Here is a 127,838-nt window from a genome sequence, read left to right on the forward strand (position 1 = left end):
AGAAGCTGACACAAGTGAAACACAAGTTCAGGGACAGCCTGGGCTACCTATTGAATCCCCATCTTAAAAGGAAACCCACTAAGACTAGCTGTGTGAATATTCACAGGATAAACATATTCATATTAACATCATTCCAACCAGTAAATAAAAGAAAAAATATGATGGTTTGGGTCTTTTAATGTTGTCTACTTACAGTAAAAACAATTCTATGTGTGCATACATGCTTATAACGTATATATGTATATATTTGTATACATTTGTATATGTTTATGAGTGAATAAAATACACATGTGCATATATAATCTTATATACATGTGTACATGTTTACCTATGAGTACACATGTATATGTGGTTATATATGCATGTATAATATGTATATATGTATATGGTATGTGCATAAGTATATATGTGTGCATATACATGTTTACATGTGTATACAAACAGCACTATCTACTTGCCTGATTGCCAGGGGTGACATTTCTTGGACTCACTTACTGGGTGCTGGAGGACATACACAAATGTCTCTGATCTATCATTGCTATGAGCCTGACCTCTCATGATGATTGCCCACTGGCTGCAGGAGGGGCCAGTGTAACAAATAAGGGGACCCAAAAGAGAAGACTCTCCCTCTTGTTGGCTTCTCTAGTGCCATCTGCTACTAATTTTGGGTGATTAATGAGCCTAGCCTATCTCAGGTTTGAAAAGAGACTTGTATAGTGTGTATGTCATGTGACTGTCATACATGCATTTATAAGAACACTCTAGACATGATTCATACCCATATGGATGGATTTTAGTTTCTCCCAGGGGCTCTTCATACTTTGATGAATATGGAGCCATTTCCACTTCATTACTTATGTAAGGTGGCACTTACCTTGTTCATGTTAATTGGATCCACATTTTTGAATTTATCTTAGCATCACATTAGTATGACATCTAGTGTGTATTAATAGTTGCATTTCTCCTTAGTTTATATTGGAAATTGATATATTACTTTTTAAGATTTAGTTGTTAATTTAAAAATGTGTCTCTCAGTGCCTGTATACAGTTTATATGTACCATGTGTGTGCAGTGCCCTCAGAAGCCAGAAGAGGGCATAGGATTTCTCATATTTGGAGTTACAAGGGGTTGTGAGTTGACTGATATGGATAGCAGGCACTGAACCAGATTGCTCTGCAACAGCTGTATATGTTTTTAACAGCTGTGTCCTGTTATATTACTTTACTGCAAAACCTTACAATCTAGAAATTTAAGAAGATTCTTCTTTGAGCCTCTGACGTGTTTTGTGCACACCTAGACAACCTCACCTAATAATGACATCTCAATTTTCATTCACTTATTTCACATTTCTCTGTATTGGGATCTTTTTGATGGGGATCTGTGACCTGATCTGTGACCTTGCACAGGTATAGAGAGATGGTGTTTAAATATTTGTTGAATGCCAGGTCTAGGATCATGCAGCTAGGAATGCCTCCACATAACCTTCTGGAGAAAACACTCCACTCCAGAATCTTAGCTGGAACCGTGAACCTATTCCAGGTCTTAAAATATTTTGTATACCATGCATGGATTTGGGGGATTTTTCTCTAGGCCATTCAGTGCTTTGAGAGATGACATAAAAAGAATTGGTAAAATCATATAAATGACTCTCATATACTATTGGGCTGAGAATGAATGAAGCCATCTGAGATGCACTCCAGCTTCCCTCTTGCCTTTGAGTTTATTCTTTGAGACAGAATTTAGTCTGAGAGGGGAGTCTCTCAGCCCTTATGTACTTTAAAATATGTATTATTTTAAAATATGGTCTTTAAAGAGACAATTGAATACACGTGAGACCTCTGAGGTGTGTCATAGTCCAATCTGACTGAGTCCTCATAAGAAAATGTGATTAGGGAAGGGCTTGGGAGCTGCTTACCAGGTGAAGCCAAGTGCTTGCTTCTTAAGCACGAGGCTCTGAGTTCAGATTCCCAGTACCCACCCAAAGGCTGGGATTGACGGCACATCTTTGTAACTCCAGAGCTGGAGAGGCAGAGACAGGAGATGGTGGGGCTCACTGGGCAGACAGTATAACTTGTAAGAAAACTTCGGCCTCAGTGAAGAGTCATAGAGAAAGACGCCCAGTGTCAGTCTCTGGCCTTCACAGTCACAGGCTCAGGAGATTGCCTTAGAACCAAATGTAAACAGTTCTGTACATCACAGAGAGATGTCTTTCAGGTGTCACCCTTGAACTTGGGTTTTGGCTTCCAGGATTATCAGAAATTTTTATCATGCAAGCCACCAAGTCTGTGTTATTTTACTATGAAAATCCAAGGGAACTAATCAAATATAGTCCACAGTGACTGCCTTTTCACAAGTTGACATGAAAACAGACAGGTGCAAACACCTACATCAAGTCTCTAACATTGTAAACCCCTGGGTGCTGTGGAAATGCTGTGCACCCTGAGGACTCCTCACAGGTGCCTGCAGAAGACAGTCTTGAAGAATATGGAGGAGTTCAGCAGACTGATAAAGGCACCAAGACAGGAAGTACAAGTCAGCCTTGGAGGCATAGAAGAGTAAGAGAAACACCCATTTAGGGACCATGGAAGACTGTAAAGATGAGATGCATGGATCTGGGAAGAGAGAGCCACAGGCTGAGACTGGGAAAGCAGGCAACTGCCTGGTGGTGGAGGACCTGGGCTTCTTTGCTCATAGCTGTGACACTTACCTGTAGATAGCATAGATTATACAGGCCATAGAAGGTCACTGTCACTTGCATGGAGAGACCAGCTTTCCAGTGGGTCATCCCACACTTTCTAGCATAACACCTGGCCTTTCAATCATGTCCCCTGAAGCCTCACTTCTCTGGGTTCCTGTCACTTTTCTAAACCTTCTCTGTGATCTAAGTGTGAGGAAGAGCAGTGAGTACATGAGGCCAGACAGGCCATGAGGGGGTTGCAATGTAGGGCAGATGACCACTATGAATACTGCACTGCTTCTGATTGACAACAGAACTACACATGGGGATTTAGCTGAGAGCTCCATCTTCAGTTTGAAAATTATTAGCCCTAGAGTAGGCAGATGGAAAAGTGGCTGGGGACAATTAAGAGTAGAATCAGTAGATTGCAGCATCCTCTGGGCAAGGATGAGGGACACTCCTGGTACCTGAGGAGAACTGTGTGGATTTCCCTGGGGGAACGGGCTGATGGGAGGGCAGTGAGGAGAATCGAATTCGGGAAGAGGGCTCTGAAGCAGAGACCATGAAGGGTGTTCCTTGCTAGCCGGCTTGTAGCCCAGCCTATGCTCAGCTAGTTTTCTTACATAGCCCAGCACTACCTACATAAGAAGAGTGCTGCCCACTGTGGGATGGGTCCCTCTATGTCAATTAACAATCAAGACAACCGCCCACAGACATATCCAAAGGCCAATCTGGTCTGGATAATCCTTCAGATGAGACTCCATTCTCAAATCACTCTCTTGTGTGTGTGAAGTTGACAGTTAAAGCTAACTAGGACAATTAACTTTAGTATCTTGTTATATGTCACCCACCTCTGTGTCTAACCTAATATTCTTGTGATTATCAAGTAAAATCCCATTTGGAATGTACAAACAAGCTTGAATACTACAAACCCTAAAGCCAAGAATGTTGTCAGATCATACCTGAAATTTATAGCAGAGACTTCCCCACCTCACTCTAACCTGCCTACCTGAGTTTTCCACCTTAATTTATAACAGGTTTTGTCTGTTATAAAAGCTTCATTAAATTGTCACCACATTGGAACATAATACAGAGGCAGCCTGAATCCATGCGCCTTGGTCCAAAGTCACTCATATTTCCTATGGCACTTTGTATGGAATTATCACCCTGATTGCAGAAAAGAGAATCCTTCACTAGTGAATATGGGCACGCAGGACTGTGGATTGATTTTGAGATGTTTCTGGAGCTCAAAGATGGGCTTCGAACCAAGGATCAGTCGACTGATATCTCACCCAGATCCTGATTGACCAGAGGTGGCATTCCATCAGCTGAGAAGATCTTTATAATGGTCACCAGCTATTGGAAAGTGAATAAAAAAAAAAAGATGGGTTATCTTTCTGCTGCTTCACAAAATACTCAAGGAAATTGACTTATAAAGGAGATTTATTTGGGCTCATGGCTTCAAAGGTTTTAGTCCATGAAAGTCTGGCCTTGCTACCTTGGTTTTTGTGTTAGCATGGTACATTAATGGCAGAACATATACAGAAGGATGCAGCTTGCTTTGTGGTGTCTGACAAACACAGAGGAGCAAGAAGGGGTTGAGGTCTTACTATCCCTCTCAAGAGCACAGCTTCAAGAACCCAACATCCTTTCCTGAACCTCCACTTTCTAAAGTCTCTCCACCTTCCAGTAGCACCAAGGCTGGTGGCTGATCCTTGTCATAGGAGCCTCCAGGGAAAGTTCAAATGGTAATAAATAGAGCCCTGTCTCTGGGATCCCCCCTCCCATGTCTTCATGTCTGGGATCATGGTTGTTGGAGTTTTTCTTGCATCTATTTAGTTTGTTATGTTTATGGGGGTGAGAGGCTCAGTGCTCAAATGCACATGACTTGGCATACTTGTGGAGGCCAGAGGACGAGCTGTGGAAGCCAATTTTCTCCTCCTACCACATGGCTCCTGGGGTCAAAATCAAGACCTTAGCCTTGGCAGTCAGAGCCTTTACCCTTTGAGGCCCTCTCAGCCTGGTTTGAGTTTTTCTTCGCCCTCATAGTCATGTCTACTGCCTCAAACCAAGAGTTCTGCAAACGCAATGGTGGGATTTTTTTTCTTTCTTTTTTCTTTTTTATCCTAGATTTTGCAGAGTAGTACTTTTAAGAGAAAGTCAATTCTAATTAGAGTCATTCTCACCTAAGATTAGATCTGGGGTGAGAGGAGGTCACAGAAGCCATTCAGTCTGGGGTTGTATTTAGATAGGAAGGGGGGTGAGAAGGGAGGGAGGCAGGAACGAGGAAGAGGGGAAACATATTAAGATGTCTTAGGAGATCAACTGAACTATCTCAGGCTAAAGTTGACATTTTGGTGACTTTTTTCTTTTAAAATTATTTTAATAGTTCCTCTAAAGAGGTTTGCTGATTAGATTTTAATTTTGTTCTTGAGAATACTTGGGTGTCCTGATTGCGCTGAAATCGTACACTGTGGTGCGGGGAGGCTCGGCACACTTTGAACAGTTCTTCACTCCCCATAAGCCTCTAGGGTGAAGATCCCTGATTTTATTATCAACTAGAAACTTTAATGCCCAGTAATCCACACAAAGACAAAACAGGAGCTTCCAGAGATGTCCACGAAGACCCCACCCCAGAGTCCTCAGAAGATCACACTGTACACCTTGCTGACAGTGGCCTGCTGTGCTTCACCTGTGTAAAATGAGAAATGACATTCAACAATCTATGCTTGCCACATAAGGTCAGACACATAGAAAGTAGAGGTCTTCCTACAATATTCCACCAGCAAATAAATTTGAATGTATATCTCCGAGTATATTTTCCAGTGTTCTTATCATGCAGATGCCACCCTGGGTGGGAGGACAGTAATGTTGAACTAGAGGGCGGATGTTATTGATTATGTTAATGTGCGTGTGTATATGTGCTCGGGCATGTGTGTGCCAAAGCATGTGAATCAAGGAAGGCTACAGGAAACTCATGGGAGTCAGTTTCCACCATGCTGGTCTCTGGGACTGAACTCAGGTCATCAGGCTTGGCGCTAGGTGCCTTTACCTCCTGAGCCACCTCGATATCTTGAAGCCCACATTTCCTGTTGAAACACCAAGGGAACTGGAATTTGGAGAAGGTGAGAGAGGCCAAGACCCTCCCAGTATTGGGGAAAAGAGCGAGCTCTGCTGGACTCAGCCGTAAGACAATTGCTGAGCTCCCAGTACTGGGCATATGGAGGCCTATCCTCCTTACTCTGACTGTTGCATGGCTTTCTGGCTGCTAAACATTAGATTCTTGAAGATCAACTTGTGAAAGTGTCTAAACTGTTTTTCAAACTGCAGGGCGATGACCCATATATATGTGTGAATAGTATAGGGTGAATAGTGCCATATGAGGTAAGTGTAGGTATCGTTTGAAATGTTATTTTGGATGTGTGAGCATTGGTATATTGGTTGCTTTCATGTTGCTGTGACAAAAATACTCAAGAGGACAACTTGAAAGGAGGAAGAGTGAAGACTGCAGTCCATTGTTGCTGGCCCCGTGCACCGAGGAAAAACATCATAGAAAAAAAAATCATAGCAACAGAGGCACACAGCAGAAGCCGTTCTCTGCTTCTTAGCCGACAAGAAGCAGACAGAGATACCTGCAATGTCCCACCCCTGGCTATACACTTCTTCCAGCAAGCCTTGCCTTCTAAAGTTTCTAGAACTTTCCAGAATAGCAGTTCCAGCTAGTGATCAAGTGTTTGGGACATGAGTCTGTGAGAAAGAGACTTTTTATATTTCTGATGGTTTATGTCAACTGTCAAGTTGGCAGGACTTAGAATAGACCTGGAAATAAATCTCTAGGCATGCCTGTGAGGGTTTGTCTAGGTCAGGCTAGTTGAAGTTGGCACTGTGCCATGGGCGGGGTAGGGTTCCAGACTGCATAAAGAAGAAGAGAGTCAGCTGAGCACCAGCATTCATCTCTCTCTGCTTCCTGACTTTGGGTGCAGTGTGACTGTGACCAGTTGCCTCATTTTCCCACCTTCCACTCCATGATGAGCTGTGCTCACAGACAAGTCTTTTTGTCTACATAGGTTTGTGCTTTGGTATGTATACAAAAGAGTAGGATTCTGGCTTGTATGACAGATGTATGTTTTAATGAAAGTACCAAGCTTTTTTTCTAATTGTAGCTATCTCATATTTTTGTCAATACTATATGAATGTTCTAATTTTTTCAATGCCCTTTCAAACACTGGGTATTTGGTTTACTGGCCATTTTGGTAGCTGTTTGGTAATCCCTTGCTGAAGCATCATTTCATACTTCTATAGTGTCTGTTGTTTCATGTATTTACTGACTGTGATAGTTAGCTTTCGTTATTAAAAATTGATACAACCTAGACTCACCAATAAAGGACTGTCTACCTTGGGTTGGCTTGTGAACATATCTGTGTGAGATCAACCTAAATTGATGTGGGAAGATGCAGCCACTGTGGGTGGCACCATTCACTAGCCATGGAGTTTATAATTGTGTATGAGTAGAGACATCAAGCTGAGCACAAGCAAACAACTCTACAAGCATGCATTTATTCGCTCTCCTTTCTTGGCTGTGGATGTGACAGACCTAGCTGTTTTAAGTTCCTGCTGCCTTGACTTACGAGCAGTGATGAACTGTAACCAAGACTTTTGAGCTAAAATAAATTCTTTCTTATGTTGCTTTTGTCAGGGCATTTCAATCACAGCAGAGGAAATGAGGCTAGGACACTAACCATTATGCCATTGATAAATAGTTATTCAAGTCTTATCTCATTGACTTGTAAGGATTTTCTTTATGTTTTGGATGTAAGCCGTTGCCAGATAAATGCTAAAATGTTTTGTCAGTCTTTGGCCTGTATTTGCATTTCTTAATAGCATCTGTTAAGTAGAAAGAGTCGTCTCATTTTGATAAAGTATATATATATTTTTTTTTTCTTTTTTTACTTTTTTCCCTTTTGTAACTCATGCTTTGATGTTATATTTTTAAATCTTGGTCTGATCCAAGGTCACAAAACATTTTCTCTTTGTAAGTTTTATGTTTAGCTCTTACATTTAGTTAATTTTGAGTAGACACATCTTTTAGGAAAAAAATTTTCCTTCTATTTTTAATTAAGTGTTTCTCTCTCTCTCTCTCTCTCTCTCTCTCTCTCTCTCTCTCTCTCTCTCTCTCTGTGTGTGTGTGTGTGTGTGTGTGTGTGTGTGTGTGTGTGTGTGTGTGTACATGTGGGCATCAGGTGCCATGGGAAGTCAGAAGAGGGTTCAGGTCCTCTAGAGATGGAGCTATAGGTGACTGTGAGCTGCCCAACATGTGTGCTAGGAACCTAACTCTAGTCTTCTGCAAGGGCAGCAAGTGTCCTTAATCATTGTCCATCTCCCCAGCCCCTGGGTTGTTACAGCTTTTGAACTTTTCTGCTGACCAATGAGGAGAGTGAAATGAAGACACATGGCTCAGGTCCTCAAACTAGTGAAAAGACTGAACGAAGCGGCTGCTGGAGTTGACTGAGCAAAGCTGGTGGAGCTTATTCTAGTCTGCTTTTCTCATCTCCAAGGCTATGCAAGAATCACCGTTCCCCTCATTTGTTAAAAACAAAACAAAACCCTCAAGCCTGAGTCAGGTGTATCCTACTGGACGAATCCCCTGGGTCGGCCCCTTGACCCCACAGAAGTGCAGTTGTCCCTCATGTCCTCTGCTGGGATCTAAACCCTCCCACCACATCCACACTTCTTCTCACTAAGTAGTTCTGGCTCCTCTCCCTCCCAGGGGCTGCCTCTGCTTCTCTCCATTCTTGCCCTGTGTTTTGACACTAGCATTCTGGACATGGCACGTGTCACTTGGTATTTGTACATTGCAGCTTTGAAAACAAGGGCAGACCAGGAATACGGAGCTGGATGGATTTCCCAGAGGATGCTAGAGGGTAAACAGTTGCTGACTTCTGCTCCAATCTGTCTCGTTAGACAGCTGAAATTATTAGGCCTTAGGCTCCCTGGAATCACTTGGGACAGAGGAGAAGCCAGGGTAGAGTATGGCTTGTGAAGGAAGATGGGCAGAGGCCCAGAGATGCATCCTTGTCTTTCATTTATGGACACCCAGGGCTGATGGATTGCTCTCTAATGGTACTTTGGACACAGCTGTCTTATCTGTTTTTACTTAGTCCTAAAAGGATTACATTAGCACATTACCCATTATCTACATCTTGGCAAAACAAAAATTGAATTTGATTCAAATATAATGTTTTGGCAACAGAGAGTTGGGAGCAACCTACACATTCATTTTTTTTTTATGGAAATAGACAAGAGATATCTGGCAGAAGCGTAGTACAGAGTGCTCTGTGGCAGATGGGTCTTTGGACCAGGTGTGTCTCCGTGTGACAGTGTGGTCACTTCTTTTTTTTTAATTTTTTAAAATTATGTATTTTCCTCATTTACATTTCCAATGCTATCCCAAAAGTCCCCCATACCCTACCCCACTCCCACTTCTTGGCCCTGGCATTCCCCTGTACTGAGGCATATAAAGTTTGCAAGACCAATGGGCCTCTCTTTCCACTGATGGCCGATGAGGCCATCTTCTGATACGTATGCAGCTAGAGACACAAGCTCCGGGGCATACTGGTTAGTTCATATTGTTGTTCCACCTATAGGGTTGCAGATCCCTTTGGCTCCTTGAGTACTTTCTCTAGCTCCACCATTGGGGGCCCTGTGATTCATCCAATAGATGACTGTGAGCCTCCACTTCTGTGTTTGCTAGGCCCTGGAATAGTCTCACAAGAGACAGCTATATCAGGGTCCTTTCAGCAAAATCTTGCTTATGTATGCAATGGTGTCAGCATTTGGAGGCTGATTATGGGGTGGATCCCCGGATGTGGCAGTCTCTAGATGGTCCATCCTTTTGTCTCAGCTCCAAACTTTGTCTCTGTAACTCCTTCCATGGGTGTTTTGTTCCCAATTCTAAGAAGGGGCAAAGTGTCCACACTTTGGTCTTCGTTCTTCTTGAGTTTCATGCGTTTAGCAAATTGTATCTTATATCTTGGGTATTCTAAGTTTCTGGGCTAATATCCACTTATCAGTGAATAAATATCATGTGAGTTCTTTTGTGATTGGGTTACCTCACTCAGGCTGATGCCCTCCAGGTCCATCCATTTGCCTAGAAATTTCATAAATTCATTCATTTTAATAGCTGAGTAGTACTCCATTGTGTAAATATACCACATTTTCTGTATCCATTCCTCTGTTGAGGGGCATCTGGGTTCTTTCCAGCTTCTGGCTATTATAAATAAGGCTGCTATGAACATAGTGGAACACGTGTCTTTCTTACCAGATGGAACATCTTCTGGATATATATGCCCAGGAGAGGTATTGCTAGATCCCCCGGTAGTACTATGTCCAATTTTCTGAGGAACCAGAGTGGTTGTACAAGCTTGCAATCCCACCAACAATGGAGGAGTGTTCCTCTTTATCCACATCCTCGCCAGCATCTGCTGTCACCTGAAATTTTGATCTTAGCCATTCTGACTGGTGTGAGATGGAATCTCAGGGTTGTTTTGATTTGCATTTCTCTGATGATTAAGGATGTTGAACATTTTTTTCAGGTGCTTCTCAGCCATTCGGTATTCCTCAGGTGAGAATTCTTTGTTTAGCTCTGAGCCCCATTTTTAATGGGGTTATTTGATTTCCTGGAGTCCACCTTCTTGAGTTCTTTATATATATTGGATATTAGTCCTCTATCTGATTTAGGATCGGTAAAGATCCTTTCCCAATCTGTTGGTGGCCTTTTTGTCTTATTGACAGTGTCTTTTGCCTTACAGAAGCTTTACAGTTTAATGAGGTCCCATTTGTCAATGCTTGATCTTACAGCACAGCCATTGCTCTTCTATTCAGGAATTTTTCCATTGTGCCCATCTCTTCAAGGCTTTTCCCCACTTTCTCCTCTGTAAGTTTCAGTGTTTCTGGTTTTATGTGGAGTTCCTTAATCCACTTAGATTTGACCTTAGTACAAGGAGATAGGAATGGATCAATTCACCTTCTTCTACATGATAACTACCAGTTGTGCCAGCACCATTTGTTGAAAATGCTGTCTTTTTTCCACTGGATGGCTTTAGCTCCCTTGTCAAAGATCAAGTGACCATAGGTGTGTGGGTCATTATTGGGTCTTCAATTCTATTCTGTTGGTCTACTTGTCTGTTGCTATACCAGTATCATGCAGTTTTTATCACAATTGCTCTGTAGTACAGCTTTAGGTCAGGCATGGTGATTCCACAAGAGGTTCTTTTATCCTTGAGAAAAGTTTTTGCTATCCTAGGTTTTTTGTTATTCCAGATGAATTTGCAGATTGCCCTTTCTAATTTGTTGAAGAATTGAGTTGGAATTTTGATGGGGATTGCATTGAATCTGTAGATTGCTTTTGGCAAGATAGCCATTTTTACAATGTTGATCCTGCCAATCCATGAGCATGGGAGATCTTTCCATCTTCTGAGATCTTCTATAATTTCTTTCTTCAGAGACTTGAAGTTTTTATTATACCGATCTTTCACTTCCTTAGTTAGAGTCACGCCAAGATATTTTATATTATTTGTGACTATTGAGAAGGGTGTTGTTTCCCTAATTTCTTTCTCAGCCTGTTTATTCTTTGTGTAGAGAAAGGCCATTGATTTGTTTGAGTTAATTTTATATCCAGCTACTTCACCAAAGCTGTTTATCAGGCTTAGGAGTTCTCTGGTGGAATTTTTAGGGTCACTTATATATACTATCATATCATCTGCAAAAAGTGATATTTTGACTTCTTCCTTTCCAATTTGTATCCCCTTGATCTCTTTTTGATGTCAAATTACTCTGGCTAGGACTTCAAGTACAATGTTGAATAGGTAGAGAGAAAGTGGGCAGCCTTGTCTAGTCCCTGATTTTAGTGGGATTGCTTCCAGCTTCTCACCATTTACTTTGATGTTGGCTACTGGTTTGCTGTAGATTGCTTCTTATCATGTTTAGGTATGGGCTTTGAATTCCTGATCTTTCCAAGACTTCTATCATGAATGGTTGTTGGATTTTGTCAAATGCTTTCTCTGCGTCTAATGAGATGATCATGTGGTTTTTGTCTTTGAGTTTGTTTACATAATGGATTACGTTGATGGATTTCCGTATATTAAACCATCCCTGCATCCCTTAAATAAAACCTACTTGGTCAGAATGGATGATTGTTTTAATGTGTTCTTGGATATGGTTAGCAAGAATTTTATTGAGTATTTTTGCATCGATATTTATTGCCCGCGCTTTTGTTCCCCTGGTAAGAACACGCTCAGGGCAACCGGAATCTTCTGCAGCACAAACTTTATTGCTTACCCCATCAGGAGCCAGTGGAGAAGAGAGCCAGAGAGAGAGCCAGAGAGAGAGATATGGCGGAGCCCCCTCCCTTTTATGGAGGACTGTCCTCCGCCTCGGACGTGTCACTCCCTGATTGGCTGCAGCCCATCAGCCGGAGTTGTCGTCACGGGAAAGGCAGAGCACATGGCGTGGAAAGCTACCCCGGCACATGCGCAGCTTGCTTGTTTACTACTTAGAACACGGGTGTCAGTGCCATCAGCGCCATCTTGTAATGGCAAATGTGAAGGCGGCTCCTTACATCTCCCCCTTTTCTTTTATATAAGAGCAATAGGCCACCCATAATAATGAGAGTGGAGATAGAGGTCAAATCCCCAGTGTGTAAAATAGGGGCTTTACACAAAACCTCCTCCCAGGCTCATCACCCAAAGGGGTCTTGGTCCGCTCCCTTGTCGTTTTTCCTGGGGGAAGGACACTTGGACACTCAACCTTCTTGAAAGATGACATGTCTCCCTAGAATAGGCTCATATATGCCACAGAGCCCTTCTACTGCAGTGCTTAGCCATGCAACTCTCTCGGGCTGCTGAAGCACACTCACTCTATCCCGTGCAATGAGACTAGCCTCGTGGGGTGCAAGAGCTGAGTGGCCAGCGACCTATTGCTTAAGCATAGATAACCATATATCAGGGGAAGCACCATGTTCTAGTGCTGCAAGCGCCTGGGAAATAATCACCATGTCTCTCCTAGTTTGGGCCTTAAGCTTACAGACCAATCAAAGAAGCAACACTAATCCACAGCAAAGAACAGCTCCAAATAATTCCACCCCCACCCATTCTTTAAAGAAGGAAAATGTTGAAAAGATAGTCCTTAGGTCAGGGACAGGTCCAAGTGCGTGGGGCAAGTCTCAATTTTCAAAGGGTCTGTTCAAATTTAGCCGTCCAATTCTGTATCTCCCAACGCTGCTCTCCCTTTGTTGTTGTCACACTGGACATCACCAAGACGAGGGACATCAGTATTCCCTTGGTCAGTCTGGATTTTTCGGGTGAGTCTTTCTGGTATCCAAAATGGGTTGTCTTCATTCTGTGGAAAAACACAAACAGCTCCCCTGGATCTTATCAAAATAGGATCCGGGCCTTTCCATTTGTTATTTAAAACATCTTTCCATTTAACCATCTCTTTGGGCCTATCTGGCTCTGAACAATGTCGTTCAGCCGCGGTATGGCCATGAGAATCAAGATTTAAAAAATTGAGTGTAAAGAGTGCTATAGACACAGACACTCTTGGTTCTCGGGGTAGAGCCTCCTCGACTCCCCCTTTCTTTAGATAGGAGTCCAGTCAGGTGGGTCACGTCCATCTGACGGCAGAACTGTTGGAATTTTTGAGATGTATAAGCTGGTCCATTATCAGTCTTAAGGAGTTTGGGTTTTCCCCAAGCACTCCATGCCTCAAGGCAATGTTGAATCACATGTGAGGCCTTTTCTCCGGTTAAAGGAGAGGCAAACATGATGCCAGAGCATGTGTCAATGGACACATGGAGATATTGAAGTTTTCCAAAGGAAGAAACATGTGTAACATCCATTTGCCAGACCTGTAGAGGTCGAATACCACGTGGGTTAATTCCCACCTGAGGAACTGGCAAGAACTCACAGCAGCTTTGACATTGAGTAACAATGTCACGGGCTTCTTTTCTCGTCAAGGAGAAACGGCGGCATAATGTTTCAGCCATCACATGAAAATTGTTATGAAAATTTCTTGCAGCCTCTATCGGGGATGTTAGGGCAGCAGCCACCACTTTAGTGGCTTTATCTGCCAAATCATTCCCCAGAGCCATGGGGCCAGGTAGGCCTGAATGGGCTCTAACATGAGTAATATAAACAGGAAATCTTCTAGATAACAAAACTAATTGTATCTGCTGAAAAATATTAGCAACTTTACTGGAAGGCTTAATCACTCCAGCCATTTCTAAAAAATTAAGGGGTTCTAAAAAGGTTTTTAAAACTTCTAAAACCACTAAACATTTTACCACTTGAGGTGAATTTTCATTATATTGTTTGGATACTACTTCACCATTAGCCACATAGGCACCTATGCCAGTTTTTGATCCATCAGTATATACCACAACCCCATTTTTAAGTGGGTTTCTTACTGTTATTTGTGGAAACACAACAGATTGATTTTGGGCGAACTGTAAAATTGGATGTTTTGGATAATGGTTATCTATTTGTCCTGAAAAGGAGGTAACTAAAACTGCCCAATCATTGGATGTGGCTGCCAAGGTTTGAACCTGTCAAAAGTCCAATCTCTCTGCTCTGGAGTCAAAGCAGCAGCGTTTGCTCGGGCCTGCGTTTGTGCAGCCTCTTGCCATAGAGCTCTCCATTCCATATATTTGCCCATATTGGGGAGAGCGGCTTTTGCAATCATTTGCCAGTCGGCAGGAGTTAGTGCCCCGGGGTGCCCATCAGCCAGAGTTGTCGTCACGGGAAAGGCAGAGCACATGGCGTGGAAAGCTACCCCGGCACATGCGCAGCTTGCTTGTTTACTACTTAGAACACGGGTGTCAGTGCCATCAGCGCCATCTTGTAATGGCAAATGTGAAGGCGGCTCCTTACAGATATTCATAAGGGAAATTGTTCTGAAGTTCTCTATCTTTGTTGGATCTTTCTGTTGTTTAGGTATCAGAGTAATTGTGGCTTCATAGAATGAATTGGGTAGAATACTTTCTGCCTCTACTTTGTGGAATAATTTGTGCAGAACTGGAATTAGATTTTCTTTGAAGGTCTGATAGAACTCTGCACTAAACCCATCTGGGCGTGGGCATTTTTGGTTGGGAGACTATTAATGACTGCTTCTATTTCTTTAGGGGATATGGGACTGTTTAGATTGTTAACTTGATCCTGATTTAACTTTGGTACCTGGTATCTCTCTAGAAATTTGTCCATTTCATCCAGGTTTTCCAGTTTTGTTGAGTATAGCCTTTTGTAGAAGGATCTGATGGTGTTTTGGATTTCTTCAGGATCTGTTGTTATGTCTCCCTTTTCCTTTCTGATTTTTTAAATTAGGATGCTGTCCCTGGGCCCTCTAGTGAGTCTGGCTAAGGGTTTATCTATCTTGTTGATTTTCTCAAAGAACCAGCTCCTTGATTGGTTGATTCTTTGAATAGTTCTTCTTGTTTCCACTTGGTTGATTTCGTCCCTGAGTTTGATTATTTCCTGCCGTCTACTCTTCTTGGGTGAATTTGCTTCCTTTTGTTTTAGAGCTTTTAGGTGTCTTGTCAAGCTGCTAGTGTGTACTCTCTCTAGTTTCTTTTTGGAGGCACTCAGAGCTATGAGTTTCCCTCTTAGAAATGCTTTCATTGTGTCCCATAAGTTTGGGTATGTTGTGGCTTCATTTTCATTAAACTCTAAAAGTCTTTAATTTCTTTCTTTATTCTGTCCTTGACCAAGGAAGGTATCATTGAAAAGAGTGTTGTTCAGTTTCCACATGAATGTTGGCTTCCTATTATTTATGTTGTTATTGAAGATCAGCCTTAGTCCATGATGATCTGATAGGATGCATGGGAAATTTCAATATTTTTGTATCTGTTGAGGCCTGTTTTGTGACCAATTATATGGTCAGTTTTGGAGAAGATACCATGTGGTGCTGAGAAGAAGGTATATCCTTTTGTTTTAGGATAAAATGTTCTGTAGATATCTGTTAAATCCATTTGTTTCATAACTTCTATTAGTTTCACTGTGTCCCTGTTTAGTTTCTGTTTCCATGATCTGTCCATCGATGAAAGTGGTGTATTGAAGTCTCCCACTATTATTGTGTGAGGTGCAATGTGTGCTTTGAGCTTTACTAAAGTTTCTTTAATGAATGTGGCTGCCCTTGAATTTGGAACATAGATATTCAGATTTGAGAGTTCCTCTTGGAGGGTTTTACCTTTGATGAGTATGAAGTGTCCCTCCTTGTCTTTTTTGATAACTTTGGGTTGGAAGTCGATCTTATTAGATATTAGAATGGCTACTCCAGCTTGTTTCTTCAGACCATTTGCTTGGAAAATTGCTTTCCAGTCTTTCACTCTGAGGTAGTGTCTTTCTTTTTCCCTGAAATGGTTTCCTGTAAGCAGCAAAATGTTGGGTCCTGTTTGTGTAGCCAGTCTGTTAGTCTATGTCTTTTTATTGGGGAATTGAGTACATTGATATTAAGAGATATTAAGGAAAAGTAATTGTTGCTTCCTATTATTTTTGTTGTTAGAGTTGGCATTCTGTTCTTGTGGCTGTCTTCTTTTGGGTTTGTTGAAGGATTACTTTCTTTCTTTTTCTAGGGTGTGGTTTCTGTCCTTGTATTGGTTTTTTTCTGTTATTGTCCTTGAAGGGCTGGATTCATGGAAAGATAATGTGTGAATTTGGTTTTGTCGAGGAATACTTTCTTTCTCCATCTATGGTAATTGAAAGTTTAGCTGGGTATAGTAGCCTGGGCTGGCATTTGTGTTCTCTTAGTGTCTGCATAACATCTGTCCAGGATCTTCTGGCTTTCATAGTCTCTGGTGTAATTCTGATAGGCTTGCCTTTATATGTTACTTGACCTTTTCCCTTACTGCTTTTAATATTCTATCTTTATTTAGTGCATTTATTGTTCTGATTATTATGTGTAGGAAGGAATTTACTTTTCTGGTCCAGTCTATTTGGAGTTCTGTAGGCTGCTTGTATGTTCATGGGCATGTCTTTCTTTAGGTTTGGGAAGTTTTCTTCTATTATTTTGTTGAAGATGTTTGCTGACCCTTTAAGTTGAAAATCTTCTTTCTCATCTACTCCTATTATCCATAGGTTTGGTCTTCTCATTGTGTCCTGGATTTCCTGGATGTTTTGAGTTAGGATCTTTTTGCATTTTGCATTTTCTTTGATTGTTGTGCTGATGTTCTCTATGGAATATTCTGCACCTGAGATTTTCTCTTCTATCTCTTGTATTCTGTTGCTGATGCTTGCATCTATGGTTCCAGATTTCTTTCCTAGGGTTTCTATCTCCAGCGTTGCCTCACTTTGGGTGTTCTTTATTGTTTCTACTTCCCTTTTTAGGTCTAGTATGGTTTTGTTCATTTCTATCACCTGTTTGGATGTGTTTTTCTTTTTTCTTTAAGGACTTCTTTGTGTTTGTGTTTTCGTGTTTTTCTTTAAGGACTTGTAACTCTTTAGCAGTGTTCTCCTGTATTTCTTTAAGTGAGTTATTAAAGTCCTTCTTGATGTCCTCTACCATCATCATGAGATATGCTTTTAAATTCGGGTCTAGCTTTTCGGGTGTGTTGGGGTGCCCAGGACTGGGTGAGGTGGGAAAGCTACGTTTTGATGATGTTGAGTGGTCTTGGTTTCTGTTAGTAAGATTCTTACGTTTGCCTTTTGCCATCTGGTAATCTCTAGAGTTGTTATAGTTGTCTCTTGTTAGAGCTTGTTCCTCTGGTGATTATGTTATCCTCTATTAGCCGACCTGGGAGACTAGCTCTCTCCTGAGTTTCAGTGGTCAGAGCACTCTCTGCAGGCAAGCTCTCCTCATGCAGAGAAGGTGCCCAGATATCTGGCGTTCGAACTTGCCTCCTGGCAGAAGTTGTGTTCCACTCACCAGAGTTCCTAAGATTGCTTGGAGACACCTTGGGGGTGTTCAATTAGTCCGAGCCCAAGGTGACCCAGTGCTGGCCCCAACCGGAAGGGACTTGTGACCCTCTTCAGGTCGGGTTTCTGCTTCCCCAATTAATGCCGTCTCAGGTCTTGTGCGATTGGATTGGAATAGAAGTTGTGTTCCACTCACCAGAGGTCCTAAGATCCCATGGAGAGTCCTCTGGGGACCTTGGGGTGTCCGCCGACTCCGTGCCCAAGGTGAACAGGTGCTGGCACCACTGGAATGGTGGTGTGGTCACTTCTAACATGGTTTGTGCACAAAACTTGGGTGAGAGCTACAGTGTGACACACATAACATAAATAAAACCCACAACATATTTTGCAAAACAGCATGCATACTGGTGTTGAGACCCAGCATCAGCCCTATAACTAGGAGTATCTTATGTAGGATGAAAACATGATATGGGAAGGGAATCAGTATTAGTTCCTTGTGGCTCTACAACAACTGCTACAACCCAGGCAGCTCAAAACAACAGATTTGTCTTTTCATCATTCTAGAGGCCCAGGGTTTGGGTTAATTAACACTGAGCTGAAATCAGGGTGTCCGCTGAACTGTGTGCCCCCTTCCTGGGGGAGGTGGCCAGGGGAAGTCTGTTCTCACTCCATTCAGCTTTAGTTAGCCACCTACATTCCTCGGTTTGAGACTGTGTCACTCTAGCTTCTAGGCTGGCGTTGCTGTTGCCAATAAATGCTACTCAAATCCACCAGGAGGTGGCTGCATGTTCTTCACTACCCACCCCAATGTTCTGGGTTCCCAAACGAAAGACACACACAGAGGCAGCCTCTATACCTTAATATGTCTTAAACAGCTCTATGGCTGGGCCACTTCCAAACCTCCATGTGGCTAACACACTCACCTCTGATATTCCTGAGTTATTACTTACTAAAATCTATATTCCATCTTTGTTGCCCTAGCCCTAGTGGTGGGGGTGGGGGATGGGGGATGGGGACGGGGCTGGTCTTTCCCAGTTCTTACACATCGGCTGTCTCTCTGTCTTGAGCCTCTCAGGCATGGTAACTACTCCTTTCCCAGCATGAAGGCTAGCCCTTCCTCTTCCCTCAGTCCCTTATCCGGGAATCCTAAAAGTCCTGCTTCTGTCTCTCTGCCCAGCCATTGGTCAACAGCAACTTTGTTTATCAATCAAAACCAATTGGGGGAGGGACCCTCAGCATCTTACCTGAGAAGTCTACTGCAATTTGGGGACCTAATTAACGTAATACATTCATTAGATGTTACCACAACAGGCTGGTACCTTCAAATCTGCTCCATTCTGTCTTCATCTTTTCTGTGTATGGCACCTGATAAAATTCAAGTGGATACACTTAGAATACACTCAGATAACCACGGTTCACCTCTCCTTCTCAGGATCCCTACCGAGGGGCTGAGAGATGGCTCAGTGGTAAGAGTACTTGCTGTTCTTGCAAAGGGCCTGGAGCCGATTCTCAGCACATAACACTTCTCTGCAATTTCTCAGCAAACTATGTTGTTCCAACCTTCAAAGCATCAAGAATTGACCAGCTGTCATCTCCTGCCTGACCCACAGCCACCCTCCTTGCAGGAACCATTGCTGCTCTGTTTCTGCCTTAAACCATTGTTTTCCTCACTCCTTGTCTACTCCGCAGCTGTAGTTTATTTTGACACCTCAGATCATACCACTTTTTTTTTTCTTGGTTTTTCGAGACAGGGTTTCTCTGTATAGCTCTGGCTGTCCTGGAACTCACTTTGTAGACCAGGCTGGCCTCGAACTCAGAAATCCGCCTGCCTCTGCCTCCCGAGTGCTGGGATTAAAGGCGTGCGCCACCACGCCCGGCTTGATCATACCACTTTTATCCTCCCCCTTCTCTCTTAAAAAAAAAAATCTTGGGACTGCAGAGATGGCTCAGTGCTTATGAGCGTGTGCTGCTCTTCTGGGGGACTTGAGTTAGGTTCTCATCATCTGTCTCCGGCAGCTCTCAATTGCCTAACACCCCCCCCCCCCAGCTCCAGGGATTCCAATGCCCTCTTCTGGCCTCTGCAGGTGCTGCGTGAGCTCTCTCTCTCTCTCTCTCTCTCTCTCTCTCACACACACACACACACACACGCACACGCACACCCACACACGCACACACGCGCACACGCACACACACACACACACACACACACACACACACACAGAGAGAGAGAGAGAGAGAGAGAGATTTAAACTCTTAAAGATGGCTTTATTTTTTCTTTACTGCATTTATTTACCAGCTGGTACATTAATCTCTCACTTGCCTGTTGTCTGTCTCTGGTAACTTAGCATAAGTTCTGCAGGAGCATGTTTGATTCATTCCCAGAAGCACAGAACTTAGGTGACACTCTAAATCACTGTGGAATGCATAAATCAAGGAGAGCATGGTGAGCAGATGGCCTTTGCACAGACCTACATTGGAAGTGCGGCATTTCTTCACTCACTGTTTCTTTATACCAAGAAAACACAAGGAAGTTTGAAAGCCCCAGATCTGAATAGCAGAATAGATGCTGTTACCTTCAGGCTACATAAATCCTGTTGGCCACTCAGTAGATATGGCTTAGTGTTGGCCTCTGCTCAGAGCAGTGAGGCTATGTCTTGGAATGAGGTCCAGTCAGATACGTTTCAAGTATATTATCTTGAATAAATTACTTAAGATCTCTGAAATCCTGAATCTGGAGTTCCTGGCTGGTTAGGAGCTGCCTGTCATGGGTGCTGGGAACTGAATGAACTTAGGTCCTTCTCTGCCAGAGCAGCAATTGCTCTTAACCACTAAGCCATCTCCCCAGTGCTCTTGAGAACTCTTCCTGCAGATCATCTGACCCTCTTTTTCCATGGCAGTATCTTATTTCTCTGAAGCCACCGTAGTAGATTTTGTGGTGACATTTTCCTTTTGCAATACTGTCTTTCAAAGTTGCTTCCACATGGATGTGTGTGCAAGTAGAACTTTAGTACAGCAGCTGCCCCTGTGACACCTAAAATGTCACAGGGATATTTCTACAGGGGATTCATAGAACGGAGGTCTGAGATAATTCTTTGGTTTCTACAGATAACGAAATAGCCACAAACAAACAACAACATGTTTCCAAGAGGCACTGATGCTCATCAGTCTATATAATTCTGTATAATTCTCACATCACCAGAATAAGAAAGGTCCCCAAATAATCTCTATTTTATAAGCTCAGAGACTGCAGCAGAGAGCAGCTAAGGAGCAGAGCAAAGATTCTGACTTCGCATTTTTAATATCTCACTGTTTTATGCCTGGAGATCCAAATTGGATCTTGGAATTTGAAGTGGAACAAACCTTCTAGTTATTAAAATTTCTTCTTTCTGTTGTCTATGTGGAAAGCCAAAGGTTTGGGAGTTTCTACAGCCGACTCTTAAAGTTAAAAGAAAAGAGGAGCTGAACGGATCCCGAACATTCCTTCATATTCATATCACACCCGAAAGGCTTTCTCCTCAGAGAAACCACTGAAGAATCAAGTCATTAAAATGTGTCAGAAGCTGCCGCGTGGAGCTCACTGATGCTCATTTGATTAAGGAAATATCATCCCTCCCCACAGCGATGCTTTTGTCAGAGTCAGGTAAAGATAACTGAACTGGCAGGCCAGGGGCCAGAGAATTCATCATCAAGATAAATATGAAAAGGGAACTCACAGGCTCTTCTGGACTTTCAGGGCTGGCCAGGCAATTGCTCTTGCTCGGTGACTCAGGCAGACTCTGGCTTCCTTTTGGAAAATTAACCTGAGGCTTAGTGGGCTGCCCAGTGAGCTGTCTCATGGACACTGTGCATTATCCCACTCGTGTCTTGCAGACTAATCTTACAGTTGGTTTTAAAGTTATAGTCAAAGCCATTGAGTGGGCAGCTCTGCCCTTTCTGACGGTTTGTCTTTAGTGGTAACCTGATGGATGGCCTTCGGAATTACCATGGAAACAAACCTGTGAGCATCCAGGGAAACTCTGGGGAGTTTCTAGATGGAGTTAATGGAGGTGGTAAGGTGACCCTAAACTGAGGAGCATCGTTCTGCAGACGGAGGAGGCCCCATACTGAATAAAAAGAAGAAAGTGACCGGAACTCCAGCTTCCATCTCTCTCTGCTTCCTCACTGTGGATGCAGTGTGAGCAGCCACCTCAGGCTCCTGTTGCCTTGACTTTCCTGCCAGGATGGGCCATATCCTCACTGTATGAGCCAAATAACCCTACCTGTTCTTCCTTCCTTCCTTCCTTCCTTCCTCCCTCCCTCCTTCCTTAAATTGTTTCTCTCAGTACTTTTATTACACCAACACAAAAAGTAACCAACCTGGCCTTCCATCTCAACATTACCGATACATAATCACTAGATACATAGAAGACCTTCTCAGGCCTCTCTCCTCCATCACTGTTGAAACAACATCATTTTTCACTATCAGAATCCCCCTTTCCAGTAATAACTCTTCAGGCTTATTTAGTCCATGATGCAATCCTTCCACCATGCCCTCTGCTGCCATATACTTTTCATGTTAAGTCTAAGCTAAAGGACAGCTCCAGGGTCGGCCTTGACTTACTTACAGGGCCACTGGAGTTACGGGAATGCAGAAGCTGGGACTGAATCATGTGTGTTTATGGAGGGTGCTGGAGAAAGTGCAGGAACCCTGACAGACCCTATTCCATGCTGTTTCCACAGTGTGGGCACCTTGCCTCTCCAGTCTCAGAAATAATCTTGCTGTAACACAGGGCTCATCCTAAGGTATTAACTGCTCAGAGCGGCCTCTTTAAGACAGATCCCAGGGTGCCCTGTGATCAAGTCAATGATTGAAAATGAAATGGAATGAATGGGCAGAGAGCAACACAAATAGTCAACTTGCATGCCTGGTTAGAGCTCTAAGGAAGGCGTTGAGCCAGGGGTGAACTATCTGCCCTGCAAATCCACCTCCACTTCTGGGCACTGTAGACAGGGTCTCAAAGGTCTTAGTTCTCTAGTGGAGCGTCCCTGGGTAGCCAGCAGGTTTTTCTCTGGAGTCTCTTCTCCCCAATACTTACCCTTTCTTGTTTGATGTCTCCCAAGTAAGCTACTATTGAGAACTATTAACACTCTAGGTAATGTTTGTGGCTCTCTCCCTACCTTCTGGATCAGCTGATGAACAGACCTGCCCACTTCTCTTTCATTCTTTCTCCAGCTGTGGCTCCACCCATGGCTCAGATAGGTTAAGGAAGGCTTTGAAGGAAAATGGCACCAAAGACATCATTTCAGCGTGGCAGGACAGAAAGTCTTACCTTACCAAGACTCTACCTTCTTTATGTGACTCTGTCACATAAAGGGGACAATCGAGATAACTCTCAGGGTTGCACATCAACTCCAATATCGTTGACTCTATGTTTTACAACCCTCCTTACTCCCTTTTGAAATTTGAGCTCCTTGTTACTATATTTTTATTTTCTTTTTCTGTGTGTGGGACTATGTATGTGTTCATGTCCACTGGGCCATCTCTGTAGTCCCAGAAAGTGTCTATTTGCTAGGGTTTTTATTGTTATTGCTGTCATTGTTTAAGCTTATTTAGAGTTCATTGTATAGAAAGACTGGCTTCCCATTCACAGTGTGATGGTTTGCATATGCTTTGCCCAGGGAGTGGCTCTATTAAAAGGTGTGGAACTGTTGGAGTAGGTGTGTCACTGCAGGTATGGGCTTTAAGACCCTCATCCTAACTCCCCGGAAGCCAATATTCTTCTAGCAGCCTTCAGATGAAGATATAGAACTCTCAGCTCCTCCTGTACCATGCCTGCCTAGATGCTGCCATGTTCCTGTCTTGTGATACTGGACGGAACCTCTGGACCTATAAACTAGCCCCAATTAAATGTTATCCTTTATAAGATTTGCCTTGGTCATGGTCTCTGTTCACAGCAATAAAACCCTCACTAAGACACACAGCAATCCTCCTGTTTCTGCCTCCTGAGTGTTGGCACCACACCCAGACACTTCCAGGATCTAATTTGGGAACTCAGCCTCATAGGAAGGATGTGTCTCAGCTCACATAGCGTTTAATCTGGAATAGAGAGATGGCTCAGTGGTAAAGAGTGATTGCTGCTCTTCCAGAGCACCCACACTCGTTGACTCACAACTCCATGTAACTCTAGCTCCAGGGCATCCGATGCCTTCTTCTGGTTTCCATGGGAATCTGCACACATGGCATTCACTCAGACATATAGGTAATAATAAATCTTAAAACAAACAATCACAAGGAACTCCCATCCCAAAGTCACTATACGATTCCAGTAGGAGACAGGAATATAGGAGCTGCTTCCCAAGAGTTAAGTGTACCATCCAAAGCCACACAGTGTCCCTAAACTACCAGTATTCTGTTTCATTCTCTCTTTGACCTGAACATTCTTGTTGGGAAGGCCATGGACACTCATCCATCACAGAGTTAGCTTGGCTTCTCATCCCTCTTTCTATTCGGTGTGCACGCTATCCCTGGCAGAGAGCCAGCAGCTCCCTTTATAAATTCTTTTATCTGCCACTGCTTTTATCTTATCAGACTGGCAGTATGTCCTTGTCTTTCTTCTCCTAAAGATAATTCCCGCTTTGCTATGTGTCATAAGTGTCATCTTAGGCACAGCTCAAAATAACAAATAGATCTGTCTCCAGTGTGGAAAGCAAGTTGGCTGCACAGTCTTAGTGAGAAACCGGGTGTGGTCTCTCTGCTGGTATTTGGGGCATGTGTGTGTGTGTGTGTGTGTGTGTGTGTGTGTGTGTGTGTGTGTGTGGTTCTTGAGCACAGGGAACTGAGTAAGAATAAGCTGAAAGTGGAAGCTGCAATCCGGACAGGTTGGGAGGAGTTTCTTGGGGGTACAGGTGCTCCCACTTAGAGCTGACGGTAGAATTATTCCAGGTCAGAGTTGGGTGACAGTCACCTGTTTGTAAACCACACAGTCAGAAAGTGAAAGGGCTCTTAAAAAATGCTTCTGTCTCATTCTTTTTCTTTTAAGATTTAGTTAGTTAGTTAGTTGGTTAGTTAGTTAGTTAGTTAGTTTTATGTGTATGAGTACACTGTAGCTGTACAGGTGGTTGTGAGCCATCATGTGGCTGCTGGGAATTGAACTCAGGACATCTGCTCACTCTGGCCTCGCTCACTCCAGCCAAATGATTTATTTATTGTTATATGTAAGTACACTGTAGATGTCTTCAGACATACCAGAAGAGGGCATCAGATCTCATTACGGGTGGTTATGAACCACCATGTGGTTGCTAGGACCTTCGGAAGAGCAGTCAGCGCTCTTAACAGCTGAGCCACCTCTCCACCCCCTTCTGTCTCATTCTTATTTCATTATTTTTGAATGTGTGTATACAGTGTGTGTGTGTGTGTGTGTGTGTGCATACACACAATTATGCATGTGAACACGGGCATGAAGATAAAGTAATACATGAATGGAGATTAGAAAACAACCTTAGGTGTCGGTCCTTGCCTCATGAGCCATCTCTCTGAAACAAAGAGAATACTGAATGTTGCTTTAAGCCATTGCAAGGCAGGTGCTAGGCAGTGAAGGATTACTGCTCGAATATGTCATACTAGCAAGCCTGAGTGCTTGCCCTGCCTTGATTTTCCTCCAAGAACCCCAATACATGGTCCAAGTAAACCCCTCTCCCTCCTTGGGATTTTCTCATACAGCCCTGAATGCATGCTGTGCCTTCTCTCTAGGACTCTTGAAGGTTATGTGTTTCAGTTTTTCCTGGGTCTCGCTTCTGAATCCTCTGATGGCTATACCTGACAAGCCATGTCAGAATGGCGATCTTCAAGAAATAAGCAAGAAATGCTGGTGAGGATGCGGGGCTTAGGGGAGCCTCCTACACTGCTGGCAAGAATTTAAGTTAAAGTTGTCACAATGGCAATCAATATAGAGTTTCCTCCATAAGAAACAAAACACTGAGAATAAAATTACCAGACGACCCAGCTATCCTGATCCTGCTGTGTGGGCCTGAAATAATCCAAGGCTGCACATCCCAGAAACAGTCACACACCTACACCTAATTGTGACATTGTTCACAACAACCAAGATACGCAGTTGACCTTGGGGTCTCTTAGGTGAGTGGATAAAGAGTCTGAGGTCTATAGGCATGATGGAGTCTTATTCAGCTATAAAGAAAAATGAAATTGTGTGAAATGGATGTAGCTGAAGATGGTGTTATGTGAAATAAGCCAGACTCACACAGCTAAATTTCACACAAGTAAAAGAAAGCTCATTTGGAAAGTTAAAAGGCGTTAGTCGGAGAGTAGGAGTGGGAGAAGATAAGAAAGGGAAGGTGGAGGTGGGGGAGATGGTTTTTTTTTTTTTTTTTTTTGATGCTGTAGTAAATAACATGACCAAAAGCACTGTGGGAAAGAAAGGGTTTATTTCATCTTGTACTTTCCAGTATACTATCTAGGGAAGATAAGGCAAAATCTTGAAGCAGAAACTGTGGAGGAGTGCTGCTTAGTGGCTCACTCTCAGTTACCTTTGTTATAGAGCACAAGTCCACTTACTAAGGGATGGTTCTACCCGCAGTGGCTGTGCTTTTTTACATCAGTTAAAAATCAAGCAACTGCCCCACAGACATGGTCACAGGCCATTCTGATGGAAGCAGCTCTTCAGTTGAGAATCTTTCCCCAAGGGTGTCACCTTGACAACCAAGATTAGACACCAAAGAAGTGATATGATCCACATTCGAGACACTGTCATAATGAAATCTATTGTTTCGCACAATCAATATATACCAATTCATAGAAAAACCAATGGTCCAGACATAGCTCCATAAGCTTGGTGGTTTGCAAGAGAAATCGCAATTGCATGTTGGGAGCCATACAAGGAGAGTCCTGGAGTCTGGGATTGAGAATGTAAAGGTTCTTCTATGCTCTGCAACTGCAGAGGAGTGCCCCAGGGACAGTGAGAGGCACCAGGAGACATCGGGTGGTGTGCATGGTGTGAGCACACTTTGCTATTATTAGCCTGTTATACAGTGAAATAATGAGCACTGCCTTTCCTCTTAGTAAACTTTGCTATGATGTATGGTGACTGCACACACTTGCATAGCAGCATCCAGTTCCCAGGCCTTAGGTCCTCCAGGCTGAGGTCTGTGAGGTGTGCTTCCTGTCTCCTGTTGTGTGCATCTTGGACAGGTTTCACTGAGGACAATGGGCAGGCTCTGTAACGACTTCACTGTAGACCAAGCTTCTCCACTTTGGCTCTGTTGATATTTTGGGACTGGCTAACTCATTGTTGTGATGTGTTGGTTAATGGTCTCCTTGGGCTATTGGGTGTTCCTAGCACCCAACTACATACTTCTTGTGGTGGCCACAAGGACCATCTGCATATGTTGTCACCCACCCTCCTTGGAGCCAAAATTGACCCTGGTGGTGAAGCACTTTCATATATGAGCAAAGGTAGTATACATTAGAATTTATATGTTCTGGGAATTGTGCTGCTTATGAAGTCAGAGCTCCTTCTTGTAAGGGCCCATGCTGGAGTACCCAGACATTCCCAAGTTAGTACAGCTTCTTTGACACCTTTGCCCTCAGGATTATGAGTTATATGCTTAGTTCAGTAGCCTCATCACCTGAACTTTGACCTCTCTGTGTTTCAAGCTATAGAGTACCCCTTTTAGAATGTCTCTTGGCCACCTCATGCTGGATGCCATCCATTGTGTAGGCAAATGTCCTACCTCGTTTATAGACTTATTTTTAATTATGGATGTGTGTGCTTATGCACATGGGAGTGTCCTTTACCACTGAGCCATCTCTCCACCCATATCATGTCTCTCCCTGGTTGTTTTCTAGAAATAGATTATGTCCTGGGTGCCTTCCTTTGCCATTTGTATCTTCCACAGCTTGGAAGTTGCCCTTTTTAGCTGGAAAGAGATGAGTCACCTCCCAGCCTGCAGGCTCCCTTGTTGTGTCCCTTCAGAATGGCCTTCAGTCATTGGGAGCAACCAGGGCCAAAATCTACCCCATGCCAAACATTCTTGGCCCAATAAATATGATCACTCTGTGAGTCCAAACTTACCATGGCAACTAAATCACTACAACCACTGTTAAACATCCAGAGTCTTGGTTGTATCCTAGGATGACATGGCCACTGAGAATCCATTTTTTCCATAGACACCCTTGGAGACCTGGCACTGTGAAGGTCAGAAGGACCTCATAGGCTAAGCTTCTCAAGCAGCGAGACCACCATGTCTTACAGATCCTCCCTCTCCACCTTCTACTCACTGATCTTCATTTTTTTTTTTTTTAATTTTTATCATTTGCCAAGTCTAAAGTGAAATAGTTCCTCAGAAATTTGATTGATGACACGGAAGTTCCTGGATGAGAGAGGTCAAGGCTGCTGTGGAGGGGGCCTGGGTCTCTAGGTCAAGATTCTTGCTTCCTCCTGGTGGATCACTCGTCCCCTTTGTTCCTCAATTGAGTAGCTGCAGTTAGACAAAAAGTGAGTCCCGGGTCTTCCAAAAAAAGTGGAATTCTGTCATTCCTTCAAGTGGTGGCTTAGCTGGGGCTCTCATATAAAAGTGGAGGAAGTTCTCATCGCAGAGGGTACATCCCCACACCCCAGTCCTACAACTCTAGCTTTCTGTGGTTCTCCTGTTCCTGAGGCTCCACAGGAGAATGAGGTCTTCAAGGCCTGGACTCCTTGCTATGGTGTCTGTGACCGGCAAGACAAGATGTCACAGCCTGACATCTAGGATGATCTGCCTGAGACTTTATTTTCCTTCCCAACTTTAAGTGTATTTGATGGACAGGTGCTCCCCATCCCAAGTTACAAACAAACTAACCAACCAACCAACCAAATCTAACTAACCAACCAACCAACCAACCAAACACTCAAGCAGGCCCGTAATGAACCAGCTCACTGTTGATTGATGTGGCCACTTTAATACACAAAACACAGTCTCAGTTCAATTTTGTCTGCCTCAAGAAATCTGTGGTAGATCTTTACCTCTTTTCTCACCAGGCATCCCCAAATGGTAAAGGTGGAGCTGGCCAGGATCCAGAGCTGGTATTGTGTTCCTCAGGACAGTGTATATTGAAAGCTCTTTGTTTTGTGAGGCATTTTCTTGGGCTCTACCAAGATTCTCCTAGCTGGGAACTTTCTCCTAGTTCCCATCTCTACTGGAAATGTTTGCCTCCTGGTGGCTGCTTGTAACACCTCTCCCTGCACTCCCTGTAGAGGCTGGAGCTGTTGGTCAACTTGTTCCTGGGTGTACTGTGTCCCCCAATATGTCCCACTCATTGCTCAGGGCCTGTGGTAGTTCTTGTTGGCTGGGGGAGGTATCTGTTTTCCTCTGCAATCAAGTGCAGCTATCTTGCCTCTTCTTTCTGAGGTGTGAGTTTGGCAATGGCCTCCACGTCTCAGCTGAAGGAACCAAACAAAGTTGTCTGTGGGGGAAGGGGTGCATGCAGGGGTCGGGGGATGGGGGGAGGTCGTTCATGGAGCTTGGAAGAAAGGAGGAGATAATGGCACAAGGCACAGACATTTGGCACATTTAAACACACCCCTCAGAAAAGCAAAGAACACAAGAAAGTGCCACACTGTTCTTAGCATGTTCTTGAAGGAAGCAGCAACCAGCTGTTCACCAGCCCCGAGCTACTTTTAAAAATGTCCTTGAATCACAGAAAGGCCAGAAGGGAAGAAAACAAGCTGTGACACTGCAAGCCAGTGAGTGACTGTGGCTCCCTTCAGCTGTCAGCCTCAGAAGATGGAGAGGACAAACCACTGAAATTGCTTCTATTCGCATTGGCTATTGTCTTCATCTTCAAAGTCACGGAACTTAAGGCTAAGCCTGAAGTTGGTCAAGAGCCCTCCATAGGGACAGGGAGCAGATGTTTGGGATGCCACAGCCAATTAATCCTTAAGCCTTCCCGTCACCTGGTGGGATGCAGCAGAGGGGAAAAGTGCTAGAAATTGCTTTTAAAAATGAGCAGGCCAGCGAAATACATCCCTCTGTGTCTCTTCATGCACTTTATGTGAGGGTGGCACTCCCCACCACCAAGCCATTGGGGCAGCTTTTAACCATGGCTCTGGGCAGGGGGAGTTTAATGGGTTTTGACTCAGGGGAGAAAGGGCTATGGGAGATGGTGAGTGGCCTCTGTGGAGAGCTGTCAGAAGCAAGAGTGGAAAGAAAAGAGAACAGGAGGCTCCAAAATCCACAGTGCGTGGTACGTATGAGCTGGTGTGGGCCAATACAGGAAAAATGACTAGCCCTCTCAGGCATGGCTGCCTTTTGACATTGCAACCCATTGGAATTTTCAAGGTTCAACCTCAAGAACCATGCAATCGAGTTCACACACACACACACACACACACACACACACACACACACACACTCACAGTGTTTTACATACATTTAGGGTTTTTGATCAGGCAGTATTCATAGCCATCCTTGTCTGCATATGGTCTGAACCTGCCTGGCTCATGTTACTTTAAATGAGAAACACACACACGGTGCCACCTGCTCACCTGAGGAAGAAGAAAGAACAGCCATTCAAACTTACTAGTGAACTGGGACTATAGCCCCATTGGTAAAGGGCTGTGTGTTACATGTAAAGCCCTAGATTCGACCTCCCAACCCTATGTGAGCTAAGTGTGGCGACACATGCTTGCAGCCAAAGCACTAGAGGAGGCAGAGTATCAGAAATTCAGGATTGTCCTTGGCTACATAGCAAGTTCAAGGCCAACGTGACCTACAGGAGAACCTGTCTTAAAACAATAGCGACATAAAAAAAAAAAAAGTCAGTCAGTCTAGCACTGGCTGCAATATCCCTGAGGTAGCAGCTGCCTGCCACTTTTTGTTTGTTGATTTATTTTGATCTGACATACCAGGGCAGATGGCTGGTGGGGGGGAGGGAGATAATAGTCAATAACTGATGACATGTGAAAATGCACCTGTGGACTTAATCAACCACGAGTGGCTGGTTGTTGCGCTGTGGAGAGATGGGCGTGTGGTACACAGATCAAAGGCACCACAACTGTACCTCTGCTCCTGGTTTTCCTCAGTCTCCTAAAGGCATTCTTGTCCTTCCTACTCCATCCATGGCCTCAGGCGTCCTGGGTACTGCAGATGATGAGAGGGCTTGCCTGTGGCTCTTCTGTCTCCCTCAAAAACCATTCGCATTTTAGCCCAGAGGCACAAAGATCTGAACTGGGCTGGAGGCTGCTGTTAACTCTTTCTCCTCTCCCTGACCAAACACTGCACAGAAGCAAGGAAAGGGAGGAGAAGGTCCGTTTGGCTCACAGTTCAAAGGGAACGGTTCATCCTGGTGGGGAAGGTGTGGGAGCGTGGGTCTGTCTATGTTCTTCACATAGATTAGGAGTCCGAGAGAGCTTAGGTCAGAAGTAGCCTTCTTTACAAAACCCTTCTTCAGGGAGAGAAGAGCTTTGTGCATAAGTCACATCGCTTTGATCTCTCCTAAGGTCACATGAACCAGAAGCAGGCTATCCTATATCCCTCGTGACCTGCCCTCAGTGAACCACCTCCTCCAGCCATGACTTTTGTTGCATCTTGCTAATAAGATTTAGTCTACCGTGTCCAGACAGCTTTTCCTGAGCTTGTTGTAAAATGGAGGACTCTCCCGTTGCTTAGTGGGGCTTCCTGTTCTCCGCCTAATCTGGGGAGCCCAACCCACACTCTACCTAGGGAACATCAGATAATTCCTGGGGAAAAAAAAATCACAGGTTCAACTTCCTGTATTGCCTCTCCAAGCAAATGAGATATCCCTAGCCAATGAAATGTTCCCCTAAGAAAATCTCCTTCCCACTCTCCACTCTTCATATAGTCCTGGTTCACCCTGAATAAAGTATATGTATACAACCCACCCTGAATAAAGGTATTCACACCAGCTAAGAGAGTTTCAGAGAGCTGTTTCACTAAAAAATCATCAGAGAAGGTCCACCTCCACCCCCAACACTCACTCCCAGCTGGACCAGGATCCTGCAGACTCCACTCACTCCAGATTCAGCTTCGACCTTCTGGCCTGGTTACAGTGACATCTGGAAACCCTGAAAGGGAAGAAACAGAGGACATAGAACCACAGCTGGATTCCAACACACATGCACTACAGCCTCCTATTGCAATGTGGCACTCCTTTCCCTCTCTAGGCACCAAGCCACTCTTTCCCTTCAGATGTGCTTTGTAGGGAATCCCAATAGCTATGCGCTGTTGGCCTGTAGGTCTGATTTGATGAGATACCTTACTTATTACATTCAGGGAGGTACCAGTACCCTGGGTGCCTGTGTGCACTGCCAACAAGAACACACTTGAGTGGCCTAAGCAGGATCAGACTGAAGCTCCAGGGACCACTTTCCTCTGCGCAGCAATAAGCTTTATTGATGAGCCTCAAAGTCCATAGTGAGAGCTGATATTAGAGGCACATGGACTCGCACGCTTTGTTTGTGTTGACAGGTTTATTGAGACATGGCTCACATACAGTAGAACACAATCCTTTCAGCCTCTGCTCCTCCTGGACTCATAATGACTAGGGCAAGGCTTTTACCCTCACAAAATCACCAAATACTAGACAACCAAGTGACAGGAGTTTAAGGCACATTATTCTTCGGTGGCTTCAAATGCTGGGGAACCTGTCAGAAATTACGTCTTAGAGGCCGAGGCATCAGATAGGAGTCTTGGACATGTCTCCCTTCAAACCCTCCAAATCTCGCCAGCTCCAAGCTGTCACCACAGCTGCCACTCCAGCAGCTCACACTGCTCCTCGTCCCCGTTTCTGGAAGAAAACATTCCAGATGCTGAATCTGGAAGGAGGTCGGATGCCCTGGTTCTTTGATTTCCAACCCTTTTGCCAGCAAAAGCCTTATGATGCATTTACTCCTTGGCCCCTGTTTTCATTGATTTGTCTGCCAAATGACCAGTGTTTACTAAGTAATAACAAATTAATTCACCAAAATTGTCTCCAACTACCAAACCCAGACTGAACTTCCAATTGGCAAATGACCATGTCTGTGTTAATTAATTCTAGTCCTAAGGTGGGAAACACAATGCTTCCAGCAGGCTGGATCTGCAATGGCTGAGGCTTCAGAAAGTGCTTCTAAAGGCAATAGAAACCCAGATGAGCATGCTCTAGGCTCTGTGAACCTCTAAGGCCATCAATTGGGAACCATTATTGTAAACTAAATTAACACATTATTCAAATGTATTCATTGGGTTATCCTGTGAGAGATGGGCAGAAAGCCAACAGCAATTGCATTTTTACCAAGTATGAGACACTGACCAAGCTAGACTCTCTTCCATGTGTGATCTTCCTGAGCAGACTCTGTAGGGGTGTCATGAGTCATCTGGATGTTACAGAAGAGGAAACTGAGGTCAGAGGAGGTCACCTGCTGGGAGTGGTGGTGCCCACTTTCATCCTAGCAATTGGGAGACAGAGGCAAGCAGATCTGTGACCTAGAGGCTAGCCTGGTCTACATATCAAGTTACAGGCCAGTCAGAACTACACAGTGAGCACAGTGACACCCTGTCTCAGAGACACATAGTCTTTCCCCTTGCCGGGGACGTCTGCACACCTCCAGGTTCTCATTTCACTACTAGATCATTGGACCCATTTAAAAGAACATTTATTTTTTATTTATTGTGTGTGGGTACATATGTCACAGCATGCATGTGGAGGTGTGTTCTATCTTTCCATCATGTGTGTCCTGGTGCCTTTACCTTCTGAGCCATCTTGCTGGCCTGGAACCCATCTTTCCTAATGGAAACATTTGGCTCTGTTTGTTTGCAGCTACTTAGTATCTCTTAGAGTATAGGAGATTTAAACCAAACTCCTTCCTTGGAGGTAAGACATCACCTTCAACATTGTTACCTAGACTTTAACCTCTCACTCACAAAGTCCATTTGATCAAAACTTATTAATTCAATGATGTCAGAGCCCTCTTCACCCCTTTAAACTTTGAGTCACCTCAGTTCAGCTCTGAACTATTGATTCTTTGGATTTCGTGGGTAAAGTTTAGATGTTTTCTTTCAGTGAATGGAGCTTAGTACAAGCCTTCAGTAAATTATTTTCTACAGCTATAGAATAAATGGCAGCATTTCCTGTATGATTATTTCTATTCACCTCTGTCACCTCAGCCTTAGGAACAAAGTTCAAACAACAGAAGACCAGAAATGGATGAAGATTAAAGAGACATCTAATTCAATGTCTGGCTTTGCAAATCAAAAAATTGAATGGTGAGAAAGTTTGGCCAAAGTCACAGAGGTATGCTAGTGGTTGTGACAGATTCTATTTTCTTTACTTATTGGTTTAAAGCCATGTGTCTGGGCCCTGCTTGAATTACATGCTGAAGAAAAGTACAAAGGGGAAGAGAGCATTTGAGACATGAAGGTCAGTGACAGAAAGTAAGTTGAGGCATTGTATGGAAATCTGTATTGGATAAAGACAAAGAAGGAGCAGAGATATGGCATGGATGTGGGGTCAAAGGCTGGAGACGTGTGGGGAGTCATGGAACTTGGGGATCTGTAGAGCTCTGGTCTTAACCTCACAAATTCCTCTTACAGCCTTACTCACAGTTCATAATTTAAAAAAACGATTGTAAGTTCACATTGAGGAAATGAAGCCGAACTAAGGAGCTCATAATAGCAGCAGTAGTTTCTTGAACAGCCTCATTCTGAGTAATATGCACATACCAAAAATTTAAATACAAGGTGTTGTTAGAGGTGACGTTTTAATATCTCTACTTCTTCGTCTTTATCCTGTCTTTGAAAAATCTTACAAACTGTAGGAGGAACGGTGGGGCCACGCAGCTGCAAAGCAACTCCTGCAGGAGGACCTAATGAAGGACTGCCTGAGACCAAGGATTGCTGATGCAGACAATGATAGCCAATCGGGAACTGCTGTTCAGAGGAGATGCTTTCTTGGGACCAATGGGGCCCGGGTGGAGGGTATTAAAGGAGCTTGCCTCAGCTTCAGCTGAGCTTGCAGCTGCGTTTCTCACCTGCTCCTGGAGTCTGTGTCATTGACTCCTCCATGCCACCTCACCTCCAACCCCCAAGGACAGGTAAGGTCAGGCAGCAAGTAGTCCAGGGCACAGGCAACACTTCTCTCGCATTGCATTTATATACATGCATATGCATACACGTGTGCCTGACACTGTGCCTGTGTGGAGGTCAGGGGACATGTTGCAGGGATCAGTCCTCTCTTTCCACAGTGTGGGCCTGGGGATTGAAGTCGGTTTTCAGGTTTGGTAGCAAGAACCTTTAACAGCTGAGCCATCTCACCTGCCCGCATATTTTATAACACTGGTAAGTATTTATATCATTGTGATGAGGTAACTGTTGTCTTCTTGGAATCTACTTAATGTGACTGATCATCCTTTATAGCTCAGACATTGGTCATTCCTTGTTTATAATTGCTGTCTGCTTTCTAGAGCTTTCTGGATGATCCACCATATTACTTACCTACCATATCACCCTTCCTATCTGGCCCACTTCCCCCTGGATACTCCCTAAGAGAACTCCATCTCCTCCTGCAGCACTCGGGGCTGGTAGCTCTTCAATCCTGTCATGAAGTTATTAACCTGGGCTCTTCTCTTAACAGTGTTCCTTATTCGCTTGCTCCTTTTTAACTTATGTCTGTGTGGCTGATGCACAACCTGCAGTCAGTGAGAAACAGAAGGCCAGTTTTCAGGGCCCAAACATAAATGCAAGTATATATATTCATTCTGCTTCAATCCTGGATTCACAATTTAACAAAATGGAAAAATCCAAGTTGGAAATTTTTCTTTAACATTTTCAAGGCATTACTCTACTCTCTCCCTGGTCCTTAGCTTAGTGTGGCTCTTAGAAGATTATTGTCATGGGTGTCCAAGAGCAGAGGGTTGGGTAAAGAAAACAGCAACTATGTAATATAATATAGATACAATGTTTTTCTTTCAGCTACAAAGAGGAACAAAATAATATATGTACAAGAAGATAGATGCAACTGGATATGATCATATTATATGAATTAAGCCAAGCATAGAAAGACAAATATGTTTTCTTTCACTCATGGGTCCTAGATTTTATACTGATTCATGAAATCATATTTGACGTGACGTGAAAGTACAAGTAACATTGCCTAGTCACTCTTGTAGGATACGGAGGACTGATGGGAGGGGGAGGCACATGTGAGGGAACGATGCTCAATACACAGCATACATGTGAAAATACCTAACACATTTTAAAAAGACTAGCATCAGTGTGTAAGACTGCCTCCAGCTAAGCCTGACGGCATGAGTTCAAACCCACCGAAGCCCACAAGGTGGAAGGAAAGAACTGACTCCCGAAAGCGCTCTCTCTCTCTCTCTCTCTCTCCCTCTCCCTCTCTCTCTCTCTCTCACACACACACACACACACACACACACACACCTTTCTTAGTCTCACTTTTGATCCCCCCTCACCTTGAATGCTTTTACTGATTTTCACCTCCTAAAGTCTGATTGTCCATCAGACTCTCCATAGCTAGGGTCAGGCACCCATATCCCAAACCTGCTTCTATTCCTTGCCAGTGTTGACACTGGTTGAGTTCCTAATCTTCTCTGTGCTCATATCTTTGTAAATTCATGAGGAACCTCCTGACATTTCTGTGGAGTGTTAAAATAAATACTCTAAATATAGAGTTTAGAAGTGTGTCTGACTTAAGGGGGCACCTGAGGACAAGCTCCTGCCGCACCAACACAGGCGCCTCAGCTCTCAGTCCCTCCGTGGACTTGGAGGATGGCACTCCATCTCTGACTATGTGTCTGCCCTGATTGGTCTGGTTCCCACTCTGTCAGAAGACTACTGTGTGCTGACCACATTCTCAGAGGCTGAAGGGGGAGCTTTCTTCCTTGCTAGGAACTGAGAGCTCTGACTTCTATCTCACTGTCAGGTGCACTGTGGCAGCTGCTCTGAGCCTTCATCCCACTCACATCCCATTCTCTCCAGTCTGCCTTGACCTCAGGCACCTGTGCGTCACCTCCAGGGATTCCCAGTTCCTACAGAGACATGAGACTGTGGGTGGAGCCATAACCCACACCCGACTGCTGACTCCTGGGCCAGAGACACCATGGGTATAGAGGTGTCCATTCGTACTTGCTTGAACGCTGTTGTGAGGAGATGTAGTTTCCTATGAGCCGGATGGAACAGCCAAGAAGCACAAGGGATAGTGGAGAGTATAATCCCACAGCATTACCTGGACAAATGGAAACAAAGGGTCAGGAGCTAAAGGTTTTCATTCCTTCCCACAATTGCTCTCCATAGATCCATGACCACTCCATGAGCATGCTCACCTGTCTCTCCCCTCCTTCTCTGCCCTACTCTCCCCTTGTCCTATTTACAGAGATTACATTCTTCAGGTAAGGGTTGGCCAGTAAGCGTTTGCCTTTGAGCTCACCGGCCCACTTCTGTGCTCTCCTGGGCCTCAGGACAAAACCTTATTTCTCTTTCTCCACAGAGAACCACTCTGGTCTCCACCTAGGGGCTGGAGCATCAAGGCTGTAGATTTTTACTCCTATACAGAGTTATGGCCAAATTCTCTTGTGCTCAGAAGGCCTGACCTATGAGCCATTCTATCCAGGGCGCCTTTTGCTTTATTGCCTGCCAACTGAGGAAGGTCTGAGCCACAGAGAGTCTGTCAGTAGCACAAAATAGCCTTGACTTCCTAAGACTCCTATTCTTAAAGAGACTTACAAGCAAGTCATGTAACATATATCTCCTCACACCTCACACCATACAATTTTGTACATCAGAACCTGATCATTCTGTGTCACCAGTAGGTCCCAGATGTCCTGAGTCCTTGCCTCCACTGCTGTAAACACAGGAACTGTTCTAACCCAAGACACTCTGCCGCCTTTGCTTATTGTCTGTTCCCTCTCCTGGCTTCCGTGCTGCCCTTCCTCCTGCTCCAGTCTCCTAGAGGCACACAAGGTAGCTCGGCCAGCCAGGTGCCTCACGCCAACATGGCCAGCATCTGCTGTACTCCTGGAGGGTTTGGAGGTGGCTCAAAACTGATCTTGGCTTTTGAGGGCACCACACACCCTCCTGTTCTCTCCGTCATAAGCAGGTGGCAGGTGTGCACTGCAGGATATGTGAGTAGCGTCACGCCTGACAACAGGGACTGGAGAAAGAATACTTGTGCTGAAGAAAAGCTTAATTATGATTGAGCCCGACTACATGAGAGAATACAGGAAATGGATATAATATATAATGAATGTAGCCTGCTCGGGAAAGCAATTCCAAAAATTATGTTAACATTCTCATCTTCCCCCAGGGGCTGCCCCTTTTCAAGTTATCTTATTTCTCTCTCTGAATTATGAGCCTGGATGGTTATTTTGCTTCTGATTCAAAGTCACAGACTATCTGTGCCTTCCTGCGGAGATGTGAGAGGTGAGCTATTTCTTCCGCTGGGCTGATAGATGCTTCCAGAAGCTTCAGCTGCTGCCCTTGCTCACAGGTCCAACCTCTTGTCACCTGGGTGAGGCTGATTCTTTCTAGTCTCCTTGTCACTGGGAAGCCTCACGTGGGGTGGAGGGGGCCCAGAAGTCAGTTTCAGCCTCTCAAGGTGTTGACAGGGTGAACCAGAGACTTCTCGGTGGTCCTGTCTGCTTGCTGGTGCGATGAGCCACGTGGTCCTCATTGCCTCTGTACTGGCCCATGCTTACATCACCACTGTGCTCCCTGCTGCTTGCTAAGCAGCAAGGACTCTCACTGGGGGTTGGGGAGGGCTGGGAGTGCTTCATTATGCAGAGTTTGTGAGGCTCACCCAGATGGAGTGGCCCTTGCATTTCTTCCGCTAGTGGAAAAGAAATGAAGATCTTGAAGAAAGGGTTTGAAATAGTCATTTTTTAAAATTTTCTCTGCACAGGTATGAAACAGGGTTGGGTATCCTGGGATAGATGGCTGCCTCCCAAAGCCTTCTTACCACCATCCTTCAAATTCTTTTCATTGCTCTTTATATTATATCATATTACATGTATTTATTTTTATTTTTATTTTTTTGCTTCAAGACAGGGTGTCCTGCCGCCCCAGCTGACCTCAAACTGTATGCTACCAGAGATGACCTTGGATTTCTGATCTTTATTCAGAACCTAGATGGACCACAGAGCTTTGTGCCGTGAGGCTAGCACTCTACCAACAGGAACACACCCTTAACCCTCACCACAGGAAGTGGATATAATGAATACAGACTTCTCAGGGAAGCAATTCTGAAAATTATGTTAACATTCTCATCTTCCCCCAGGGGCTGCCCTTTAAAAGCTTTGCTGGTAGAGAAAATGATCTGGACAGGGGCCTAGCCTGAAACTGGGCTTTGGAACTTTTTTATCCAACATAATTGAGAGATTTTTGAGGGTTTCACCCTTAAGCAGCCTACGGATAGAGTGATTTATTTATATATTTTTGCCAAAGATATTTGTGGTAAAAAGAAGCACTGAGAGACCAAAAGGAAAGATTCTCCCATGCTCTAATGTGTAGAACCCATGCAAAAACCTTTAAAATTGTTGTGCCTAAAGCTTGCTTGCATCATACTATTCCAGCAAATGCTCCAGCAAGGCAAGGAGCAAGACTCTGTGATTACAAATTGTCCCAACAACTGGAATGGGGACTCACTCAGTTGCCTGCCTGTGGCTTCTGCTTCCCTACCTGGGCTGCTCTGTCTGGCCTCGGTAGGAAAGGATGTGCCTAGTCTTGAGACTAATCACTTGAGGTGTCAGGGTGTCTTGGTCCCCTGGGAGGGACCTCCCCCTTCTCAGAGGTGAAGGGGGTTGGGGAAAGAGCTGGGGGGAGGGAGACTGAGAGGAGATATGGGGTTGCAATTGGGATGTAAAGTGAATAAATCAATTAATTAATGGGGGAAACCCCACAAATTTGGGTTCCCCACTGTTTGAAGCCATATCTGTCACAGACCACAGCACTCTGTCTCCACCTGGTGGCAGCATAGGCTCCTCCCACCGAGTGTGCCCTTTGTGTGTGTGTGTGTGTGTGTGTGTGTGTGTGTGTGTGTACAGGTAGAGTTTGTGACTTCGGATCAGGAGCAGAACGACCAAATGAATTCATATCATAACACACATGTTCATGAAGAGGAACTGAATCTTAGAAAATAAATTGTAAATATATAAATTTGTCTCATATCTATTGCCCTTACTTAGAATATATGATCTGTCCGGGGCAAAACTATTTTATATGATATTACATCCCATCTCATGGAAAACTTCAAACTTATGAAGTGAGTCTCAAAAGTAATTGAATATTTTGAAAAGATATGAATGTTATAAGCAGATGTTAGAAAGAACATAATTTGTAAAAATATCAATGTATAGAATGTATTGTATTATAATAATAATCAAATAAAACATGTAGGAGATGTTTTAATCAGATGTGTCCCATTATGCCCATTAGAATGTTGAGTTCCAGTTTCTAGGCATAATGATTAGTAACCTTGTGGGCTGTTTTTGGAAAATTTATTTTTATTTGTGTGTATTATATGTACTTATATGTTTACATGTATACATTCTTGCAGTTGCACAAGGAACCCAGAGGTGGGCATCAGCTTTCCTGGATCTGGAGTTATAGGTGGTTGTAAACCACCTGATGTAGGTGCTGGGAATTGAACTCAGGTCCTTTTTGAGAGCAGCAAGTGCTCTCAACCACTGAGTCAAAGGTCCAACTCCTCCCGTGTTTTTGAGGCACAGATTCCCTTTGTTGCCTAGCCTCGTCTCAAACTTACAATGATCTTCCTGTCTCTGCCTCCTGAGTATTGGTAATTCCATGCATGTATCACCAAGCTCTGCTTTCTCACATGTATTTTTTTCCTCATTATTTTCTTATTTCTTATGTATATGAAACAATTGACAGTCCCAGATTTGCTTTGAATGTCAGCATGCGTGGCATGTGTAGAAGACTCCAGCCTATTTGAGCAGTTTGATATCTTCCCAACCTACCTCTGGTGCATGTGTGTGTGTGTGTGTGTGTGTGTGTGTGTGTGTAATTTTACTTTTCCAAGTCTCAACTTCCTGGGCTGGGTCTGTAAAAATCATTGACATTGATTCTATGTCACTGGGTTGGGGTGAACATCAGATAAGATACTAAGAATGCATGTGAATATGCTGTGCATCTAAGGCATCACTGATGCCTGGCAAACAGAGTCTGGATTCCAAAGCTGCCTTTTCGGCCTCAGCGACTCAGTGCCCTCCTTTCATAAGGAACCCAAGTCAAATTCACGGGAACATTCTCTTCCTAAATACTTTAATTCTCTCTTAATCCTCTGGTTCTTAACTTTTCCAGCATGTCTCTCAGGCCCCTCTCCCATTTCCCACATCCCAGCCTTAAAGGATATTGCAGGGATGGGAGGATTCAGGAGGGACAAAGCAGGGTTGGAAGCTCACATGGTCATTGGGGGAGGGTGGGAGAGGCAGAGCTGAGCAAGAGGAGTATTCCAGAAGCTGAGTCATCCCAGATGAGTTCCAGGAAGATAAGAGTTAGGTAAGCAGAAGAGGGAGTCTGAGAAGATGTGGTCCTGTCGGAGATGGGTGAAAACTGAAGTGACATCCCAGGGACATGTCCATCCCTTTGCCTGCACCGGGCCAGGCCTCTCTGCATGGAAGATAACAACCGGGATTGTACATTTTGAACAGAACGGAGCACATACATTTCTGGAATTCACACACACACACACACGCGCACACACACACACACACACACACACACACACACACACACACACACACACTTCTAGAAGGAAGTTGAGGGCCTTCAGATTCGATGCTCCGATGCTCCGATTACTTCTGTTGACTTCCTTCTGTTTAAGAAGGGCAGAATCACCACTTCCTTTGCTCCTGCTGTGTTGTTTCCCCGCCCCCTCCTCAGGGAAGTTGCTCCCAAGAAGCCCTATGTTGCTGGGAGCCTCCATCACTGTGCTGAAACTGGACTGGCTTTTCTTTTCCCAGAAAATGAAGAGTCGCTTTCTTCTGCGCATACTCCGGCCGGCTGCTGCGGCTCCAGGTCACTGTCTGCCAAAAGCCCACGCTAGGATTGAACCTTACAGAACAAAATGGCAGCCTGCCCTCCGATCTGGAGTACAACTCCTCAGCGCACCTGCCTTCAGAACTTGTGTCACTGCAGGAACGTGGCAGGAGCCTCCATCCTACGTTCTCTTTGCCTAACCTAGCCTTCACACTGCTGGCTTTGGAGATTCGCCAGCTGCAAACATCTTCCCAGGGCATGCCCACATTCCCGTGGTGTACCTGTGCCAAGGGACAGGGGAGGCTTTGAAGCATCTGGCTCCAACTCCCAGAACCCTATAGGAATCTTGCCCAAAATACAGAGATTTCTGTCTGCGCAAGTATTTCAGGCACGGGCTCTTTTTTTCTAAGGCTAAGAAACCGTCTCTGCAGATACTGCAGGCTCATGCAGCACCTTGCGTGCAAACCTAGCTGAAGCGTTCCCTATGAGATCATTGCCAAGAAACATGTTGTCTCTATAGATAAAATTCTGGCATGAAGAGGAAATTTTAAATTACCTAATCTATCACCCTCTCCTCCAGGCTTGGTGCTAGACAGCTTGAGCTTGAATTCTTTGTTCAGATGCTCCCACCTTTAAGTCCACCACCCAAGTTACAGCTCCCCTTCCTTCTCTCACTCTCCCGTGTCTCCTTTTCCTCTCTCCCTCTCCTCTTCTCCTTCTTTTCCCCTTCTCCTTGTCTCTCTTCTTCCTCCATTTGCCCCTCCCTCTCTTTCTCTATCCACCCTCTTCTCCCTTCTTCCCTTCTCCCCATCTTCCTCCTTTTTCTCCTTTCTCTGTTGTTTTTTTTCTGTTGAGCTATTTGTTTACCCACCCATCCATCCACCCATCCATCCATCCATCCACCCATCCATCCATCCATCCATATCTTCACTTTTTGGGGGATGCACTAAGTTCCAGTGTATATTAGGCCTCAAGTTCTCGGTGGAAACAGTAACTACAACTGCTTAAAACAGGATCCTTGAAACTAAGGGGAAAAAATGATCTGTTCAGAGCCTGTTTCTTCACATTGTTGAATGTACAAATTGCTCAAACCAGGAGACCCACCAAGCAGACCAGAATCTGTTTTTCCTCTATTTAGCAAGGGAGCCAAGGGCCACACAGAGCCCTAGAGAGTAGGTATATCTGGCAGGACAGAGCTCCTGTGTCATAACCCTCTCTCTCTGTGGTAAGACACTAATGTGTGCCCAGACTCAGCCACATGCCCCCCACCCTGCTCTCAGGCCTCCTGGTCCGGGCCGTGAGCTCACTGCTGGTCCATACATTCTCTCTCCATCTAGAGTTATTATCTAGAGTTTCTAGGACTAGCAACCAAGAGCTCTGACTCATCTACCCAGCAAATTAATTAACTCAGTGATTCACTCACTCGGCCAACATTTCCTGAGCGGAACGCCCTGTGAGGTGGGCGTTATTTGTCTTTATTTTATGGATGCAGAAACGGAAGCTTGGGGAACGTAAGTTAGGGAAGTAAACAGCAGAATCGGGCATCTGGTATTTAAGATGGCATTCTCTGCTTTTCTGTGAGCTTGCTACAGGCAGCAGGGTGAGGGATTCATCTCAAATTCTAAAGGAATTCTAGATTTGGTAACTGGGCAGCCACATTCACATCCCAGCAGTCAACTCCCCAGCTGGAAGCAGGACTCTTGCCCTGGCACAACCTAGATGAGATTTCCAAAGATGCTTCAGTAACGGGAGTGTCTGGAGCCCAAGCGCAAGGGGGCAACTCTGGAAGGATTTATTTATGTTTAATGTGCATGGGTGTTCTGCTTGCATGCATGTCTTTGTACCACACTCATGCCTGGTGTCCTCGGAGGCCAGATTCGAGCATTGGGTCCCCTGGGCCTGGAGTTATAGAAGTCTCTGCACCACCATGTGGGTGCTGGGAACAGAACCTGGGTCCTCTGTAAGAGAGGAAAGTGCTCTTAACTGCTGTGTCAGCCCTCCAATCCCATGTTTAATGTTTTTAAATAGTGGAAGCCAAATGAATTTCAAAGGCTAAATTTTAAATTTTTATTTTTGAGACTATAATTTAATTAAAACATTTCTCCCTTCTCTTTTCCTTCCTCCCAACCCTCCCATGTTCCCCTCTCTGCTCTCCTTCCTTTCCTAGGCCTTTAAAAAAACCTTTTTGTTATTGTGTGTGTGTGTATATATATATACATATATATATGCATATGTATATATATGCATATGTGTGTGTGTATATATGTATATACATATATGCATGTGTATGTATATGTATATATATATATGCATGTGTGTGTGTGTATACATTCCTAAATATAACCCGTTCCATCCATATGTTACCTGTGTGTATGTTTTCAGGACTGACCACTTGGCACAGAATAACCACTAGCCATGCTCTTCCTAGGGAAGAGGACCTCTTCCTTCCCAGATTCCCTCATTTGCCTATAGTCTCTGTGTAGGGTTGAGGCCTTGTGGGATCAAAGGCTAAAATTTTAAGCAAGTGCAAAGCATGGCAGAGTTGTAGAGGCAGGACTACAAGAATTTAGCTCCTAAGCTGTGACTTTTGGGGTGTGGTTGTTGTGCTGTGGTGGATGTAGAAGAATTTTCATCTGAGGAGGCATGTGCTGTAATATTTAATGATGAAATGTCACAAATGTCTGTGATTTAATGAAGTATAATTATATATGCATGTGTTTCCTCCTGTCTTTCATCAGCTAAAGGAGTCAGGAAGATGAAGCAGACAGGATACAGATGTCAGTCACTGGTGGGTCCAGCTTGGGGGTTATTGTTAACCCCAGGGCTCTCTCTTTTCTATAGACCTAACTTTTTTCCAAATAAAAATTTGGGGATAAACATCTGGCTACAGAACATATAATATGTAAGACTTTGGATTTTGATCTTTGAAATTTCCATTCTGTAAATTGGAAGAGAGCAAACCCAGAGGGAACCAAAGGTGCTTGCTGAGGCTGCAGAGCCAACCAAGGGGCAGTTCTGCCCTCCCTGCTTCCTCTGCCTAGCTGCTGCTCTCATGAAAGCCAGCCTCTCTTTTTGGACATGCAAAATTATCTTTAATGTTTTTCTAGCGCTGCGCTGACTTTACCAAGTCACAAAGGGCTGGCCCTGGCAGCGCCATCTCTCTCTCTCAGCATCAACATCTCCCTCTGATGCTCATTAGACCTCTGTGCTTGGTTTTCTGGTTGCCCGAGTCCCCCACTCCAGGCCTTTGACTCTGTCCCTGCTTTCATAGCACTGTCCCCCCTATAGACGTATGGATCAGTCTGTATTCATGGTCCTTCATATTCATGGGCTGCTTTTCCAAAGGTTCCTTGGCATTACTGAACTAAAATGTAACCAAATGAAGTCATTATGGTGGCATGTTGGCTATCTTAATTGGGGTCATTACCTTTAAACGAACTGCTATCCTTGAGGAAGGGACAACCCCAGTCTCCAAAGGGGTAAGCTCCCCTGCAGATGCCCTAAAACCACAAACCTGTACCGTGCTGAACCTGCACAAGAGTGTTCTACAAAGTGGGTAAACAATAAGAAATGGATGTTTCCTAACCTGTGTTTCTTCCCGTGGAGGAGAGGAGATGCTCACTGAAAACCAAGCAGGGGGTGCTTGCCTCCCAGGCTAGAGGAATAGAAAAAGTCAAGGTTTTTAAAAGGAGTTTGAGTCAGGGCTGGGGAAATCACTCCCTTAGTAAACTGCTTACCATGAAAGCATGAGGATATGAGTTGGATACCCCAGAACCCACATTTTTAAAAAGCCTGGGTGTGGGGGCACATGCTTGTAATTCCAGTGCTGAGCAGGCAGAGACATGTGGACTCCTGAGCTCACTGGCCAGCCATCTTAGCTTGTTTGGCAAGATGGTGGGAGGCACTGGAGGAATGATACCAAAGGTTGTCCTCTGGCCTTCATTTGGTATCCATGCTCCTGCACATGCACATACATGCACACACATATTTATACACACACATACACATATGCACACATACACATATGTACAGGTACACATACAGGCATATATGCACACTACATACACATACACAGGTGCACATACACATACATACATGCACACATATGCACACACACATATGCATATACACACATATGCATACACAGTCATGCCTCCCACAAAGGTACAACTTTCTCTTGTCCCCCTACCTGTCCCTACCTACCCTTTTCTTTTCAATTTTCTTTTAATGTTTTTTACCTCTCCTAGTCTGACATGCTGACAGTTTCTTTTCCCCCACTGACTGGAACAAAATGGTTTTTATTCATCATATGTGTTGGGGTGCTTGGTGTAAAAATTCTAGGTCCTGTCTGCAAACCTGGCTGTTGCTTACAATAATTCTCTTCTCAATGGCTATTTAATGAACACAGCTATTAAATAAAAATGAAAGTTAGATATAAATGCGTGAGATCTTATCTTCCCTCCTCTGTAAAGAAAAAGTATGTCAGTGGAATGTATAATTCATAGTTTAGCCAGAAGATCACAGTAACCCAAATGACAGCAGGCATGGAATGAGCAGAGAATCTGTAGTCATGGAGGAAAGCTGAAAAGTTTACTACAGATTGACAATAACTCTCCAAGACTCTCTGTGTGTCCTGAGTCAAACCATCAGAAAAAACAGCTTGGGGCTTTTATGTTATTAGAATATTTATTTACTTATTTATTTAGGCACAAGTGTGCATGTGTGTGTGTACATGTGTGTATGTGTGCATGTGTGTGTGTGCACTCATCTTCGCGTGCACTTGAGTGTGCAGGCCAGAGGTCAACTATGAATATCACTCCTCAGGAGCTATCTATTTTGCTTATGGAAATAGGGTCTTTTATTGGTTTGTAATCCCCTCACTAGGCTAGGCTGGCTTAGGGATCTGCCAGTCTCTGCCTCCCCAGCACTAAGGTTAAAAGTGCATACTGGCCGGGCGTGGTGGCGCACACCTTTAATCCCAGCACTCGGGAGGCAGAGGCAGGCGGATTTCTGAGTTCGAGGCCAGCCTGGTCTACAAAGTGAGTTCCAGGACAGCCAGGGCTATATAGAGAAACCCTGTATCGAAAAAAACCAAAAAAACTTAGGGGTACCCAAGATATAAGATACAATTTGCTAAACGCATGAAACTCAAGAAGAATGAAGACCAAAGTGTGGACACTATGCCCCTTCTTAGAATTGGGAACAAAACACCCATGGAAGGAGTTACAGAGACAAAGTTCGTAGCTGTGATGAAAGGATGGACCATCTAGAGACTGCCGTATCCAGGGATCCATCCCATAATCAGCTTTGAAACTCGGACACCATTGCATACACTAGCAAGATTTTGCTGAAAGGACCCAAATATAGCTGTCTCTTGTGAGACTATGCAGGGGCCTAGCAAACACAGGAGTGGATGCTCACAGTCAGCTATTGGATGTATCACAGGGCTCCCAATGGAGAAGCTAGAGAAAGTACCCAAGGAGCTAAAGGGATCTGCAACCCTATAGTTGGAACAACATGATGAACTAACCAGTACCCCGGAGCTCTTGTCTCTAGCTGCATATGTATCGAAAGATGGCCTAGTCGGCCATCACTGGAAAGAGAGGCCCATTGGACTTGCAAACTTTATATGCCTCAATATAGGGGAATGCCAGGGCCAAAAGAATGGGAATGGGTGGGTAGGGAAGTGGGGGGCGCTATGGGGGACTTTTGGGATAGCATTGGAAATGTAATTGAGGAAAATATGTAATAAAAAATATTAAAAATTTTAAAAAAAGAAACAAAATCAGGACTGAGTCAATTTTCAGGCACTCTCAGCTGAACTCTTCACCCTTGCATAGTCCTAAAGATCTGTTTCTCAAATTACTTTTAGAACACAAGCCTCAGCTGTGTGTCGTGGTGTAATTTCTACACTCAGGAGGTTAAAGCAGGAGAATTAAGAGTTTGAGGCTAACATTGGATACCTAATAAAACCCTGTCTTTAAAAAAAAATCTTAAAGCAAACCATAAAATAAAATAAAATAAAATAAAATAAAATAAAATAAAAAACAAAAAACAAAAAAGTGCATACTGTCACGCCCTGGTTTGGCTGCGACAGAGTGGGTTCTAGGAATTAAACTCCGGTCCAAATGCTTAGAAGGCTTGGGAACTGTGAGCGGTTACTACATATTCTCGGGTAGCCTCGGGGAACCCCCTTTCCCTTCTTAGCCACAGTTTTGCTATCCATAGCTAAGCAAGAGAGGTCTGTGGGGGGAAAGCCTGAGAAAGCCCCTGCTTACTCTGAAGATAAGCATCTTCCTTTCCTTTTGCTCCCTCTGCTGGCCATTTGTAGAAATAACACTTTTGCCACCAATCTGCTCTACCTGTGGTCCCAGGGTTTATCATTTGGTGTTAGATAACCAACTGGGAGGATGATGTCTCGATCCTGGAGCAGGCTAGTTCCCCCACTCTCAGCATTCCTTAGTTGTCTGTAGTTATTTGTCAAGGGTTGAGGTATCTTGAGTTTTCCCCTTCTGTGTCAGCATGTCTGTTGATGTCACCATACCACTGTTAGTGTCGGTCTCATTTGCATTGCCCTGTTGATGATTGGCTTTTACAGTTTCCAAGGGCATCATGAAGGGAAGCATGGTGGCAGTGAGGCAGGCCTGGCACTGGAGCAATAACTGAGAGCTTACATCTGATCAAGTGGGAGTCAGGGAGCAGTGTGTCTTCTTTTGTATATGGTCCTCCTTCTAAGAATTTTAAAATAAATCTTGCAAATAAACATCGCCCTTGAGCTAAAAAAATCAAAAACTGTTTTTCATCTTTCATGATATAGATGGTATCAGACAAGAGTCTTTAAGGTCCTGGCTGTCCCTCTCCATAGATGCCAAAGATAGCCACTAATGAATGAGAAGATGCCTTCTGGTACTGATGCCTTTCTGGGTCTGTGCTCTCATCCTAAGCCTTAAGGAGGTCTCACATGGTGTATCTTTGTGCTGATAAAACCTAGCTGCCACCGGGAAGTGGTGGCACATGCCTTTAATCCCAGCACTTGGGAGGCAGAAGCAGGTGGATTTCTGAGTTCAAGACTAGCCTGGTCTACAGAGTGAGTTCCAGGACAGCCAAGGCTACACAGAGAAACCCTGTCTTGGAAACAAAAAAAAAAGAAAGCTAGTTGCCAAGTAATAGGGCAGGCCGTGCTGTTGGGAAGAAAAGACCTCAAGATATCTCAAGATAAGAGATTCATACAGAGAGGCCCAGAGGCATCAAATACGTAAGTGGGGAAGCCATTTTGGATGCTCAGGTCCAGCGGCCCCCAGAATTCCCCTGCCTCACCTGCCATCTCCAACAGTAAGAGAATCTAAGAGCAAGACAGACTGGAGAGCCACCAAATCAGCTCATGGGATTACAAGTGAGAACAATGTATGGGAGATTTAAAGGCTACTACATTTGGAGAATTTGATGTAGAGCAATAAAAAAACAAAACAACCCTCTCAAAAAACATCCCTAGAGATAAATGGGTATGTGTAATGCTGAAGATGTAATTCACTCAGTCTGGGATTTAGCTTACACATGGTGGTCAGCTCAGCTGCTATTCCCTGCTGTCTACCATAGGATGGTGATTAGGCTATTTCTCCAATCTCTTCTTAAATAGTACGGTGGACTTATGAGAGATTTTATAATTTTCCCTTATTGTCCTTAGTGACACACTGCCTCATATCTAACAGAATAATTTGTCATCTAATACTCATCCTTTGTGTCATCTTTAATTTGATATATTTTATGTCATGAATATTTTATCAAAGTCATTGATAAAATTGATGAGTAGGACTTAACACTTTTAGTATTTTTTTAAAACAAAAGTATTTTAAAATATTTGCATGTATTGTGGTTTGGGGGATGGGGTGGAGTTGTACACTTCCTGAAGGTGCTAGAAAAAGCCAGAAGAGGGCATCTGATCTTTTGGATCTGGAGATACAGGCAGCTGTAATGCACCTGACATGGGCACGGGAGACCAAAGACCACTCTTAATTGCTGAACCATCCTTCCAGCTCCATAGAGTTAATCTTTTAGTAAGGTGCTTTAAATATTTTTCTGAGTAGTTTTTGATACTTGAATGGAGCAACACTTAGTGAATGGTCATTACAGCTGAAAAAAGAAAAACCCATCCAAATTTGCCACCCATATAATAATTACTCTTTTATCATCTGCAGTTTTACAAATATGTCATACACATTTTATTCAAAGCATTGATTAAATATTTCGAATGGGACCTGGCAAATTCAGAGTCCTTTGGGGGGGTGGCACTCAGGCCAATGGAGTAGAGGTTTTGTTCTATCCTCTGAGTGACACTTAAGAAAGAAAGGTTCTAGCTACAAACTTGGCTGATCAGTAGCTCTTCATGCTGGTCTTCTATTCCCTTTGGTTCATGATGACATTGTGGAGAATTTAGAGTTGAGATATATTTGTTCTTTCTGTGTATTTTCAGAAAAGAACACTCTAACGAAATGATTTAAATTTAGTCTGACATGGCTGGCTGCTATGTTATCAACTTGTGCAGTTTCCTAATGAACACTAATTTGTTCCCTACATGATCATGAATAATTCATCCTGGGATCTGGAGAACTCAGGTTTGGTAATCCAACACACCTGGGTTGAAATCCTGGCTCTCATCATTGTGAACTAAGGCCAGCTAGTCAGCTTCTCTGGGCCTCAGTTTCCTCTTTTTCACAGTGAGAATGATCGAATGTCCCTCCTGGGTTTGATGTGATGTTCAAAACAAGATGTCACAGAAGCTAACAGCTTCTGGGACAGGCGGAAGCCACAGAGCTACTGAGGCAGACCCCATTTTGGGCTCAAGATATCTGCCAGAGGAGAGGTGTCGGCCCTGCCTGGGAGGGCTTTGCTGTAGCACCTGAGGGAGCCACCTTGGTTCCCAGATTCCCGCCGAGACTAGTCTGCGCAGGTGAGAATGTGGACCACAGAAGCTAACAGCTTCTGGAACAGGCCCTGTTTCCGGCCTTCATCTTCTGCTGAGAAGCAGGTCCGAACTCCAGATATCTGTGCACCTTCCCTGCAAGAGGAGAACTAGCCTGCAGAGAATGCTCTAACCACAGAAACTCAGGAGAGAGCTAGTCTCCCATGTCTGCTGATAGAGCCTAACAGAATCATGAGAGGAACAAGCTCTAAACAGAGACAACTATAACAACTAACTCCAGAGATTACCAGATGGCGAAAGGCAAACGTAAGAATCTTACTAACAGAAACCAAGACCACTCACCATCATCAGAACCCAGTACTCCCACCTCAGCCAGTCCTGGGCACCCCAACACACCCGAAAAGCTAGACCTGGATTTAAAAGCATATCTCATGATGATGGTAGAGGACATCAAGAAGGACTTTACTAACTCACTTAAAGAAATACAGGAGAACACTGCTAAAGAGTTACAAGTCCTTAAAGAAAAACACGAAAACACAAACACATAGAAGTCCTTAAAGAAAAAAGAAAAACACATCCAAACAGGTGATAGAAATGAACAAAACCATACTAGACCTAAAAAGGGAAGTAGACAAAATAAAGAAAACCCAAAGTGAGGCAACTCTGGAGATAGAAACCCTAGGAAAGAAATCTGGAACCATAGATGTGAGCATCAGCAACAGAATACAAGAGACGGGAGAATCTCAGATACAGAAGATTCCATAGAGAACATTGGCACAACAATCAAAGAAAATGCAAAATGCAAAAAGATCTTAACTCAAAACATCCAGGAAATCCAGACACAATGAGAAGACCAAACCTACGGAGATAGGAGTAGATGAGAATGAAGATTTTCAACTTAAAGGGCCAGCAAACATCTTCAACAAAATAATAGAAGAAAACTTCCCAAACCTAAAGAAAGACATGCCCATGAACATACAAGAAGCCTACATAACTCCAAATAGACTGGACCAGAAAAGAAATTCCTCCCAACACATAATAATCAGAACAACAAATGCACTAAATAAACATAGAATATTAAAAGCAGTAAAGGAAAAAGATCAAGTAACATATAAAGGCAAGCCAATCAGAATTACACCAGATTTTTCACCAGAGACAACGAAAGCCAGAAGATCCTGGACAGATGTTATACAGCCACTAAGAGAACACAAATGCCAGCCCAGGCTACTATACCCAGCCAAACGTTCAATTACCATAGATGGAGAAACCAAAGTACGCCATGACAAAACCAAATTCACACATTATCTTTCCATGAATCCAGCCCTTCAAGGATAATAACAGGAAAAAACCAATACAAGGACAGAAACCACACCCTAGAAAAAGAAAGAAAGTAATCCTTCAACAAACCCAAAAGAAGACAGCCACAAGAACAGAATGCCAACTCTAACAACAAAAATAATAGGAAGCAACAAATACTTTTCCTTAATATCTCTTAATATCAATGGACTCAATTCACCAATAAAAAGACATAGACTAACAGACTGGCTACACAAACAGGACCCAACATTTTGCTAATTACAGAAAACCATCTCAGGGAAAAAGACAGACACTACCTCAGAATGAAAGGCTGGAAAACAACTTTCCAAGCAAATGGTCTGAAGAAACAAGCTGGAGTAGCCATTCTAATATCGAATAAGATCGACTTCCAACCCAAAGTTATCAAAAAAGACAAGTAGGGGCACTTCATACTCTTCAAAGGTAAAATCTTCCAAGAGGAACTCTCAATTCTGAATATCTATGCTCCAAATGCAAGGGCAGCCACATTCATTAAAGTAACTTTAGTAAAGTTCAAAGCACACATTGCACCTCACACAATAATAGTGGGAGACTTCAACACACCACTTTCATCAATGGACAGATTGTGGAAATAGAAACTAAACAGGGACACAGTGAAACTAACAGAAGTTATGAAACAAATGGATTTAACAGATATCTACAGAACATTTTATCCTAAAACAAAAGGGTATACCTTCTTCTCAGCACCTCATGGTACCTTCTCCAAAATTGACCATATAATTGGTCACAAAACAGGCCTCAACAGATAAAAAATATTGAAATTGTGCCATGCATCCAATCAGATCACCATGAACTAAGGCTGATCTTCAATAACAACGTAAATAATAGAAAGCCAACATTCACGTGGAACCTGAACAAGACTCTTCTCAATGATACCTTGGTCAAGGATGGAATAAAGAAAGAAATTAAAGACTTTTTAGAGTTTAATGAAAATGAAGCCACAACATACCCAAACCTATGGGACACAATGAAAGCTTTTCTAAGAGGAAAACTCATAGCTCTGAGTGCCTCCAAAAAGAAACTAGAGAGAGCACACACTAGCAGCTTGACAACACACCTAAAAGCTCTAGAACAAAAGGAAGCAAATTCACCCAAGAGGAGTAGAAGGCAGGAAATAATCAAACTCAGGGGCGAAATCAACCAAGTGGAAACAAGAAGAACTATTCAAAGAATCAACCAAACGAGGAGCTGGTTCTTTGAGAAAATCAACAAGATAGATAAACCCTTAGCCAGACTCACTAGAGGGCACAGGGACAGCATCCTAATTAACAAAATCAGAAATGAAAAGGGAGACATAACAACAGATCCTGAAGAAATCCAAAACACCATCAGATCCTTCTACAAAAGGCTATACTCAACAAAACTGGAAAACCTGGATGAAATGGACAAATTTCTAGACAGATTCCAGGTACCAAAGTTAAATCAGGATCAGGTTAATGATCTAAACAGTCCTATATCCCCTAAAGAAATAGAAGCAGTCATTAATAGTCTCACAACCAAAAAAAGCCCAGGACCAGATGGGTTTAGTGCAGAGTTCTATCACACCTTCAAAGAAGATCTAATTCCAGTTCTTCACAAACTATTCCACAAAATAGAAGCAGAAGGTACTCTACCCAACTCATTCTATGAAGCCACAATTACTCTGATACCTAAACCACAAAAAGACCCAACAAAGATAGAAAACTTCAGACCAATATCCCTTATGAATATTGATGCAAAAATCCTCAATAAAGTTCTTGCTAACCGAATCCAAGAACACATCAAAACAATCATCCATCCTGACCAAGTAGGTTTCATCCCAGGGATGCAGGGATGGTTCAATATACGGAAATCCATCAACGTAATCCAGTATATAAACAAACTCAAAGACAAAAACCACATGGTCATCTCGTTAGATGCGGGAAAAGCATTTGACAAGATCCAACACCCATTCATGATAAAAGTCTTGGAAAGATCAGGAATTCAAGGCCCATACCTAAACATGATAAAAGCAATCTACAGCAAACCAGTAGCCAACATCAAAGTAAATGGTGAGAAGCTGGAAGCAATCCCACTAAAATCAGGGAGTAGACAAGGCTGCCCACTTTCTCCATACCTATTCAACATTGTACTTGAAGTCCTAGCCAGAGCAATTCCACAACAAAAGGAGATCAAAGAGATACAAATTGGAAAGGAAGAAGTCAAAATATCACTTTTTGCAGATGATATGATAGTATATATGAGTGACCCTAAAAATTCCACCACAGAACTCCTAAACCTGATAAACAGCTTCGGTGAAGTAGCTGGATATAAAATTAACCCAAACAAGTCAATGGCCTTTCTCTACACAAAGAATACAGGCTGAGAAAGAAATTAGGGAAACAACATCCTTCTCAATAATCACAAATAATATAAAATACCTTGGTGTGACTCTAACTAAGGAAGTGGAAGATCTGTATGATAAGAACTTCAAGTCTCTGAAGAAAGAAATTAAAGAAGATCTCAGAAGATGGAAAGATCTCCCATGCTCATGGATTGGCAGGATCAACATTGTAAAAATGGCTATCTTGCCAAAAGCAATCTACAGATTCAATGCAATCCCCATCAAAATTCCAACTCAATTCTTCAACAAATTAGAAAGGGCAATCTGCAAATTCATCTGGAATAACAAAAAACCTAGGATAACAAAAACTCTTCTCAAGGATAAAAGAACCTCTGGTGGAATCACCATGCCAGACCTAAAGTTGTACTACAGAACAATTGTGATAAAATCTGCATGGTACTGGTATAGCAACAGACAAGTAGACCAATGGAATAGAATTGAAGACCCAATAATGACCCACACACCTATGGTCACTTGATCTTTGACAAGGGAGCTAAAACCATCCAGTGGAAAAAAGAGAGCATTTTCAACAAATGGTGCTGACACAACTGGCAGTTATCATGTAGAAGAATGCAAATTGATTCATTCCTATCTCTTTGTACTTAGGTCAAATCTAAGTAGATCAAGGAACTCCATATAAAACCAGAGACACTGAAACTTATGGAAGAGCAAGTGGGGGAAAGCCTCAAAGATATGGGCACAGGGGAAAAATTCCTGAATAGAACAGCAATGGCTTGTGCTGTAAGATCGAGAATCGACAAATGGGACCTCATAAAATTGCAAAGCTTCTGTAAGGCAAAAGACACTGTCAATAAGACAAAAAGGCCACCAACAGATTGGGAAAGGATCTTTACCGATCCTAAATCAGATAGAGGACTAATATCCAATATATATAAAGAACTCAAGAAGGTGGACTCCAGAAAATCAAATAACCTCATTAAAAAATGGGGCTCAGAGCTAAACAAAGAATTCTCACCTGAGGAATACAGAATGGCTGAGAAGCACCTGAAAAAATGTTCAACATCCTTAATCATCAGGGAAATGCAAATCAAAACAACCCTGAGATTCCATCTCACACCAGTCAGAATGGCTAAGATCAAAAATTCAGGTGACAGCAGATGCTGGCGAGGATGTGGAGAAAGAGGAATACTCCTCCATTGCTGGTGGAATTGCAAGCTTGTACAACCACTCTGGAAATCAGTCTCACGGATCCTCAGAAAATTGGACATAGTACTACTGGAGGATCCTACAATACCTCTCCTGGGAATATATCCAGAAGATGTTCCAACCGGTATGAAGGACATATGTTCCACGATGTTCATAACAGCCTTATTTATAATAGCCAGAAGCTGGAAAGAACTCAGATGCCCCTCAACAGAGGAATGGATACAGAAAATGTGGTACATTTACACATTGAAGTACTACTCAGCTATTAAAAAGAATGAATTTATGAAATTCCTAGGCAAATGGATGGACCTGGAGGGCATCATCCTGAGTGAGGTAATCCAATCACAAAAGAACTCACATGATATGTATTCACTGATAAGTAGATATTAGCCCAGAAACTTAGAATACCCAAGGTACAAGATACAGTTTGCAAAACACATGAAACTCAAGAAGAACGAAGACCAAAGTGTGGACACTTTGCCCCTTTTTAGAATTGAGAACAAAACACCCATGGAAGGAGTTACTGAGACAAAGTTTGGAGCTGAGATGAAAGGATGGACCATCTAGAGACTGCCATATCCGGGGATCCATTCCATAAGCAGCCTTCAAATGCTGACACCATTGCATACACTAGCAAGATTTTGCTGAAAGGACTCTGATATAGCTGTCTCTTGTGAGGCTATTCCGGGGCCTAGCAAACACAGAAGTGGATGATCACAGTCAGCTATTGGATGGATCACAGAGGCCCCAATGGAGGAGCTAGAGAAAGTACCCAAGGATCTAAAGGGATCTGCAACCCTATAGGTGGAACAACAATATGAACTAACCAGTACCCCCGGAGCTCTTGTCTCTAGCTGCATATGTATCAGAAGATGGCCTAGTTGGCCATCAGTGGAAAGAGAGGCCCATTGGTCTTGCAAACTTTATATGCCTCAGTACAGGGGAACGCCAGGGCCAAGAAGTGGGAGTGGGTGGGTAGGGGAGTGGGGGGGGGAGGGTATGGTCGACTTTTGAGATAGCATTGGAAATCTAAATGAAGAAAATACCTAATTAAAAAAAAGAAAAAAAAAACAGGAAGATGTGTGGGAAATACTTAAGAAAAAGGGTGATTGGTAGTAACTTAGTACTCCCGGAGTTTGTCACTGTTATTGTAGCTACCATGTGTTGTGATGACAAATTGTCCTAGTTAGCATCAACTCTCAACTTGATACAGCTTCAGATCTCCTCCGAAGAGTCTCAGTTGAGTATTTGCCTTTATCAGGTTAGTCGACAGACTTGTCTGTGGACAGTCTCTTAATTGTCCTAATTGATATAGGAGACCCCACTCACTGTGGGTGGAACCATTCTGGACAGGTGGTCCTGGGCTGTATTAGGAAGCTAGGTGAGCAAGCCAGCAAACAACCTCCTCCAGGATTCCTGTTTCCAGTTCATGGCTTGTGTTCCTGTTCAGACTTCCCTCAGCGTTGGGCGTGACCTGGAAGTATAAGCCTTCCTTCCCCACATTGCTTTTGGTCAGAGTGTTTAATCACAGTAACAGAATGAAACCAGGACAGCTGTTAATCTGTCGTCTCTTAAGATTGGCTTTCTAATTTTCATGTCTCTAGAAGTTTGAACAGCATGTGGCTAGCCCCCAACTAAAGGCATCGTGTTGATGACCACAGAAAGAAGAAAGGTCTGCCCCCTGTCCACACTAACCATCTGCCCCAAACTCGGCCTCTTTGTTGTTTTTCCTCAAAATATTAATGAGGGGCCATGGAAGATGGCTCACTGGTTAAGATCACCAGCTACTCGGCTTCAACTCCCAGCACCCACATGACAGATAACAACTCTCTGTAAGTCCAGTTCCAGGAAATCCAACACCCCCTTCGGGTCCCCAAGGACATTGCATGAACCTTCTGGTCCTCTAATGGCACTGTACATGTGTGGTACATACATGTAGACAAAATACCAATATACATAAGATTTTTTTTAAAAAAATTTAAATCTCAAAAAATTATATATTAAGCAATGTCCCACCTCATGCCCATCTCTCCCCTTTGTGACCACTGAGTGTTTAGGTCACCTGGGACTCTATCTGGATCAGACAAACCCATTGCAGCTACTTTTCAAGTTTCCTGACTTCTGGGTCCCATAACCATATTTTGCATAAATCTTTTATCACCAGCTCTGGAATGTTGCACATATAGAGATCACTCTATTCTGCCAAGATGGAATAGAATATGAAGAAGACATGGGATTGTGGGTTAGGAACAGGATCTGGAGAGGTAGAACACCCTAGAGGTGGGGAGGGGTAAGGAAGATGGCCCAGTGGGTAAACTGCTTGGTACTCAAGTGTGGAGATAGGGGTTTAGATCTAAGCAAATTGTGCAAATGCCCACCAGGTATCTAGTCTGTCTGTAATCTCAGAGTTTGGGAGGCAAAAACAGGGGATCCCCAAAGCAAGCTTGATAGTTAGACTTGGCAGATTAATAAAGTGAGTTCTGGGTTCAAGTGAAAGACCCTGCTTTAAGCTAGGAAGAATCCACACTTTGTCCTCCACACTAATAAAACACATATATGTGTGTGCCTACACACATATATCCATATACATGTAAATACACATGTACATGTGTACATATCACACAAATATGCATGTAAAGAAGGGAGAGAGAGAGAGAGAAAGAGGAAGAAAGAAAGAAAGAAAGAAAGAAAGAAAGAAAGAAAGAAAGAAAGAAAGAAAGAAAGAAAGAAAGAGAGAGAAAGCAGGGAGGGAAAGAGGGAGGGAGGGAGGGAGGGAGGAAGGGAGGGAGGGAGGGAGGGAGGGAGGGAGGGAGGGAGGGAGGGAGGGAGGGAGGGAGGGAGGGAGGGAGAGGGAACAGGAATTTTAAAAGGGAAATAGATCCCAGTAACAAGGAAACTCTAAGCAACTTTGAGGAAATGATCGTTTCCACTAAAAGTACCCCATCCCAATCCTGCCCACATGGTAATCGTCCCTTTTACCCTCTACAATTTTATAAGTAGGCCACACACATTTTTATTCAAAACATTGGTAATACTGTTGAATAGAACCTGGCAAGTCCAGACTGGGAAACTTATGAGTGCACACAAGAAACTCAAGGTTCTGTGCTTGACAGAGCTGTGCCTTGTAAGGCAATTCATGACTGATGGTAAGCTCAGCTCTAGGGAATCCAATGCCCTTTTCAGGATTCTGTGGGTACTGCGCGAGCGCGCGCGCACACACACACACACACACACACACACACAGACAGACAGACAGAGACAGAGACAGAGAGAAAGAAATTTAGAAAAAAAAAACTTTTTTAAAAAAGTAAACCAAAGGTTTCTTATATTTTCCTTCTAAAATGTGTGGCATCAGACTCAGGATCTCAGTGGAATCTCTAAGTAGTCACAGGCGGCACCATGTGCTCTGTGTGTGTGTGTGTGTGTGTGTGTGTGTGTGTGTGTGTGTGTGTGTGTTCTTTATATGTAGATTTTAAAAGACATGAAAAAGTACACCCAGCTCCATCTCACTTCCTGGAGATCACCGCTGTGTGCACTTGGGAGGATTTCTGGACATGAGTCTCTCTTCCATCTTTCCTTCCTTCTTCTTTTCTTCCTTCTCACTCCCACTTTGGACCTCGAGGACTGCGGGTCAGCTCTATCTCCCATGCCCGGCAGGGTACCAGCATGTGCTCCTTCACCTTGCTTCCATTTTGTTACCCTCTTCACACCCAGCTTTCACTTCCTATCTGCTTTCCCACTCTCCCCGCTGGCAGCCACCCCTGGGTGCTGTATGTGTTTGCATCATTGAAGAACATGCTGTGCTTGCGTATTATTAACCTACATAAACAATACTTGCTATATATTTTATTCTCCCTCTCTCTCTTTCTCTCTCCTCTCTCTAGCCCTCCCTCACACAAGTGTACATGCACACACACACACACACACACACACACACACACACACACCTCACTTGGAGAGTCCCAGTGAGGGACTGTCTGAATCAGGTTGGCTTATGGGCATGTCTGTGGAGGATTGTCTTGATTGCCTTAGTTTATATGGGAAGAACCATCCTGAAATCAGCGTGAGTCTTGGACGACTGTATAAAAGTAGAGGAAGCTAGGTGAGCACACAGCACACGTGCATTTACTTTTCTCTGCTCTTGACTGTTGATGCAATGTTATGTTGTGACGAGATGCTTCACGCTCAAGTGGCTGTAAGTTTCTTGCCATAGACAATAATCTGAAATTGTGAGCCAAAATAAACCCATTCTCCTCTGTTCATTTTCATCGCAGCACTGAAAATAAATCTAGAAATGAATATATATCCGTATATATACACACATGGGCATATGCACACACACACATCCATTTATATTGTAATTAGTTCATCTGACTGGGTGTGGCTACTTGCTGCACCATGTTGGAGAATGTCTCACATTCTATCTATACTCTATAAGTGGCTTCTACCTCGCACTGCCAAGACCAACACTACATCTGTCCCCATGGACATACCCATATGGATCTGATTTTCAGAAGTATACAGTGAAGAATGAGATTTCTGACTCGCAGGGGAATACATCTTTAGTACCGCTAAGTGCTTCCAGATTGTTCTTCAGATGAATATAATTCTTTTCTATTTTATTAATAAAAGATTCTCAAACCATAAACTTTCCTCCTGGGACTGGAGAGATGGCTCAGCGGTTAAGGGCACTGATTGCTCTTCCAGAGGTCCTGAGTTCAATTCCCAGCAACCACATGGTGGCTCACAACCATCTGCAATGGGATCCCATGCCCTCCTCTGGTGTGTCTGAAGACAGCAACAGTGTACTCATACACTAAATGAATAAATAAATCTTTTATAAAATGAACTTCCCTCCTTATGGTGTAGTCTGTGTCTCTTAGGGTACTCACAGGAGAGTGGTGGCAGCGGTACCTACCTCTACCACACTCCCGGGTACAGTCAGCATGGGCTCCCAGTTCCCTGCCTCTGCTCTGGCAACCACTTACTCATCTGCTTTTTGTCTCTGTCAGTTGTCTACTCTGGACATTCCATGTAAGCACAGTCAATCTACATGTGACCTTGTTTGTCTGCCTTGTTTTCTCACTTAACTTAGTGTTTGGGCCAGCAAGATGGCTTGGTGGGCAAAGGTGCTTGCTGCCAAATTTAAGGACATGAGTTCAATCCCCAGGACTCACATAGTGGAAGGAGAAAACCGACTTCCACTGTCTGTCCTCTGACCTCCTTACATGTGCATACATGTGCACACGCATACCCATGTCTCCTAAGGTTATCCACATTGCATGTATACCCATGTGTCATTCATTTTACAGCTGAGTAATATTCCATTGTGTGGAGACATCAAGTTGTATGAATCTGTCAGCTGATGAGTGTTTGAATTGCTTTTGGGTTTTTGAATAATGTTATTTATCAACCATTATGCTATGATGCCAAAGATCTGTATATAACATGTGTAAACATAGGAATAGTTGGAGGATGCTATGCTATGCTGAACTGTGGAACTGTGGTCAGAGTCACCATTCAAACTGCTGTGCTTTGTTTTGTGGCCTGGCATGTAGTCTCGCCTAGAGTTATGTGTTCAAGGCCATGTGTATCCTGTTGTTGTTGGCTTTGGAGTTTGTTGCCATGGTCTGTTCATTGAGTTCTATATATCTTGAATTTCCTTGTTGATTTTCTGTGCAATTATTTTATTTACCATAAATGAAATACTTATTATTTAAAGGCAGGGTCCTTGGTAGCTCAGCCATGCCCCAGTGGATGGCCCCACATCCCTGCATATATGAGTAGAATAAATTGAACTCAGTACCTTATAAAGAACAAAAAGGGGGGTATGGGACTGGGAATGGGGAGGAGTGGAGGGTGACTATGATCCAAAAATGTGTGTTTGCATGTATTTGTGCATGTGTGTATATATGTGTATAAGTGTGTGTGTGTGCATGTGTGTGCGTGTGTGTAAATATGTGATACATGTTTGTGTGTATATCTGTGTATATGTGCATGTATGTGTGTTTGTGTGCATGTGTATTGGGTGTGTAATTCTCAAAGAAAAATATTATAAATGAAATATTTAAGTCTTCAACTACTACTACTGAATTTTTATCTGTCCTTCAATTGTCATGCTTTCCTTCATGTATTTTGAGGATACACATGTGTTCTTAGGTACACACACATGTGTCCTTCCTTATCCCCATGTTTTTTAAAGGCCTTTTTCATTTTTTAAAGACCTATTTTATCTGACACAAATGTGAACATGTCTGTTTTCTTTGACACTGCTTGCATGCCATCTGTCCTTTTACCCTGAGCCTATCTGTGGCTTTCAATCGACTGCATGTGACTTCTAGAAAGCATGCTGTTGGTTATATCTTTCTATCACTTTATAGATTGACCTCTTTTTTCTTGAGACGGGGTCTTGCTGGGGAGTCCAGAATTGTCTTGAACTTTGGATTCTCTTGTTCTGCCTCCCACTGCTGAGAATTTTATAGGTGTGAGACAACACACCCAGCAATTCCTAGTACTGGATGAGAGGGCAGCCTGATCATTTAGAAGATATTCTATGTAATCTATTTCAAGTATTAGGTTTGATAAGTTTTGACATGTGTGCACATCCATTAAAAACTCCAACCCAATCAAAACATTTCCATTTTCCCGAGCCCCATCATAAACAATGCACCCCCCATCTTAACTGCTGCCATTTCCATCACCGTGGGGCACTTTATGTCACCGGCGAATACTTTATTGTTCTTGAATGCTATAAAAGTTCAATTATGATGCACTTCTTATATCTGATTCATTTTGCTCAGCATGTTTTAATATTTTTTCATGCTGTGATATTAATAGCGTATTATTTTCTATTATTAAGTCTCCTCTTATCAACATACATCTCCCTCCTGGATTCCTGGAGTAGAATTTAGAGGTCACAGAGCAGGCCCATGTTTCAATTTATAAGACATTTTTTAAAGCTCACTTAGACCACTGGACACCTCTCCTAGCAGTGGCTTATAAGCCACCATTGCCCCAGATCTTGCCTTTTGGATGTGACCTATGAGTTTTGGAGGAAGTCATCTTACTTCTTGACACAGTCTTTCAGGATCAAATTACAGGATAGAGTACCAAGTTTAATGTGAACTCCTTTGATATGTATACTGAATATTCAAATACCTATTTTAATGAGATGTCAAGTCCATTGTCCATTGGAAAAATAAGTTTGTCTTATCTGTAGTTATTCTAAATGTGTGTGGGGTGTGTGTGTGTATGCACCTATGTTTTGCTTGCACATACATATGTCCTCTTCTAGTGTGCAATGCCTGGGAAGACTGGAAGAGTGTGTTGGACTCCCTGGAACTGGAGTTACAGATGATTGTGAGCTGCCATTTTGAAGGTAGGGAATCCAGTCCAAGTCTTTTGGTGCTGCTAACCCCTGAGTCATCTCTCCACTGACTTCCACTTCTTTCCGTAATATCTTTTACTGGTTAGATGCTTTACACTTTACGAAGTCCAGCAGTTCTGTTTTTATAGTATTACGTTAAGTGAGAGCTCTGCCCAAACCCATGCCGTACTGTATTTTGTTCTCGATGCTCTACAGACTGAACTTCTATATTTAGGCCCATGATCCATATTGCATCATATTTTGTGGGCTTTGTTTCTGTGTGCTCCTCTCTTTGTGGCTCATCAATGGCATTTGGTGATAGCACCTCACTTTCTCAGGAGGGTGCCATTAGCTCCCTCATTGAAAATCAATAGCTACACTAGTAGCATCTTGGGATACAGGCTCACTCTGCAACCCAGGATGACCTTGAACTCATGATCGTCCTGTTTCAGTCTCTGCAGTGCCTGACATCAGGCCTGACTGGTACTGGATCAATATACACAGCCTTCAGCCTTTAACGCCTTTTAAAAAATACCTACTGAATCTTTTGCTAGTATTAACTCTGTAAGCAATTTCTACAATTTAAACCAATTTTTAATGTCTAAATAATTAGGTAAGCAAGCACAGGGTTAATTTCTTATCAGTGCTGAGCTCTGTAATGAACGAAGCACAGCCCTGAGCAGGCTGTCAAACCTTACCCAGCCATGTAAGCCGGGTGGGTAATGTTAGCCACTCTTCAACATACACTCTTGAAGATTCTGTGGGGGGAGAGCTTCAAATTCTTACATGTCAGAAGAACAAGCTGAGTGTGCAAATGTGAAATAATAGAATTAGGAGGCACTAAGATGGGAACAAGCTCCAGGGAGCGTTTAAGGGTTCCATGGTATTTTTAATACCCTGTAGGACGTCATCCCATTTAGTGGATAAAGAAAGGTTAGAGGCTCATGTAGTGAAGCCACCAGAGATAGCCTTTCCCAAGCCTGACCTCTTAAGCGTCAGTCCTTACAGTCTCCAGATGTGAGCACTCAGAGACCCTCGAGGTCTTATCTGAAGATCACTCACTCAGCCCTTGGCTTCATACTGAGAACAGGTTACAGGGGGGATCTGGTGTGGTCCTCTGCTCTCCGGATCCACAGAACTGATTTGGGGCTGTGATGATATTGTTTGCAAATCAGAATCTTATTCTCAGAACATCACCAGCAGTCGGCCAATTGAGGGCTAGCAAAGGCCCTGCTTTCCTTTTCACCAAGCATTTGGACCGGAAGCGGGATGCTGCTTTTGTACTGGCTTTGTTTGCAAAGATCTGACGTCCTGGGAACAAACGTATAAGTGACTATCAAATAGCTGCTCTTGCAGCAAGCTGTGGTGACTTGGGAGTCCCTAGGTTTTCACCATAATAAGCTTACATAATAAGCTATCTCACAAAGGGATAGACTCAGGGCATGCTTCAGCCTTTAAGGTCTAGGCACTTTATGAAATATGGATTTCTTGATGTAACAATAATTGTTGAAGATATTATTGGGGCTGGAGAGGGATGTCAGCAGATAAGACCACAGCTTGGTTCTCAGCATCTACATCAGATGGCTCACAGTTGCCTTAAGTCCAGGTCCAGGAGTCTGTCACCCTCTTTTGACCTCCATGAGCAATGGCACAGATGTACAAATACACACACACATACCACCATACACACCACACCACACACATCACATACACCACCCACATACACACATACTGCACACACCACACCACAGGCACATCACACGTACCACATGCATACACACACACACCCCACCATACACACTACACACATCACATACACCACACACACACACACACACACACACACACACCACAAGTATGATGGTTGATACTGTCAACTTGGCAGGGCCTAGAATTACCTAGGAGACAAATCCTGAGACACAGCTGTGAGGTGGTTTTCCGATCAGGCTGAGGTAGGAAGACCCACCCTCAATGGGAGGGGCATCTTTCCAGGAGGATGATTGCTCGGATTGGCAAAAGCAAGGTGAGCATAAGCATTCACCATTTCCTGCTTCCTGACTGTGGGTGCAACGTGACCCATTGACTCACACTCAACAGCTATGGCTCCGTCACCATCGTGGACGGCAACCCTCAGACCGAGAACAAGAGCGCACCTTTTGTCAGGGGTTTCATCCTGGCAACCCAAAGAGACTGAGACAGATACATCCCAGGCTCCCTGAGGAAACGGTGTTGGGACTTCACTGCTGGCTTTGCCCTGATGAGATGCCGTGCCATGAGCAACTTAAATTATAATTTGTCTTAAGGATTAAATTAAAAAATGTTTTAGCTCTACTCATCCTGTCCGACTGTGGGGCAAGTTGGCCAGGCCACCAGACTGAAGAACTGGTAAGGCCGAGTGAGCTCAGACCCCAGGAATCTCAGAGACTTGAGATCTGCAGAAGTCAAGCCATTCCCTACCCATTTCTGTACCTGCTCCAGAACATGGTAACCATGACATCCCACTGAGAGGACCACGACGGTCAGTCAAGCAGGGAAAAACAGCTGTAGTCCTTCCCCATGCAAATAGAGCATCACTAACATCCAGACTGAGCCAATAGGAAACACCTATCCCTAAATCCCTGCCACTCCTCAGTGTGGAATAAGGTATACAAGTTATTTCACCAAGGACCATCTAAGAGCGGCTGTTTTACTGAGCTGTAAACTCTTCCTTTAGGGAAAAGTTCTGTCTCCCTGTGCATCATTGCTGCACTTTGGACCCGCCTGGCTGGCCATGCTCATGCTGCTGCTGCTGCTGCTGCAATATTGGGACCTCGGCTACCTACCCTGCATGGGCTCTCCAAAACTCCTCACTTCTCTTTTGAGAGCTGTAACACTTCCAGCACTCCTGGTTGGACCCTTGCCCTGTGGAACCTATTCATCTGGACGCCGCTTTGCCATCTTGGCAGACAACAAACGACATCCAACAACTAAATATTGGCTGAGGTATTCGCTGGGTAGAACTGAGCTCTGAGACCTCAATGGTTGGGGAAATCACAGAAAAATTCCATTTTTGGTGTTAAATGCTCCGAGGAACTTGGCTCTGTTCCTGATTTCTGGTGTAGACCATGCAGCTTCCTAGACATTCTCTTGGTGAAGAACCCTACAGAGCTCAACCTGCTCATTGTAGACCTGGGACAGGAGTGGACCTGAGTGTAGAACAACAGGGCTTTATCCATCAAGATATCCCTCTGGGGGTGGAGTTCCAATACTGTACACTTTCTCTTCATAATCTTGGTCATTAATCATCCGGTGATATCTAGTGAGCACCTGCCTGGGTCATATATTCCACAATCTACCCTCAAAACTAATTTTAAGTTACCTTATGCTCTGAGAGTTAAATCCCATCCCAAGAGTCCATTCTGGCTTGTTTGACATCTCTGTTCCTTACAGAACTTTCAATCCAGAGCACAGGGTCTCAGGGTCTCCTGATTGTCTCTCCCCACCTTCTCAAACTCCAGGGTCTCTCAGCTTGGGCATAACCGACATGAGTTTGATACTGCCTTGCTGTGACAGCATCTGACCATTAGCACTCTTCCCCATTTCTAGTTGTGACAACTATCAACATCTCCTGGGGTTTCCAGATGTTTGAGTGGGGGAGCAGAAATCAAAATTGCCATAGGTGAGAACCATGCTGTAATCCCACAGGAACCTACAACACTAAGAACACCAACAAGCCCATCCTGACAACTATATACAGCTTTCAAGGAAAACTTAAGTTGATCGGGTTCAATCCACTCTGTTTCCAGTCCTTAATGCATGCTGGAGACACCTGAGCTACTTGCAAAGGGCTAGCTGGGCATAAATATTTTCTAAAATTCCCATGGAATATTCAATTCCTACACAGTACTGACAAACTCTGAGCTAATTAGGTTTTGGTAGCCATCAAAGAGGAAAAATAAATACTTTAAACACAATTAATATCCCCCAAATTTATTTAAACTAGAAAATATCCAGGTAATTTCAGACTCAGAAAATGAATTTATATGCCCATAGGTTGCACAGCACAGGATATCACAGATGTTTCTCATTCGTTTCTTGTTCTGTTAGTCTTGCAAAGCACCTGGGAAAACTTGCTGTTATCTAGAAACGCCGGACTTTTAAACAGTTGCAGTGAAGGCATGCCCTGATACAGAACAGTTCTTTCTCTGGTTGGAAGTAACATCAGTTAAAGAAATGTCTCCAGGAGATGCTGAGGAGGGCTGGCAGGGAAGGAGACAGAGAGCCACTAAGGAAGAAAGGCCTCTGTTTCTCCACAAATGAACATTATCAAACGGCTACCTTGTCCCTTCATCCGTGCCTCAGTAAAACTGGGAATAAAAACAGTAAACATGGCGCATGGAAATCAAAGGTCCGGAGTGGTGTTTCTACAAAGCCCACACCGTCTGGAAGTTGCCGATGCCCTCAGCTCAAACACCCTCAGTCGGCTAGCAAGCTTCTGGAAGGCATAAGGCAACGCTCAAAGCCCCCTGCAGAAGAAAGGGCAACTTGCTCAGGTCACCTGAGTTTCTCATTTGAGAAGAATGCGGTGGTCATTTACCTCAGACAATTGCTGTTGGGATCAAACTGGATAAGGCACGTGGAAGCGTCTCGGGGGGTCCTAAAGCCCGAGCTTATCCTTTTGTCCCAGGGACTTTATCTACCTCCAACTTTAGTCCACCAGGTAGAGTCCACTAGCTTTTAGTTTGGGCTTCTGGGGATATGGATGAGAGTAGCCACCGACTATTAAAAATGTCTCTCCTAATGGCTCACTCTAGTGCTAAAAGACAGAGTGATGTATTTTTCCCGACCAAGGTTATAATCATATTTTAGGTTATTATATACTTAAAGACCTGGAAATTAATTGATGTCATCTAAAATGCAGAGGAGCGGGAGATTAATCTGACAAATGGTTTCCATTAAAAAGAAAGCCATTCAGTTTCCCAAATTTATCTCGTGTCCTGAGGTTTCTAAATGCCACCACCTTCTTCCAGCTGCTGTCTGCTGCTTTCTCCAGCCCTAGGATGGGAGAAGATGGATATTTACTAGTGATGGTGCTCAGCTTGGTAGAGGGTTAACCCTTTGTTCCCCACTTCATAGGTGTTAAGTGCATCCACTGTTTGGCCTTTCAGTTTTAGAATGTATTTATAGATTGTGAAAACAGAACCTTTGATCACCTTTGATCACACAATTTCATACAGGGTAAGAAGTCTCTGAGGCCATCCAGCCGAGCACATAGTCAAGTTTCCAAAATCTTAGCCATCACCTAGGAGTAAGGTCTTCCATCAGATACCCGTCATAAACAGTCAGTGCTATTCTGGGGAGGGGTGACTGGTAGAGTTTTTCATGGATGCCTTTGGGATTTTTTTTTGTCCCAGTCAGCTAGAGAGGGTTGGGTAGATGCCCCCACCCCAAGTCTGCACAGGCATACAGATGCCATCTTTTCTGAAGAAAGAACAGGATGAATGGTAACTCTAGACCTGGTCATGCCACTACATGATGACGCTGAGTTCGTGTTTTTCTAGATTGTTCTCAGCTGGTTCTGCCTTCACTTCTGGGTCAGGGTTCGAGTGATGCATTTGGATAAAAAGAACATAGATGAGACCTCCCAGGACAGCTCCAATCATAGGGCCCACGACAGGTATCCACCAGAAGTTATTTCCAAATCTGAAAGCAAACAAGAAACCAGTGAGACATTTGTTGGCCACCTTTGTATCACCATCCTGTTATTCACCAGGTCTTTCTTGTGTTCATACCTCTCTTTAATATATATATATATATAATGTATATGAGTTCAGTGTAGCTGTCTTCAGACACACTAGAAGAGGGCATTGGATCCCATTACAGATTGTTATAAGCCACTATGTGGTTGCTAGGAATTGAACTCAGAACCTCCGGAAGAGCAGTCAGTGCTCTTAACTGCTGAGCCCTCTCTCCAGCCCTCTCTTGAACTTGATAATTGTTATTCACCTTAGCATGGCCATTACCGTCCTGGACTTCCCAGTATACCTGGTAACAGGGACCCAGTCCAGTGTCCTAATGACACCAGGGAATGATTGTATCCTATTTACTTTCCCTTTAGAGAACATGGCACTTGGGCAAATGAGGTGGTTCGGTGGGTAAAGTTGCTTCCTGCCAAGCCTGATGGCCTGTGTCCCATCCCCAGGACTCGTGTTGTTGAAAGGAGAGGACCAACTTCTTGCAAGCTGTCTTTTGACTGCCACAGATGTGCACAGTGGTGTGTGTGTGTGTGTACCCACACACGTCCTATACACCCCCTCAAGGAAAATGTAATGTATTAAAAATATATATGCTTCCATGAATCCGTGGCCAAGGTTTGAGGGCCTCTAGAGAGGCTATTCAGTAACTGTCTTTCCTATACTGTGAAAAAAATGAAGCTTGGGGGTTATGAATGAAAAAAAAAAAGGGGGGGAACTCAGACTATGTGAACAAGTTCCCAGGACTCTGGAGTTAATGCCCACAACCAAATAGTGAAGGAAGGAAGTCTAAACCGGTATGTGAATTATCTCCTAATTACCTATTGAATATTGCTAGACCATCACATAGCTTTCATGGCACAGCCCACGGGTGCACTCTGCAAGGCTTCACTTCTCTTTTGAGAGCTGTAACACTTCCAGCACTCCTGGTTGGACCCTTGCCCTGTGGAACCTATTCATCTGGGCTCCACTTTGCCCTCTTGGCAGACAACAAACGACATCCAACAACTAAATATTGGCTGAGGTATTTGCTGGGTAGAACTGAGCTCTGAGACCTCAATGGTTGGGGAATCACAGAAAAATTCCATTTTTGACATTAAATGCTCCGAGGAACTTGGCTCTGCTCCTGACTTCTGATGTAGACCATCCATGCAGCTTCATAGACATTCTCTTGGTGAAGAACCCTACAGAGCTCAACCTGCTCACTGTAGACCTGGGACAGGAGTGGACCTGAGTGTAGAACAACAGGGCTTTATCCATCAAGATATCCCTCTGGGGGTGGAGTTCCAATACTGTACACTTTCTCTTCATAATCTTGGTCATTAATCATCCGGTGATATCTAGTGAGCACCTGCCTGGGTCATATATTCCACAATCTACCCTCAAAACTAATTTTAAGTTACCTTATGCTCTGAGAGTTAAATCCCATCCCAAGAGTCCATTCTGGCTTGTTTGACATCTCTGTTCCTTACAGAACTTTCAATCCAGAGCACAGGGCCTCAGGATCTCCTGATTGTCTCTCCTCACCTTCTCAAACTCCAGGGTCTCTCAACCTGGGCATAACTGACATGAGTTTGATACTGCCTTGCTGTGACAGCATCTCTGGCCATTAGCACTCTTCCCCATTTCTAGTAGTGACAACTATCAACATCTCCAGGTGATCCCCACCACCACCACTACCACCACCACCACTACCACCACCACCACTACCACCACCACCACTACCACCACCACCACTACCACCATGAGGGTCTGCACATGCTAGCAAAGATGTGGTTCCAGGGGACAGTGAGGTTTGTTAAAAAATTCTATTTAAGCGACTCCAAAAGAGCAACTTCTACCATCACTTAGGAAAAACAAAGCACATAAAATGTATTATTTAAGGACATATATGGCTAGGGAAAACTAGTTCTAAAACTCAGGAGAGTGATAGACATTCAGAATAGGACCAGAAAAGCAGGCTGGCAGGAGGTGCAGACAGGTGCCTTTGAAGACTTCACACAGCACAGCACAGTTCTGCCTAGATTCTGGCATCCTAGTGAGAACTCACAGGGAGAGGCCCAGAGAGCATCTCAGTGGGAAAGCCCTTGCTCAGCATGTACAAGGCATAGGGTCTGATCCCCAGAGCTATAAGAAACCAAAAACCTTTCTGGCTGACCTAACAGAGAGCATGCCGATTCTAGAAGGATCCGTGCCTGTTCTTTGCATGATTGTGCTTGGTAAGCACAGACTGTCCCTCGTGGCCATTTTGTTTAGAGTGGATTTTGTCTGCTTGAGATAGGGTCATAGCTGCAGTCCAGGGTGGCCTGGGACGTATTATGTAGCTCAGGTGTCCCTCAAACTTTGATGGATTGCAGCCTTCATAGCTGGTTGGTTTACAGCAGACTTTGATCAGAGGGGACAACAGAGGACATCACCAGAAAGCAAGAGCTCGGTCCTGGCCTCCAGAAGAGCTGGCCTCAAACCTGGGGGGGCAGACTAGGTGTCTGAGCTCCAGTGCCTTCGTTCACTTGGGGCATGCAGGGAGGGACACGGTCCCTGTCTTTGGTCACCAGTGTGGGTTACATGGCAGTGGCTATCAGATGATACTCTTACTTTGTGCAAGAGGTTGCTTGACCTGATGCCTCAGGGACCTTCCCCACCCCCACCCCTACCTCCGTCCCCAAACCCCAAATCCAGATGCACCCTGCTATGAGCAGTGGGCAAAGGGTGGCTGCTTTCTCCTCAGAGTTTGAGAGACCCTTCCAGAAGCCTTGTCTGGAAGTAAGAACGCTATCCCTGTAGCAGCCTTTTTCAGTTGTTCCATGGTTTCTTTTTTTTTTTTTTTTTTTTTTTTTGGAGTATCTCCCGCCTCAGCTGAGTAAGATACAAATCTTCCTGTCACTGGTGGGATCCTGTCTGCTTTATCTCAAGCTGGGCACAGCATGACAGACACAGAAGTCTTAAGTGGAGGTGCTCAGATGTGGGTTACCCGCAGGGCACTGTCTCTGTGCGCGCACACAGGGTAGCCATTATTTACACTATGTTCCTAGGACTGCCAGGAATGCACATAAGTAAGTGTGTGTGTGTGTGTGTGTGTCTGTGTGTGTGTGTGTCTGTGTGTCTATGTGTGTGTATACACAAGTGAGGGTATGAATACAAGTGCATGTATGTCTGGAGCCCATGTTAGGTGTCCCTGTACTCTCCCTATATTGTTCTCTGCTTTATTTCGCCTAGGAAGGGTCTCTCACTGGGGTGGAAGTTTCCCTTTCAGCTAGGCTGGCTGACCAGAGGCCAGCAAGCTCTCTGGATATTCCAGTGCTGGAATTACAGGCACATACAGCTATGCCTTTGGGCATGGATTTTATCCTTCAAATCTCTCCTTTTTCAATTCATCTTGTATGGTATGCCGGGTTAATTTTGACTAGTTGGCCTCGTAAACACACCAAACTTCTGCCCCAAATCTTAGTGTGCCAGCTGATTTGGAAATGTCCTTCTCCTCACAGTGACTCTGCACATCTAGTGCCCAATAAAACTCTGCTTAGAGAATGAAGGACTCAGGAGTCCTTAGGCAACATCAGAAGATGTTGATTATAGATTTGACTTGGTCACAACATCCATCTGTAGCCAAGTTATATAATAAAAATGGTTCACATTTAACCAGCGTGTACATAGTCTCTGCTTTCTGGTCCACAAGCTCCCACATCTCCTAGTCATGGCTCAGCCCTCTCTGCTGAAGCACAGGGCCCATCCTTTTCTCTCCTCCCTACCATTGGTACTTACGTGAAGACCTCAAATCCCCATCCTGCCAGAGCAGTGAAGAGCCTGGGGCCGAGGTCTCGAGCAGGGTTCATGGCACAACCAGAGTTGAGTCCGAGAGAACAGGAAATGACAATGATTAGGAGGCCAATGACAACGGGCTCCAGGCCTCTGGGGACCCCCAGGTTTCTGGAGTCAAAGATGGCAAAGACAATCAGAAGGAGGAACATGGTAGACACCACCTGGAGGGGGAGGAAACATTCCAGAGTTCAGTCTGTGTTCTACACACTCAAAGTCACCCATTCTGTTAAGAGATGAAAATGTCAGGGGTCTGAAACCCAGAGCCAACACAACAGTTAAGAGCACTGGCTGCTCTTGCAGAGGACCTAGGCTCAGTTCTCAGTGCCCATACGGCAGCCCACAACCATCTGTAACTTCAATTCCCAGGGATCTGACGCCCTCTTCTGGCCTCCACAAGCGTTGCAAGCATGTGCTACACAGACTCATCCACCTAAAATAAATAAACCTTAAAAAAAAAAAAAAGTGAAACTACGGAGTGGACAGGCACATGGCTCTTCCTTCCATAAACACACTAGAAGCAGACACTGACAGGATCATCCATGGCAGCTTGGGTACCTGCCAAAGGTCACATGGTTGGTCCAGCTCCAGAGGAGACTGGTCCTCAACTACCACACTGTCTGCTAAGCTGCTAGTCAGCAACACTGAGGGACAAGGGACACGATAAGAACGTGAAGGAAGGCTGGTTTAGACAGCAGGCTGGAAAGCAACCGAGGAACAAGCAAAGTAGGTGGATGGAAATTTCTTCATGGGAAAAATCACACTGATGAAATGAGAGGGGAAATCTGCTTTGTAACAAAGAAACAAGACAGTAGCAAAGTTAGAGGGGGAGACCCGTTCTCTCCCGGTCTTCTAGTAAAGCCTAGCACGCGCCATGTTCCCGAAAGGTAACCCCGTGGTAACTTATCCAAGTTCGTGCATACAATTCAACAGGTCACACTCATTCCGCAGAAATAATCTAAACTACGGAAAATTATTTTTAAAATGTATATGTGGCTTGTCGTGCTGGAAACTGGAAGTCATTTAAGCAAACATCAGTCATGAGAGAGATGATTGCATCCCATGATGTCTATGCCACAGCTTACTGCAGTGACACTAAAATCTCAAAACAGCACCAGCGGTGGATAAAGGTGCTTGCTGCCAAGCCTGGCCCTACATCAACCCCCTGAACCCGCATGGTTGAAGGAGAGCACCAACCACCAAAAACGTGTTCTCTGCCCTCTGCATGCGTGCTGTGGCATACACAGGTATGCATATTCATATATACACCAAATACATGGAAAACTAAAAAAATAGAACTGTCACCATAAACATTAAAGGGACTCGGAAGTGGCGGTGTTTTGCTGCTCTCTCCACTTTCTAAACTTTCTAACCAACCACTGCTCTGCCACCTCGGTGACAGCGGAGGGGTGCTGAATACGTAATGTCCTTCACACAGAGTGTGACACCTTTCTAAGGTGCATAGCATGTCCACCTCACTTGTGGTCTGTGTGCTTCATCTCACGGAACTGTTGTAATGATCTTGGTGTGGTAAGCCATGCTGTGCTCCTTACAGATGGGTAAACTTAGGTAAACAGAGGTTGAGCCACGTGCTCAGGGCGTGAAGAAGAGTCAGGATGGCACAAGGAGCCTGTCAGGATGGCACGAGGCAGATGAATTTATAGTTTAATCTCTTTGGTGTTTCAAATATTTTTTTCCTTGAGAGAGGTTCCTCTGTGTAGCCCAGACTGTCCTGGAACTTGCTCTGTAGACCAGGCTAGCCTCAAACTCATAGGTCCAACTGCTTTTACTTCCCTAGTGCTGGGATTAAAGGTGTGAGCCACCACCACACAGCAAGAATTTGTATTTTGAAAGATCTCCAGAGAGTTCCAGTGTCTGCGGTGCCTTTCCTGATCTTCCGTGGCAGAGTGGAACCCTTGGTTGTCCTTGTGCCTCAACTTGATTTATTATCGCTGCCCTTGTCACCTCGAACCACCTGTTCACTCGCCAGTGGGACACCTGATCTGGATGTCGAAGAACATGCTGGAGCCACAGGTATCTAACAAATGTGTGTTAGCTAGAGGAACTAAAGGCAAACAATGCTTGCATGTTGTCAGAGGGCAACAACTAACACCACTGAAATACAGTGCTCCAAGGCACAGTAGGAGCAGCCAGCAGCTCTCTTGGGTGCTGACTGACTGTATGTTGGCATTTTCCTGGACTTTCTAAAGACACAGGAAGGCAGAGAGCCTTCAGGCACTGGCTAATGGTTAGAGTAATGGGGATTTCTAATATTTATTCTCTCTACCTAGCTGTGTACAGTAACTGCTTAAAAGCAATACTTCCTGGGGGAAATGGCACATTACTCTGAGATAAGGACATAGTGAAGAAAGTTCTGATGAAGGCAGGTCACTGCCGTCCAGATCCCATGTGATTCTCCAAGGCACGTGACAAAACATCCTAAGGCTAGGAATCAGGAGAATATGTGACACTCTATAAGAGTCCATCAGGACAGAAGAGAAAGGGAAGGAGAGATGGCCTAGGTAGAGACATTGCTGTTGTTGATTGCCTGGTAAATATGGGGCTATCGGGTATTATTTGTGCCATTTACCAGAAGGCTAAGCTGAGGCCTTAAGAAGCTCTGAGTTCACTTGCGCAAGGACAGACAGGTGGTCAGCAACAGGGCTCAGATTGGTCTCTCTAGAACAATGCAGGATTGCTAAAGAGATTTATGCTGCTATTTTGCCTTTGTGGTGCTGTGTGTCAGGGATGCCTCTGGGACCAGTGAGCAGCCAGGAATGGAAGGGAGATGGGATGTGTCTGTGAGAAGCAGAAGAGTGTCACTCCAGGACTCATTGGAGAGGGATGAATTGTGGCAAAGTTCATGGGGCCAGGGGCTCCACTTCCTTCTTCAGGCTCTCAGAATGGCTGGGGGAACAAGACACTGGATGGAAAGAACAAGGACCAGGGAAGACAGTTCCAGTGCAAGCCCAGGTCTGAGCAGTCAGCATTCCTCCCTCTTGCTCGAAGAGGGATAGCGCCACCTTCACAGGAGAGCTCTCTTGATGTCCTTTGAGAGTTCTGCTTGATTTTGATCTTTGTTAGAAGATGCATTTGGCTGGATGGAAGAGCAAGCCATCATCAAGAAACCTTGCAAGTTTATCCATCCCCAAAGTCTACTCCAAGGTACTCCAGTTGCCTTGTTGATATAGCTGGTACACCGGCTAGTTGTTTCAGGGTTTTGTGGGTGATGTTTGCTCAACAGTTCCTGCAGCCATAGGCGTCCTGGTGGGGCTGCAGTAAAAGACCCAGTGCTTTGAAGCTAGAAAGATTAATTTTCTCCATCTCATTCTCTGTAGTTGCTGATATCAGAGATCTGAGGACCCCAAACCCGGACCACAGTGTGCCTTCAGTAATGTACTCTCCCTGTCATCTCTCCTCATACCTATTTGCATGATGCTGTTGCAAAGGGCCCTCCCTCCTCAACTCCCTTCTCTTCACAGGGCTACAGCTCCCCCTAGTGTCAAACTTCTGTTTCCAGTTAGCTCATCTGGGCTCAGAGATGGAAAGATTCTGAGAGGTAATCTGTTCCAAGGTGCCCATCCTCCAGGGTTTCTCATCCCCACAGCTCCTAGAGGAGCTACCTAGAGGCTACCAGCCTGTCCTCCAGCAACTGCTTCAGGTGGCTGCTGTCCTCAGGAGACAAGGTCTTTACTTAGTGTGAACCAAATTTCGTAAAGTCTTTTTATGAGATGTAACTTGGCAGAATTACGACTTTGCTCATCTGTAGACTTGGCCGTGCATTGATACATCTTCTTTGGAGTCATTGATGGAAAGCCTGCCTTTCAAGGCCTGTGCTCAACCCCTCGTATTGCAGACAAAATCTTGGAGCTCCCTTTTATGTGTGTGATGCACCTAGGCCATGGGCTCTGTTAAGATGAAGGCGAATATCTCATTCCCGGCAGCAAACTCACTGAAATTGTATGATGAACACAAACTTTTTTCAGTGAGGAGGACATGGCCTCAAAAGTTGCTGCTGATGCTCTGGGTGGGGAGGTGAAGGAATGTGTACTCTGAAGCAGTGGTAGGAATAATAAGATTTCCCCACGAGGTAAAGGTGTCTTGACCTGCAGCAGAGGGTACCTACTGTTGAGTTTGGGGCATTCTTGTTACAGACCAAGGAGAACTGGAGGGGGGGGGGAGGAGGAGGGGGAGAGGGAGAGAAAGAGAGAGAGAGAGAGCAGAAGTCTGTTTAGGGTGCATTGTGGGTGCCAGATGGAGTGTTGTCAAGATGTTTATTGTGAGAAAATGAGAGAAGAAGAAGAAGAAGAAGAAGAAGAAGAAGAAGAAGAAGAAGAAGAAGAAGAAGAAGAAGAAGAAGAAGAAGAAGAAGAAGAAGAAGAAGAAGAAGAAGAAGAAGAAGAAGAAAGGAGATAAGAATGTCCCTGGACTGACAGGTACTACTGTACCTTGACTGCTAGATCCTGAAAGAGCTAGCAGAATCTGAAAGCTTTTCAATTTCTCTTAGGAAGATGGTGCCCACCAATATGTTGTCAGAAAGCCCTTAAACAAAGAAGGGAAGAAGTCTGGGGCCAAAGCACCCAAGACTCAGCATCCTGTTACTCTGTGTGCGTCCTGCAGCATACATGTGGATGTGAAAGCTAAAGAGGAGAATGTGGAGTGTGTCAAAGGTTTGACGGAGAGAGTGGAGACATCCATAGAGCACCAGGAATGGATCGCCAAGAGATGCAGGCTGGCCTTGCTGAAAGCTTCTACTGACTCTCTCTCTCTCTCTCTCTCTCTCTCTCTCTCTCTCTCTCTCTCTCTCTCTCTCAGATATTTTCTTTATTTACATTTCAAATGTTATCCCCTTTCCTAGTTTTCCCTCTGAAAATCCCCTATCCCTTCCCCCTCCCCCTGATCCCCAACCCACCCACTCCCACTTCCTGGCCCTGGCATTCTCCTACACTGGGGCATAGAACCTTCAGAGGACCAAGAGCCTCTCCTCCCACTGATGACCGACTAGGACATCTTCTGCTACATATGTAGCTAGAGTCACAAGTCCCACCGTGTGTTTTCTTTGGTTGGTGGTTTAGTCCCAGGGAGCTCTGGGGGTACTGGTTAGTTCATATTGTTGTTCCTCCTATAGGGCTGCAAACCCCTTCAGCTCCTAGGGTACTTTCTCTAGCTCCTTCATTGGGAAACTTGTGCTCGGTTTAATGGATGACTATGAGCATTCACTTCTGTATTAGTCAGGCCTCTCAGGAGACGGCTATATCAGGTTCCTGTCTGCAAGCTCTTGTTGGCATCTGCAATAGTGTCTGGGTTTGGTGGTTGTTTATGGGATGGATCGCCAGGTGGAGCAGTCTCTGGATGGTCCTTCCTTCAGTCTCTGCTCGGAACTTTGTCTCTGTAACTCCTTCCATGGTTATTTTGTTCTCCCTTCTAAGAAGGGTCAAAGTATCCACACTTTGGTCTTCCTAGAGCTTCTACTTCTGAGTTGGAGCCCAGTCAAACATATGTCTTCAAGAGAAACAAGCACTTGCCCATCCATCAAGTCTCTCTGCAGGGTATGGGGGAGGGGGTGGCTGTGCTCATCACACTGGTTCTGCTTTTCTACTTGATAGCTCATGAGCTCCTTGAAGGATTGATTCCCTCATTCTCTCCCCCACTACACTATCCCCAAACCCTATCTCGGCCCAGGGTCTCTGGCTTCCCTCACTGCATGTGTAATATAGACAACTTTGGCTTCCCTTCACAGAAGTGTGCCCCAAGATGTGTGACACTCGGAAAGGAATCTCAAACTCAGTCACTGCATTGCCTACCACACATATACTATCGCACATAGTGACAACATTCTTTCTTCAGGCAACTTTGTCGCTCTGTCTTTCCCACTAACACTCTTTCTACAGTCCCAGGACATGTGGGTTTCCTGCATGTCACTAGTGTGATGCTATAGCCTTGTTTTACTATTAGTTGTTTACATTGTTCTTTTTTTTTTTTTAATTCCTTAGGAGGGGGCTGGGATTGCAGGCATGCACGGATACACCTTGTCTGGCTGTCACTTTGTTCCATAGATGACACTCTGTTCAGCTACATTCTACATTTCTTCACAGACACTGCTCACAACACATATTTCTCATATTGTTATTTTTAACTCTTACAATGAACCTGGCAAAGGCTGATATTTATCCATGTGGTATTTATCCGAGTGAAATGGGCAAATATATATTTATTTTGTGTGTACAAGTGCCTACATGGGTGTACCACATGAATGTAGTACCTGTGGAGTCCAGAAGAGGGCATCAGATCACCTGAAACTGGAGATGGCTCAGATGGTTATGAGCCACCATGCAAGTGTTCTGTGGAGAGCAGCCAGTGCTTTTATCCATTGAGCCATCTCTCCAGCCCCAAAGTCAGAAACTTTTTTTTTTTTTAAGTTCAGCAACATGCTGAAACCACTCAAAGAGTCAGAGACGGGAATGTTACTTCAGTTCAAGGATTCTTGGGACTTTGCAGCCCACATGCAGTAGTAACAAATTCTTCAAGCTCCAGACATGGGGCTGAGTACCCAGGGAAAGATCAGCAAATGTTTGTGTCCTGATTTACATTGTGATCAAAAGTGGGGCTGGAGAGATGGCTCAGCGATTAAAAGCACTGACTGTTCTTCTGAAGGTCCTAAGTTCAAATCCCAGCAACCACATGGTGGCTCACAACCACCTGAAATGAGATCTGATGCCCTCTTCTGGTGCGTCTGAAGACAGCTACAGTGTACTTATAATAAATAAATTTTTAGGCTGGAGTGAGTGGGCTGGCCTGAGTGAGCAACCTTCATTCCCAGCAACCACATGATGGCTTACAACCATCAGTACAGCTACAGTGCACTCACATAAATAAATAAATAAATAAATAAATAAATAAATAAATAAATAAATAAATATTAAAAAGAAAAGAAGAGAAAGGAAAAGAAAAAATGGTGATGTGTGTGTGTCTTTTCACAAACCAACCAATATGGCTGTAGCTCTTTATGACAAGGTCTCTCAGTGTAGTGTAGCCCTGGTTGACCTGGTACTTTCTATATAGACCAGGCTGGCCTGAAACTTGTGGTGATGTTCCTGCCTCTACCCCTCCAAAGGCTGGGATTACGAGTGCGCAGCCACCACACCACACTTCTTCAAATCTCAATCTAGTCAAGACACTTAGACCCCTTGAGAGTCAGGAGAAGCTAGGGCTTATGGAGAGACAGGGCAGATTCTCGGCACCCCTGCCCCTCTCCCATCCCGTCCCCCGTCTCCCATCTCACACCCCAGGCTCACCACATTTCTAGTTCCAGGCAGCCAGTCTTTGTCTGGACCTTAACTGGTATGAAGCAGCTATGTGTGTTAAACAGGAAGCTGAGGCCCCTTTTAGTGACATCAGCATCTTCAAGGGCAAACCACTGCCGAGAAAGCTCAGTTCTCAGAGACACCTCTGACTGGGGGATGTGATCCTTCCCTTCTGACCGGCATACAGTGCTCCAGTACACACCCTATTCCTGTCCACGCCTGATTCCCCATCCCCACTTTCTATCATGTCTTTCCACCAAAAGCAGGTCCTTCACTTACTTGGTCTACAAAGGCACCTGGCACGGATACGAATGGATTTGGGTATGTCGCGAAAATGAACGCCGTTCCATTTTCTCCCGTGATGAGCAGTTTTCCATCAGCAAAGGCCATGAGTCCGTCTATAGAAGACAGAGCTCGGGGACGTTAGTGTTTTCTGGAAAGGACTGAAGGAGGGTGTCCGAGTCAGCTTTAACTGCCAACATGGCATCACCTAGGTAGGGTAAACCTGAGAGGGGAATCTCAACTGGGAGACCACCAGATCAGACTGGCCTGTGGACATATCTGTGAGGGAATTGTCTTGCTTATTAATTGATGGGGGAGGGTCCATCCCACCATTCTTCCAGGTGTTCATTCTAGACTGTATAAGAAAGATTTCTATAGATGAGCCTGTGAGCAAGCCAGCAAGCACTGTCCCTCCATATTTTCTGTTTCAAGGTCTTGCTTTGAGCTCCTGCTTTGACTTTGAATAGGGTGAGGGGCTGTGACCTGTAAGCTGAAGGGAACGCTCTCCTCTGTCACAGCAGCAGAAATCAAAGGGGAAACAGAGACCCATGCTTGGTCTTGAGCAAATCAATAGAAGTCAAGCAGTATTTATGGTGAGATAGCCCCAGAGACTCCCCAAGAAGACCCCAGGATGATGAAGTAGAAAGCAGAAAGCCCGTGATTGGCCGTGCTTTCATCTCAACTTGTATGAAATTCTTATAGGCTCCTGGAAACCCATCTTCTTTGGGTGGGTGCATGTGGGAAATTCTTGGAATTTTTAGATGGATCTAAAACCAAAGTGTGACTTTAACCTGTGCTAAGTGGAAGTCACAGCTTCTAGGGTCCTCTTCACTGCTCCTAAAAGTTTACATCAGAATTTGACAGTGCACCCGGATAACAAAGATATTATGGATGGTCTGTAGAGCCCCCCAGAAGCAGGGAACCAGCAGCCACTGATCCAGGTGGCACCCACCTAGGCTTCTCTTTGTTGAGCTGCTGGCCCTCTGAGTTTCTGGTCCGACATCGAGTCTCCCTTAGACATTTAATTCTCAGAGAGACACTGGAAAGAAGCCCCTTTGTCCAACCTGTTTCCCTGGGGTATGGATTATCGATGTCTTCAGTTTGCCACTCAGAATATGCCAAGGCTCATCTTGGGTTGTGTGCAAAGAACTATTTTAATAGTTGGTGCTGGGGAATACTGAAGTCCCTGAGCCTTGCACACTTTGGGAGTTCCTCATTTTCCAGAGAAGGAAACTGAGACCTATGTGGTGCCTTATTTACTTACTTATTTATTATTTATTCCAAGACCAGGTTTCCAATCACTCAGGCTGGCCTGGAATTTGCTTTCAAGCCGAGAATGACCTTGAGTGCCTGGTCGTCCATCCTTCCTCAACCATGTAGGTGCTAGGATTACGGGCATGTGCCATGTTGCTTCATTCCAAAATGATGTATTTAAGTCACAAAGCTAGTACCTGTCTTGGTCATAGCTCAGTCCTGGGTCTGTGATTGCCGGGAGCACACTTTCCTGAGGGCTCCTGAGTAGATGCCCCTGGCTAAAAGGGGCAGAGTCTGCCCCCGACCTGTCACTGGCTGAGCTTCTTCAAAGGCATGTTCTCTGACTCCTACTCTAAATATTTACAGGGCCACAGATTTCACAACTGGGCAGAACTTTGGGCAGAACTTTTATCATCAAGTCAGAGAAAGCAGGAGAAAGGCAACTGGCACGTTGCCTGTGTTCATACTGCAGTGCAGGGTGGGCCTGAAATTAGGCTCTTAAAAGTTATGCCATTCCTCCTTAAGATTCATACTTGGCATCTAGAGAGGTTGCTTAGCAGTTAAGAACTGTAGTTGTTCCAGAGAGGATCTGAGTTTGGGTCCCACACCCTCATGGTATCGATCCAACAATGGTCTGGAACTCCAGTTCCAAGGAATCCGGTGCTTTCTTCTGGCCTCGGTGAGCAGCAGACTCACAGTGGTGCATAGACATATACACAAGTTAAAAAACAACAAACAAACAAACAAACAAAACCTAGCACACATGAACATCTTTAGATTAAAAAAAAAAAAAAAAAAAAAAAAAAAAAGGCCGCTTCATGGACTTTACTAAAGGGCTTCATAAATTGACCCCAGTTGATAACTTGGTCACATTGTCACAATGCTCCCTGTTCTCTCTGCCTCCCTGCTTCCTACCAAGAACTCAGGCTTTCCCAGGATGCCCCGCCAGCCCCCCAAATCTTTGGACTCAGGTTCAGTACTCACCATAGTAAATGCCAAAGACAGTTGCAGCCCCGACAAAGGCTCCCAAAAGCTGAGCTCCCACATAAAATGGGAACTTGAACCACTCCATCCTTCCAAAGGTGCACATTGCAAAAGACACCGCTGGGTTGATGTGGCCCCCTGCAAGGAAGAAGAGACAGTCAAGCTGAGAGGTCAGAAAGTGAGAGTGGGGAGAGGGAAACAGAGACCCTGGAGGGTGCTGGGCGAGGGAGACCTAATCATCGGTGGCACCCTTAAACACCATTTAGAATAGTCTTCTGTATGAAAAGGAACTCAGACCTTTAAACACTTGGTATGAGTTTCAGCCATCAGTTAAAGAATACCTCCAGTAGATTGTTGTAAACTATTACTGTGGATATATGGCAAGGCGGTTGAGGTTTAAATATATATCTAACAAATAGAGAAGGCATGTGCCCAGAGGCTGGAAAGCCATTCTTAGCACTGGGAAGGGATGCCGTCCTGGTGGAGTCCCTGTGCCTGTCCCAGAGGCAGAAGGGCTTTGTCAGAGGTGCCTGCCATATTGGAATGGATCCTTCTAGGTCCCTCTGCGTAAACAATGTGCTTTCCCACGCAGAAATGTGACAACAGCTCCTTTAACACAACCCGAGCCATAGGTAGCGAAAGCAGCTTCCTGATTCTCGGCTACCCGTAAGGTCGGAGAGAAGGTTTGCTCTGTGCAGCACCGCCGATGTTCCCACGTGGTTTTGGACTCAGTGGCAATATTTACTGAGTGACTTGCCAGATACGGTCACTGTGGTATTATTTGGACTTAAGAACCTAATGGAATGGACTCTGCCCTTGTTTAGCTGGGTGAGCAAACTGAGCAACATGCGCTTTCTCCAGTCACTGAGGGATGGAGCCAAAATCCAAGTCCAACTTCATCTGAATTTAAAAGCCAAGTTCCATGAATTTACTTCTAAACCTCCTTCAGCAGGTTTAGAAAGATTTCTCTGCCTTGGGGCTGGAGAGTTATCTCGGTGGTTGGGAACTCATATTGCAGAGGAGCTACCGGGTAGGTAGCTCAAAACATCTGTAACTCCAGCTGCAATATATCCAGTGCCCTGTTCTGGACTCTGCATACACGTGCATTCATACACACACACACACACACACACACACACATCCTCCCCTTCTCCTCATATACATACTTAAAAATAAATCTAAAAGCAAGATGTATCTGCCTTGATAATTAAGCATGTGTACATTTATGCATATAGTGGGGATACACACATACACACACACAAAACTTTAAAAAAAGTAGTTAACACCAGGTAGCTACATACTTTGAGTAGCATGCTACATAATTAGGTGTGGTAAGCTCTGATTAGTTGGTTGGCAGATTCACAATGGAGCAGGATGCTAAAAATCCTTTATAGCAAATTGATAGGGATGCATAAGATGAAACTTGAAGAACATGGATAGCATTTCATGTGGAAGGGAGATCAAATTCATTTTCAAAGTGAGCACATTGAAAGGTGGATGCTCAGGTTAGGTGTGAACAAGAGAGATGCCAGCTAGCTCCTGATGGCAATGGTGATGATGAGCAAGATGATAATCCTTAACCCTTAGAGAGAGACATGCTTTTCCTGAATCTTCAGCCCAAGGCTGACGATGGGTTTTGGCTGCTAAGCCACAAAGGTAGCCATTCAACTTCAGCGAATATGAGCAAGAAAATTCCAAAATATCAAAACATGAATAACCCCCTGGATCCTTATAAGTACTTCATCTGTGGGGTCTTGCTTTTATGGGTTCCAGAAGCCAGCTTAGTAGGAAGGTTGGAAATATGAATTTGGACAAACACAGGGGCTGATGGGAAATTCCTGGAACTAGGCTGCATCTGTTCCTTTTCTTCCCATGGCTGCATGGACAGTCCTTTAGTTACACAGGGTGAGCAAGGGACAGAGGATCCAACAGCAGCCTACAGACCAAATGAAACCTTCCATGTCTAAACTTTAGAGGGGAGTAGGGTCAGAGCCTGGAAGAGTCTCTGAGCTTAGAGGAGTTGAACCTCTGAGCATAGCAGATGAGTAGAGGTACCTGGCAGGACAAAGGGCATGGTTGTTCCTCTCTACAGGGGCAGAACCTATGATCTAAGGCAGACAGCCTGAAGACACTCACTATGGAAGGACAAGAGATACTTAAAAAGTCACCTCTGATCAAAACCATCCATCAGGAGTGCCTTGGCAGGTGAGGCTTCTAGAATAAGTTCTCTTCTAAAATAAAACTTCCTGCAGGTAGGTTTACACCGTGCAATCTCTGGCAAGCACCCTGAAAGTCTAATTAGCCTCAGGTCTCATGCAATGTCAGTCACTTGGTAGGCATCTTAAATTAAAAAAAAAAAAAGCCGATGAAATTATCATGGGGCTTTAAGGGTCTTTGTTTAGATGACTCAGATGACAGAAGTCTAGGGAATCTGGAGTTGCTTGGGAGTCAGAGAGGGTAGATCTAGGAGGAAGCCTTGAGAAGAAGGGGCGACGGGGGTGGCAGGGGGGGGGGTCAGAAATGGAGGAGGAGCAGTGGCTGGAGTCCAGACGGGCGATAGAACTTCCTCCCTCCAGACCTGAGAGGTTTACTGCAAGGCCAAGGCCAGAGCAGTGTAGTGGAAAGAACATGAGCAGCAGGGGCACAGAGTCCTGCCCTCAAATATTGGCTCAGCCACGGTTGCTTTGATGATCATATTATCCACATAAAGACCCTGCCCCCAGGAGAACAACTGGACAGCCCACAGTGTGGATCCTGGGTGAGCTAAGTGAATTGTTTTAAGATTCTGTTCTAGGCAAACTCCTTCTCTTCATTCCTGCACAATTATGTGATAGATATCTTACGTTTATCCTGTCTTTGAACAGGCCATTCTGCTTTTTCAATTAATTCATTTACAAAAATGCAACATCAAAAGTAGTTACCAATGTGATCCACTGACACGCCTAAGAGGGTAAGGTAAAGTCACTTGCCACCAACCCCACTAACCCAAGTTCAAGTCCCTGAGACCCATATGGTAAAAGGAGAGAACCTTGGGCCTCCACATGCATTCCATGACATATGTGTGTGCGTGCGCACACACACACACAACTTTAAAAAAATAGTTAACCAACAGGCAGTAGCATGCTACATAGTTAGGTGTGGTACGCTCTGATTGGTTGGTTAGCACATTCACAATGGAGCAGAATGCTAAAACCCCTTTATAGCAAATTGATTCTTTTTTTTTTTTTTTTTTTTTTTTGGTTTTTTTTGAGACAGGGTTTCTCTGTGTAGCCCTGGCTGTCCTGGCACTCACTTTGTAGACCAGGCTGGCCTCGAACTCAGAAATCCGCCTGCCTCTGCCTCCCGAGTGCTGGGATTAAAGGCGTGCGCCACCACGCCCGGCTGCAAATTGATTCTTTAGATTTAAAAGGGAAAGGCCACTGACTCCAGCAGCCTGTGACCGCACAATGGGATTGCATTTATATTCATGTCCAGCATGCACTGGTTGTTCATGAGTCTTCAAAAAGGGCTTCCCATGTGGCTACAGAGCCTGTTAGGTACAGCCACCTTGACAGACACCTCCCACACAATGGTCTTCTCTGGTCCCCCAGGCTGCTGATGCTGTGGTCTGTGTATCTGTCATGGAGAGTGCATGCATTGTCCTGAACATGCCCAAGTTATGGACTCTCAGAACATGAACTATGCTAGTTCCAAACAGAGGCAGTTGCCTCCACTCCAACTTTACACTACCATATCCTGAGCTGGGCTCACTCACCATTTTACTTGTGTTTTGGCAACTCTCATAGCCTCTCATAAACAGTTGAGTCAGACCCAAAGCCTCTCTGATTCTCACTCCCAAGGACTTAGCCTCAGTACACAGGCCAGACGGGACAGGTCTTTGCCATCTTCCTACTCTCTTATCCTTCCTGCTCGTCCTTCCAACTCTTTCCCTGACAATGACTCTTCAAGTCCCCAAATATAACAACAGATGCAAAGAGCCATGAGCTGCAGTGGCAGTGACAGGGGTCAACTACACTGACAGAATCCAAGTCCCACATGGCTACATGTCATTGTTCAGTTCAGGGTATCATGCAGGCAAAATCCTCCAAACCAGTGGTTTGAAGCCAGTGGGTCTCGACCCCTCTTGGGGTTGAAAGACCTTTCCACAGGGGGGTTACATATCAGATATCTTGCATATCAGATCTTTATGTTATGATTCATAACAGTGATAAAATTATAGCTATGAAGCAACAATGAAGTAATCTTATGGTTGGGGTTCATCACAACATGAGGAACTGTATTATATGACTGCAGCATTAAGAAGGCTGAGAACCAATGTTCTAAACCCTGCCTCTATCTTAAAAAAAATGACTGAAAATGTTCCTATATTCATAATGGATGTGTGGAGACTACACTTACTCGAATGTGCTGGAAGGAGTGGGAATAGTAATGGAACATCTTGACTACTTATTTCAAGAGTGTAGTTCATGTCTGGTGTCATGGTCCCCACACTAACCTAGCTTTAGCATGAACAGAGAAAATATCCAGCAAATCTTGTGCTTTCCTTATGGTGAGTGGTATGATGCTGGAGTCACAGCAAAAGCCTGGCGACTTGACTGGAGACACTGCTCATGCCAAACACATCACAAACACAGAACTCTGGCTATCTTCCTATAACCATGGAAATGTTGTCATCCAGTCAAGGGTCATTTGCAGCGTCACACCCCACAAAGCTACAGGGAGTCTGGGCATCGCTCTTCAGCATCCCAGTGGCATATTTATCACAAGACCAGCCAGCTTACCTTAAGGATCTTTTTTTTTTTCCAGAGTAACTTTGCCCCTAATAGAACACTGAGGGTCAACTTTGCTCTGTCTCTTTGCCAAATTCAGGACTTATAGCAATTTAAGGACTTTCTCTCATATCATACAGACTTCTCTCTGTATGATATGAAGATAAGAACACATTCCAACAGAACATTATTCTAAGGGAGAGGGGTGACTAAGGATGTCCCAAGCCTGGCACGGTGCCTACCATGCCAAGGTGTCTCAATGTCCTCTTCTGATCAGTTTTGCTTTAGTGCTTGGTACCCACATGGAAATCTCCATGACTCAAAACACTCAGTACTGCTCCCCATCTCTAAGTTTCCAGACCGCATTCAACAGCATCCCAGCATTTTGCTTTGCAAAACCCTGCAGGTGGTCATTATCAACCTGGCCATCCGGGAAGAACTAAGTTAATGTTTTGTAGCTCAGATACACACTGTCGTGAAGACCAGGCTGACCTTGCACAAGACCTAGCTTCTCTGATTGTAGCTGATAAAGGTCCAGGGACATGCCTCTGCTGCCGTGACCTTTGCTTGGCTATTCACAAGCTTATCTGGGAAATGGCTTCCACGCATGAGATGCATAAAATAAAAGGCACTGATTTCTGGACAATACACTGCAGCTGCCAGGGAGGGCTCAGGTGTGAGTGCTAACCCTGCCTTTGCAGAAGCCACTAACCATGTGTTGGTATTTCAACTTTACCATCTACGAAAAGGAGATCAATACATATTCTTGCAGCATTGTTGAGCTGTAATAAAGAAAGCATGTAGAGTGGCCAACGCTGCCAGCACGTTAGGACTGTTAGTAGTTGTGGTAAGGAGTTCTGCTGCCTACCAGAGACCCCAAAGGTCACATAAAGAGCCATCACAACTGCCGTTGCAAATCCAATATTGATAGTGACGATTCCACCAAACTTTCCTCGACTGAGGACTGCTTGGGCAATAGAGCCACATCCAAGGACCTAGAAGGAAAAGAACAAAACAACTCATTAAGGAAATGGGCATGGGCACTGCCTAATGCAATATGGCATGGAGTTGTGTATGTATCTTTAAAGTAAAGTCATGAGTTAAACTTCCTTAGATTCCAAACGATTCAAATTATAATGCTTTGGCTATCTCCAAGGCTACAGGTGAATGAATCTTACCAGGTGTATACAATATAAACATTCTGCTTATAACTTATATATCAGGTAAGTTCACACCATGATCTAGACTCCTCAAAGGGATAAAAAAAGAAGATTCCCAATTTGGGAGTATAAAAACTGTATACAAATATCTTCTTGATAGTGATGAACTGGTTGTATAGGAGACATTCAATACATACAGGATGATTTCAGCTTATCCCTCCCCAAAGGCAGAAGACAGATGATAGACTGGTGGTCTTTGAATCCCACTATCCCCAGTTCAAGGATATATCCACCCATCTTATTTGCAAATTACTGGCCTTAGGAGAAGCAGAAGAGCCTGGCTTCTAGAAAGAAGCCCTTAGTATGCACATCGCAAGTAAGACTTAGACTTCATCCACAGCCGTGGTGCCATATTCTATATTAAAAGGTAAATCAAGCCACAGTCTTGCAGTGTGTTCTTTCCCCTTTCAGAGCACTCTGGCTCCATTCCATAGCCTAACGGCTGATTTTTCCACTTAGGATCCCTATCATCACGACTGTCCAAACTAATGTCACATTTGTGCCTTTATGTTGTCTTTGTAATCTAAAGCCAATCAAATGCGGAGTATAACTTCTGAACTGAGTGAACAGCATCAGTATTGCCCTCAGGAAGTAGGGTTGGATATTACTGTCATCTGAGATGAGCTACTCCAGACAACCAGGGCAGAAGCAGCTGGAGCCCTTCAAACATGAGTCTTCCAGTGGTCACGATTCTGCTGCACAGCCCCTAGTGTAGGTCCAGCGGAAACAGGAAAGCTTGAACTGTCTTGAGTGTGTCCAGAGAGGCCTCTGACCAGTTTGATTTCACTCTGGAAAGTATTTCTCCGTTTCTGTCCTAGGTGTTGAAATTGTCTTGGGAGCAGCAGCAAGGGGCATTGTAAATCACACTATAGGCTGAGGGAGAGGGGTGGAAGGAAGGTGACCCTTATCCCTGTGCCCCCAAACCCTCTTTCATCTTTTACTTATATACTGAATTTATATTGACTTATACTCTCTCATCAGCTTAACCCACTCAACTGTCTTCCTACAACCAACAACCTCTGGTGGACTCAGTAGAGTAGTAGAAGACCGTTAGTAGAAGACCACATGAGCGCTGAGTTCCACCTCCGCAGAGCTGCCTCAAACTTAAGATTAAATTTGTGTTGTGGATGAACCCTAGATCCAGGCAGGTTTGGCAGGACATTTCATTTCTACTCCACTGAAATTCTCTGGAGGCTTCTGCATTCATACGTCTGCCTTGTGGGTGGTCCTGGCTGCTCACGGAGGCTTTAACTGGAGTGCAGAGCAGAGTGCCTACACGTGGCTACTGCATGGTGGCTTGGCTTGTTCATCGCATTCTGGTTGGGTTTAAGAGGTGAGCATCGTACAGTCTCAGGGTTTATGTTCTTAATTCCTGTACCATGTCCCTGGTAGTCTGTCCCAGTTTGATAATTCTGAACTTTATAGCAGACAGAAGGAATCTATTGTAAGTATTTTTATTTTCTTCCTACACTATACATACATACACAGAGAAAGGAAACATATACATGTTAAGTGTGTTGGTCTCTGTATCTAATATTAGTTTCTAATGTATTCATGTCAAGTCATCAGACTGTTACTTTTTCTGTTGGGCGTGAAAGCCCCTTTCATGGTTGTACAAGTGAACACACTGCTTCTCAATCTCGGCTTGCCCTTCCACTAAGCAATGGCAATCATTCCTCAGGCTTGCTTCCCGGGGGGTTTCAATAAAGGTTCAAATGAGATAACACTAATAAAAGCACTATTTAAACAGCAAACACTGATCATAAGTGCAAACGCAGGGACTGTTTTCAATGTAAATGCAAAAGGGAGGCTAAGATCCAGTTTTTGAGTTCACGGATTCAAATAATCGAGTCCATGAACTTTAGCCATGAACTCACTTCCTGGCAATAACAAGCAGGGGAAGGTCCACTCTGACAGGCAGTGGAGATAGTTGTTGTGTCGCTGCTAACCATAGAATCCAATGTGGGTGAGGGGAAGTTGCAAGGCTTCAAGTGGTTTCGCTTGTTTTCGTTGACTTTCCAGAGACCGATCGTTTTATGTTTGTGTGCGTGCTACTGCTCGAGGCAGGACTGTGACGATAACAGAGTAAGTCCTGGTTTCATTAGCACATCTTCATGCCTTTGAGGGCAAGAGAAAGTCTCAATGGAAAAGACAGGAAACATTCAAAAAGGCAGACTGGTGGTTAACTGGAATGGGAGGTAGGCCCCCTCTATTACTAGCCACTAAGCCAGACATTCTGGAGCTATCTTGCCTCCCTTCTTCCCTCCTTGAACACTCATAGTGATGTTCTTATACTTCCCTTCTGTCTACAGCCTCTGGCCAGAGTCCCCACCACCCTCTAGCCATCTAGTAGTGGAGCTAGATGCCATGGCTACAGCTGTATACAAAAGTCTCTCTGCGGCCTGAGAACATCACTGCACATCCAGGCTTTCCATTGCCTTGCCCCATGGGGCCCGGCCTTCCTTCTGCCCAAAACAGATCCATGGGGTTGCATGCCAGCCTCGATGAGCCCTTGGAACTGATAGCTGCCACTCCAAACTCTACATGCCTGCTCACAGTGTGCCTTTCTCTTCACTTGCTTCTCCAAAACCCATCTGTTCTCAACTACAAACTAAAATGCTGCCTGCTTCGAGCACCCACCACCCCTCACTAAGCTCCACTGCCCTTTTCAAATACTTCGAAATGCTGCAGTTCTGACACATCTCATTATGTTGAAATAGCCCATCAAGTCCAGTAGTTCTCCACAGACTAAGGCTGATCTTCAGTAACAACATAAATAATAGAAAGCCCACATACACGTGAAAGCTGAACAACACTGTACTCAATGATAACTTGGTCAAGGAAGAAATAAAGAAAGAAATTAAAGACTTTTTAGAGTTTAATGAAAATCAAGCCACAACATACCCAAACTTATGGGACACAATGAAAGCACTCCTAAGAGGAAAACTCATACCTCTGAGTGCCTCCAAAAAGAAACTAGACAGAACATACACTAGCAGCCTGACAGCACACCTAAAAGCTCTAGAACAAAAGAAAGCAAATACACCCAAGAGGAGTAGACAGCACGGAATAATCAAACTCAGGGCTGAAATCAACCAAATGGAAACAAAAAGAACTACACAAATAATCAACCAAACCAGGAGCTGGGTCTTTGAGAAAATCAACAAAATAGATAAACCCTTAGCCAGACTAACTAGAGGGCACAGGGACAGTATCTTAATTAACAAAATCAGAAATGAAAAGGGAGACATAACAACAGAATCTGAGGAAATCCAAAAAGTATCAGATCCTACTACAAAAGCCTATACTCAACAAAACTGGAAATCATGGATGAAATGGACAATTTTCTAGACAGATACCAGGTACCAAAGTTAAATAAGGATCAGATTAACAATCTAAACAGTCCCATATCTCCTAAAGAAATAGAAACAGTCATTAGTAGTCTCCCAACCAAAAAATGCTCAGGAGCAGATGGGTTTAGTGCAGAGTTCTATCAGACCTTCAAAGAAGACCTAATTCCACTATTCCTCAAACTAGTCCACAAAATAGAAACAGAAAGTACTCTACCCGATTCACTCTATGAAGCCACAAGTGCTCTGATACCCAAACCACACAAAGACCCAACAAAGAAAGAGAACTTCAGACCAATTTCCCTTATGAATATCGATGCAAAAATACTCAATAAAATTCTTGCAAATCGAATCCAAGAACACATCAAAACAATCATCCGTCATGATCAAGTAGACTTCATCCCAGGGATGCAGGGATGGTTCAACATATGGAAATCCATCAATGTAATCCACTATAAAAACAAACTCAAACACAAAAACCACATGATCATCTCATTAGATGCTGAGAAAGCATTCGACAAAGTCTAACACCCCTTCATGATAAAAGTCTTGGAAAGATCAGGAATTCAAGGCCCATACCTAAACATAATAAAAGCAATGTACAGAAAACCAATAGCCAACATCAAACTAAATGAAGAGAAACTTGAAATAATCCCACTAAAATTAGGGACTAGACAAGGCTGCCCACTCTCTCTCTACCTATTCAATATAGTACTTGAAGTCCTAGCCAGAGCAATTAGACAACAAAAAGAGATCAAAGGGATATAAATTGGAAAGAAAGAATTCAAAATATCACTATTTGCAGATTATATGATAGCATACATAAGTGACCTCAAAAATTCCATCAGAGAACTCCTAAACAACTTCAGCGAAGTAGCTGGATATAAAATTAGCTCAAACAAATCAGTGGCCTTTCTCTACACAAAAGATAAACAGGCTGAGAAAGAAATCAGGGAAACAACACCCTTCACAATAGTCACAAGTAATATAAGATACCTTGGTGTGACTCTAAGAAAGTGAAAGGTCTGTATGATAAGAACTTCAAGTGTCTGATGAAAGAAATCAAAGATCTCAAAAGATGGAAAGATCTCCCATGCTCATGGATTGGCAGGATTAATGTAGTACAAATAGCTATCTTGCTGAAAGCAATCAACAGATTCAGTGCAATTCCCATCAAAATTCTAACTCAATTCTTCACAAGAGTTAGAAAAGGTAATTTGCAAATTCATTTGGAATAACAAAAACCTAGGAGAGCAAAAACTATTCTCAACAATAAAAGAACCTCTGGTGGAATCACTATGCCTGACCTCAAGCTGTACTACAGAGCAATTGTGATAAAAACTGCATGGTACTGGCATAGCAACAGACAGGTAGATCAATGGAATAGAATTGAAGACCCCAAAATGAACCCAAACACCTAGGGTCACTTGATCTTTGACAAAGGAGCTAAAACCATCCAGTGGAAAAAATATATACCCAGAAGATGCTCCAACTTGTAATAAGGACACATGCTCCACTATGTTCATAGCAGCTTATTTATAATAGCCAGAAGCTGGAAAGAACCCAGATGTCCCTCAACAGAGGAATGGATACAGAAAATGTGGTACATTTATGCAATGTAGTACTACTCAGCTATTGATGGATTTATGAAATTCTTAGACAAATTAATGGATCTAGAGGATATCATCCTGAGTGAGGTAACCCAATCACAAAAGAACACACATGATATGCACTCACTGATAAGTGGATATTAGCCCAAAAGCTCAGAATACCCCAAGATACAATTTGCAAAACACATGAAACTCAAGAAGAAGGAAGATCAAAGTATGAATACTTCACTCCTTCTTAGAAGGGGGAACAAAATACCCATGGAAGAAGTTACAGAGACAAAGTTAGGAACAGGGGCTGAAGGAAGGACCATCCAGAGACTGCCCCACCTGGGGATCTATCCCATAAACAATCACCAAACCCAGACACTATTGCAGATGCCAGCAAGAGCTTGCTGACAGGAGCCTGATATAGATGTCTCCTGAAAGACTCTGCCAGTGCCTGACAAATACAGAAGTGAATGCTCACAGTCATCCATTGGACGAAGCACAGGATCCCCCAATAAAGGAGCTAGAGAAAGTACCCAAGGAGCTGAAGGGGTTTACAGCCCCATAGGAGGAACAACAATATGAACTAACTAACCAGTACCCCCCAGAGCTCCCTGGGACTAAACCATCAATCAAAGAAAACACATTGTAGGACTCATGGCTCTAGCTCAATATGTAGCAGAGGATGGCCCAGTTGGTTATCAATGGGAGGAGAGGCCCTTGGTCTATGAGGATTTTATGCTCCAGTATAGGGGAATGCCATGGTCAGGAAGCAGGAGTGGGTGGATTGGTGAGCAGGGGGAGTGGGAGGGAATAGGGGATTTTCAGAGGGGAACCTAGAAAAGGGGATAACATTTGAAATGTAAATAAAGAAAATATCTAAAAGGAAAAAAAAAGGCCAGTGGTTTTCAACCTGTGGGTCATGACCCTATGGGTTGGAAAGATCCTTTCCACAGGGGTTGCCTGTGACCATTGGAAAACACAGAGATTTACATTATGATTCATAACCATAGCAAAATCACAGTTATAAAGTGGCAATGAATATAATTTTATGGTTGGTGGGGGGGTTGGGTCACCACAACATGGGGATCTGTATTCAAGGGTTGTGGCATTGGGAAGGTTGAGAGCTACCACTCAAGACTAGTGTCCCCTGGATATAGAGCCAAGTTCATAGAGTGATTACCTAATATACAGGAAGTCCTGGATTCAGTCTTCAGCACCGCACAAAGGCATGGCCTACCTGTAATCCCAGAATGTGGGTGCCACATGGACGTAGGAAGACCTACCACGTGGAGGTAGAAGTTTGAAGAGATTCTCATCTACCTATCTGGTCCTAGGTGAGACAATGTCTCAACATACTCCCCAAAGGCCATAATGCAATCATGTCTGCCAGCAGTGCTTATTCTTCTAATACTCATGCTAAAATAATACTCGATGAAAATTAGTTAAGCACAAGCAAAACTTCTTTTCTTGCAATCATGATTGGAGAAATGGGGGGGACAGTAAGCTTGGGCTAAGATGATTTAAAAAAAATAAAAATCCAAAGAAGTGTGATTTCTAAGAAAAATTATTTGGAAGTCCCAAAAGTAACAGTTTGAGTCACAAGCTTGTGACAAACCACTTACTGGACACAACATGGAACTTCGCATGATGAAATAATGTTTATGAATTGCTGAGGGCAGTAAGAAGGAAGAGGGGAGACTGGGCCCTCGTGGTCTTGTTGTTGCTGTTGCTGCTGCTGCTGCTGTCTGTGACCCTTCTTGAGGATCTTATATATCTATCACTTCCTTTAAAGTGTCAAGCAAGATGTCCCAGGGCTGGGGAGACGGCTCAGTGTTTAAAGCACTTGCTGCTCAAGCGAGAGGACCAGAATTCTGATCCCCAGAGTCCACAGAAAGCTGAGCTTGGTCCCACATACCTACATCCAGTCTCCTGTCTCCAGGTGGGAGGTAAAGACAGGAGGATCTTGAAACTTGATGCCTTGATGTAGCCTGGCATATACCAGAGAGAGTAACAAAGGGACCCTGCCTCAAACAAAGCAGACAGTGAGAGCCTACACCTGAGGCTGTCCTCTGCTCTGCACTCTGGGGTGCTCCCCACACCGACACACCACAGAACCGGCTATGTCCTAAGCTATGGCACTGGCCAGCATTTGGGGGAGCTACTTAGGATTAATATCTGTATTAAGTACTTTTCGCTGCTATAAGATACCATGACTGAAAGCAAGTTATAGAAGGTCACAGAACGTCATAGCAACGAGACATTTTGTGAGTTAAGTACTTTCTGTAGATTAGCGCCTTGGTCCTCCCTGGAGCTGTGCATCGGATCACTTGTCATAATTTACAGATATGGAAGCCATAGCTGACACAGGCTAGGAGAGCTCCTCTGGTTCACACAAACAGGGAGTGACTGGACCAAGGTTTGGCGTCTTACTTCTTCCACTATGGAATGGATGCACGGGGAACACTTTAGAACCCATGTGCTGTAGGCCAGACAAGGCCAGGTACTTGGCTTCCTCCCTATAATTCTGGGTTTAAGAATCAAGTCTGTGGCTGGACAGATAGCTGAGCAGAACACATACTCTTCTTGCAGAAGACCAGGGTTCAATTCCCAGCAACCAGGCTGGAGAGTTCACACTCACCTGTGACTCCTTCAGGAGATCTGGGGCCCTCTTCTGGCCTCCAAAGGGACCTGCACCAATGTACACATATTCACACATACATGCACGCATGCATGCACACATAAAAATAAAGTAAAAATTTTAAATAGATAACTGGAGTCTGAGTGTCTGAGCCAGAGCCAGGTCCTCTGGTCCCCCTGGGTTCTTTCTGGGGTAGAACCACTGCTTCTCTGGGTTCTCTATGAGAACACTGTGTGTATTTATGCTCAGCTTTCTAGACAGTAAGTTTTCAATTGCAAAAATAAAACTTCCACAGTTATAGCAAAAAAAAAAAGTCATAAAGAGCTAGATCTTTCATCTGGGCATTCTGGTTAAGCAGGCATTTTTCTGGAGGCTCGTACCTTGAGAGAATGGTCTTACTGAGAAGGCCCTACGTTGAGATGGGCTTGTCAAGAGAGAGGGATCTTCAACTTGGGAGCTGGTTAGAGAGCCAAATGGCCAAGCCCAGTGCCCTCGGAGGAGAAAAGATGTCCCCCAACTAACTCAGGCCCCAGAAATGAGAGAGCGTTGAATTCCTTTATCTCGACCAGGCTGAGAAGAAAAATGGGCTCCCATTCTGACTCACAAAGGGCACCCACATCCCTCTACTCGACCCAGATGCTCTGCTTCATGAGAACTTGATCCTGATTCCAGAGGCCGGAGTCAGAAGCTAATCAGGCTCTGGCTTGGAAAGCACACGTCATGTTAGGATAAGCTTCGGTCCCTGGGCTGTGTAAGATAAGATGCCAGCTGATGAGAATGGTTCTCCCTGCCTGCCCAGCACCTGGCAACGTCCACTGAAACCTCTGTCACTTTCACCCTGGAAGATCCCCCGGGGCGGAGGAGCCTGGGGACTGGTGTGTCTCCTAGGTTCATTCCAGGGTCTGCGATTCTGAGGATACTAGTCTCCACAAAGCACCAGACCCACTAGGTGCTCCTCAAACAAGGAAGAGTCGATGGTCCAGCTATCCTAAATATATATTCTACTTCCCCCTTTATAGTGAGCCTGAAGGCTTCTGTCAATTCTGCTTGAGTTCATGTAACCTCCAATCTCACAAGTGCATCTAGAAAGGCCAGCATGCTCCCTTCCACCCATGAATCACTGCTATTCACAGCACTTCACAAACAATGTTCTATAACAGGGGGAAGAGACACATTTCACTGGGGGAGAAAAAATGGTAAAGAGAATGCGCAGGGGCATACAAAGAATTTCAAAGTAGAAACATAAGAAATTTGCCTTCTTTCTTCCCCACACTTCATATTTTATTCTCCATAGTAACTAATAATGTTATGTTTGGAGCCAGTGAGATAGCTTAGCAGGTAAAGGTGATGGATGCCAAACCTGACCACGACCAGAGTTCAGTCCCAGGAACCCACGATAGAAGTTGACATAAGCTGGAGTTATCACAGAGAAAGGAGCCACTCTTGAGAAATACTTCCATGAGATCCAGCTGTAAGGCATTTTCTGTTAGTGATCAAGTGGGGAGGGCTCAACCCATTTTGGGTGGTGCAATCCCTGGGTTCTATAAGAGAGCAAGCTGAGCAAGTCAGGGGAAGCAAGCCAGTAAGCAGCACCCATCCATGGCCTCTGCATCAGCTCCTGCCTCCAGGTCCCTCCCCTGTGTGAGTGCCTGTCCTGACTTCCTTTGGTGATGAACAGCAGTGTGGAAGTGTAAGCTGAATAAACCCTTTCCTCCCCAACCTGCTTCTTGGTCGTGATGTTTGTGCAGAATAGAAGCCCTGGCTAAGACAGCAGGAGAGAACCAAGTTGTCCTCTCTTCCCCATGAGCTCGCTACACATAGCTTCCTGCTCGCCAGAGCCTCTCACACATATCCTAAAACATAACTTAAAAAATAAAAACGTGTCTTTATACAAGCTGCATCTTCACCCCAGTCTGTAGAGTATGGAGGAGTCAGTGTCTTGCTAGTCCCAGGTTTCTCCTTTCTTAGCAGGTAATGGGAACCGTGTCATCAAAGAAAAAGCAGGTAAACCAACTTCTGGAAACAAGAAGAAGAAGAAGAAGAAGGAGGAGGAGGAGGAAGAGGAAGAGGAGGAGAAGCTCCCTTTTGAGAGTCAACAATAATAACAAAAACGTTTTCTGAGTCCAAATGAAAAGACAAGATTCACAATCAGGGTCCTTTTGACTCCAGCAGCTCCGGAGGCTGCAGCTTCTAGATCTGTGCCCCACGCACCGCCACCCTCCCATTCCCCTGCCCACCTGGCAGACCTTTTTTTTTTTTTTTTTAAGATATTTTCTTTATTTACATTTCAAATGTTATCCCCTTTCCTAGTTTCCCCTCTGAAAATCCCCCATCTCCTCCCCCCTCCCACTGCTCCCCAACCCACCCACTCCCATTCCTGATCCTGGCATTCCCCTATACTGGGGCATAGAATCTTCACAGGACCAAGGGCCTCTTCTCCCATTGATGACCAACTAGGCCATCCTCTGCTACTTATATAGCTAGAGCCACAAGTTCCACCATGTGTTTTCTTTGATTGGTGGTATAGTTCCAAGGAGCTCTGGGGGTACTGGTTAGTTCATATTGATGTTCCTCCTATGGGGCTTCAGTCCCCTTCAGCTCCCTGGGTATTTCTTTGGCTCCTTCATTGGGGACCTTGTGCTCTGTCCAATGGATGACTGTGAGCATCCACTTCTGTATTTGCCAGGCACTGGCAGAGCCTCGCAGGAGACATGATACATTTATACAATGGAGTACTATTCAGCTATTAAAAACAATGAATTTATAAAATTCTTAGGCAAATGGATGGATCTGGAGGATATCATCCTGAATGAGGTACCCAATCACAAAAGAACTCACATGATATTCACTCACTGATAAGTGGATATTAGCCCAGAAACTTAGAATACCCAAGATACAATTAGCAAAACACATGAAATTCAAGAAGAAGGAAGACCAAAGTGTGGATACTTTGTTCCTTCTTAGAATGGGAAACAAAATACCCATGGAAGGAGTTACAGAGACAAAGTTCAGAGCAGAGCCTGAAGGAAAGACCACCCAGAGACTGCCCCACCCAGGGATCCATCCCATATACAACCACCAAACCCAGACACTAGGCAGATGCCAACAAGAGCCTGCTGACAGGAGCCTGATATAGCTGTCTCCTGCCAGACCTTTCTTTTTAAGCTATTGGAAATGGAAACTTTCGAGGGAAGAAGTCTGTCCCTTCACAATAGTGGCTGACAAAGGAAAACAAAAAGAGCAGTTGCTGGCTTGAGGGCTAAGGAGTTGGACAGGACCAGTTTTGTGGAGAGGAAGCATGAGGTGGCTTCCTCTCTGTGGTCATCCATCTCATCCAGAGAGAAGAAACAAACACAGAGCTGTTCTTTAGAGGGCAGTGTTCTGCAGCAGGTTCCTTCTTCTGACCATCTGTTTTTATTTTTCTGCTTCACAATAATATGTATATACATATATATATACATATATACACAGATATATATGTACATATAATTATAATTTTTTGAGAGTCTAAGGTAGCTCAGGCTGTCCTCGAAGTCACTGGTAACCAAGGTTGACCTTGAACCACAGATCCTCCTGCTTCCACAGGCCTTAAATTATAGGTGTGGATCAAATCACTAGCACCATGCCCATATTATTATTATTATTATTATTATTATTATTATTATTATGAACACAATGGATTTGGGGATTCACGCCCAGTTTATGTGGTGTTAGGAATGCAATGGACTTCTGGATTCCTGTCTGCTAGACAAGCACTCTACTGACTGAGCCCTAGCCCTGGACCACGATAATCTCTTAGGAGCAAAAGAAAATCTGCTTCAGAGGAACCAATGTGAGATGACCATATGAAATCCCACAAAGAAACAAAACCCCTATGGCATTTACAGTACACACTTATAACTGCTACTCCTCCATGAAGGAAGGCCAATAGATTAAGCAATCAGATGACCAGCTCCCAACATCTTGAGAAGATGGAAGAGACCTAAACCATTATGAATATTCTGGGCTTAAGGACAAAGTTATAAAACCAATAAGCATGGGGGACAAAAGAAGGCAACTAAGGAAAAGTTAAAGAAATAAAAATACAGTAACAAAGGAGCTGGCGAGATGGCTCAGCGGGTAAGAGCACTGACTGCTCTTCTGAAAGCCCTGAGTTCAAATCCCAGCAACCACATGGTGGTTCACAACCACCCATAATGAGATCTGACACCCTCCTCTGGTGCGTCTGAAGTCGGCTACAGTGTACCTATGTATAATAATAAATCAATCTTTGGGCCAGAAGGACCAGAGAGAGTGGGGCCAACCAGAGCGAGCAAAGTTGACCTGCGCGAGCAGAGGTCCTAAAAATTCAATTCCCAACAACCACATAAAGGCTCACAACCATCTGTGCTGCTACAGTGTACTCATATTTATAAAATAAATAAATAAATCCTTAAAAATTTACAGTAACAAAACTCAAGTTTCCGTGTCTAGTGTTACCCGGATTAGATGCAGTGGAATGGGGAGGTAGTGAGCCTCAGGCCGATGTAAGATAACCAAAGGAGGCTCAGCATGAAGGGAGTGGCCATGAGAAATACAAACTCATACCAGCACTTGGGAGCAAAGGCAGGTCTCTGTGTGTTCGATGCCAACACCTGGTCTAGAGAAACCCGTCTCAACAAAATAAACAAACACAAAGATGGAGAAAGTCACACAGTCAACAAAGATGGAGAAAGTCACACAGTCAATTTCTAAAAACAGACTACAAGAAAGACAGGGTAACAAAGGTAATAGTTCTCCACAACTGGCAAAAATGGCAAGGCTTTACAATGAAGATGAAGAATGAATATGTATTCAGTCGTGTAATAGAAAATCTTAGAATTAATTTTTTTAGTTCTAGTATCTATTTAGTTTAGTTCTATCTACCGAAGAAATACAGATTTTAAAGGACCTAAAGGCTGATAATATATCTGAAACAGAAACAAGAGAAACTTGGAAGATGCCTGCCTATTATAAAGTCACTAGTTGATCACTTAGCAAGGAGCATGTTCACAGAGGTGGAGGCATGTTTCTCCCACGTGCCTTTTTGGCAGGAGCAAGGACCAAAGATTTTGCTTTTGTGGAGGTTTCTCATAGCAGCGAAAACTGTAGCTGAAAGTAGCGCTTTGAGATGCGCACTCAAGATAATCCTGAAGTTTGGACGCTCTGGCCACTACACTCAACAAATCCCAAACAGGCACAACTGATCACTCAAGTGAGCAGATCCTGAGAAATGACATCTGATAAACAAACTGTACGCGGAGAGTGAGGGCAGAGCAGGAAGAGCTTAGCAAAAGGGAACAACTCGGTGACCTAAGGCCTCGGGAACACTGTCAAGCTGTAGATCGTTGAACAGCGGCACACAGGACAGGTTGGTAGCGAGACCTTAACCCTAACTAATATTGTAATAAAATGGAAGCTTGTAACAACTCATTTTTTAATTATAAAATGAGTCAGTAGTTGAGAGTAAATGTAGGTAAGCCTGCACTGATAATAGTATCAACAAAGTAAAAGGAGAGTGGGCTTGATGGGAGGGGTCTGTGGGAGGAGGTGGGAAACTGGAATGCGTGGGATTGGTTTCGTGTATGGAATCATCAAAGGAGAAGTAGACGTTCTATCTTTTTAAATTCACTAAAAAATGATAGTGATGGGGAATTGAGATATGAAAGGAGATTAATGGAAGGGAATGGATGGTCAGAGTTAGGACTGTAAGGAGCTTCTTCAAACACAAGGCAAAGTTCCCACAGCACACAAAGGGCCCACGGAGTGGGGCAGATGTGGGGCGAGGAAAGCTGTGGAGGCAGCCGGAAGACAGAATGGTCAGAGCAGACACTGCTGGAGCAGAAAACAAAGAAGCCTTTGTTTGTAAAAGCTGTAGAGGAGGCACCCACCGCTAGGCTACAAGGTTCAGTAGAGATCTCAAGAGCCAGAGAAAGGTATGTAGATTCCTGTCAACACTGTTGCTTTAAAAACCGTTACTTTTCAAAGTATTGGCAACTTTGAAACTTATGTGTGAAACAGCAAACGAGACACAATGTCTGAAACAGCAAACGAGACACAATGTCTATCTTTTTCCTTTCTCTTCTAATTTATTGGGGCTGTTTGTTTGTTTGTTTGTTTGTTGAGAAGGGTCTCCTGTAGCCCATGTGGGCTTCAAGCTAAGCCTGGCGCTCAGGATGACCTTGAATCCTGACCCTCCTTGACTCCGCCGCACCTCCCCCCCAAAAAAAACTAGAAGCACAGGTGTGTGCCACCACACCTGGCTGAATTTCTTAAATATGTTGATTAATGACCTTTAAAGAAGTCTCCCCTCTCTCTCCTTCCTCCAGTGTATATATACACTGAACAATCTTTAAGGACTGGATAACTCCCACCGTAGAGAAAGTATTCTTGGGCCTGTGAGATGATGACTCCCAAGGTGAAGGTGCTTGCTGCCACGTCTGACAACCTGAGTTCAACTCCCAGGACCCCCATGGTGGACGGCAAGAACTGGCAAAATATACTCTGACCTCCCCATGCACACATGACCACACATATACAAGATAAGGAAATAATTTTTTTTTTTTTAAATTAAGCATTTTCTAAAATAGGTAGGAGAGAAATAATTCCAACCCATTTCAGGGGCCCACTGCAACCTTAGCAATAAAACTAGACAATAAAACAAGGACAATATATAGAAAATACGATGTTGGGAATAGTGAGAAACTCTGGTTAGGAGCACTGGCTGCTCTTCCAGATGACCCAGGTTTGGTTCCCAGCAACCACATGGCAGCTCACAACCATCTGCAACTCCAGTTCCAGGGAATTCAATGCCCTCTTCTGGTTCCTGGAGACACCATGCATGCACATGGCACACACACACACACACACACACACACACACACACATATATCTGCAGGCAAAACATTTATATATATATTCTGAACTAAGTTATCAGTTGTATCTAGAATGATGTATAACTTTAACTCATATTTTCTCTTAAGGAACTTGATAAGATGAATCTGCAATTCATTTAGTGAAATAAAAAGCTGACAATAGCCGGGCGTGGTGGCACACACTTTTAATCCCAGCACTTGGAAGGCAGAGGCAGGCGGATTTCTGAGTTCAAGGCCAGCCTGGTCTACAAAGTGAGTTCCAGGACAGCCAGGGCTACACAGAGAAACCCTGTCTCAAAAAACCAAAAAAACAAAACAAAATAACAACAACAACAACAAAAGCTGACAATATTGACAAAGTGACAATTTTAAAAATTGTCTGTCTGGTCATTAGTCATATTGTTCAATCTGATTGGTCTAGACACAGAAATGAACTACACACATATGTAACCTGGGATATGACAAAGATGTCATCTAGATCCACGAAGAATGGGAAGTGTGCTCAGAGTGGGGCTGGGCCAGCTGGCTGTCTTTCCAGACAGGGATGACAGCCACCTATTCTACAATACACATCAAAATAAAGTCTACTGACTCGGGGCTCCAAATAATAATAATAATAATAATAATAATAATAATAATAATAATAAAGCAGTTGGCCTTGATAAACCACAGGATAGCTTTATTGTCTGGTTCTAAAATACCCACATCCTATAACTGTGAAGAACATGTTTGAAATCCCAAAGAGGACTGACTGGTCAGAAGACGAGAGCAGGGAGCACACATTGTCCTGAAATACACGTGTCTTCACAAGGAAAGAAAAACCTGATGGCTCAGAGAAGTGTGTGCAAAAATGATCATCACAGCAGGCTAGAGGGAAATTACTACTGAAATTCTCTGTCCTATCTTTCAAGAGAGTAAGGGGGGGGGGGGAAGTAGGGAAACAGGGCATTAACGCCCATACTTGAATATAAGGAAAGTGGAAAAGGGTCATAGGTTACAACTGGAAGCACAAAGATTTCACTTTGAAGAGAAATCTTAAAAACATACATCAAGCTGAAGCTTGCAAGCAGGTACAGGAGACCTGTACAAAGACGCCCACTACAGGACTGTGGCCTAGAGAGAGCAGCGGTTGATGAGGTCTTGACACACCCTTAAATTCCACTACATACATCCAAGAAGGCAGAAAGACTAGAAAGCCATATACAAAGCTGCCAATGCAGTAACATACAGCTGCACGAAGAAACGGCAGCCTGAATTCAAAAGCATCTCCAGGAATGCTCACTTCAGCAGAGTGGAGGGAAAGCAGAGATTGTATTCCCGGCTCTGCAGTTTACCTGCTTGGGCATGCCACTTAAGCCCGAACTTTTTAGTGTGTCTGGTTGTAAAAATTATGTTTAATGAGCGATGACCCATTCACTCCACACTTTCCTGCATTTATCCTACTTGGAGGAGGGAGGCCTGCTATCTTTTGCACCCAGAGCCCCTGTGAAACACCCAGGACTAGGGTAGGGGAGAGTTAGCTCTTCTACAGGATTGGAGTTTTCAAGCCTTAGGCTTTCTTAAAGATAGAGAACACCCAGGTACAGAAACACAAAGGACTACACACACTATACACAAATCACAAATAGATAATAAAAATGATGAGAGGTTTGGTGGAATTGACTTCGAGAGTTCCGATGCCCTGCTGTGTGGGAACCAAAACAGAGCAGAGTTCTGTAAGATTGTGAGTCTCTGGTCCATCATCTGAAAGACGGTGGCATCAGACTCCACATCAGACTGAAGCCCCCATGTGGAAGCCTAAGGACAGAAGATCCTGACAGCTCAGACAAACAAACCCTCCATGTCGCTTAGCTTCCTGTGGATCTAACAAAACAAGAAACAACATGCAAGAAGGCATGATTTGCCAGGCATGGTGACACATGCCTATAACCAACCCCAATGGCGAAAGCTGGAAAGCAGAAAGATCAGCTCAAGGCCAACTCACCTACACAGCAAGATTGAGGCCATCTTGGCCTACATGAATGAAACCTTGTCTCAAAAACAAAACAAGAAAGGGAGCAGAGGAAGAGGAAGAGAGGTTTGTTTTGTTGGTTCATAGCTTAAGGGGTTTAAATTGATGGTCTGGCTCCCTTGTCTTCAGGCTTTCGGTGAAGTGCATGGGGAGGAACACGGTGACGAAGCAAAATGAGAAAGGAAGGGACCAGAGTCCGCAGTGACCTAACTTCCTTCGTGGCACCTTTGCCTCTCCATAGCACCACAGGTTATGGACCAAAGATTTAACACATAGACTCTGGGCAGATTTAACAAGCTGTAGCAACTATCTTTGGCTTGAGTGAGCCAGGGCGCTGCTGAATGCAGACACTTCTGAGTCACTGCCCCACAGGCCTATTGGAAGCTCTAGCTTCCTGTAACCCTCAGCCTTCATCATTCAAGTGGGAGGTGGTTTTGCAAAACAATGAACTAGAAGAGTATTTGGAGAGGAAACAGAAAGGCCCTGACAAGCCAGGCGTGGTGGTGCACGCCTTTAATCCCAGCATTTGGGAAGCAGAAGCCGGTGAATTTCTGAGTTCAAGGCCAGCCTGGTCTACAGAGTGAGTTCCAGGACAGCCAGGGCTACACAGAGAAACCCTATCTCGAAAAACAAAAAAAAAGGAAGAGAGCGAAGAGTCCAATCTTTTGAGATCCAGTTCTCAGTAGGTCCTTTGTCTCGAGAAAAAAATCGAAGTCTCATGCTGAGAGTCGTGACCCACACTTTTTTTTAAATTTTTAATATTTTTTATTACATATTTTCCTCAATTACATTTCCAATGCTATCCCAAAAGTCCCCCATAGCGCCCCCCCACTTCCCTACCCACCCATTCCCATTCTTTTGGCCCTGGCATTCCCCTATATTGGGGCATATAAAGTTTGCAAGTCCAATGGGCCTCTCTTTCCAGTGATGGCCGACTAGGCCATCTTTCGATATAAATGCAGCTAGAGACAAGATCTCCGGGGTACTGGTTAGTTCATCATGTTGTTCCAACTATAGGGTTGCAGATCCCTTTAGCTCCTTGGGTACTTTCTCTAGCTTCTCCATTGGGAGCCCTGTGATACATCCAATAGCTGACTGTGAGCATCCACTCCTGTGTTTGCTAGGCCCCTGCATCGTCTCACAAGAGACAGCTATATTTGGTGACCCACACTTTTAATCTCAACTCTCAGGGGGCAAGGCAGGCAGATCTCTGTAAATTCAAGTGTAGTCTGGTCTGCATACCAAGTTCCAGGCCAGCTAAAACTACAAAGTGAGGCCCTGCCCTTAGTGTTGGGAGTAGAGGTCTCCAAGAGAATCCAGAAAACAGAAAAGCTAAAAGAAAGCTGTGAACTACACAGTCAGTGGGGCTTAAGAGTCATGATCGGATGGGCAGGTGGCGGAGCCACCTCAGGACCCAAGTGTTGCAAGAGCTTTAGAGTATGTTTGTAGGAAACAAAGACGTCCCCATACTGCTAGTAGGGCCTTCTAGCAAATGCCACAGCCACAATCATATCTGCTCTGAGTAGTGATCATGTGACATCTCTGGTGTCTAATAATGGTGGCTGCAGTCAGCGTATCAAGGCCAGCACAAGGGCTGGGGGATCCTGAATGAGAAAGTTCAGGGCGCTATTCCTGTTTCTTTATCTGGACAAACTGATCTGGTCAGTTTCCTTTCTCTGTCTTCCAGAAAAGGTAGAAACAAGGCAGAGTCCAGAAGAGAACGCTCTGTGCTCACAGGAGGAAAAAGGACAGAGGAAGCCCAGGAGCCTAAGGCTGCTGGCTCTAGGCGTCCAGAACCCAGAATTGCATCACCTGGGCCTCAGCTCCCCTTTCAACAGAAAGGAATCAATCAACCTGTGCCTATTCACCCTTAGCTTAGTACCCAGTGTTTCTGAGTCACCTAGTAGACCAGAATTACATTGGATTATGCCCTATGAAGTGGATATCTCCTTTAATCAGGAGGCTGAATTAAAAACTTGATGAATTCATTTGAAACACTGACCACATATTCTTTGAAAAATCTCCTGAGTAGGAAGTGCACTTGCTGTCTGGAACGCATGCACTTTATGGCAACAATTATTTCTCTGACTATGTCTGACCAAGAACCTACCCAGAACGGAACTTGAAACCTGCTGATGCTCCCAGAGAGGTGCCCAGTCATGGAGGAGAGCAACAAGGACCCCTGTACTCCGTGGGGTCTGTGATGTCCGACGTCCATGCTGCCCACGCCCCTACCCCTCTGTATTCTGTGTTCCAGGACAATTGCTTTTCATTTCCCTCCAGGGCACAGATCAAGGGCATTGTGTTTATTTAAAGCAGTTATGTTTTCTTTTCACTCTTGAGATGCCAAAAGATAGGTCTCCAACATGGGAGAATCTTTGGTGGTTAGGAACGAATTACCAGTCTTCCCCACTGACCATAGCTTCCACTTCAGAAAAAATGCCCTTCCCCTCAGCATCAAAGGTAAGAGGTGTTAGCATCCTAAGCTCCACAAGAGGAGCTTTGCATTGAAGAATCCAAGTATGGAAAGAGAGGTGAAAGAAGAGCACAAGGCAGCCATAGCCTCTAGGAAAAAGAGTGCAAAATAGCCACAGGTCCTGGGAAGTTCAGTGGAGGAAGAGACTTTCATTTTTTCATGTAGGTCCCATCTGCATTTGTTCAGAGCTCTGTGGAAGATGCAGAGGAAAGCCACTGGCAGATGCCCAGGAGGATGGGAGGTGGGGGATGGGGTGGGGTAGGGGAGCCCCAGGCAAGAAAGGGGGAAGAGGAGCCAGAATTCTAGCACCATTTCTGGCTCCAGGAACTTTATGAGTCCCCAGCATTCAGTTCTTACCTCTGTGTTAGCTGCTTTTGAGACTCAGGGGGGGCTAAACGCATTGTTTGAAACCAAAACACCCCTAAGAAGTACAGCCCTAAGCAGTGGGACATTGCTAGCTCCCCCAGGGAACCTTGGGGCTAATGCAACTTCTGCAGTTTGCTAGTCCCGTGCTGCAAACCCAGGCAAGCAATCCCTGCCTTTGGCTCCTTCCTGCCTGCCTTTCATTTGTGTCTTTTTGTTTGTTTGTTTTTTACACAGGAGAGGTGAAGACACTGGGTGACCCAGGTGCCATGCCTAGTGTCATCAGCCTGGCCAGCCATTTACCAATCAATTCTTATTCAGCGCATGACAGCTGAAGGCTTCTATCTATGGAAATGCTGAAGAAAGTGGGGGGCCGGTGGTGAGGTGAGAGTCGGGGTAGGGGTGTCTAATCTACCGTACAGTTGTCCCGGCCTTGGTTAAAACTTGAAATGCTAAGCTCTCCAATTGGAAAGAAATACGTTTTAATGCCTTTCAGGTGTGGGCATTTATCTCTTCGAGGCCTCACCCTCCCCTTTCCTCAGCAGTTTATGGAAGATAAAAAAAGAAACTGTTAGCTGCAACTTGTTATTACTGATAAAACTATGAACTCATGGCAACAGTGACTATGGCCACCTTGGTAATTAGCTGCCTCAGCAGCCTGATACACATTGGAAACTTGACAGGCGGCACCTGTCATCCAACTGTCAGGGGATTTGTCCTTTAAAAACTTACACTTCTTAGCCGGGCGTGGTGGCGTACACCTTTAATCCCAGCACTTGGGAGGCAGAGGCAGGCGGATTTCTGAGTTCGAGGCCAGCCTGGTCTACAAAGTGAGCGCCAGGACAGCCAGGGCTACACAGAGAAACCCTGTCTCGAAAAACCAAAACCTTACACTTCTTATCTGCACTTCTCTTTCAGGCTTACACAAAACAGAACACGACAACTAAAGTTCTATATTATACCAAGCTTTACTTTTAGCAAATAACTATACGATGTAAATTGGAATTCATCATTCATGACAGAATTGCCTTTGGCCAGAATAAAGTTCATTTTTCTACCATGCAGCGTTTAGCTATTCTGTGTCTAGCTTCTGCCCGGAATTGATGGTCTGTGTGGGTGAAACTGTTCTCATTCCATGGAAGTCAACACAGAACATAGTGACCACAAATCCATGGAGTTAACTCCCCATCAGTAATCAGACAGTCTAGTTTGCAGTTGACATCAATGATACTCAACAATGGCACAGTTTGAGTGGAGACTGCATTGGGATCTACTGGGCGAGCACTGAGGTCTCAGAGTGACCTTCCCCGACTGCAGATACCTTCTGTAAACTCCCGGTTGTTTGAACTGTACTCCTGACTGATCTATTGTGACTTGAAATTCCTACAACTCTCTCCTTGGGCTTCCATTGGTCAACTTGTGCATTTCACAGAACTCAAGGCAACCCTGAGTTCACAGGTTTATTCTAAAGGATTCCGTGAGGCGAACAAAGGAAGAGAAGATTGAGGAATGAGAGGAGAAATGCAGGTTCTACATACACCCTCTAGGACCCTCTGCCTGTTTGGTTGTCTTTTCAACTTTATATGGAGACTTTTTACTACATAGACAAGGCTGAAGCATGAAGGTCAGGTGAAGGTCAGAACATCGTTCAAGGCCATATAACTAGGGTAGGGCTAGAGGGCATAGCTCAGAGGGAAAGTGTCTAAATACCATGTACACAAGGCCTAGGGCTTGGTTCCAAGCACCGAAAAACAAGTTAATAAAACTCACTGAGTGGGAAGTCAGCAATCTTGTCTTTCCAGATTCTTCTCTGTCCCTCTCGGCAATGACATTCCTCCTTCCAGGCTAAGAGGATGGGTCTTTCTGAGATGAGGGTCTTATGATCTATTATCTCACGGGCTAGTTCCAGGAAATTGTTTTACAGCAAGCTTGAAAAGGGCAGGGGAGGGTGGAGATTGAGGATTTCTAGCCTCGGAAAAGGCAACCTCAAGTCTCTGGAGCCAGCCTTAGGGAAGGAAGCAGAATGATGGTAGCAAGAGGGAGCTGGCTCAGGACTTCATGATCTCAAGGGTGAATGGCTAGAAGCAGTTTTCATCGTCTTAATGTGTGATGGGATTATGAAACTGACTCTTAAGAAAGAGGGAAGGGCTTTGAAACTTTTTTGGTTGTAGAAAAGGAAGTTGAGCAGCCTTCCTCTTTGTTTTCTGCACTGAGAGGTGATAACAGGCTCTGCTTCCATTCTCTGCTAAAAGTCATTTCAGGCTCAAGTCAGACTGTGCTGGCAACTCCTTCTATAAGGTCAGATTTTCAAACATCGTGACCCAGGGTGGGTATGGAGATGCACACTTTTAATCCTAGCATCCTGGAAGCGTAAGCATGTGGATCTCTTTGAGTTTGAAGCCAGCCTGGTCTGTAAAGTGAATTCTAGGCCAACTGGAGCTAGGTAATGAGACCCTAATTTAACAACAACAACAACAACAATGAGAACACTCCCAAGCATCTCCATAACTGACTAGGGGCAATCTTCCAGGAAGCTCTGACTGGAAAGATAACTTGGGGGCTCCCCCCCACTTTTCCTTCTAACCACCCAGACCTAAGCCCTGACCATGGTGAGAAAAATAAGGAGCTTCCGGACAGCGAAAAGAAAGAAGGAAGAGAGCCCTTCCAGTCCTGACTCAGCCGACACATCCTGCCCCGCTCCTTCTCAACGATCCAAAGCCAAGAATAACATGCACACTTAAGGACAGTCCTCTAGAGCCGGGCGTGGTGGCGCACGCCTTTAATCCCAGCACTTGGGAGGCAGAGGCAGGTGGATTTCTGAGTTCGAGGCCAGCCTGGTCTACAGAGTGAGTTCCAGGACAGCCAGGACTACACAGAGAAACCCTGTCTCGCTGTCTCGAAAAACCAAAAAAAAAAAAAAAGGACAGTCCTCTAGAATCTTGAGAAGTTGGGCTGGAGAGATGGCTCAGCGGTTAAGAACACTGACTGCTCTGCTAGAGGTCCTGAGTTCAATTCCCAGTAACCACATGGTAGCTCACAACCATCTGTAATGGGATCAAGGCACTCTTCTGGTGTGTGTCTGAAGACAGCTACAGTGTACTCAAATAAATAAAATAGATAAATCTTTGAGAGCGAGAAGCTGAAATTATACCTGAAGTAAGAGTCTCTCTCTCTGGCAGGTGTGCTTTCTAAAAAATTAAATTGAAATAAGTAGCTGTCCCATAAAAAAAAAGCCTGAGGCCAAGGCTCACACCACTTCAGTAACTAGCATTAGTTTCTGTTCTCTGTTTTGTTTGTTTTCATAGCTGAGCCAATCTCTTTTCCAGATTTTTAGGCCTGTCCATGTTTATCTCTATGAAGTTCAATTTAAAGATCTTGAGAGATTTGTTCAAGTCAAGTTCAATCAAAAGGGAGAAATTATATGAAACCAACACAGGGCTACACACACACACACACACACACACACACACCATACCAACCCCAAGTTCTGATTTACTAAGTAGGTCCAGTGAGATGACTCACGAGATAAAAGTCCCTGTTGCCAGGTCTGATGGCCCGAGCTCCATCCCTAGAGTCCACATGGTGGAAGGAGAGCTGACTCCAGCAGGCCATTTTCAGATGCACTTGTGTGCATACATGCACACACACACACACACACACACACAAACAAACAAACAAACAAATAAATAAAACTGCCAGGCACCTCTCTTGGCAGCCTGCTCCACGCTATCCGTATCTATTGACCATTAATGTTTGTTTCAGGTGACTCAGTCACCAAATGGGAAGCAATGTCTAACAACTCTTTCATCATAAAAGCCACTTTGAGACACTTTAAAATGAAGAAGTACTCCCCTCCCCCCTTCTCCACTCCTATCAACTGTCTTGGCTACACATTAAGAGCGAACGAAGTTCTTAATGGTCGCCAAATAGACAAGCAACCTAGAAAGTAAATTGCTGCCTCCTAGAAGGGACTGGAACTGATAATCAGGGAAAACAAAAAAACAAACGCCCAGCTCCAGACGCTTGGCAGCCAGGAAGGCGGGGTTAGGTCTGAACTGGGAAAATGGAAATCGAGCAATACTCACAATCATTATAAAGGTGCCCAGGAACTCAGAGAGTGTCTCCTTAGCCAGACGGCTCTTCAGGGCCAGCCTCTGCACGAGGTTCTTCTTGGCTCGGTCCTTCTCAGAAGGCATCTTGGGGTTTCTGCCAGAGGTACACTTTCCACCAAGGTCTGCTCGCTCCGTTTCCTGCCTTCACTACCACATGAAAACCAAACCAAACAAAAAAGAATTTAAAAAAAACCAAACTCACTTAGCTCTGCACGGATCTCTGGAGGCGACTAAAGAGATACCTGACTGTGTCAGAGAGCCTGTCCTAATTAGGAGCTGTGACTTAATCCTTGTCTGCCTCTGCTGTCAGCCCCTCCCTCCCTCCCAGCTCACTGCTATTTGTTTGCATTAATGAGTTATAATTCCAAATCCTCAAAATGATTCTTTTTGTACCTGACAGATTAATCATTACCTTTATTCTCTGTTCTCTGGCTACTTTTTCTCTGTTGGCTTTCTTTTTTTTTTTTCCAGGAGATGAGAAAAGAGATGCTACCTTGGTTGGGTTGCCAAACCAGAGATGGGCCTTGGTCCAGAAGAGATTTATCTGTTACACAACTTCAGCCTTCTGATGATTTGTTTTCTCCTATTCGGAAGTGGGCAGTTTGGGTGTAATTTAGAATAGTTCAATCAGGTATAGACACCTTCACTGTGAACATTCTCTACTGAAGGTTTTCTTCCAAACTGGAGAGTGTAAGGGCAAGAGACTAGTCTGGCTCTAGTAGTGCCTCAGGGAGTTCATGGGACTGCTGGAGAGCCGAAGGGCTCTAGAAATAACTAAATTAACTTATGGAAGGGCAGTTTAAAGGCTCCGAAATGTAAGTTTATGGGGCATCGGGTTAGTGCTGCCTTTAATCCCAGCGCTGGGGGTGGGGTGGGGTGGGGTGGGGTGGGGGTGGGGTGTGTGTGTGTGCAGAGACAGGTTGATCTCTGTGAGTTCAAGGCCCCAGCCTGGTCTACATGAGTTCCAGGACAGTTGGGGCTACATAGAGAAACCCTGTCTTGAGAGGAAAAAAAAGAGAGAAAGAAAGAAAGAGAGAGAGAGAGAGAGAGAAAGAAAGAAAGAAAGAAAGAAAGAAAGAAAGAAAGAAAGAAAGAAAGAAAGAAAGAAAGAAAGAAAGAAAGAAAGAGAGGGCCGGGTGGTGGTGGCGGCGCACGCCTTTAATTCCAGCACTTGGGAGGCAGAGGCAGGCAGATTTCTGAGTTCAAGGCCAGCCTGGTCTACAAAGTGAGTTCTAGGACAGCCAGGGCTATACAGAGAAACCCTGTCTGGAAAAACCAAAAAAAAAAAAAAAAAAGAAAGAAAGAAAAAGAGGGAGGGGAGGGGAGGGGAGGGGAGGGGAGGGGAGGGGAGGGGAGGGGAGGGGAGGGGAGAGGAGGGTGTTAAGGTGTTTATGGGACAAGATGGGAACTCCCTCTTGTTCACTGAAGTGGTCTCCCTATCTGGTAAACAGAGCTTAGGATTCAAGAATCAGAAGGACAGAGAAAGCAGAGGGCTGGAATTCTAGCCCCCTGACCAGTTAATCCCATCCCAGTTAAAGAAGAGAGGAGTAACTATGCCCCACTTAGGTGTCTAGTTTAAATCTGATGAATTAACATCCTCACAGGCAACAGACTACATCTAATAGCTTTTTGTCCTGATCAATAAGCAAGCCCTGATTTCCAAAGCTGGTTTGTCTGAAAAGATAGAATTGGAGGCAGTAGTCTCTAAACACCCCCAGGCAGTCCACTGACTTGAACCCATGCTATGCTCCCTCCCTCCCTCCCTCCCTTCCTCCCTCCTTTCCTCCCTCAGAGCAGCCTGCCCAGTTCCCAGTCTTCTTTGGGGCCCTCCTCTACCTTTGCAGGAGGCCCTCAATCATTTCCAGCTGAGGAGGCAGGCTGGAAGGGGTGAGGGGAGGCTGTGAGCAGAGCAGCTGGGAAGAGCCCAGAGGCAGGATCAAACACCTAAACTGCAGGTAAAGTTTACAGTTCAGACCGAAGAGGTCAATGCTATATATTCAAAAATAAATAAATAAATAAATAAATAAATAAATAAATAAAAACAACCTAGCATTTCAGCTTTAATTCCTGATTAAATGGTCATGATGAGGATGTAGATGAAACACCCAGAGGTTTGCTTTAACTCCTGGCTAGGTGATCATGGATAGCTTTGTCTTGGAGAGTTTCCTATGACCACATTATGCCCAAGTCCTGGTGGCTAGACCAGAGGAACAGGACTTTATTGCTCTGACTTCAGCTAATAAGACACAAAGCGTGTTCTTCAGAGTCCACGCTCACTCACCTGACAAATATTTATGGCATACTTGCTGTGTGCCAAGCACTGCCTGTAGCAAAAGCACAGGGCAGTCTTGCTTGTCACAGGGCTGGCTATGACGGAGACCAACATAAGACACAATCACACAGGGACACGAACAGACAACTCCAGCCGAGGACACATGCTCTGCCGGCGGCGGGGGGGGGGGGGGGGGTGTTGTATTTCCATGTGCAAATATGGCAAGCGGAGTCCACCTTGTTGGAGAGATCTCTGCAGTGTCTCCTGGGAAGTTATGTCTAAACTGAGATCAGGAGGCACAGGGGCTATTCACATGAAATGGGGAAGGAAGTGGGTGTGAAAGGCTTTGAGGGATGGGGGAGCACCATGACAACTATAAAAGAACCAAAGAAACACCCACTGTGGTTAGCCTCCAGGGTGAAGGAAGGAACAGTGTGAAGAATGAGCTGGGGTGGGAGAAACAAGACTATACTGAGCCTTGTAAATTGTGTATCAGGTTAAAAGTGTCATAAATCATTGGAGTAGATTAGACAGGTCGATGAGGTCGTCAGGTCTTTGGGTTTTTAAAAAGATCATCCTCCCTTAGCTGTCCCTGACAACTTAGCTACAGATGGATTTAGTTGTGCAACAAATGGTTGCCCACCAGGCTCTAAGGCACAGCTCTAAACTCATGGCCACACAGACAGTCCTGGTTAAAATCAATGGGTCACAAGCCAAGTTGGGCTGGCTCATACCTTTGATCCCAGCACTCAGGAGGCAGAGGCAGGCAGATCTATGAATTCAAGGCCAGCCCTAGCTACAAGAGCAAGTTCCAGGACAGTGAGGGCACAGAGGAAACCCTGTCCTGAAACAAAACAACAACAGATAACAGATCACAGACAAGACAAAGACAGAGTGCTATGGGGAAGACAAGGTGCTATGGGGAGGAAGAAGAATGACAGGGACAGGAGTGACAGTAAGCAGAGTGCCCTAAGTACATACATTAAACTACCAATGAGCAAATTTAATCAGTTAAGAAAGGTAATTCAAGCTGTGAGTTGGAGAGGGGATTAAATAGCCACATATAGATTCATGTAGAGGTGTTACATGACTCTAAAACTGAGTGGCAGTTTTCATAGTGGAAGAAGTAGAAGCTGTTTAAATGTCCTGAAACGGAAAGGGCTGGTAGGTTAGACATAGAAAAGAAAAGAAACCGTCAAAGTGCTTTGCTGGGTCTTTAGCTGGCTGGGGCAGGTGGCACAAAGCGATAGGAGAGGAGCCCTGGAGAAGCCCAGGACTGCAGTGGAGATTATGAATTCCACTTGTGTGATGTGGAACCACACATGCATGGGAGAGATATGAAGCAGGAAGCAGTGTGGGCCCACATGCAAAGGGTGCCTGGGTTCAGAGAGATGACCAATGGAGCCATTAGGACTGACCGGGAGAGAGAGTGAAGAGCCTAGAAATAGAGATTTCATGCTTAGGTGAAGGAGGTTAGCATCTATTATTCACTATCACCATAGCTCATCGTCAACCATTAACTCCTCACAGCCACCAAGCAAAACCTCCCAAGTACCCTAAGAGGGGTAAGCAGTGTACATCTGTCTCTCTGCCCTTCCTCCATCTTGGGAGGGATCTTTATGGAAACACTCTCCCCTTTAATGTTCTAAATGGATGCATGGGGCTACTGGTAATTTCCATCCATGCAACCATTAGTCAATCCATCCCATCCCAACTGTGTCAATCCATCTGTCCTGGTAATTTCCATCCATGCAGCCATTAGTCAATCCATCCCATCCCATCCCATCCCATCCCATCTGTCTGTCAATCCATCTGTCCATCCATCCATGACATCTATCCATCAGCCAATCTATACCATCCCAGCCATCCTTTTACATCATGCCCCCATCATCCATCCATTTTCCATCCTCTTCATCCCTCTCTCCATCCTTTCATGCTTCCGTCTATCTATCCAACCCTCTCAGCCATCCAGGAAAACATTTTACTAACTACTGGCCAGGCATCAGACACAGCATTAGGCACTGGGGATTAAAAAACAAACAAACAAACAAACAAACAAAAAAACCCAGATCTCTTTTGCTCAGGAATAATAGTCTAAGTGAAAAGGTCCTGCAAAGGATTGCCCCACCCAATAAAATAGAGGTACACTGAGTTAAAACCCCACAGACAGACACCTGGAAGGCTGTTCTACACTTGTCACCTTGACCCATTCTGCTGTAGACAGTCCTAACTCAGTGCCATATGAAATGCCCAGGCCTCGCATCTGAATGTGACCCTCCCTGGCTCCAACATTCTCTTCTGCATGCCTAATTTTGCCCACTCATGAGATCGTCAGTTGTCCACAAATCGGACCCTGCCCCCATACCCTGATGTCACTTTTTTTTTTTTTTTTTTTTGACTTCACCTACATTGTTCAGTTTTAGCTCTACTCTAGCTCTGCCCGTTCACTCTTGGAAATGATGTCACATGCCAGGACGGTTCCTCTTGTACAATCTTTTAACACTGCAATTCATCTCACTGATTGAAAGGGCCATTCCTCTTTTCTTTTTTTAAACCATACTCTTTCTGAAATCTGCCTAGCACCATTCTTGCAAAGCCAGCCTCCCTCCCCACCTACTTTTTAGTGAGTGAGCCTGGCTCCATGACACAGGTACACTTACCTGCATCTTGAGATCCACTGACCTGCTGGCTATGGTCTACCCCTCAAGCCCAACTCTGGGTATGCTTGGCCATGGATTTTTCTCAAGTCTTCTCTCCTCAGGCAGCTGGATGATACTAGGAAAACTCATATAATAGTATTGATTTTTCCCTGTGGTGGGTAATTAGGATACACTGTTAGTACTGCTGCTGTGTCTCCAGTTAACCTTTGATGCTGATGACTCCAGATTTTTACCAGGAGTTATAATCGACTGTCCCTGTGGGGCTGGACCCCAAGGGAGCCCTGAGTACACTTGACTATCCAGATCCCACTCTGCTTCCTTCTCCACAGCAGGCACGTGCCTCCCCAAGGCCCCTTCAGTTCCCATTACTTGTTCTCCCAGCACGGCTGATCTCTGTCCCTGGGATCCCACAGAAAAAGAAATAGGGTTCATTGGCTATAATTCTTTTCATGTTCCTCCTCAAAAATGTGCCCCAGTTTTGTTTCTGTCTTCTCCTTTGTCTTCTTGCAGTGAGCCCTCATTCTGGCACACTAATCCTGGCTCTGTGGGACTCCAGCCAGTTAACATTCAACTGGCCCCCTTTCTTTCTTAAACTGGCTTCTATCCCAGGGACCAAAACAAGCACAAGTTTCTCTTATGCTGAAAACATTTTTTCATGGCTGTTTTTTTTTTTTTTTTCTTTTCTTTTTTTACTTCAAATTACCGTTTCATCACTTTCTCCTTCATTTGGGGGTTGTGAGGGGTAACTTTTTTTTCCTGAATATAAAATCATATTAATTCAAAAAAGTCGTAAACATTTAAGTGAAATGTCCAAATCTCCTAACTCCTGGCCTCAGAGATAACTAGAGTTGGAACACACTCCTATAGGATTCTCATTAGTAGACGTGTATGGTTTTCCTCCTAAAAGTGAGATGTTTACTAGGTCGAACTGGTTTTGCTCTCCTGTTCCTTTCTATGCCAGTGTACAATTCATTTTTCTAATGACTGTGCAATATTCCCTTGTACAAATGTGCCATAATTTAAGCAAGCTCCTTTTAGCAACAGTTGGTTATTTCCTAGTTCTCCCATTAAAACGGAGCCTCGGACCTCCCAGAACCATTTGGGACATCACGGTGAAATGTCAATAGCAGGCCCTTACCAGGCAACTGTGGGGACTTCCTAAAAGCCCACAGCGCTCTGTACTAGGAAGAACAGGAGGCTGTTAACAGTTACTACCTGACGTCACACACAACCCCCTCCCCCATGCTGACTGCGGAGCTCGCAAATCTGCCAGGATGGGAAGGGCATGATTCCAGCCATCCTCCTTGTGTCCCAAGGAAGACGAACTTGGGTGCAGGCGCTCTGCACACAGCAGCAGGTCCGTCCTCTCTACAATAAGATAATACCAACTCATCTGACCTACAACACTGAAGCCCTCAGCAGCTCGCTCCCTGAAGGGAGCCTTGTGCGGGCTTGGCGCCAAATTAATCTCTTCTGACCTGTGAATTATAGACAACCCTGCTCCAGCTGCAGAGCTGTGCGGGTACCGCATGTGGCTGTGGGAGTTGGGCAGATGTGGGAAGCTGCGCGCTGAAGGAAGTCACCTGTCACTCTGCCATCCTGTGGGAGAGGTTCTGCTTGCTGGATTCATCACTCATGGAACTCCGTTGTCCTTTTAACTTTGTGAGGAGAAACGTCACAACAATAACACCCAATCCCCAGATATCGCTGCCTTGATCAGGGCACCAGACATGCAATGGTGTTGATCCTGGCAGCCTCCCCCTTTTCCCCATCCTACCTCAGTGACCTTTCTGGAAGTGGGCTCTACTTGAGAAGCCATAGTTTGCCCGCTTTTTTGCGATGCTTCTGTCTACTTCTTCCCTCTCGTGAGAGCCAAATTCTTTCCTTCAGGGTTGGGACTCAGTGCTCAAGATCTGTAATTGAAGACCCCAGCACTCAGGTTCACTTTAATTTCTTATTCTTTTTAAAGAGTGAAGATGTGCAGGGCAGTGGTGGCGCATGCCTTTAATCCCAGCACCGGAGAGGCAGAGGCAGGAGGATTTCTGAGTTCGAGGACAACCTGATCTATAGAGTGAGTTCCAGGACAGCCAGGGTTATAAGGAGAAAACCTGTCTCAAAAAACAACAACAATAACAAAGAGCAAAGGTGCTATGGGGATGCACATACATATTACCTGGCCTCTATGTGTCCCTCATACAAAATAAACCTTGGGCTGGTTTTACCACTGTCCTGCCTTCCTTATTCCTTCACATCAGATCTTCGGCACCAGTTTATATAAGTTGGTTTTTGGGTTTTTATTGGTTGGCTGAATGGTTGGTTGGTTTAATTTTTCTTATAGCACAACGGTGTCCACCGTTTTTATAACTTTCTTAAATACCTTAAATACCTTTCTGGAGCAAAGGAGTGATGTATAGAAACGTTTGTTGGTGTATGGGTATAAATGGGTATAATTTTTAGTCTGTGATAGTGTGTCACTCCACCCCCAATATTCTGCACTCCTGATCCTTTTACCTCCCCAAGTTGCCTGATGTTCTCTCTCTCTCCCTCCCTCCCTTCCTCTGTCCATTCTTTTCTCCTTTCCTGTCCATCTCCCCCTCTTCTCTTTCCTTCCATCTCTTCCTCAAAGAAAAATCAGTGAACAATTTCTTTCACTACTCTTACATTGTATTAATGTGTGTGTTTTTAAATAAACTGCCATACTTACTTAGGGCTATGTGATGGTTTGTATATGCATATCTTAGGGAATGGCACTATTAGGAGGTGTAGCCTTTTTGGAAGAATTGTGTCACTGTGGCATAGGCTTTAAGACCTTCTTCCTAGTTGCCTGGAAGTCAGTCTTCCACTCGGAGCCTTCAGATGAAGATGTAGAACTCTCAGCTCCTCCTGTACCATGCCTGCTTGGATGCTGCCATGTTCCCACCTTGATGACACTGGAACATGATCTACCTTTTTACCTTACCAGCTTTCTGTCTTCCAAATCCCTCACTGCCTAAGCTTGACTGTCCTGAAACTTGCTTTGTAGATTGACCTTGAATTCAGAGACATGTCTATCTCTTGGGATTAAAGGTTTGTACTACCATGCCTGGATTTAAGCTTTTTTTCCACTAGAACTTGCTCTGTCTCAGGCTGGCCTTGAACTCAGATCTACTTGGGTTTATCTCCTGGGATTAAAGGTGTGTACCACCTGCCTGAATCTAAGTTTAGCTGAGTAAGATCTTGCCCCAAGGTCCCCACACCCTAAATTCAATTAAATATCCTAGAACACAGGATTCAGCTCTATTTCACTTCCTGGTGACCCTTTAATACTCCTGGTGACCCTTTAATACTTCCTGGTGGCCCTTTAATACTTCCTGGTGGCCCTTTAATACCATATATTTTATATTTTTCCTTTTAGGCTTGCTATGCTTGTTCAAAACATTCTTCATGAAACTTAACCAGAGAACAAAGTTTCTGCTGGGCTTCTTTGTACATGCTCGGCTCAGGGAGGGGCAACCTTGGCTCTAGGTACTAATGTGTATTTAAAAAACAAATTTAACTACATTAACATATTTGTCAATCTAACAAAATCAAAGTACCAAAGTTTAAAGCAGCATTTAATCTCTGAAATTGTTCTACAAACAAGGCACATAACAAGTTGAGAAATCAGGTATAGAACAAAAGACATTTACATTTTAGGAACCTAATTATGTTGTTATTCTTCCAGAATGAATTCTTAACCTACAAGCCATGGCTCCAGCCCCCATATGATGTAATTTTAAAATGTAGATGTTAGATGTTGAATGTTTCACTATTAAGTAGCTTTGCATACCATACCTGTAAATGGATAAGACCAAATGGCTGTCCATAATGTAATTTCTTGAACATTAATTCTAAAAATTTTAGTTTTATTTATGAATATTTAGGGAATGTGCTGTCTAAGATTTCAGCTTTTTGAAATATCTTTCAAAAGTCATTGGGGGTTAATATAGGATCAAAGCTTTTAATGTTCTGGAAACTTCCCAAGTCTTATTTTTGCATTGCACCAAGTGATATATTTATATAGTCAAGGTTAATGGTTATCTATATTTGTGCCACTTTATTACAATCAGCATGGTAGTTTCTTTGTAGGGTAACAAAATTATCTGTAATCAAATATTATCTCAAGGTTAATTCCGACCTATACTAAGGTATTATGGCACAAATTCAAGGTGCCAGTAATCCAGCCTGGTGTAGCATCAGGAGCTAAAATCAAGGTGTTGGCCAGCTCTGTCTTTATCTGAAGGCTTAAACAGAGAAGGACAGTGTGAGGGCACCCTCAGGGTGTTGTCAGACTTTCTTTCCTTGTTGTTGAAAGACGAAGGTTTTCATTGTGAGGCCAGCAATTTATTGTGGGTTGCTAGCAGCTGTCTTTTGACTCTTAAAATGTGACCCCGCAACAGGTCTTTTCAGACCATGGTTACTTGCTTTCAGGAGATGTCAGTCCCCTGTAAGGGTTCACCTAATTAGCTAGATCCATTGGGAATAATTATCAACTCACAGTCAACAGATTTGAGAACCTTGCATCTGGATTGCCCCTGTGCTTTTTTTCCTATAACTTAATCACAGGCCAGCTCTCATTCTAATCATAAGTCAGGCTCGTGTCCAGTTGGACTATAGTGTGTACATACACTAGGTTGGGAAACTAAGGGCCACCCTTGAATTTCGCTTGACCCTCTTTACCTGTCCGATTCTGGGGAAAGAATGCTTAAAGCTTACAAGATGGTGGCTGTGCTTCTGGCTTCAGTGCAAACTTTTTCTGTCTATGTCAGTGCTGTGTTGCCTGTGACTCTGGTAAGCCAAGTGTATTTCCCCAATTCTCCCTCTCCATATCTCTTGTTAGGGTAGGTACCAAGAGAAATGCTTGCAATAGCTCCTGAGGACAGGCCTGAAGCACCACCTGTTTGTAGTTCATGTGTTGTCACTCATCTGATAGCTCACCTTACTGGTATTAGGTCACATCCACACCTGCAGCCTCTCCACCTTACCTGGATCTTCCTTCAGCTTTCTCAACTCCCACATGAGGTGTGAAGATATGGAACTCGACAATGAAGCCGCCTTCTACCTTCTGTAGGCCATCCATGTCATCAAGATCAGAAGCAATTGGGACTCATGAGTTTCAGTAGGTATCAGTCTGTTCTCATAAACCCCAGGTGACAATGGCAGGTCCCAGAGTGCGTTCGATGTGTCCCACCTCCCATGCATCTCCTCTTCCCTGATCTTTCTATGAACTTCAAGTTTCGGGTATGAAGCAATATATCTGTCAGAGACAGCATAACTAGCTGCTAAAACGGTGTAAGACTAATTCCTGAAACGTATTCCTTCATATACAAGTATAGATATGCTAACACATATGTCCATGTGTGTAAATATATACACACCAATATACCTATATATCTGCATCTATAGCTGTATACATGCATGTAACTTTGCTTCACTACACCCTACGCTGTCTTTATATAAATTTTCATCATCACAACTCCCCAGTAAGCTATGCTTTTTGTCAAAGTAAATTTTCCCCTTCAAACATTAAATATTTTATGTCTTTTACTTTACATAATAATCATTCCTCCCATTTTGGTGTTTGTTTGCTATATTCCTGATTGCCCCTCCATCTGCGGTATGTTGAATAAAAATCAGATCTACATTACATGTTTATGGTCAGCCTTGTGGAGTTGTTTACAAGTCCAAGGTCATTTTACAAGCATAGATGCATTTGAAATGGTCAAACTCTTGGTGAATCTTTGCAGTCAGTTTAAATAGGGGTAGGTGCATGAGTGCGGGTAAGCTGGCTAATCAGCAGAGTAAACAAGACCCTCTTTTGCCAGTATAATTTATAGCCTTAATGTGTAAATAGAGTTCTTCACACACATGCAAAAACATTTTAATAAATTCCTACTCTTCCCCAGTAATTCATGTTGTCACTGCTACAAGTCAACAGATCTTGAAACTTGAGTGGCTTCTCAACATTACAGGAAAGGTTCTGTCCTTCTTACTAAACAAAGCCCATCCTTTAAGTGTCAATATTTAGAGACATAATTTTTAAAAATGGATTTATTTTTATGTTTTAATTTATGTACGCATGTTCACATCTGCGTGTGGGTGTGTGCATCTTCACGCAGGTGCCCATGGGAGGCAGCAGAGCATCAGATTCCCCTGTAGCTAGAGTTACACGTGACTGGGAGGTGAACACTGTGGGTGCAACACTGTGGGTGCTGGGAGACAAACTCGAATCCTCTGGCAGGGCAGAGAGTGCTCTAAAAAACTGAGTCGTCTCTCTAGCTCCCTTGTTTGTAATTGACAAGAAGAAATACTAGTGAGAAGGACTGAATGAGCCCTCCCTCCTCTGCTCAGAGTCACCTAGTAGATCCTATTGCTTGAAGGACAAAACTTTTATTTATTTATTTTTGTTGTTGTTGTTGTTCTTTTCGAGACAGGGTTTCTCTGTGTAGCCTTGGCTGTCCTGGAACTCACTCTGTAGACCAGGCTGGCCTCGAACTCAGAAATCCGCCTGCCTCTGCCTCCCAAGTGCTGGGATTAAAGGCATGCGCCACCACGCCCGGCTTAGGACAAAGCTTTTAAAACAGTTATTTATACTTTTTCCTTTTGTAGAACTCAGCGGTTCCCCATTATGCATAAGATAAAAACCAGAATCCCTATATCCATACTGACAATGCCCCACTACGATAGTCCCTAAAAAGTTCATTCGCTGGGAATTTGGTGCCCAACAGCAGTGCTGAGAGCTGAGACTGGCATCTGGTTCATGGAAAACCTTCCCTGGTGAATGAATGACTCTACCTATGGACTAATGGGCTATGGGGAAAGTGCCACACTTGCTTTGTCTGATTATGCAAAATACAGCATCAGGTAGCAAGAAGCCCCTCACCAGTAATGTGAGCTGAACATACCCCTTTTCTTTATATATTACTCATTTTCAGATATTTTGTTATAACAGAAAAAAGGGGGGGCAAGGCACCCAACAGGTCTAAGTCCTCTGTAACTTCACAGATATGCACTTCAATATTCTCAACATGAAATTTGATTTCCTCTGACAGGACTCACCGATTTCCCAATGTGCCTTGCTCACTTCTGCCTACAAGTTCCTGCCTGTGCTTTATCTTTCATCTAGAACCTTAACTTCCTGTTAGTCTTCCTGCCCAAACCCTAGTTACTTCACCCTTTCAGAAGTAAAGTCATTCCCTACCTTTTTAAAATATGATTTTATCTTTAGTTATGTCTCCCTGTGTGCTGGGATCTGCATGCATGTGAGTGCAGTGCCCACGGAGGGTAAAAGGGAGGGTGCCTTGGAGCTGGAGTTCCAGACGGTTGGGAGCTGCCTGCAATGGGTGCTGAGACCGGAATCTGGGACCTTTTTGTCACCAGGCCATCTGTCTCTCCAGCCTTCCAAACCTATTTGTCAGTCCTCGCCTCACCAGTGCATTGCCCACTGAGAATTTTATTTAAGTTGTATTACTCATGTAGCCCTTAGGCCCAGCCCCTTATCGCCCCACATGTGTGCAAATACACACAGGCAGTGTGTATAATGCACTCAGATCAGAGTTTCTTCAAAAATAACCGTGATGTTTTTATGTATTTCTTGGTATGGCCTGAAGAGCTCAGGTGTACTGTGTACGTTTATGAACTTTACCACCATGACAGCATGAGATGTTTTCACAATCACTGGGACCCAAATCAAACTTAGCGATGGTTTTCAAAGCCAATTCTATTGCTAAGATATGGAATGCATGTGGCTTATAATGTGTTGTTCCCATTCTCCAGGCGGCTGTCCCTCTCCAGGATCACCTTGACTGTAGGACAATATGATGTAGCTCGTTTTACCCAAGAACTTCTTACACAATCTCAGAACACAAGCTTTTAAACATTAGCGTACCACTAACAGCAAAACCTTTGTCCTTGAGAGAGAAACAAAGGCGCGTCTTTAAATGCCATATTTCTGGTGGACAGATGCTGTGTAAAACACCTCTTCGCATCTTCCCACTTAATCCACAGAATCTGGAGACTCCAGCTCTGTCTATCCGGATTGTTTCTTCTTTCATCTTTTCTTTAAACATTTTATTGATTTAGCGTGCATGCATGCATGCATGAGTGTGTGAGCATGCGCCATGATGCTCACTGAAGGTCGGAGGACAGTGTTCAGTGTCAGTTTGTTCCTTCCACCTGGGTCCTGGGGATTGAACTTGGGTCTCAGGTTTGAGGATTTTTATCTGCTGGAGTTTTTAATCTGCTGACCCAAGATGGATTTATTTCTAAATAATTAATCAAATTCCCACTTAGCTGATTTCCCATCTGGATTGATGGAGAGAAAGGTCACTGATTAATGATCATATAAGCAGTAAAGAAGCTATTTAAAGTCAAGTCATTTTGACTGAGGCATCTGAGTGGAACACAGTCAGAGCTGCTGGGGATACAGACGGGGCATCCTCAGATCCAGGCCTTTCGTGTCCTCCTCAGGCTTCAATCATTGATTTTTTTGGGTCCAAAGATGATGAATATTTGCTCAGTGAAAATTTGTTTAAGGGAAAGTATGTTGACTAAATGAAGCAAGGTTCTCCAGTGCATGTTTGTCCCATGGTATCAAAGCCTTTGGCTGTTGACATTTGATGTGTTTTTAAAGGACAATAAGGGAAACATAATCGATTTGCTTCAAAATGGTAACCAAAATATCCTTGTATGAGTATTTTGGTCTGCAACTTTAAGTATGATTTCTATTTGGTATATGGAAAGCTGTAAACAACACCTTGAAAGTGGTTTGACTCACTATCTTCAAATGTGTTGGCTGGACATATTGTCAATGTTGTTTAGATAGTGTGATTTATTGTTTTTGTTTTCTCCATTGATTTTGTTCAATTCAGCAAACATATGATAAACATTATAAATGAGAGTTTAATTACATGGCCCAACCTTGCCTTAAATTAAAAAATTCTCCTGTCTCAGCTTCCCTAATGCTAAGATTACAGATATGTGCCACCACATTGGACTAAATGTTTTTTGAGTGACTGTGTACTTAGTACGGGGATCCAGGCACAAGAAGATTGAGGAAACCAGCCCTGGAGCCCAAGACACTCTCTTTCCAGTTAAGAAGCCAATGAAAGTGACACATATTCTCTTCTACCACTTAGCATCTTCCTGAAGATGGTCTTGACAACTTATGTAAACAATTTCGGTCTTATCAAGTGACCCAGGGTGAAACTGAAGCAGAGGCAAGGACTAGCTGGTTGGTAAGTACCAATCACTTCATTTGGCAAGTTGTTGTCAAAAGAAATCAATTTAGTAACACTCCTTGTTTCTTGAAGATAAACTAATAAGGTCACAGAATTGGGGGATTGGTGGGAAAGGTGGTTCCATGTATAGATAACCTAATTGCTTTGCTGTAATAAGGCACAAAGAGTTCATAGACTCTCTATAGTTTAAGGTCACAGAATTGGGGGATTGGTGGGAAAGGTGGTTCCATGTATAGATAACCTAATTGCTTTGCTGTAATAAGGCACAAAGAGTTCATAGACTCTCTATAGTTATCTTGTGGTGGGGTCTGGATCAGAACACAAATCCTTGATCTATCTCATCAAGCTAGCATGTACTGTCCACTGATTTCATTCAAGTATAGTAGGCAGGTCAGGGCCAATGTTTAGTTGAAAGAAGACCTGGGTTGTTTGCCTTGGATTTGTATTATGATAGAGAAAATTAGACTCAGATATTTTGTCAGGATATTTTATATCAAAGTTAGAGCCACCTATAGTAAAACACTTGGGGGAGAGTTGAAAGTGAAGGAGATTAGAAGATCCTAGAATGTTACCGAATACCATATCATTAAGTTTGAGTGAGTGAAATAAGTCTTTTACTTTAAACTTTCTTAAAAGATCTATTTATTTATTATATGTAAGTACATTGTAGCAATCTTCAGACACACCAGAAGAGGATATCTGATCTCATTACAGAAGGTTGTGAGCCACCATGTGGTTCCTGGGATTTGAACTCAGGACCTCTGGAAGAGTAGTCAGTGCTGAACCATCTCTCCAGCCCGAAATAAGTCTTAATATATAGAAGTCCTGTAACTTTTGGTCCATATAAAGATGGTAAAGAAAGTCTGAAAAAACTCTCTTATGGAATAAGTTACAATCAGCTCTCAGTCCTAAGTAGGACCAATAGAATCTCATATATACAAGGATGAGCAAACATCAGAAAAGAGGGGGAAAAAAGAACAGAAGAGTCAAAGAATGGAGAGGTGTATTGAGTGAAAAGTGGACTTCTGCACAGGCCATGGCTCTCGCACCCATTAACTCACAACAGCTGTGGTTACCCAAACTAGACCCAGGCAGTCAACATTCCAGCATGGGCTGGAAGAGGGGCTCACATGCTCCAACCCCACCTAGTAGCTACTGGCTGGGGAAGAAAGAGTAAGTTTTACTTGGGGGTGTGGATAGTGTTAGGTTGCCCAAGCTCTCATAGATGGCCCCACATACAAGCAGCACTAAACAGACTCAACGAGTGAAGAGGAAGGAGGTCAGAGGTGAAGTTGGGAGAGCATTTGTAGGGGAGGGTTTGGGGGAAGGATGGGAAAGTTTGGATGTGATCAAAGTACATTGATAAGTGAAATTTATATTTATGTCAAGCAAAATTAAATTTACATAAAAGAATTAATAGAAATGCTGCATACTAAATATGGCTCTTCTCTGAAAGTAGATTTTTAATCGAGTGGAACTGATTCAGACTCAATATGTTGTCTTCATGCTTGGCAAGATGGCACTTAAGTAATCCTGACTCTCAAAAGTCTGATACAGGAAAGTTGAAAGTTCAAGGTCAACCTGGTCTACAGAGTAAGTTCCAAGACAGCTTGGGGTCCATAGTGAGACCCTGACTCAAAGGAAAAATGAGAAAGGGGATAAGGGAAGGGAAAGGGAGAGAAGGGGAGGGGAGGGGAGAGAAGAAAAGAGAAGAGAAAAAGAGAAAGAGAAGGAGGAGGAAGAAGAGGAAGGGAGTGAGGGAAGAAGAGAAACAAAGGTCCTGGAAGGTGTCTCACATTCCACGTTCACTCTGGCTTAGAACCAGGATGCCCACTTTTCAGTTTACAGTGTGAAAGGTGGCTGTTTTACTCCTGTTGGCACTTGTGCATGCCTCCTAGGCAGAAAATTCTACACATGTGGAGTCTTAGAATCTTAGAAAACATGGACTGGAACAGGGAACTGGCTGCCTTTACCTGCTCCTCAAAACCTTATAACCAAAGTTCTCCTGTACCTAAAGGCTACTCCCCCCTAAAAGGAGTTACTTCACACTCCAAACCTGGGGTTTCTACTTCCTGGTCCCAAAATTGATGCCTTCCATCTTGGGATTCTATTTCATA

General features: G+C 44.2%; 1 protein-coding gene and 1 long non-coding RNA gene across 2 annotated transcripts; both read right to left on the reverse strand.

The window, feature by feature from the left end:
- Positions 1–66,683: 66,683 nt before the first annotated feature.
- On the reverse strand, positions 66,684–111,859 carry Aqp9 (aquaporin 9). Its single transcript, XM_021172079.3, has 6 exons — positions 111,506–111,859; positions 87,740–87,866; positions 82,103–82,240; positions 79,862–79,980; positions 72,225–72,442; positions 66,684–68,412 (listed from the first exon to the last, which is right to left on the reverse strand). The coding sequence occupies exons 1-6, from the start codon at positions 111,614–111,616 to the stop codon at positions 68,238–68,240; spliced, it is 888 nt and encodes a 295-aa protein (XP_021027738.1). The 5' UTR covers positions 111,617–111,859; the 3' UTR covers positions 66,684–68,237.
- Positions 111,860–111,950: 91 nt separating this feature from the next.
- Positions 111,951–117,649, reverse strand: LOC110302483 (uncharacterized). Its single transcript, XR_002378803.1, has 4 exons — positions 117,603–117,649; positions 116,465–116,613; positions 113,369–113,481; positions 111,951–112,115 (listed from the first exon to the last, which is right to left on the reverse strand). It is a non-coding gene; the product is annotated as an uncharacterized LOC110302483 (long non-coding RNA).
- Positions 117,650–127,838: the final 10,189 nt, after the last annotated feature.

This window comes from Mus caroli, unplaced genomic scaffold, assembly GCF_978045245.1.
Source record: "Mus caroli unplaced genomic scaffold, Mus_caroli_1 scaffold_11, whole genome shotgun sequence".
In the NCBI taxonomy this organism is placed as follows: domain Eukaryota; kingdom Metazoa; phylum Chordata; class Mammalia; order Rodentia; family Muridae; genus Mus; species Mus caroli.

Excerpts from the sequence above, each read along its gene's own strand:
- Aqp9 (XM_021172079.3), bottom strand. The coding sequence starts at position 111,616 with ATGCCTTCTGAGAAGGACCGAGCCAAGAAGAACCTCGTGCAGAGGCTG. Across the intron at positions 82,241-87,739 it reads TGTGACCTTTGGGGTCTCTG|GGGGCCACATCAACCCAGCG; the intron begins GTAGGCAGCAGA and ends TCTTCCTTGCAG. Across the intron at positions 79,981-82,102 it reads TGTCTTTGGCATTTACTATG|ACGGACTCATGGCCTTTGCT; the intron begins GTGAGTACTGAA and ends TGTCTTCTATAG.